The 144,179-nt window shown below is 36.8% G+C and overlaps 1 protein-coding gene across 2 annotated transcripts; it reads right to left on the minus strand.

Annotated features, from left to right (window-relative positions):
* Nucleotides 1–23,161: 23,161 nt before the first annotated feature.
* On the minus strand, nt 23,162–106,556 carry LOC131030460 (ABC transporter G family member 3). Of its 2 annotated transcripts, XM_057961300.2 has the most exons (12): nt 105,652–106,556; nt 105,467–105,546; nt 61,847–62,136; nt 61,463–61,634; nt 57,920–58,033; nt 57,692–57,820; nt 32,486–32,677; nt 31,570–31,656; nt 24,168–24,237; nt 23,965–24,035; nt 23,754–23,861; nt 23,162–23,646 (listed from the first exon to the last, which is right to left on the minus strand). In XM_057961300.2, the coding sequence occupies exons 1-12, from the start codon at nt 106,133–106,135 to the stop codon at nt 23,407–23,409; spliced, it is 2,037 nt and encodes a 678-aa protein (XP_057817283.1). In that variant the 5' UTR covers nt 106,136–106,556; the 3' UTR covers nt 23,162–23,406. The 2 variants fall into 2 exon arrangements, with proteins under 2 accessions (XP_057817283.1, XP_057817278.1); XM_057961295.2 differs by having other exon boundaries at nt 23,965–24,237; nt 105,652–106,555.
* Between the last annotated feature and the right edge of the window lie 37,623 nt (nt 106,557–144,179).

Here is a 144,179-nt window from a genome sequence, read left to right on the forward strand (position 1 = left end):
ATCCATTTATCATTTATTTATCTCATTTCATTCACAAGACTCCAATCCTTCTCTCTTTTATCACCTAGTCTTCTCATCCATTTTGAGAGCACACACATGTTCTTCGAACCCGCATGTCCTCTCGAGGGGGCATACAACTACTTCCTCGTCATCCTTCCTCCTCATCTTATGACTGGGGCATCATGCTACAAGTCCTTATCCTTTTCTTCCACTATGTTTTATTCTTCTTTGATATAACATCACTTCATGACGCTATATGAAAGAGGGGCAAAATGTAGACACCTAAAATTAATTAAATCAATATTTAATCAATTTAAGCCTGCCAACATAATTAATTTATTTAATTTTGTTATCCTTTTTCCTCTTGGAGTTAATTAAATCTAATTTAATTAATCTTGTCACTTTTGTCCAATAATTAACTATTTCCCTATTCTTCTAAAGTCCCTCAATAACTATTTCCTCTAAACCCACTCAGTTAATTAATTTTAATTAATTAACCTAGTCATGTGATTCCTACAAATCACTTTTCCTAATCCCCCTCAACCTAATTAATTCTTCTAGAATCTCTCATAATCCCACTTATCATTATTCTCCAATTTTAAATCTCCCACTCATGTCACATCAACATTGAGCCTCTCAAAGAAATTCAAATTTCTTTGAATCCCTCCATGTATCCTTTATTTTGGAATTTTTAATTCCTCTCCGCTTCCCCCGAGGAATTTTATATTCTTGTTTATTTTCCAAAGGAATCCTTAAACCATTCCCACCATTTCAAATCAATCTCAACCCTCCATAACCACATCAATCTTGGCCCTCCATTTTGGCCTTCTCCAATCTATAAATTGGAGCCTTTTCTCCTCACAAAGGCATCCACTTCCTCTATAGTATTCTTATGCTGCTGATTTTCTCATCTATTATATTCTATCATATCCTTATCATGTCCTCATAATCCTTCAATCTTCCAATCCAAATCCATCATAATTCCAAACTCAAATCCATATCCTATCAAATCCTAATCTTGTTGAGAAAAGGAGAGCATTCCACATCCACGTCAAGCAAGGAGCACATCAAGTGGAGCGTCAAAGGGGCGCATCTTTGGCTTCATCAAGCTCAATCCAAGAGAGAGGTGAAATACAAGGTATAAATTTTCTTATTTGTATTTGTGTTTTGTCTTTGATTTTTTTGCATTCTAACCTCCTTTGTCCCTTCTCCATCTTTTTTCCCTCTTCACCTCCATCTATCTAGGTGGACCCTAAAGTTAAAATTTATATGTACGTGAGCACACACACACAAATGAAGAGCATTCAAATTAAAACATTAAATTAAAATTGTTCAATTTCTATTGTTTCTTAATTATGTAATATTTAAGAGAGAGATATCTAGAGAGAGAGAGAGAGATCATTAATCGAGCATTAAATTTAAACATGAAACTTGCATAATTCAAATTAAAATGTTATTAAAGAGAGAGAGATCATTATTTATCTATATATCATGTTAAATTAAAACATTAATGAGAGGGAGAGGGAGATCATTAATTTTATAGATATATATATATATATATATATATATATATATCATTAAAGATCACTAAATTAAAACATATGAAGAGCATTCAAATTAAGGGAAGAGGGCTAGATCATATACTAATTCAAACAATGTATTTATGGTGCAAACATGTATTAAAGGATCATATGGGGCACACATGGTGTTAGAACACCATATGACCCCTTAGGACACCATATGAATCATTAGGACATCGTATGGTCATAATGGTTCATATAATGTCCTAAGGGGTCATATGGTGTTGTTAGGGGTCATATGGGGTCCTAAGGGGTCACACATGGTGTTAGAACATCACGTATGACCCCTTAGGACATCATATGAACCATTACAACATCATATGGTCCTAATGGTCCATATAGTGTCCTAAGGGGTCATATGGTGTTGTTAGGGGTCATATGGGGTCCTAAGGGGTCACACATGGTGTTCGAACACCGTATGACCCCTTAGGACACCATATGAACCATTAAGACATCATATGGTCCTAATGGTTCATATAGTGTCCTAAGGGGTCATATGGTGTCATTAGGGGTCATATGGGATCCTAAGGGGCACACATGGTGTTAGAACACTATATGACCCCTTAGGACACCATATGAACCATTAGGACATCATATGGTCCTAATGGTTCATATAGTGTCCTAAAGGTTCATATGGTGTCGTTAGGGGTCATATGGGGTCCTAAGGGGCCACACATGGTGTTAGAACACCATATGACATCTTAGGACACAATATGAATCATTACGACATCATATGGTTGTAATGGTTCATATAGTTTCCTAAGGTGTCATATGGTGTCGTCAGGGGTCCCAAGGGGTCACACATGGTGTTAGAACACTGTATGACCCCTTATGACATCATATTGTCCTAAGGGTTTATATGGTGTCCTAAGTAGTCATGTTGTTTACTAGGATATTAAAAGGGGTCATAGGGGTACTAATTTTTCTAATGTTTTAATTTATTATCTAAGTTTTCAAAAAAAATTCTAAGTTTTAATTTATTAGTTAATTATTCTAATGTTTTAATTTATTATCTAAGTTTTCTAACATTTTTCTAAGTTTTAATTTTGTTAACGTTTTTCTAAAAAAAATCTAATGCTTCTCTAAGTTTTAATTTAGTATCTAAGTTTTCTAAGTTTTTCCTAACGTTTTTTCTAAAATGTTGAGAAAAATAATAAATATACAATTATTTAATTAAAAAAAATAAATTAACAAACGAAAAACTTATTTTTTAAATAATTTTTTTTAAAAATTAAAAATACAAAAAAATAACATTATTAAACAAGAAAAAGGGTAATTTTGTGCACCTAGAACAATGCAGGTCGAATAACGACTATTGAGGAGTGTTGACTAGTGCTGACGGGACTCACTAACGAAATCTCCATGTAGGGTTCACTCAAACCACCTCAATGGAGCCCAAATGACAAGTTGAAAATGACATTTCAACTGTCATTTTCGGTTTATATAGATAGTTAAAAAAAAGTCGGTCGTTAGGGGTTTGCTCAAAGGGGGGTTCGAGCGAACCCGTTAAATAATAATATTTTATTGAGTTCAAGCAAACCCATTTTTTAATTAGGGTTCGCTCGAACTGTACCCCTCTGAGCAAGTTCACTCGAACCTATAGGGGTAGTTTGAGCGAACATGGGTAGTTCATACGAACCTATCTAAAAAAAAAATTCCCACACCCACGAATTTCCTTCGCGGGTAAAAGTGGGAACCATTAATGTGGTTTAACCCCCATATGTGAATTGTCATGAATTATAGTGCACATTTTAATGGTATTTTAATATTACTATGTGGAATTAATACTTAACTGTGAAATTTGTCTTACAAGTATTTGTTTTTATTGACATTTGCCCAATTGGGTGTATGAGTGACTTTTGGGGTTAAATTTGGATTTCTGGAGAATTTAAATTTAGCTTTTACTTTATTTTATGTTGTTGTGGCTTTTAATTGATTAATGGTTATTTAATGTTTTGTGAATATCTTTATTGCGCTTATCTATGCTCATTTTATTATGCATTACATGGGGATGAGTATATAAATGTGGGAGTTAAAGTTTTGTTTATTTATTTATTTATTTTATCTTTTTAATTTCAAAAAGCCAATGGGGTTTTATAGGGAGAAAAGTGCTAATTTTTACACACTGTCATTTTTCCTCTTGTTTTGTCAAAAACCCCACATGTTGAAAGTGGATTGTTGATTGTGGGAGATTAGATGGGTGGATTTATCTTGGTGAATTCTTCTGGTTGTCCAAGATTCACATTTTCCCATAGTGTGTGCATTTGGCATTTTCATTTTGAAGTTTTCATCAAGTTTGGAGGTAGGATGGTGTAGGGGCACCTCATGACTAAGACAATCAGGACCAAGACAATGAAGGTCTAAAGGTCACACATGCATAAGAAAGTGATATTTCTATCTTTTTAATAGGATAGCTTAGTTTGTTTGATCTTTGTCATAAAAACCCCACTTTGTCACCCAATGGCATGGTTGTGGCAAGTTGATAAGCCACCATGGGCATATGGGCCTAGGGGTATTTAGTTGAGTATTTTTCTAGGTGTTTTATGTGTTGTAGGTGTCTTAGGAGGTTTAAAACATGTTCAACAACTCTAAGTCTGCGGGCTTAACATGAGTCTAAGCTGCTAATGCAAACCAAAAAAACTTTTCATGACAACTTTTGGTTACAAAGAGAAACTTCTTCCCAACGGTCACCTCAGTTCAAAAGGTGGTTGATAACTATTGAGAAAGGCATAAAAAATGTCGATTCAAATCATCATTGGGCCGTTGAAGAGTTTTGTAAGCATTTGGCATCATTTAAGCAATAAAATTCTAAGAATTTCCTGCAATTTTGTTGTTTTGAACAGTGTACCATACTGTACGGACATCTTGGGATTAGAAAACTGGTGGTATGTGGTAGAGTGACCAATCACCTTTCATATGCATCAATTCTGAGGTCTTAACTCGTCATTACAAGGGAGAAACTTGCAATTTTCTGGAAGGTATCTGGATTTGACAGTCCTACCTAGGGTTTCACAAAGAAATGGCCTAATCTTGTTGATTCTTCATTGGTTGTCCACAGCCTTGGAAGAGATGCAAGTATGGCCAATGTGTTTTAATATTTTGGAAGACTTTTTCAGGTTTGGATCGATTGGAGGCAAGGGTTTGATGCATTAAGGTGGGCAACTCCATGTGACCATCATGCAAATTCAAGCAAATAGGTTCCACATCAGATGTTAGGGGTTTGATAAATTTTTGAAACTTAGGGATTGATAGTTTTACTATGTCCTAAGTATATCCCTTATGTTGATTTGGCAAGATAGGGATTTTACCCACCCTTTCCTTTGTAAATTAGGCCTAATTGGGGCTATTAGGTCTCCTAACCAAGATAGGGTTTGGATCCTTGTATTTCCCAACAACTAGAACCCCTTGGATATTTTTTGTAACTCATTAAAGGGTATCCAAATCTAGGATTATTTGTTTGAGTCCTTCGGAGGAATAAGGGGTTAACTGAGAGAAATCAGTCTGGCAGGGCTACTAGGATTGGTAGGCCTTCCTGCAACAACTATCACAAACCACTATAGTGGACCTAAATTGGTGAATGGATGGAGTATTTCTGACCTAGGGAACTTCAAACCAAACCCTAGATAGGCACTAGTGACTTGGGAAGAGGACCAACCCTAGTGGGGCTATAGGGTCCTTAAGAATCACTAGAAATACTTGAGAAGCATTCAAGGGAAATGGCCTTGTGAGGAAGCATATAGGGTGGAAATGATGTGGGACCTGTCAAACTAAATCTTTCTTAACCACATAAAGTCTTTTTTGGTTGCTAGAGTTCTTGGTTTGTTCTTTGACTAAAGGAACCTACCCTATACCAATATCAGGGCTCTGCATCAAATTGGTATCAGAGCATAGGAGGAATCCTTTTGGGAAGGAGAATAGTACATGACAGTAGAAGAATCAGATAGTGAGGCTAGGAACATGCCTCCAAAGATGACAAATGTGGAACTTGCCAGGATGGTGCAAGAAAATAGAGAAGAGAATGATCGGCTTAGAAAGTTGATAGAAAACTTGGAAGGCAGATGAGGAAGAGGAGGACCTAATAGCTCAGAGGAAGTGGAAGAAGAAGAGGAGAACCCACAAGGGAAGAAAGAAGAGGAGGTTCCTACAGAGAATAGGTACCTAGTCAATGCCTTGAAGTCTATGGAGAGGAGAACCATGGACTAGAAGTCAAATCTTCTTATTTTCAGTGGCAAGATGGATGTTGATGGAGTGATGGACTGGATAGAGTCCTTGAACAACTTCTTTGAATGTGAAGACATTGCTGACAATCAGAAAGTGAAGATTGCCAATTCAAAAATGCAGGGAGCAGCCTTGACATGGTGGAATTTTGTGCAAGGGGAAAGAGTAAAAGAGGCAAGAGGAACAATCACCTCTTGGAAGAAGATGATTGCAGAAATCAAGGGAGTATATGTACCTGAATACTATGATGTACAATTGCATAAGAGAAGGCAGAATCTCAGACAAAAAGAGATGGATGTGTGTGCCTACACTGAAGAATTTCATAAATTGAGTATAAAGTCCAAGAATATTGAAGATGAAAGTGAAAGAGTTGCAAGGTATCTAAACAGTCTAAGGTGGAACATACAAGAGGAATTGAACCTCTTGTGCCCTGACACTGTTCATAGATTCTATCAACTAGCATTAAAGGTGGAGGAGAAGCTTAAAAGAAGAGAAGAGAAGAGCAGTAGAGGAAGGGGCAACTTCAAAGGAAGAGGGTCAAACTTTGAGTTCCAAGGAGAGAGCAGTCAAGACTCCTCAAGGAATGACAGTAACAATAAAGGCAACTTCAGAGGGAGAAGGCCTAATTTCAGAGGTAGATCATTAGGAAGAGGAGCAAGATAAATAAAGTGTTTCAACTACAACCAAGAGGGACACATTGCCAGTAAATGCCCAGAGAAGATGGGGTCTAGTTCCCAAGGAGAAAGGAGAACCAACCTAACCCAAGAATCGGATTTCCAAGGGATGAGTAAACCTTATTCATATGGTTATCTAGAGATAGGAGAGGCATTAATGTTGAGAAGAACCCTCTTGAAGGTACCAACCCCTATGGAACCACCTCAAAGGAAGTCTATCTTCCGCACCACTTTCCAATTAGGAGGAAAGCTATGTAAAGTTTTGATTGACTTGGGGTCTACTGAGAATTTTGTGTCAATAGAAATGGTAGAGAAGTTGAAATTGAGAAGGGTACCCCATCCATACCCCTATAAGGTGTCTTGGCTCACAAAGGGGAAACAAACACTTGTAGAGGAGCATTCATGGGTGGAATTCCAAATAGGTGCATATAAGGATAAGATTTTGTTTGATGTTGTTAACATGGATGCTTGTCACCTCTTGTTTGGAAGGCCATGGAAATATGACCTCAAAGCACACCATGATGGTTTTAGGAATACCTACTCAATAACAAAGAATGACAAGGTCATAGAGCTACTGCCCCTGACTGAAAACAATGAAGAACAAAAAGAAAATGAGTCCAAGTGATGGTGATGGAAGGGAAACAAATCCTCAAGGAGATAAAGATGGAAGAAGGCATATGTTTTGCTTTGCTTCCAATACCAATCTCAAAGGAGAAGCCTGTTGCAGATGATAGGGCAGAAGGGAAGAAAAAGGACCTCAGTCTGGAAGTAAAGGAGATCATTGATAGATACAAAGGAATAGTTGTAGATGGAGTGCCAAGCATTTTGTCGCCAATGAGAAAGATCAGTCATTGTATTGACTTAATCGCAAGGGATACATTGCCTAACAAGCTTGCATACAAACTCACACCACAGCAAAATGAGGAGACGGTAAGGAAAATTCAAGAGTTGCTAGATTCTGATCTGATTGGAAAATTCCTTAGCCCATGTGTAGTCCCTGTTGTTTTGGCACCCAAGAAAGATGGAAAATGGAGGCTTTGTACTGATTCAAGAGCTCTCAACAAAATCACCATAAGGTATAGATTTCCAATTCCTAAGATAGAAGATTTGCTTGATTGTTTGGGGGGTGCAAAATATTTCTCTAAAATTGATTTAAAGAGTGGATACCACCAAATCAGAATTAGGCCTAGTGATGAGTGGAAAACAGCCTTCAAAATAAATGAAGGGTTGTATGAGTGGAAGGTTATGCCATTTGGGTTGTCTAATGCCCCAAGTACATTCATGAAACTTGTGAATGAAGTTTTGAAAGAGTTCACAGGGAAGTTTGTAATAGTGTATTTGGATAACATACTAATATTTAGCAGGACAAAGGAAGAGAACTTGAGGCATCTAGACATGGTTTTGAGAAAACTGAGTGAAGAGGAATTGATGAACAATATGGAGAAGTGTTTGTTCATGCAGGAAGAACTCACCTACCTTGGATTTTTGATCTCTAAAGGTCACTTGAAGATGGACCAGGATAAGGTAAATGCAATTCTCTCTTGGCCTACTCCTAGGACCATTGGTGAAGTTAGAAGTTTCCATGGACTAGCCACATTTTATAGAAAGTTCATAAGAGGTTTTAGTCAGATATGTGCTCCAATGTTGGAAACCATAAAAGGTGGTCAAAAGTGCAGGTTCTCTTGGACAAAGGAAGCGGATGAGGCATTTGAAACTCTCAAGCAAAAGGTAGCTCAGTAACTGGTACTTACCTTACCTAATTTTAATAAAGTGTTTCAGATTGAATGTGATGCTAGTCATGTGGCCATAGGAGCAGCCATAAGCCAAGAAGGCAGACCTATAACATTCTTTAGTGAAAATCTCAATGAGGCAAAGAGAAAATATTCTTCATATGACCTGGAAATGTATGCATTGGTCCAATCTTTGAAAAAATGGAGGCACTATCTGCTACCAAAGGAATTTATGGTCTATACTAATAACCAAGCCTTGAGTTTCATTAATAGTCAAGAAAATTTGAGTCATAGGCATATGAAATGGGTAGAATCCCTCCAAGTCTACACATTCTCCATCAAACACAAGAAAGGAGTAGCCAACAAAGTGGTTGATGCACTAAGTAGAACGATGCTAACCATATCTAAAATCCAATTAAAAAGCATTGGGATTAATGCATTGAAAAATATGTATGTTGTAGATGAGGACTTCAAGGAGATTTACAAAGTATGTACTGAATTTGATGAAAGGTATCATGTGGAATTTTCTGATTTTCTGATCCAAGATGGACTTCTCTTCAAAGGTGGGCAATTGTGCATACCAAGGTGCTCAATGAGGACTAATATCATCAAGGAAAAACATAGTGGGGCTATGGCAGGTCATTTTGGCTTGGACAAGACACTTGAATTGGTGAGGAGGCACTACTTTTGGCCCAAATTGCAGGTTGATGTACAAAAGTTTGTAGATGCATGCACTATTTGCAAGAAGGCAAAAGGAAGAAGCACTAATACTGACCTCTATCAGCCCTTATCCATTCCTTCAAGACCTTGGGAAAGTGTGTCAATGGATTTTGTGATGGGTTTACCTAGGACACAAAAGGGGTTTGATAGTGTATTTGTGGTAGTGGATAGGTTTAGTAAAATGGCACATTTCTTGCCATGTAAGTCCACTAGTGATGCATCTTACATAGCAGATTTGTTTTTCAAAGAAGTAGCAAGGATCCATGGACTCTCATTGAATATAGTGTCTGACAGGGATGTCAAATTTGTTAGCCATTTTTGGAGAACTCTGTGGAGGAAACTTGGCACCAACATGCCCTTTTCATTAGCCTATCATCCACAAACGGATGGGCAGACATAAGTGGTAAATAGATCATTGGGAAACTTGTTGAGATGCCTTACAAAATAGCATGGTGAAAAATGGGATTCAATCTTGTCCTGGGTTGAGTTTTCCTACAATGACACTGTAAACAAAAGCACAGGGAAGTCACCCTTTCAGGTTGTGTATGGGTTACATCCAAGAGGGGTATTGGAGTTGAGAAAAATGCCCCATACAGACCCCATAAGTGTAGATGGGGAGAGGTTTGTTGAAGCCATAAAGGAATTCCATGAGCAGGTCAAGATGCAACTTCAAAAATCATCAGACAAGTACAAAGAACATGCAGATCAGAAAAGGAGAGAATTGCAATTTCAGGTTGGAGATTTGGTTTGGGCAAATTTGAAAAAGGAAAGGTTTCCCAAGGGCAAGCACACTAAGCTCATGCAAAGGAAAGTGGGACCATGCCAAATCTTGAAGAAGTTTGGCAACAATGCCTATGAAATTCAATTACCACCCGACCTTGGCATATCTCCTATTTTTAATGTTTGTGATCTAACTCCTTTCAAAGGTGATTCTAATGTAGGTAACTCACAGCAGGTCATAGAAGATGTCGCAGATGTAGATATTCCCAAATATGAGCCACCTAAACTTGAGAAAGTGTTGGACACCAAGTTTGTAAAGAAGACAAGGAGCAAGGAGTACAAACAATACTTGGTCAAATGGAAAGGAAAACCAAACTTTGAAGCCATTTGGTTGGATGAATGTTAGATCAAGAAGCATGGAACTACATTACATGAGCTCATCTCAAGTGGACTTGAGATTCATTCACCCCAGGAGTATGGTGTAGGGGCACCTCATGAATAAGACAATTAGGACCAAGACAATGAAGGCCTAAAGGTCACACGTGCATAATAATGTGATCTTTCTATCTTTGTAATAGGATAGTTTTGTTTGTTTGATCTTTGTAATAAACCCCACTTTGTCACCCAATGACATGGTTTTGGCAAGTTAATAAGCCACCATGGGTATATAGGGATAGGGGTATTTAGTTGAGTATATTTCTAGGTGTTTTATGTGTTGGAAGTGTCTTAGGAAGTTTAAGACATGTTGAACAACTCTAAGTCTACGGGCTTAACATGAGTCTAAGTTGCTAATGCAAACCAAGACAACTTTTCATGACAACTTTTGGTTACAAAGAGAAACTTCTTCCCAACGGTCACCTCAATTCAAAAGGTGGTTGATAACTATTGAGAAAGGCATAAAAATTTTGATTCCAATCATCATTTGGGCATTGAAGAGTTTTGTAAGCATTTGGCATCATTGAAGCAATAAAACTCTGAGAATTTCCTACAATTTTGTTGTTCTGAACAGTGTATCATACTATATGGACATCTTGGGATTATAAAAATGGTGGGATGTGGTAGAGTGACCAATCACCTTTCATATACATCAATCCTAAGATCTTAACTCATCAGGACAAGGGAGAAACCTGCAATTTTCTGGAAGGTGTCTGGATTTGACAGTCCTACCTAGGGTTTCACAAAGAAATGGCCTAATCTTGTTGATCCTTCATTGGTTGTCCATGGCCCTGGAAGAGATGCAAGTATGGCCAATTTATTTTAATATTTTGGAATAATTTTTCAGGTTTGGATCGATTGGAGGCAAGGGTTTGATGCATTAAGGTGGGCAACTCCATGTGACCACAGTGCAAATTCAAGCAAATAGGTTCCACATCAGGTGTTAGGGGTTTGATAATTGTCTAAAACTTATGGATTGATAGTTTTACTATGTCCTAAGTATATCCCTTATGTTTATTTGGCAAGATAGGGATTTTACCTACCCTTTCCTTTGTAAATTAGGCCTAATTGGGGCTATCAGGTCTCCTAACCAAGATAGGGTTTGGATCCTTGTATTTCTGAACAGATGGAACCCCTTGGATATATTTTGTAACTCATTAAAGGGTATCCAAATCTAGGATTATTTGTTTGAGTCATTTGGAGGAATAAGGAGTTAACTGAGAGAAACCGGTCTGGTAGGGCTACTAGGATTAGTAGGCCTTCTTGCAACAAATGTCACAAACCACTATAGTGGACCTAAATTGGTGAATGGATGGAGTCTTTCTAAGCTAGGGAACTTCAAATAAAACCCTAGATAGGCACTGGTGACTTGGGAAGAGGACCAACCCTAGTGGGGCTATAGGGTCCTTAAGAATCACTAGAAATCCTTGTGAAGCATTCAAGGGAAATGGCCTTGTGAGGAAGCATATAGAGTGGAAATGATGTGGGACCTGTCAAACTAAATCTTTCTTAACCCCATTAATTCTTTTGTGGTTGCTACAGTCCTTGGTTTGTTCTTTGGCTAAAGGAACCTACCCTATACCTATACCAAGGCTCTACATCGAAGTTCCTATGCCTCTTTTGTTTTTTAATGGAATTGCTTTTAGATTGTTTTAAATGATTTGTTGATTGTCTAAAAGAACTCCTCCAATTTAAAATTTTCCATTTACATTGTTTATAGGGATTGTATGTTTTCAAATTTAGAAATATGGTTTCATATGGGAATATGCTGCCCAAATTTTATTGGATGGATGAAATGGCAATTTATTGCATTTTTGTGATGTTGTGTAGTTATGGATTAAGGGTTTTCTCAAATTTTCAATATATGTGATTTGAATTTTTAAGCTTTTTGGAGGTCCATCAATGGCGGATGGCCTCCAAGGTTGGTTTTTAGTCCGATTTGACATTTTGGGAAAAGTGGATTTTGTTAAATTTAATATGACTTTCTTATTTGGAATAATAGATTTTTATATGGAAATTTAAATATGGAATCATTTGAATTTCGTTTACTTGGTGTTTTGTCCATTTGAGTAATTGGTTGTATTGAGGATTTTTGGGCTCAATTGATGAATGAATTTGGCTTTGTAAATTGGTATCTTTATCATTTGGTTTCACATTTTGGATTTGATTGAGCTTAGGGTAGGTAATGGGGTCAATGATGGGAGTGATTTTCAATGGGGGTTGGGGCACAAAGGGGCCGCTAGGGTAACTCATTGGGCATTTTGGTAAGAAAGTGAAAACATTAATTAAAACTTCAGATGTGTTTAAACATTAAAAAAGATTAGTGGATGCCCCTCTCATGCCTTGAGTGCTTGTATAGACTAGGGATGAGTTGCGACGAATTGGTTGACCATGGGGTGTTGATTAGGCATGATCAAGGCTCCTCATCCATATGAGAGGACTACTTGGTTCAATGTGAGTCATCCCTTTAAGCTACACAATGACACTCCCCACTCTTTTCCTCTATGTAGCTAGCCTTGTAGATTTGAGTAGCACTCAGAAGATGATACGTATTCCATTTTGATGGTGCTCTTTTATGAATTCCTTATATGTTGTCTATTGGGCCCTATAATCTTTTTGGTGATTGGTTGATGAGTTGGTTTATACTTGATGTTTGGGTGTTGATTCTCCTTATTGAGCACATTCTTACTTGTTCGCATTTTGGATTGCTTGAGTGTATGGCTCTCCCTCTCTATCTGTATTTGATGTTGCATTATGGTTGTTGTTGGATGAGATATCATGTGTGCATGCTCCATGTTTTCTCTTGTGTGAGCCTATTGCTCACCATGCATGTTCTATATGACTATTTGGGTCATGCGACCATCATTATGAGCACGATGGGGTGGACCTAAGGGTTCCACATGGTCAACTGGCGTTACCAACCACCTTGGGGACCAAAGGACTTTGATCGTGAGTGGCTTGAAGAGTTTCTCCTCCTTCCTCAACACTTGTTCTTTCTACTTCTTTTCCTTCTTGCTAGTTGTAATCATTGTAAATTGTATCTAACATTGGACCTAGGGTTTGTGTATAATGGCATTGCTAAAATTTTGACATCAAAATATAAGAAGGCAACTACGACATTGATTAGTTTTCTTAAAATTTATTAAATCTTAGATATTGGTCATTTTAAGGAAATTTTATTGTAATGTTGTTATAAGGATCAAATCTAGCGAGTGAATATCTAAAGTTGTTAAATAAAAAAATTGCAAGTTTAGAAATGGTCATATATATATTTAACAAAAATATCCATCATTTTGGGAAGCTAACCACTTGTTTAACATAGTATTAAGGATTGATTATCAAGATTCTCATATAATAGATTGATTTTGAAAGGGAACAACTACATAGATCAATTAATTATCTTGCATTGTCATGACGTAGTAATATAAATCTTGAGGTGAATAGATTTATGTTAAAAGTTGATTTCCTTTCAAGAGAAGTGAATTGATCTTGTGAGTTTACCTATCCTATTAATGTGTCAAACACTCACTCAATAGAACTTGTTGAAGAAAACAAAATAGGCAATTTCCCATTACTTTTTAGAATAATAGTAAATCAACCATTTTATAAGTAAATGAGCTAATATTTAAAATCTCAATCAAAAGCCAAAAAAATATGTGTGGGTGTGTGACTTGAAGATACACATATAAGAGTTTGAGACATAATTCTTATATTGCAAGATATATACAATCAATTTGTAAAAGCAAGCATGCAATTGGTGTGAGAATTGAAGAATAAGAGTGAGAATGAATGAGGGAAAAATGATTATGTGTGTGTGAGACTTGAACATATATAGATGATAATATTGAGACATAATTTCATTTTGTGATGTGTGAGCATACATGATGGACAGAAGATTCAAATTTGAATTTGGCATATTCAACCTCAAATTTGGAATATTCATTTTTGGGCATGGGAAATAGAAGTTACAACTTACCTTGACTCAAATATTCTTTTCTTAATGATAAATATTCAAAAATAGGCACCCAAGAATGAGTGATTGAGCAGTTTTGTTTTGAGGTCCTATTGAGTGGAGTTGGTGGCATAGTGGATTGATATTCTTGATAAGTTTGGAGGTGGAGTTGACAAAGCATCCAAAATCTTCGAAGGAAATTTATAAGTTGGTAATATGTCTTTTATTTTTTCATGCATGACTTTTTAGGGGTTACCAAAAACAAGTTATGGTAACTATAATGGTTAAAATGCAAGTTTCAACATTCATTTTATGATCCCAATTTTTAGATCTTTTGGGAAGTTTGAGGGGAAGAAGAAATTTGTATTTGAAGAGATGGAAAATTTGAAGATGGAGAAATATGATTATGGTAATTTGCGTTGATTCTTGTTGCGGGTTGAAGGTTAAGAAGCCAATTTTGCAACAGGTTAAATGAGGGGAATAGGTGTTTTGACATGTAATTTCCTCTAGTTGTTGTGACAGATTTTATTAGTTTTGTATCTAATTTTGAAGTGTTATTTGAATCCTACAAGGCTACCATGCAATGTATTTGCATTTTCACTATGTAATTTATTCATTTATTGAACATTTGGATAAGATTAATGAAAAGTGGTTTGTTGATTTTTTACATTTACTTACATATTTGAGTTGCATTTTGTATGTGTTTTGGGTTAGGAGAATACCCATACTAGATTTTAAGTCAAATCTTTAGATGATTTGCATGCGTGGTTTGAGAGGGTTTTCAACCCTTCATCAATGGTATTAGAGCAAGAGTTCCTTATTGTGCAGGTAGAGCATCGAATGTGAGGCAGTTTGCACTAGGACATGAGGGTGCAGTGTGTGAGCTTTGTTCTATATGTACATGCAACTTACAAGAACTTTTTAGAGGGTTTGAGGAGCTAAGATTCTTGTGGTTGTGAATATATCACTAAAGGAGGCAGTATGCAATAACATTTGTAAATATTGTAAGAGGGTTTTGTATTTAGATCACCAAATTTGAGGTAGTTTACATGTGTTGAGGGTTTTGTAAACAAATTATCAAATGTGAAGCACTTTACACGCATAAAACCTAAGGGTTTTAAAAAAAAATTGTGTTCTTGAGGCTTTGTAAGGCCTTGAGTATGGAAAATGGAAATAGGGGATAAGCTCATAGTCTATAAATATTTATAATTTTAACTCATGTAACATTTGAAATTACCTTGTATGTTTGATGTAGGATAATTCATTGTGGAAAAGATTCAAATTTTAATTTGGCATATTTAACCTCAAATTTGGAAGATTCATTTTTGGGCATGGGAAATGTGAGTTACAACTTGCCTTGACTCAAAGATACTTTCTTTATTGCTAAATATTCAAAAATGGGTGCCCAAGAATGAGTGATTGAGCAGTCTCGATATTGGGGTCATGTTGAGTGGAGTTAATGGCATAGTGGACTAATATTCTTGGCAGGTTTGGAGGTGGAGTAGACAAAGCATCCAAAATATTTCAAGGCAATTTATGAGTTGGGAAGATGAACTTCCGTTGTTTGGGAGTGACTTTTTGGGGGTTACCAAAAATAGGTTTTGGTAACTATGGTGGTTAAAAGACAAGTTTCAACATTCATTTTATGATCCCCATTTTGAGATTTATTGAAAAAAAAAATGAGAGAAAGAAGAAATTTGTCTTTGAAGAGATAGCAGATTTGAAGATGGAGAAATATGATTATGGGTATAATTTAGGCTTAAGATATGAAGCCACGTTGAATCTTGTTGCAGGTTGAAGGTTCAAAAGTTAGCATTGCAGCAAGATGAATGAGGGGAAGAAGTGTTTTAGCTTGAAATTTCTTCTAGTTATTGTGATGAATTCTATATGATTTTTACCTAATTTTGGAGTGTTATTTGAAGCCTATAAGGTTTCTATGCAATGTATTTGCATATTTACAAATGAATTTTCATTTTTGAGAAGTGGTTTTCTACTTTCTATACTTATGTGCATATTTGAGTTGCATTTTGTATGTGTTTTGGGTTAGGAGAATACCCATATTAGATTTTAAGTCAAATCTTTAGATTATTTGCATGTGTCATTTGAGAGGGTTTTTAGCCCTTCATCATTTTACAATGTATATACAATCAATTTGTAAAAGCAATCATGCAATTGGCATGAAAAATGAAGAACAAAAATGAGAATAAATGAGGGAGAGATGATTAAGTATAGGGTGTAGAAAATTTGCAAACATAAACGTACATGTATGCAATTTAGTTCCATATATATACTTATCTATTTCTATTTAGTTGCACACATACATTTGTATTTATGCAATACTTCCAGACATATAATTGTAAGCATGCAAAATTAACCAAACTAGCAAACATACACTTGCATGTATACAATTTAGTTCCATATATACACTTACACATATTCTATTTAATGGTATACATACTTTCATTTGTATGCATTACTTGTAGGCATATAGTTGTATCTATACAAAATTTAAGAAAACTTGCAGACACACACTTGCATGCATGTAGAAATTCACAACATATAATTATATGCTTGAAAATTTGTATGCACTTATAAGGTGTGTTCAAATATACTATTTTATTAAACTACTGAAACCATTTTATTTAATGCTTTGCCAATAAGATTGTAGGTGTTTATGCCAATCAAATAATTGATGACACCTAAAGGTGTCATTACTAGTTTTCAAGCTTATTGATATGTTTTATATGAACATTTTGTGTCATTTCATGTTCAAGATTCTTAGAAAGTCGGCATTCCCATTTATGTACTTAAAAGGTGTACATATTTCATAATATCTTTTAAAAAAAATTCACATGATCTCACCTTTTGCCACATTCTAGGTTCCATGTTTTCAACTAGCTTTTCTTGTACTTATTTGTGGTAGTTTTGATGTTTTCTATTTTGCTAGACAAAGAGATTGTTAGTGTATCCTAACAATAGTTGATTAAATTATTTAATTATTATTTTTAAAGTAATTTGTTTGAAAGATATATTTGCACTAATCTTAACCTTGAAAACTTAACTTGAAATAATTCTTTTCTATAACTTTAACTCTTTTTTTTGTAAGAAACAAAATAAAAAGAGAATTAATCCCAAACAAAATTTAAAAATCTACTATAAAATGTGTAGATTGAGGGTTTGTGTACAATGATGTTGCTAAAAATTTGGCATCAAAATATAAGAAGGCAACTACAACATTGTTTTCTTAAAATTTGTTAAATCTTAGATAGTAATCATTTTAAGGCAAATTAATTGAAATATTGTTATAAGGATCAAATATAGAAATTGAATATCTAAAGTTGTTAAATCTGAAAATTAAAAGTTTAAATATGGTCATATATATTTGTCAAATCAAAATATTCACCATTTTGTGTAATATCCCCTAATAAATTCCAAGTCTAAGTCTAGACTAGACTAGCATATTAATTCTTTTATATTAGTTTTCAATTTACTGATATAAATTAATTAATTAATAAATGATTTTTGTAATATTAATTATTTTATATTAATTATCCATTTGATTAATATAAATTAATTAATAAGTTCCTAAACTATTCGATAGTTTATCGATAGTTCTAAATAATTGAAATGGACTTATTGGTTAGTTCGATTCAATTTGGAAACAGGTTTTCTCGAACTACCTTTGGGTTTGATTTAAGGAGGGAGAGATTTGGGAATGAGATCAGCAAATGGAAGATTGTGAAACCTGCGTGTAAGGATATACACGTTTAGACTATTTTGCCTTTCATCAGTTGGAAGACTGCCCTAGTGGTTCGTATGATTCTAAAGTGGAATTAATATTCACTGAAACAGCATGAACTTCTTCTTACGGAATGACTCCTGTGTGTTGTGATGCGGGTGTGTGCATTTTTCTACACTGCAAGATTGGGTATACTATCGTCGAAGAACTTGGTGTATGAACCAAGCTCGGCACTCAACGCAAATTGTTTCCCCGTGCTTCTGTAACCCGATATCGGGATTATAGCGCGTAAATATTAAAGCTTGTTCTAACTAGTAATGTCGTGAAGTGGCGTGGTGGTTGCAGTCACCGTGTGGAGATGTTGGTAAGTGCTACCAAACATTACGCATGTCGTGAAGACCCTGTGATTCTGTCTTGTTCGTATATGAAGATTTTTCAGTGGTACAAATTTTGGTAATCTGTCTGCAACCGTGGGTGCTTTCCTCTGTCCTGTCCGTTGAGGAATATATGACGTCCCTGTTGTAGAGTTCTGCAACAAGTTTGGCGCCAACGTCTAATTTATAATTGGCGATCACAGTTTATCCACCAGGTGCACCATGAACCCTTCCAATTAACTGTTCAAATGCTTAATTTAAATGTACAGATTCCTAATGTGCAATGAGTGTAAAGACAATGTATGCCTACTGCAAAATTTATACAGAATTAAACCTTATGAACTGAACAGTTTGTAGTTATAGAATTGTGAAATATTGATGTCTGAATTTCAATAAAACAACATTTAATTTTATTTTTTCCAAACACATCCTTACTCTAAGAACTTCATTTATCAGCAAATACATTAGTTGAGGACTTTTACATTTTGGGAAGCAAATCATTTGTTTCACAAAGTATTATGGATTGATCATCAAGACTCTTATAGAATAGACTAATCTGGAAAGGGAACAACTACATAGATCAATTAATTATCTTGCACCGTCGTGACCTAGTAATAGAGGCCATGAGGTGAATAAATTTATGTTAAAGGTTGATTTCCTTTCCGGAGAAATTAATTGATCTTGTCACTTTTCCTAACCTATTAAGGTGTCAAATATCCACTCAATAGAACTTGCTAAAGATAACAAAATAAGCAATTTCCCATATCGATTAATGGTAAACCAATCATTTTTTAAGTAAACAAGCTAATTTTTAAAAATCTCAATCAAAAGCCAAAAGGAAATGTGTGTGTGTTTGTGACTTGAAGATATACATATGAGAGTTTGAGACATAATTCTTATTTTGCAACATATATACAATCAATTTGTATAGGCAAGCATGCAATTGGTGTGAGGAATGAAGAATAAGAGTGAGAATGAATAAGGGGGAGATGATTATGTGTTTGTGTATGACTTAACATACATAGATGATAGTCTTGAGACATAATCCTTATTTTGCAATGTATATAAAATCAATTTGTAAAATTGGCATGAAAAATGAAGAATAAAAGTGAGAATGAATTATTAGAATAATATCTTTCTCTTTGTGTTATTAATGGTCATTTAAGTTGTTTCTAATTTCACCTCTAGTTAATGATTGTTTCTTTTAGAAACATCGTCTTTGTAACTCTATTTAAAGGAGCTTTGTCTCCTTGATTAATTGAACAACATCGATTCTTTGAAATCCATATGCTTTTGCATCTGTATTATGGTATCAGAGCCAGGTTATTTTCGAAATAATTTTTCAATTAAAAATTCGTCATGAATTTTTAATAGTTTTTTTTGAAAAATTTCTTTGTTTATTCGAAATTGCTACTTTGGCAATTCGTTTTGGAGGGTTTTCTCGCTATTTTCTGCCCTCTACCGCGACCCGTCTTTTGCATTTCGTGCAACCACGCGACGCGTTTTTTTCCCGCCTACAGATTTTTTTTTTCTGCCATTTTTGGATGGAAATCTACATTTTCGGCTAGGGTTTTGACCCTCCAGATTCAGTCAAAAAAATTTCTGAATACAGATTCGTGGTGGGTTTTTCGAGATCTCAACTAGGTCGTCGTCAAAATTTTATGGGTGCCTCGATTTTTGAGCCATTAGATCCAGATTCTGACAACAGATTCATTCTGGGTTTTTCACAAAGATTTCTGGGTTGTCTTCGGATTTTTTTGGGTTAGCCAAAAAAAATTTCTTGAAATTCGTGCCCGCCGCACTTCATTTTTTGAAGTCTGTACCTGCATCTGTCTCTGTTTCTACATTGAGATTCGAATTTTTTGAATTTCGTGCCAACGCCTCTTCTTAGTTTTTCATTTTCTGTGCATTGGGAAACGTGCAAGATGGCATTATTGACCAACTTGATGTTGGAAGGCAGTCAGGTTTTGTGCACTTAGCATCTTCTTAGTACCTCGTTTTTCGTGCCTCGAAAAGCGTGAAGATGGCTTATGGGCATCGATGTTTGTTTCGGTTTTTAATATTTTTTTACCTAAAAAAAATTCTTATGGGTTTTAATATTTTTTCCCTTGAAAAAATCTGTGGGTTTTAATAATTTTGTCCTAAAAAAAACAAATTCTCTGTGGGTTTTTAAATATTGTCCCTGTAAAAAAAATTAAAAAAATCATGAGGGTTTATGATTTTTTCCTCAAAAATTGTACTTTGTTGCAGTCTCCTTTTTCGTCGCACCTGGAGTTGTTGTGCGAACATCTGCACTAGTCTCTTATTTGCAGTCTATTTTCGGGCATCTTGCTCATCTGCAATAGTTTGGAGGGTTTGCTAATTTTTTCCTCAAAATCGTGACAGTTGTTCTTGGTGTGTCTCAGGTTACAGGGAGGGACAGTTCTCCAACATCAGGTTGAACGGTTGATGTTGTTTTGGGTATCTCCAGAAGTTTTGCAGTTTCTGGGAGGGTTGGTAGCAGACTCATCTCAAGTGGCAGAGTTAGTGGCAGGCTCTTGTCTTCTGTTGCAGCGTGTTTTGAGAAAAAGGGGGCAACCTTCTCTATTATTTCTCTTGGTAGTTAGAACGATGACCATTAAGGGAGAGTATTAGAATAATATCTTTCTCTTTGTGTTATTAATGGTCATTTAAGTTGTTTCTAATTTCACCTCTAGTTAACGATTGTTTCTTTTAGAAACATCGTCTTTGTAACTCTATTTAAAGGAGCTTTGTCTCCTTGATTAATTGAACAACGTCGATTCTTTGAAATCCATATGCTTTTGCATATGTATTATGAATGAGGGGGGGATGATTAAGTATAGGATGTGTAAACTAGTTGCAAACATACACTCACATGTATGCAATTTAGTTCAATACATAAACTTATATATTTTTATTTAATTGAATACATGCATTTATATGCATGCAGTACTTCTAGACATGATTGTATGCATACAAAATCAACCAAACTTTCAGGGATGCACTTGCATGTATACAATTTAGTTCCATATATACACTTACACATATTCTATTTAGTGGTAGAAATACATTCATTTGTATGCACACATGCAAAATTTAACAAAACTTGCATACATACACTTGCAAGCATGTAAAAGTTCACAACATAAATTATATGCTGGTAAAATTCACAGGCATCAATTGTGTGTATGCAAAACTTGCATATGTGCACTTACTAACTGTGTTAAAACATACTCCCTTATTAAAATAATAAAACCATTTTATTTAGTGCTTGGCCAATAAGATTGTAAGTGCTTATGCCAATCAGACCTTTGATTAAAGGTGTCATTGCCAGTTTTCGAACTTCTTGACATGTTTTATACGAACATTTTGTCATTTCATATCCAAGATTCTTAGAAAATCGCATTCCCATTTCTGACTTAAAAGATGTACATATTTCATAATATCTTACAAATCCTTTTAACGCATGCTCACCTTTTTGCTACATTTTTGGTTTCTCTGTTTTCACCTTTGTGGACCACTGTGTAGTCTTGCATTTGCGATAGTAAATCCTATCGTGTCTTTAACTAACATTTCAGTTTTGATGTTCTCTACTTTGCTGGAGCCCCTCAAGGAGATTGTTAGTGTATCCTAACTATCTACTAATCAATATTTGGATAAACTACTTAATTTTTATTTTAAAAGTAACTTGTTTTAAGATATATTTGCACTACCCTTAATCTTGAAGACTTGCCTTGAAATCATTCTTAATAGTCTTGGTCTTTTAAGATTTTTCTTTCAAAAGGGCAAGGGGATTACAAGTTTTAGTCTTGAAGGCTTTGATTTGGAGATTTCAATGCAATTCAACACTACAATTTTTGACAAAATTATATTCTGAGTTTAGCAGAAGAATTAAGTGCTTGCTTGGCAGGAAGAGATCGGTACAAATGACTAGCATGTAGAAGAATTATTGAATGATCATGCAACTGTTCAATTTATAAAGTGGCTTCTCACTCCATCTCTTTTTTTTTTTGAGTTTATCATGCAGGAGATTTGATCACATGACTATGGTAAACTTCTACAGAGACTCGCATGTTTCATGTCCTCTCTTATTCTTGGGCATCTTCATTGGAAACTCCTCTTGCCTTCTTGTTGCCATATACTCACTTAAACACCTCACACCATCTCATTGTCATCTAGTATCTTTTCTATTTCATTGCTAGGCCAACACACATCTGTGCAGTATGCTAATTTTTCTTCATCCTGCTAGAAGCCACTACACATCCACATCATCTTACTGATGCCTGGTAAAGCTTCTTATCAGAGTTTTCAATGTTGGAAAGAATACGCAAAGATGTTTCATCACTCGGAAACCTTTGGCAAAAGTTTAGGAGTTCAGGTTTGTGGTTCAACTACCGTCTGGAATGTTTGGGGACATGAATATTGCAACATGGATAAACGATTTATTCAATTATTTATGGTATCAGCCGGCAAATTGTGGCAATAAGTTTTCATTCTCGCCATGTTCTAATCATTCAAGGTGCAGAGGCTTTACAGGTCTTTAAACCCTGATATGCTATATTTAGATATGCAGTTGTGGATTCTTGTGCCTAAGGCACCCTTCGATTCACCAGGGCTAGCTTTTCTCTAGCAAGTACATAGCATATGCTCCCTTGAGCACAAGTAGTTGGTTGGATCACGTGCAAAAGGTCATGCACCTATTTGTTACTTTGACTAGTCATTAGACAGGCAATCTGAATGTCCAGCTATAAATTAAAAAAATTTATTTTCCTTTTTTTCATAGTGAAAGAGATTTATCAAGGCAATATTGAAATTCTTAGTAAGTTATTTATAGTTTTATATATTAATTACAAATAAAAATAAATAAATCTGCCTATATTCTTGTAAATGTTAATTTCTCCAATATTAGCATTTTTCCTATGAAAACTTTTACCTGAACAGTTGCGACTTTCTCCTCCCTCAGTCTTACATATACATGCATGCATATGCATTTGTTGACAAACTAGAAATCATAATAGCTACAGGAAAATCACAATCTTAAATGAAAGAATAATACTGACTTATCAGATTGTTCATAAGAACGAAGTATGTCATTCCAGCAAAAGCCCAGTTGGTATTGCCAATCAAAATTGTAGTACTCTGTATGCCTAGAACTAATTTGCTTGAACCAATAGCACAAACTGTACACTAATATTTGCCAGCTCCTTATTTTATAAGGACAAATTTCTGGTAAGGAAAATAATTTCTTGCCTTCATTAGGAAGGTTATTTATCTTGTTTACAGTATTTAATAGACAAAGCTTTGCGTCTTACTTCAAAATGAAGTGAAAAAAACAAAATGATCCGATATCCAATGGCTATGACAGCCAGAATAAGTAGGTTTAGCCACTTTGCATTTCTTGAACTAGAAATGTTATAAGAATCATGAACAGCCTGATCTCCAGGTATGGATCTAATCTGACCAACTGCAAAGGATGTTCCTGTGTATTCATTTTCTAGGAGACCCTGGCACATATGAAGAAATAACTTTAAGTTAGCACTAACAAAGGTAAATTTTATAAAGAGGACACCATATGTAGAAATAGAAACAAATATAGAGTTATTGCCCTTACCTCTATGGCATAAGTGTGAAAAGCAAGGTAAGATAAAGGATACTTCCAGACTGGCCGAGGTAGTTCCTCTCTAAGCCTGAAATAACCCGCAGCAAGCATCATAATACCCTGCAAAGTACATAGAACTCTCAAAATAGTTTGCACTGAAAGAAAGGCATTTGAAAAAAAGGGTAAATAAAGTCAAGGTGGTATGTAACAGGCTGCTACTTACCTGCAAAAACACAATTGTGATAATTCCTTTAAATAACTGTGGCAACACTGATGCAACAACCATCTGCAGGCCTTCATTTATTAGAAGGCAAAGAAAGAAGTTTAACATGAAATACATGAACAAGCCAAAAGCCGAACGCATCCCAAGAAGGAAGTAGATGATCAGGGAACAGGAAAGCGAGATGAGAAATAAGAAAGGAATACAGGCAAACAAGTTCCCCAAGGAAAATACAAAGGCTCCTGTGTGCCTGTTTGATTTTTCATGCATGAAAACCTGCAGTCCACAATACTATTCATATTAGTAACATATAAAACATATTTATTTTTAAACATTTTCTAAGCAAATGTAAAGAGTTATTATTACAATTCCGAATTAGCTATGCTCAAGACCATTTTCTGCAGTTCACAATACTTTTCATTTTCAAAACATTTCTAAGAAAATGTGAAGAACTATGATTATAATTCATTTTTAACCATGCTTAAGATCATTTTCTTTTACAGGCTAAGTTTGAAACCCAGTCAAGCAAAAAATAATTCCCTTCCAAGAAAAACAGATAGAAATTGGTTGCATAATCAGAAAATTAGCAAAGTAGTGAAGGATACGGGCACAACTAGAAGACCAAAGCTTCTCCATTATCTTTGCAGTTTGTTTTAAGCACAACCCTGGAAAACAATAAGCATCAAAGGTTTTACCAAATTCTACGCAACTTGATTACTAGCAGAGCTAAGCAATCACAACTGGCCTGTACAAGACAGAGATTTCATGTAAAGATGAAATGAATACTGATTAGGAACAACGTATCCAGCCTTTGGATAGGAAAACTCAGTTCAACATGAGTTCCCAAGTCAATGGAGAAATTGCTGATCATTCAATATGCACAACGAGTGCCCACAACAGGTTAGTTATTTTCTTACCTTTGATTAAAATGTACAGAAAACTGCTGGATGCTGTAATACAAGCAACACAGTTCTAACTTTCACCAAAAATGTCATAAGAAAAGTCTATTTTTTAGTTCATTTACAATAAACGCTTGAAAAGAGTGAACTTATGCTTCATAAGTGACAAGTCCCGGGAACAAGCTGCATCCTTAATGAAAATCAGTAGAAATTAAAATCACACTTCATTCTTCTGAAAAATATATGAATAAGCATTATTCTCGGAAGCTTTATGAATTATGATATTTGGTTGTTCCATTTCCCCACACAAAATATTTCATCAGACATCTCCCAAAGTTCCTTAAATAATGTTTAACTGGCCAATGTGGTGTTTGAAAGGACAGTCGCTAAAAATTCAATGCATGTCCTTTACAAATATACATTCACAAATACATGGCATTGTAAATAATGCATGACAAACAGAAGAATATACTCTTTCTTTGTATACACCATAATTGAATATGGACTATCATTTCTTCAAATCAACTGATTCCGGAGGCTCCTGAGAAAGGCTTCTCAAAACCTTTAAATTTGTTTCTGAAATTAAACTGAATAGAAAGCTTGACAATATAAGCTATGCAACTTCCTCAGAAACATAAATTCACTTCAAAAAGTGTATCAAATATACTTTAGATGTTCAGCCAATGTGTTAAGCCTCAGCAAGATCTTGCAGATCTGAGTCCAAGTCACAAACTAGGCAAGTCTGCAACCAAGAGAGAAAATCAACTTGAAATTTTCAAACAAACAAAAACATTAGAACTTTTTTCATATATATATTTTAATTGCCAAGTTGCTGAGCGTTCCCCCCCGCCCCCCCCCCCCCAAGTCCAAAATCAAATAAAAAAACAGCTTGCCATGCCCAAGTCTCAACACTATGAGTTCAGTAACTATGCTACCAGTTCTGGTATGGAAACCAAAATATACGTTATACCAACCCTTCCATCACCTGTGTAACAGGTCATGCAGGTATGATGTCGGTCTTGAGGCCTGCCTGCTGTTCCCGCCCAATAGGCATTATAAGCACAGAAGAACTACTCACTCATTTATCCATCTGTACCGCCATCATTAGCAGGCCCGACTGGGTGTTGTTATTCTTTAATACATACATGAAAGGCCACCACACACTATTTGGAAAATGGAAAGTGGAAAGTACTCTTTCCACTCGGTCATAGGGATCATGGTCACAACATAGATGCATGGCGGGCAGGCTATGCCTGGCCGGTAAGTAAAATCGTGGTTCTTATATATATATATATATGGTCACAACATAGATGCATGGCGGGCAGGCTGTGCCTGGCCGGTAAGTAAAATCACAGTTCTTACATATATATATATATATTAAATTTTCATTGTTCAAACTTCAGGTTCAATATTAGAATAATAATAATATCAGGTTCTAAGATCAATTTTCAGCATCACAAGGAATTTTTAAATCATCAACACCAGCATCATCATTGACATTAGATGATGCAGGAACATTTGGGGAACCAAAAGCAGTGCCACTGCCACTCGCACTAAAATTGTGCTCACTTTTTGAATTCAAGTGTAACATGTTGGAAAGTGGAACCATCCAAGTCAAATCGCTTTGGCTCCATATCCTACAGCTTCATGGGATTTTGGGAAAAGTACCCCAAACAGGATCAAGGGGCAATGCAGGTGTCTAGGGGCAGCACCCCTTGCAGGAAGTCTGGGGGAAGCGCCCCCAACGAGGAATATAGAACAGGGTCGAGGGGCAAAGTCCCCGCCACCAAGCCCAAATGAAGACCTTCAAAACTACATAGACCTTCACAGTGCATACCATTTTCATAATTTATTAAAACACAATGTCAAAGGTCGGAAACTTTTTAAAAACACAAAAAGTGGATGGATTCGCTCTAGGTTTGCCTGGGTTCACCAAATCCTACACAAGTTCATCCCAAATGAACCCAACCCCATCCCCCCACCTCCCGACTGTACTTGCAGGCAGATCAAGCCAAATCACAAGTCTGGTTCAAATTGAACTCAAAACCGGCTGATCTGTAGGCAGATTTGATAATATAGTTCAGAAAAACAATTACAAAGGTAGAGTGTTTTGTTGATTTCTTCACATAAAATTGCAAATTACTGTGAACATAATCAAAATCTCCTGACTAATCAATCAAAATAATAAATCAAAATCTCCTGACTTTCCAACCATCGATTTGTTCCTTTTTTTGGAATGAAATGCTTTCAAAGCAACTCTAAATCTTTAGACAAGCTGATGAACTTGCTCCTTGATTCAATTTTCAAATGGCAAAGCATTATAATTCAAAGGTTTGTACTCCATAGGCCATCCACCCCGATGATATCAGCTTGTGACGTCACATTTGGCTACTGACATGCCAAATATTCCTTCTTCTGTCCTATAATTTCAACATTGGTCTCTAATTAGGCTTGCAGCTATTGGATCTAATTCAAATCTCTTAATAGCTTCATAAAGCTCTTCCATAGCTTCACAATCACTTTGTTATCAATTTGAAATAGCTTAGGATCCAAATAACAAGCAGTTGCATGTAAAGGTGTGTGCATCACTATTTATTTAGAATCAATTGTATCTCATATCTTCATATAAAGGTGTGTGCATCACTATTTATTTAGAATCAATTGTATCTCATATCTTCATGTAGTATATGCTTCCACATTATTGAATGCTTTTTAAAGAGATCCCTTGCAATAATCCATGCTCCCATAAAGCATGCTAAGACAAGGGATGTCACCATCAAACATATGAAGCATGTCAACAATTGGTTCCCAAACATTTCAAACTTTTGTTGCACTTTCCCAAAAACTCTTTAAAATAACTTCCCCTTAGTACATTTGAAAAGAGCAGAATTCTCCCACTCATTGGAACAAATAACAAATCATAGAGCTGCTTTCTCTTCAAGCAACATTTTTAAAGTGATGTAAAATGAAATAAATCTTGTTTCACAAGTCCTCAACAACTCCTTAGATGCATGTTGCCTGTAAAAATTCAATGTGAGATGGTGATTTCTTATAAAATCTGCAACTGCTCTCCCTTTGTGAATTGCTTTATGTACCCATACAAACTTAGCCAAGTCATATGACAACAAATCTAGACAATGGGTTGCACATGAGTTCCAACATATTTGTGGTTACTTCTCTACAATCATATTCTCGGCTCCCACACAATTTGTTGCACTATCAATTATTACTTAACCACATTCTCTACACCCACTTCCAAAATGACTTCATTTACTATAGTGAAAATATACTCTGAATTTTTCTTTTGTTCATGGTGTCAGTCACCTTCAAACACACAACACCTTGAAAGCAAGCCACCAAAACATTAATTAATGGCCTTAGGCATATATTGACCATCCATTAGCCTTCCAAGAGGCTTTGACCTCAACTAATTTCTCAATCACTCTATCTTTTGACCTTTATAAAAGAGCTATTCTAAAAGGCTCTAAAGAGGAAGGTGTGTACATTGTCTTTGCCAAACTTTGCAACTTTCTTACTTGCCTTTCAAAAATGTGGATTCCTAGCTACATTGAATGGAATGGCACCTGAATAAAACAAATTAACTAATACATCATCCATATGTTGTTTTTCCACATGTTTAACATTCCACCCCCTTTTGAAGCCTTGGGCATAGTAGAAGAGTAAGACACAAAAGATGATGGAAACCTAGACACATCCTCTTTTAATTTTTTGTTTCTTTTGTGCTGATTTCATCTTTCCTACAATCGAAGACGAATGTTCTTTTCTCTAGAGAAGCTCCAATCTCTAAAGTAACTTGATTACATGCAATAACACCCCCTTCCGCACCCCTTGTAATGCCAAGCAAGTGGTCCATCACCCTTGTTAATGATCCAATAAAAGGATGCTAACACAAGTTACATTTGAGATTAGCACCATCACGGGACACATGTTTTCATCCCTCAGCTTTTGATTTTAGGGGAGCCATTGAATTACAATCTGCATGTTTTAGAGGACAAATAATATTTAGTGATTTTATCAATTAATTATTAATATAAAAACTGACATTTAAAAAAGTAACAAATTATTATCACAAATAAAGAATTAAAAATTCACATGCATATTTTAAGTAATTTTTTAACATTATATTGAAATTAAAAATACATTTTGAAACTTAAATCTATTAAAATTTATTATCTTAATAGTTTATGGTATAATCTTATAATTTATAAGTTCAATAAAATTTACAAACTACAAATAACATTTATAAGTTATAATTATAAAATCTAATCGAAATATTTAATTAAATTACTGAAAAAAAGATTACATTAGATTTAGATAGGCAAAAACTCACCCCGAGTTTTAAATGGAATAATTCTACTAGCAAGTTTGAAAGGCATACCAAGGCTTTAGGCTCCAAGGTGGAAAAGAAGATGGGATATGATGGAAGACATCTAGGAAAGATGGCCAAGGAACCCTCTAACCCATCATAATAAAGAAAAGCCCATATGTGGGACTTCGATATTAGAGCATTGAAATTGATGAATTCTCTAAGAAGAGGCCTACATAATGCACCAATCAAAGACAGCCCTTGGGAGGTAAAAATTCACTAGTATTTTTCTTGGTAAATAAAGTCTTTTAAATGACTATATGCTGACAAATAATCTTAAGCAACAATCTGCACAAGAAGAAAGGTGTAAGACTCTATTTCTAGAGGACAAAGAAAAAGATAGACTACACACGAGGAAATTCCTACAAATGACACGGTTGGGGACAAACTTGCACTTATGGGGATGAACTTGCAACTACAGGGACAAACCTACACATATGGTAGTCACCCTTGAGTAAAGACATGTCTCCACAGAAGGGAGGAGTGCAAAAAGACACTCTGCAATCAGAGTCGAGCAAAAAAAGACAACCTATAATCAGAAAAGAAGAAACAAGGAGATCTCAATCTACCTGCATCTCCACAAGCCAAACTGAAAGACATAAAAGGGCACATGGGGAAACAAGGTAAAGGGTCCGCCTTTTATTTCAATTGCAAAAGAAAAGCACATATTGCACAAGCATGTAGGTTTCTTGTTCCTTGCACTAAATGTGGGGAGAAGTAACCATTAGTGAATGATGTGCAAAGCAAACACCACTAAGAAGCATAAGCTCCATAGTACAGATGGGAAAAGATGAAAGCAACTCTCGTAAACAGAGGGTATATAAAAAGCCAAAATTATATGTAAAACTAATAACTATTGTTCTCAATATAAGGTTGGAGGACATAGGGTTGACAATTGTTAGAAAGGTTTCATCCAAAGCTTGACCCAAAGAATGCCAAAAGAAAGAATAAGCAGCCAGAAGGGGAAGAGAAGCACATAAAAGCACCCAGTTCAATGAGAGAACAGCTCTTACAAAATACTACACCACCATTAGAGGGTAAGAGTATGTCTCTTGATACTTGGATAGAGCATTGATTTGATCTACAAATGAAATAAGGGCGTGATGCTTTCATTTGTAAAGACGTTTGGTCAGCACTACAAGTTTTTCCTATGGATCAAGAAGTGTTCAAGTTACTAACTCTGCTTGCAGAGCAAGTTTAGGATTATGTTGCACTCAGGATGGATAAGTATGCTAAACAAGCAAAAAAAAAGTAGAAGGTAATGTGTTGATTTCAGCCTTTCAAATTTCTTGCATCAGTAATAGAATTTCACATCAACTTGTTTCAAAGCAAGAAAGGGTAGTGCAAATTTGTGCATTCTTACAATATAAGGAAAATGAGCAACATGGACAGCCTGCAGAAGACGTTTTCATTAGATATAAACATGTATGACTTTAACAATATGTTGCTGCAATATGATATGGCAAGAAGAGGAAACTAATACCACTTGTATGAATAAGGGGCAGCCATGAGCACAATGGTTGTAAGATTAGAAGTCACTCTCAAAATTCCTTCTAACATTGTAAAAATATCTGGCTTTCTTTGAACCCAGATGCAATAAGGCCTGCTTCATGATAGCTTTCATAATACATTGTAAAATGACCTCAAATACAAAAAGAATCATTCACAGAAACAGCAAAAGGAAATCATTGTGGCATGTTGTATGCATCTCAGGGGATTGAATAAAATCAGCAAAAAAAAATCACTGCACTGCGTTGTATGCATTACAACAGGTGAAGAAAGTCAGAGAAAGGTGCGATATCTTTAATATGAAACATTTGAAGTTAATTTGATATGAAATGTGCTATACTCATTTCTCCCTTGGAATTTGCTATTTTCCCATGATTTTTTGAATTTGCCAAGTTTTGACCAAATTCTGGCACCAAGTACAAGTCCAAGTCAAGGATTGCTTACCAATTTTTTGCCAAGTCTAAGTATCAACACTATGCCTTAGAAAGCGTCAAGTGCAAGCAAAATAAGCACGTGGATTTTGTCAATCACTATACCAGTATAAAACCACGGGTGTCTAATTAAAATGGATCATAGTGCAGTCATGATTCATGTAAACCATGTTTCCTCAACAATGATAAAATGCATTGCATTTAAATATTCCATAAATCAGTCAAATGATCTGTAATCAAGTCAGACTTGATATTTTTACTTCACATTTAAATGTTAAAAGAATTTAACTCGCTAATATTTTCCTTACAGAAGATGAGACATGTAATGTATGTATCCATTCCTTTAATATGCATATGACATCCCCAAACTATGCATGTTTACCTTAATTTCTCTGATATGTGCAGGAAAGCCACCAATACTCATCAAAGATGTGAAAGCTACAAAGAAGAAAACTGCTGCAACTCTTACCTGAAATTACAACATGCAAATAAGATGTCATTAAAAATTGCTACTCATAATTTTAACAAAATGCTAGAAAAACATAATGCTCTAAAACTAAAGTCTAAAAGCGCAAGGATTCTGTAAGAATTGTCTATAAAACATATTAAAGCATGTTCAAAAAATTAAAGGAAAGTGTAACCATTGCCGTTATGGTTATTGAATCAAAATTCAAGAATACATATTGTATATTCTCATAAACATTATCTTCTTATATTCTGACTTAATGGATGTTAGAAAATCTCAAAATACTAGATCAAACATGATAGGCATTTTCTTCCTCCACGAGCTCAAGCACCATACATTGTTGCTTACAGGTATTATTTAGAGTCTAAAAAGTAAAAACTGATGGGCTAATGCATTGCTCACTTTTGGTGTGTCCATTAAGGTAAATAGTATCATTATAAAATGATTAATCCATACCAACTCAATATTTTTCTTCTCAGAATATCCTTCACTACATTCTAACAAATATGATATTTCCTTTCCAATGCCCTGCTGATTTGCATGGCACCACAGAATATTCACTGGTGTCAAATATAATAATTTAAAAACATAATGTAACTGTATGCTATTAAAACCTATGCAGTATCTGCATAATCCTAAACCATATATTCTAATTGCATTGCACTTTCAGGTTTAAGCCACACCATAAAACTCCATCCATTTAAGGCTTCTAGCAGTTACAAGAGAAAGCATATTTGATAGCAATTATACTATTCTTCAGAAAAAAAAATCCTTTTTTGTGTTGACAATAGAAAGCATGACATTTTCAACCTGAAATACCAAATTTACTTACCCCTATGGAATACAAAGAATGGCCAATATTTGAAAATGCTGTTCCCATGCAGATCATAAGGAGTATAAATAACAGTAGCCGAAGCCAAAAATATCTTATATCTCTGAACATGATCAGGGATGACCTCCACGTCAAAACTGCAATACGTGTCAAAGTTCTTGCATTGCCTTGGCCTTCAAGAATTGGACCTTCCTGCAGGCAATGACAGTGTGCATCCCAAGTTAGGAATTCAATATTCTGTCTATTTGCATGATACGTTCACATCTTGTAAGGATTATGTACCAAAAAATTAATCACATAAATCCTTCACATAAGCAGATTTCACTAACATATTTATTCACTTTCAGGTATTCACATAAATTCATTAAGATAACAATACGCATGTCTGTATTGCACACACTTTATGATTTTTACTTTGCCTATAGCTTACTGACACATAAGATAATGAGTTGATCAAATTGTTTTTTAATATTAACTACAAAAATGTCTTAACTTCATGTCAATCACTCATGAGTAAACCTTTTCTACTTACTATTCATTTTCTTCTTCCCCTTCAAACTAATCATCTTCTGTTTCACTACTAATTTTAAAAGCATTCTCTAGATCTTCATCATCCATATTTTCTTGAGATTTTGAATGGCCCACAAAAGGTAGTGAGATAAATTTGAAACTATCTTGTAATGTCCCACCAGATAGCACTTAGCTGCTGCATTTCAATTTGATTTTATCTGTGTACATGGGACTTATTATTTTGATAGGCTGTTGGAACCAAATAATTTTATTATTCAAAGAATCAAAACATCTAATTCTGGATGCAACAGTGTTCAATCTACTTTTATATATCAAGGTTTATAAAAGTGCATCAAACATAGTTGCAACCAGATAAATATATTAAAATTGGAGACCTGTGGAAATAATCTAAATAATTTATTTTGAATATTGTTGTGTTTAGCATTTCATTTGGTATGGAGATTATTTTTGGAGTAATGATAAATAGTGATGCTTGGTTGTGAGAGACATTTTAGACTAATGGGCATGGATGGATAGTACACCTGTGGACCATCCCGTCCCATATGGCACTCAGGCTTAAGAGAACTTTTAGTCATATTATTTTCATAATTAAGATAATGCTGGCCAAGGATAGCATCTGCAAATTTCTAGATGGTTCACAGAATTTCATTGTCTTTGGAGATTTAAGGAAGAGGGTCCACACAATTTTATAGGTCTTGTAATATAAAAATCATTTGGCAAACTGCAGAATTTTCAGGAACTGTAAAGAGAAAATAATGAGCATAGAGGCAATGATATGTATCTCTTGTAGAACATTGCCAACAGCAGATAGAAATCCCAGAATTCAACAGAAACAACAATTTTGTGTTGTTTTGCTTTTTCGTTTAGACTAGGAATGACTCTGATATTTTCATTTGGGTAGGCTCTGATATTTTCACATGAGTAGGCTGAAACTCTGACTGTGAACCTGCAAGATGGTTGCAGATTTGAAGAGATTTTAGCATTGGTAACATTGTTGGCTGGGCATTATTTGAGCTTTGGATTAGACAGAGCATTTTAGGGGTTGTGAATATTTGGCGGACCTCTGACTTTGTACAGAGCACAAAACCCTTGCCAGTAGGTAGGCACCCTACAAGAGAAAATTTGTGATTGGTTGATGTTGACAGATTCATCTGGAGGAACCGAAGGACTTGCGAGCATATTTTTTTCCGTCTTCAGAGAAGCTGGGAGTGCATCCATTAACATTTTAAGTTATATTTTAGATTTACTGTTTGAGATCTAATTGATAGAATAATATTTTTATTAGTGGAGCCCCTAGCAGGGGCCAGGCATGCTAGGGTATACAAGGTATTTTAAGTGTGCCTGAGAACAGACCTAAAGCAATCCTTGATCATGCAGTTGATTATTTCCACAGATCCTATACCAGCAAAGGACACACCTTGACCAAGTAGAGTATGGTAATGGCAAGTGTAAGTGCCGCTTCATGAAGAAAGATTGAAGCATAGCCTGTAGCTTTTGGGAGGTTGTCGATATCACTGTGTTTGGAAGCATGCATAGTGAGTAGTAGAACCTAGCTTTAGAGATGGGCAATATCAACTTGACATGGGACAGAATACAATGCTGATCTGCAGTTATTTTAATTGAATTGACATGAAGGATGGATAAGTGAGGTTTTTGCTACTTTGAGATCTTTAATTTGGCCTTGCAGATTGATGTTGATTGAGGTAAATCCTCTAGCTGATTAGAAATCCCTTGGATTATTGTAGTAGCATTGCTAATTTCAGAACATATTTTCCCATTTGGCTTTTATAACAGATTATGGTCGACTTGACTCAAGAGTGTAAGTAGGAGGCTAATACCTGTGGTTGACAGGCAATTACCCCCTTTCAATTTGGTCACGATATTAGCTTGCCGCATCACAATTTAATTCAGACTCTCGCTCCCTTTTGTGCATATTACTTGGAATGTGTTTTAATTTTAAATATGAAGATAAGTGACTATATCTACTTTGGAGTTCCAGTTAGAAGTTCCAATTTCCTAAGTGATGTGCTTCTCAATCACAACATCCCAAGTGATAATTCTTCCTCTCTTTGCTTTCCAATGCTTTACATACATTTCAAGGATGTCCCTTTCAAGATGTCTCTTTGGTAGAACCAATTGTTCTACATAAATCAGAAATTTGGGACTCTAGTTCAAGGCCTACTAACTAAGCATGTGCCAAAAGCATGGAAACTGTCATGCTCCATTTTATGATTTGTCATGAACAGAATGTTTCTTGAAGCATCGTTAAAATGAATTTGGTGCTCAGAATATTTGGAGTACCTTTAGAGTTCTCTTCTATCTTCAAAGCCTCAAGTGCCTTGATGGTTCCTTTAGGTCAAGATACACACTCATATTAAGCTATATGTCCCTCTCAAGTGGGTGGTCTCCTTAGATGATAGGCGATGCTTGTAGTCCAAGACTAGTTAGCTTTTTCATTCTATTGGTCTCTCCATGGATCCATCCCCTCCCATCAGATATTTCTCAGAACCTCTCTCACATTGCTCCCATGAAGTGTAAGATTTATAGTTAATTAAAGCTTTCAAAGAGGGCATACATCTGCAACATGTTGAAATCCCTGCCAACCCCACCTAACCTCTTATCTCTAAGAAGGAAATTTAATGTCAAGCATTTTTTCGCGAATTGTTAATGGCACCAGTGTACTTCCTAACTTAAGCATCATTGGTCACCTATGTTACCAGGTCTTCCTATTTGGGTGTCATTGCAGCATAGAGCAGGTTCCAGTGTGGAAGCAGGCAAGACTTACCCACAGCCACAGGGTACTAAAAGTGGCAGGGCCATGCCTTGGCTGAACCTGAACCATGCCCATGCTTGAGGGGATTGTTGTCATTTTATGAAAAACTTGGTCCATCAGTAAGAACCGATCAAAGATATGTTCCATAAACCAACGCTGCCCCAGTTGATCAATCACCAAAACCACTGGACTAATGAAATGCTCCAGTGTTCTTTCATCATGAGACGGGCTTCGGGCCTTCCCCTTTCCCCTTGCATCTTGCCTTCACACCTTGGAGTCCATGGTCCAATCTCCTTCCCTTTTCCTCCTTAGGAATTCCTAATTTCGAGATCCAGGGAACTAGTCTACCCCTTCCCTTTTGGGAAGAGGTATCCCATCTCCCCGAACCCTGAAACTCGGCCTTCCTTTCTGTTGTGACGTTTTCACACATCGCCCCATTGCAAATGGGGACCCATGTTTTTTTTGCTTTTTAGGGTTTCTTTTTTTGGTCTTCTAGGGTTTTGTTAGTTAAGCCTTTGCATTTTGAGTGTTGTCGGGGAGATCAATAGGGTAGCAAGTCCGGCTTGAGTGAGGTCCTGATCCTGAAATTTGGCTAAGTCTGGAATGTCCTGATCCTGAAATTTGACTAAGTCTGGAAACTGAAAAACCTCAAAAAACTAGATTTTGCAATATAACTCCTGGAGGTCTGAAACCACTCTCAAACATCCTGAAAGTATATATGGAATATAACTTAAAGTATAATTATACTTAAATGTTATATTCCATAAAAATTATCCTGATAGAGAGTTCGAAAAGTCAAATTTCGCTCTTGTCCTTCACTGAGGATCCAGAGCGAATTTCGCTCCTGTCCCTCTCAGGAGGACCAAGGCGAAGCGCTCCTGTCCCTCACCAAGGGACCAGGGCGATAATACTTATTTGAGCCATTCCTGACCGTGTTTGGACGAATTGAGACATCAAAGGCATGGTGAAGGACGAAATGAGCATGATAGAGCATCCAGACTTGATCAAAAACAATGAAATGATGAAGTTTTTGCCTAGAAGGTCAAATTCGCTCCTGTCCCTCACTGAAGGACCAGAGCGATTTTCTTTATATGCACAATTTTAGACCTTTTTTTGGACATTAACTTTTATTCATAGCATGAGGCAGGATGATATCTTCCCTAGCAAGGACATTTCATGGTGAAAAGTGAAGCATTTGGGCCTGGAGGGCAAAAATCGCTCTTGTCCCTCACTGAAGGACCGGAGCTTGAAATCCAAGATTTCCTTGTCCTTGAAAGATTTGAACGATTTGACGACTTGAGGAGAACCAAGGAAGTGCTTTTTACCAGTTGAATATAATTTGAAGGCACAAACATGAGGAAAAATAGACCAAAATGCAAAATCGCTCCTGTCCCTTAGTCAGGGACCAGGGCGAAATCCATTGTAGCTCCCGTCCCTCTCCCAGGGACCAAAGCGAAATTCTTCATAAGGTAAAATTCAGGCAAAAGCAAGCAAGTTTTAAGTTTGAAGGCAAGAAAGGAGGGTGAAACTAGACCGTTGAAGATAAATTTGGAAGTTGGCAAAGTGTAGTTGAGCTTGAAAGTACAAATTCGCTCCTGTCCCTCAGGCAGGGACCAGAGCGAAATCTTCATGAAAGCTTAGATTTTGAATGTTGATCACGTTTCAAGTGTCCAAAGGGGACCAAGGGACTTCATTTTACACGATGAAAGCAATGGCAAGTTGATGAAAGCAAGCATGAGCCCAGGACATTGAAGTTCGCTCCTGTCCCTCAGTCAGGGACCAGGGCGATATCCACCATATTTGCCAATTCATTCAAAATTCATGCCAAGTCAAGATTGTACATGGTTGCACAGGGTCTAAGGCGTCTTAAGATGATGATATGCAAAGGTTTCAAACGTCAAAAGACTATCAATTTGAACAAGGAAGCTATATCGCTCCTGTCCCTCATCAAGGGACCAGGGCGATTTTCATTAAATCATTCGTTTTCCTTCAAGATCACGTCAAAGTCAAGGTTCGCAAGATCAAGGATATCATTTGCAAGGTGATGAACAAGGAGTAAAGCTTGAGAGATAGCAAATGTTGGCCAGAGCATGAAGTTCGCTCCTGTCCCTCACCAAGGGACCAGGGCGATATCCACCTTAGAGGGCATTCATCCACCAAATCAAGACGATCAAGCTCGAGTTTTTTGGCAAACATGCCAGTCTCAACGTGAGGATGGAGGTTTTGAACATAAAAGGCAAGAGAATCAAGACTAAACATCAAATTCGCTCCTGTCCCTTAGTCAGGGACCAGAGCAATAGGTTTGTGTCCTTACCTCTTCCAAATTTGGCGCTAAAACATTCTTTAGATTTTATTAAATGCTAGGAAAAAATCGATAAATTTGAAATCCAATTAAAGTTAGCATTTAACATTAGCGCATGGGTCTTTATTAATTAATTTTTGCCTTTTAAAAATCGAGTTTATTTAAAATTATAGGCATTAAATTAATTAATTATAAATAAAATGGGGCGCTTGATTTAAAATTTGTTTCATTTTACAAAGGTCGGCCTTTAAGTTTATTTTAAATTTGCCTTATTCACCAAAGTCGGCCTAGGGTCAATGTGAAGGTGAGCGCCTATAAAGGGAGGTGTTTATTTCATTTTCAAATCATCATTTTATCCTCTTTCATATGCGATTTTGGAGAAGACAAGGTGCGAAATTATCATCAAAGAGGAGTGCGTGTTTGTTTCAAGTAAGGCGAATTTGTTATCTTCAAGACATTGAAGACTCCTCCCCCAAGGTGGCGAATTGCTAAAGTGGACGTTCATTTGGAGAGAGATCACGTTGAAGCCATCAAATTTTGATTTGTGCCTAGGCGAATTCCTTTGTTTTGCATTTTAGAGTTAAACTCTCAAGTAAGGTATGACAAGATCCCTTGTTTTAATTTTGAGTGTTGATCGTCATAGCTTAAATTTTGAATTTTGAAATTTTGAATTCCAGTAGCCCAATCGTTTTTTAGGAAATGATAATTCAAGGACTTATCATGAGGTTTCCTAAAATTAATTTAATCTATGCTATTCATTGCAAAATCATGTTACTAATTTTGAAATGTTGTGTAGGCATCAAATGGAGATCTCATCAAAGAAAATCAAGTCGGATCAAGGACGGTCTTCGCCAGGACGATCAAGCAAGGACAGGGGTGACCTCTTTCAATCCAGCGTTCCAAGGCGAGGTACATCATCATCCTGCACATCAAGGACACAAGGAGTTAGAACAAGGGCTCGTTGAAGAAGTAAATAGTTCCAGATGAATTAATTAAAGCAAGCTTCTCAACAACATCAAGTTGAATATCTACCAAGTTACAAGTGTCAAATGAGGTGGCGTCCTAGTCATCATTTCTCCAATCAGTGAGGTCCACCTCAGCATGTCCAGATTCAATGTACTTAACTCATGGAAGGTGGCACAAACTCTGATGTACCTACCCCAGCTATCCATTGGTCGTTTTTTCTAGAGAGGACATGTGTCCAAGCAATACAATTTTATCATTGGTCAAGCATTAAATGTTATGTAATGGTTGTAACAAACCCTAATTAGGGTTTTCATTGTTGAATCTTGGCCATTGATCTTGAATTGATCTAAGCCATCAAATTGTATTGTGGGCACTATATAAGCCCAGGCATTTCATTTGTAAAGGCTAATTAGCAATAAATTAGAGAGAGTTGTAAATAATAGAAAGCAGTTAGTAGATAGAGAGTAGTTAGAAATTGATAGAATAGTAATTAGAGTAGAATAGGAGGACAAGGCAAGAAATTGTTGCCATTGATTGTAAACAAACTCCATTTTCATTGAAGTAATGGTGAAGTGTGTCGTTTCTTGCAATTTGCATGGTTTCTTGTTGAGTCTTCAATCCTAGATGGTAGATGATTAGATGAATGGAGGAAATGCGATTGATTAATGGTGGAATTCGTATATCCATACTACTAGCAGTTTGTTGATTGCAGACTTGCCTTGTGTAGTCAACTGGAATCATTCAGCTTAAGCTCAATTTCAATTTGTCGCTTCTTCATTGATATGCATCAACTTGATGGTGTCTATGCCTGCGGTGATGATTTGAACATCATAAAGCTTCCCTTAGAAGATCGCACTAGCCTTGTGGAGATGGTCCATTGATGTCAAAACAAGACCTAGTTAGAGTTTCATCAAAAATCGAATCATTGCTCCTACATTCTTAGTATTAGGATTAGATCTTCTCTTCGCCCTCATCCTTTTTCCATTTTTTCAAATCTAAGCTAGTAAGAGCCTGTGTTCTAGCAAAGCAGATCGGAAGTTCAATCATCAGATGTAAGTCCCTTTGTGATTCCAGCAAATCACATCATACCACTGGAGTTTATCCACACGTAGAGACCCTACTAACCAAAACATTGGAGTCATCCTAACTGATCCTTCATGCGAATCTTCAGCAGTTAGAGACTTTATTCAAGAGAGGATAAGATGCCTTTAGGTATTTTATTCTGTGTATGATGGTGTACAAAATACACGTCAACACTTTCCTTTCTAGATTTCAGGATTCGAGGAATTGGTCTACCCCTTCCCTTTTGGGAACAGGTATCATGTCTCTCCATACCCCGAAACTCAGCCTTCCCTTCTGTTGTGACGTATTCACACATCGCCCCATTGCAAATGGGGACCTCTCCTTTTTGTTTTCTAGGGTCGGTTTAGTTTGTTTGTTTGCCTGGTCTTGACTATTAGCCTTTGGAATGGAGAGTTGTCAGAGGGATCATTGAGATAACAAGCTTTGCTTGAGTTGAGGTAGGTCAGTAGGTGGTCCAAGTCAAAGTCTCTTTGAAAGCCTTCTCTAGGTCAGGCCTTGTTCTTGTTTCTAGGTTGGACTGAGTTTGAGGAAGTCCTTGTATCTTGCTAGCAGTCTTGCCTTTCAAGACCTAGGGCATTTAGTCAAGGAGGTGATGATGATTTTGAATGAATTTCCTATGAAGCCTCTTTTGCTCCCAGTCTAGACCTCAAAGCTTGCCCCTATATCTTGACTGAGTGAGCAATGACCTATTTTTTGCCTTATGAACAAGTTGGAATGAGTAAAATAAGGAAATTGAGCCTAAAATGAAAATTTCGCTCCTGACCCTTCCAAAGGGTCCAGAGCGAAATTCTTGGATAGGTCCTGTCCTTTCAAAGGTACCTAGGCGAAATGGCTAAGATGTCCTTGTAATCCAATTCTTTTGAGCCAAGAACTCCTCGAGGTGGTTTGTTAGAGGTAAGAGCAATGTGATTGAGGGAGAACTTTGAATGTTTGAGTAATGTCTAAGGCAAATTCACCAATTTCGCTCCTGACCCTTCCAAAGGGTCCAGAGCGAATTTCCTTGGATCTTCTTTCCTGGTCCTAATTTGCATAAGAAACATTGTCCTTATGGGGGTATGAAGAGAGCATTAATGTTTGCAACAAGGAGAAGTGATGAAAAGTGAGGAATTTGGACATGATTGCATATTTCGCTCCTGACCCTTCCAAAGGATTCAGAGCGAAATCCTCCTTATTGCATATTTCTTCATTAAGGACATCAAATAATGGACTTGAATAGCAAGGAGAGGATTCAAGAAGATAAGACTAAGGCATGATGAGTGCAAAAGGTCAAGAAACTTGAGCTAAAATGAAAATTTCGCTCCTGAACCTTCCAAAGGGTCCAAAGCGAAATTTCCCAAATGACCTAAGTCTTCACCTAAATCATTGAATGGTTGGGCAAATTTGCAAGAACATGTAGGGAAATGAATCCAAGATCATGTCTAAGGCAAATTCAAGTGGAAGAGAGTGTGAATTGAGCCTAGAAGAGCAATTTCGCTCTTGACCCTTCCAAAGGGTCCAGAGCGAATTCCTTCATAGGAATTCTACCTTGCCCAAACCTATGAACTAATCCTTGTCCCAGGCATTTTTGAAAGCAAAGTTCTTGTTTTGATAGGGAAAGGTTGGAGATGAAGTCAAGATTTGAGCCTAAGCTTGAATTTCGCTCCTGACCCTTCCAAAGGGTCCAAAGAGAAATCCTCGACTTGACTCTCTATTTTGCCTAATACATTAAAAGACCTTGTTTTGAGTTAAATAGATGGCAAATTGACTTGATAATGGTGAGAAGAGATTGGATAAGTCAAGTTTGAGGTGAGTTTTGAGGAAAAGAAGTGTGAAATCAACCTGAAGGAAGAATTTCGCTCCTGACCCTTCCAAAGGGTCCAAAGCGAAATTTCCCATAAGCACTATTTTCTTCCTTGATTAAACCAAAATCTTAGTTCCTTGGACATGGTTGAGAGTGGAGTGATATATTCTTGCCTTGAGAAGCGATTGAAAGTGAAGGAAATGAAGGATTTTGTCCAAAAATGTGAATTTCGCTCCTAACCCTTCCAAAGGGTCTAGAGCGAAATTCCCAAAACCTCCTTTTTCTCCCATTTTTGTGTCAGACCTAACATTGATCAGGGTTGATTGAGCTTAAAGGTACTCCTAGGCATCCATTTGACAAAGTTGTGATCTCAAAATATGAAGAGTTTGTCCAAAAGTGTGAATTTCTCTCTTGACCCTTCCAAAGGGTCCAGAGCGAAATTCCTCTTAGGTCATGTCCTTAGCCCAAGGTCTAGAGCGAAATCCTCCTTTCAAGTCTTCTTGAGGGTCAAATAAGTGTTGTCTTCATGATAAAGAGATCGAAAGGTGAGAATCAAGGTAAAACAAAGTAAGAAGGAGGAATTCAACCTAAAGGAAGAAATTCGCTCCTGACCCTTCCAAAGGGTCTAGAGCGAATTTATTCATGAAGCACTATACCTTGCTCCAACCTACAAGTTGACTCATTCCTAAGCAATTTTGAAGGCCAAAGACTTGTTTTTAAGGATTAAAGGATGAAGAATGGAGCTTAGTGAGGGAAAAACAAGCAAAGTATGAATTTCGCTCCTGACCCTTCCAAAGGGTCCAGAGCGAAATCCTTTGAATTCCCTATTTTTCTCCTTGTTTAAGCTAGGCAAGAGGCTAATTGTGTGATCATGATGGGAGGAGGTTTGAAAGGTTAAGTTCAAGGTTGTGAATGATGAAAATGGAGAGGATCTTGAGCGAATTTCATTCTAATGCCTTCTTGTTGATGATTTAAGGTAAGAAATGCTATGTTAGAATGAATATATTACGTATACTTAATCATCTTTTGTTTGTTTTGCAAATCAACAAAATCAAGTTCGAGGGAGACCAAGCCAGGACAAGGGTGACCTCTTCAAGTTTCATCATTATCGAGGACACTTCAAAGGCATGGAGGAAGACTCAAGGTGCTTCTAAAGCGTTGGAAGACTTCAAGTGTTCAAGGAGTTGCAAGCTATCCTCAAGACCTCATTCTACCACATGAAGAAACCACAGGATGACAGAGAAGAAGGATCTTACAAGCACTTTAAGGCGCTATGAGCTACCAGAAGTGGGCACTACTAAGGAGTGACTTGACCGCGAGGAGGCCTCATCAAACACATAGGAGTCAAGGAGGTACATCATTCATCACATCAAAGGCAAAGGAGGATCGATCAAGACACAAACATCAGCCAAGGTGGCATCCCAGTCACTATTCCTCCAGTCAGATAGCTCCACCTCGACATGTCCAGATTCAATGTACTTGACTCACCAGTGATTGCACAAACTTTGAGGCACCTACCCCTAAATTCTATTGGTCCACACTCGTGAAATGTAATTTTCTCATTAGCTAAAGGAGTTTGTTGTAACAAACCCTAATTAGGGTTTTCCATCTTGTAATCCTAGCCATTGATTGTAAATCAATCAAAGCCATTGAATTGTAAAGAGCTCCCTATATAAAGCTCTGGCTCTTCATTTGTAAAGGGTTAATAGTTAATAATGAGTTGATCGTGAATAGTTGGTTAATAGAGGTTAATAGCTAGGAGTTAGTAGCTAGAATAGTGAATAAAAAGCAATTAGAGTAGATTAGGAAGAGAAGGCAAGAGATTGTTGCCTTGATTGTAAATGAACTCCATTTTCATTGAAGTTATGGTGAAATATGTCGTTTCTTTGCAATATGCATGGTCTCTTGTTGAATCTTCATTTTAGATGATGGTTAATTAGATCGAATGAAGGAAGTTACTGAATGCACTCGCGTGGAATTCGCCTAGTCCAAACCACTAGCCTCTTGCTGATTGTAAGGGCGCCCTGCATGGTCAACTGGCGTAAAATAAGCTTAATCTCGAGTCGTTACGCGCCTATTGTTCATGCATTAATTTGACTGGTGATAAGTGTCTGATGGTGTAACAATTTGAACATCTTCAAAATTCCCTTAGAAGATCGCACTGAGTTGGTGTCAGATTGTTCAACCTGATGGTGAGACCCAGCCCAGTAGGACTCCAACTAGTCATTCATCCATCTTCTCACATTCCAGGTCTCAGAGTTGACTTTCTGAGCCTTATATCTTTTGATGTTTCTTTATCTTCCAGCCAATAGATAGGACTTGACTTCCAGCAAATCAGACGCTCAGGCATTCGGATGTAAGTCCCCTTGTGATTCCAGCATAATCACATCATACCAACAGCGCTTATCCACACGTAGAGACCCTACATACCAGAACCTTGGAATAGCCTCGATTGATCCTTAGGCGAAATATTCAGCATTCGGGGAAACTTTGTTCAAGAGAGGATAAGATACTTTGGTATTTTATTCTATGTTCACATGTGCATAAAAAACACATCAACACCTTCCTTTCCATATTTCCGGATTTGAGGAACCGGTCTACCCCTTTCCTTTTGGGGAGAGGTATCCCGTCTCCCCGAACCTCGAAACCCAACCTTCCCTTCCTTTCCGGATTTTAGGATTCAGGGAACCAATCTACCCCTTCCTTTTTTGGGAAGAGGTATCATGTCTCCTCGAACCCCGAAATCTAGAGTCCTCCTATCTCCTCCCTCTCATCCCTTCGAACTTCGAGCTTCTCAACTCCTCTCCCTTTGCAGCGTTTTCCTAAAGGCTCGATGTCCAACCTTCGGTGACTACAACATTTCCAGATGGCATGATCAACACTCAAGGCTCTTAATGGTCCACCAACTCCTATGACTTGTCTACTTTCATTTATGGAGCTACACGGGCACATTTAATGTTTTTTACAAGATTGTCATCAAGTGGAGTTCAAGGCCATGCTTATTTATGGTTACTTGATGGCCTTCATGTCAAATCTGTACGCTCTGACTTTGGAATGTCAGGCAATCTACCTTATAGAAATCTTTTCTTCTTGGAATTGCCTTGTCAAGGTATGGATGGGTTTCTTGCACGGACAACCATGTCAGATCCGTGCACTTCCCTACCTTCCCAGACTAACAATCCTTTGCGTAAACCAAGGTCAAGGTTTCCCCTCTTTGACCATTGGTCTCTTCTCTACAGCCAGTTTATTATATATAGGCTGTTAAGCCTCATTGTAAAGGGTTCTCTCCTTGCTAGCTTGAGCTACTTTATGCTCTTTCACTTCTCTTGAAGATTTGTATATTTTATTGCATTTATGCAACTGTAAGTTTGGCCACTGTCTGAGAATGAATTGAAATCATCATTCTTGCCTCTCTTCAACTTATGCATGTTGTGTATGTTTCCTTACCTTCATTATAAGTGTATGTTTGTTGGCTTTCTCTCACACAAATGGGATGTTAACTTGTTTCTGAGTATGACTTGTGGGAAACCTTCTCCCCTTTGACATTTATCAAATTCTAACCTCCATACATGCGTTTAGGGCCATTAATGCAATTGAAGTTTGTGCATCTCCAAGGTATTTCAATTGATTCTTTGTGTCATTTCGAGGTGGGGAGAGGAACATCTCTAATCTTGGTGCATCACCTCCTTTCATTTTAGCATTTCTTTCTTCCCTTTTCCTTTGCAAGTTGTTAGAATAGGTATAGAAGTAGAATTTGGAGTGTTGAGTTGGTTCAACACTTGCACCCTGATGAGAAGGAAGTCGGCCTTCTCTAGAGATTCAACCCCTTGCGCAAGGTCCCACACTTCAGGGTTGTTTCCATAATTCACAAGGTTGCTGAGTTGATAGCTCAGCAAGGGTGCAAACTTTTGTAACAAAGGGACCCTGTTGACATGCGTTTTTTGACACTGTGCAACACAGAATAAAGATTTCCAACGGTCACTTTACTCTCTCTTGATCAAAGTTCAATTGTATACTAAGATTGCAATAAGTTCAAACAACTGACTCCAAGGTTCCAATTATGCAATGGATATGACTCAGTTGGCTTGATGTGATATGCTGGTAATCCAAGGGGACTTACGTTTGGATCATTCTTTCACTCCTTTGTTGTGGCTGGAACTTCATCATCGGATATAGCAATTCTATGATGCTTCTACTTCGAATGAACTGAACTGAAATTAAAGGGGAAAGGGTTAGAAGAATCTAGATCTACTCCTAAGGTCAAGGATATCAATAGATAATGCTCTAATGGACGAATTCCAAATAAACCAAGTTCTGCTTCGCCAAGATTAACTACAACTCCACAAGATCTGGTGCAATCTTCCAAGGATGTTGAAGGATTTTCACATCGAGAAAGTGCATTTGAATACCCAAAACAACGCAATCCAAACAACTATCCACAATCGAACTTAGCACAAATTTAGTGGCTCACGCTAACTTCACACTGCAACTTATAATCAACAAGATGCAAAAAGTATGAACCATGGAAATTCATCAAACACCATTAAATTATCCATTGAAATCAAAGAACTACTCTACTTCTACACTAAGTGAGGAAGGTGAAACTATGCAAGTTTTGAAAAATAACTTAAGTGGACACCATCAGAGAACGATGTTTCATTGTTATTATCTCAAAAACTTGCCGCAACAATTTCATACAAATCTCCTTGCTTTACAAATGAAGTGGTCACCTCCTTAAATAGGCCTCCAATCTGATTACATGCAAACCCTAATTAGGATTTGACCCAAAAGATTCCACACACATGATGCAACAAGGTGGGAATAAACATTAAATCTCATCATGCCTACTTACAATTAATTATGTTCTTGCCAAAAATGGCATCCATAAAGCATTAATTAACCATTACGTTAAAAAAAGTGTCCACCATGCAATAAATGCACCCTCACACAAAAGATCGCTCATTGTGCAATAAATGCACCATCACCTTAAATTCGCACAATGTGCATTGAATGCACATCACTTCTAGGAATATGGTAGCTGCCATGCATTAAGTATGCCACTACTCGGACAATTCAAGGTGTACGAATGTTATCCTTAGCTGCACTTGTACAATACTGCAAATTTCAAGAGAGCCAATGACACCTTCACCATGCATATTGTTTGATCTCTTCAAGGTGGCATTCACATGAAGCTGTCTCAACAATCAATGAAATTGATAGAAAAGTACAGCTCATGGTTCATCCAATTCCCAAGGTTCACTTACATTCGACTTCAAGGATTCTCTTCTAATCCCTACAGACTTCCAAGGTGCCCGACTGACAAGATTGTGTTACTCGAGGTAACAAGGTGATTGACTGCCTATGATAAAATCTAGAAGGGTGGAATTAAACTCCCAATCATCATGGGAAATTCTGATGAAGTGTACCCATCACTGTCAGCAGCAAAAGAGTCAGCAGAAGAATTGCAATTTTACCATCTCTCATTTCACACAGCAAGGTCAAATTTTGACCCCTATGATAGAATAAAAATGGTGGCTGGCAGAAGGCATAGACATAGGATGCAACTTGAGGACTATTGGTCTAATGGTAAAGATGATTATGAAATCAGAAGGAGGATGTATTCCAGAATACCACTCAAGATGATTTGAGTATGTGAAATCCATCAATACCAGATCAAGTAGAAGAAGATTCGAACGTAGTTCATCTTGATTTCGAAAAGGAGAAAAAAAAGCCTATTCAGCCACCCAATTGGTCTAAACTTGAAATAGCGGATCTATGTCTATGGTAGAAGGCATAGACATAGGATGCAACTTGAGGACTATTGGGCTAATGGTAAAGATGATTATGAAATCAAAAGGAGGATGTATTCCAGAATACCACTCAAGATGATTTGATTATGTGAAATCCATCCAGTACCAGATCAAGTAGAAGAAGATTCGAACGTAGTTCATCTTGATTTCGAAAAGGAGAAAAAAAAGCCTATTCAGCCACCCAATGGGTCTAAACTTGAAATAGCGGATCTTGATACATTATCCAAGCTAGTCACAAAGTTCACAAAATCGTGGATTGAACGTCACATAAGCAAATTGAAAGCAAAAAATGCTTGCCTGGCTTATGACTTGATGGGAGATCTAGAGTCACATGATGATATGACCGAGGAATCGTTAGAAGTTGAAGCAAAAGATAGAAGGGATTTACAAGAAAAGGTAAAATGTGGGAAAGAGAAGAGTATTGCCCTAGGTACGTGTTGTGACGTATTCACACATCGCCCCATTGCAAATGGGGACCCCTGCTTTTTGCTTTCTAGGGTTTGTTTTCTAGGTCTTTTAGGGTTTTGTCTGTTAGCCTTTGCAGGATGAGTGTTGTTGAGGGATCGTTGGATTATAGGCTTTGCTTGAGCCAGGGTGAGTCCACAGGGCCCCAGAATTAGGGTTTCTTTGAGAGTCTTCCTTAGGGTCTGGTTTTGCTCTTGTTGCTAATTGTCTTGCTTTGTGAGTGGATATCATTCTTGAAGGTCCGAGCTAGGTCGAGTTGGTGAGTGATGAAGTCTGAAATGTCATCCTGATCTTAAAATGCCCTAAAATTTGGCTGTCTGGAATGTCCTGATCCTGAAATTTGGCTAAGTCTGGAACGTCCTGATCCTAAAATTTGACTGTCTGGAAAACTGAAGAATCCTCCAAAAACTAGATTTTGCAATATAACTCCTGGAGGTCCGAAACCACTCTCAAACATCTTGAAAGTATATATGGAATATAACTTAAAGTATAAATGTCACTTATACTTAAATGTTATATTCCATAAAATGATCCTGACGGAGAGTCCAAAATGTCAAATTTCGCTCCTGACCCTTCCAAAGGGTCCAAAGCGAAATTCGCTCCTGACCCTTCCAAAGGGTCCAAAGCGAAATTCTCCATAAGACATTCTACTTTGACCAAAACCTAGAACTAACGCATTCCCAGGCTTGAATGAAGATAAAAACGCTTGTTTGAATGAGGTAATGTGAAAATGAAGTCAAGATTTGATGCCCAAGGATGATTTTCGCTCCTGACCCTTCCAAAGGGTCCAGAACAAAATTCACTATAAACCTCTTTTGCTACCTTGTTTGGGATCCAAACCTTGTCCCTTGGGTGAAGAATGATGTTAGCTACCTGGTCTAATTTTATCTCCACGAGATACCTAGTCATTAAATTTTATTAAAATCAATCACGTTAAAGAAGTAGGAGAGGAAGATTACTTCAATCTCCAATAAGACCATGTAGTCTAAACATCCATTTTTATTTAGATGATTATAATAATCGTTTTCAGTGTCATTTAATTTGGATAATTAAATCTACAAGGGTAAAGTTATTTACAAGTAGCTATTACTCGCCTTTAGAATGCCAATTAAAATTTATCCATTCTAACCTCAAATGGAATGGGTTTAAATTTCTCCTTTTAAAAATCCAATTTAACATTTTAATGCTCTAATTAATTAACTAGGGCATAATCACATTAAATACATTTAAAATTATAAGGCTAGGCTTAAAATCTTAGATTTATATAATTCACTTTCCTTTTACTTTCTATTTGGTATTCATACGGAGGTATTTAAATATTTAAACCTCTATTAAATACTTACACCAAAAATATAATCAGTATATATATATATATATATATATATATATCCTTTTAAAAAAATGTCTTTCCAAAATAATAGTCAATATGCCTTCCAACCCTAATTAGGGATTTTTTTTTTTTCTATATAAAATGGCTCTAATTAAATTAATTTAAAACATATTGTTTTACTTACCCTAGCCCTACCCGGGCTGGGGTTTAATCTCTTTTGTTTTTGTTGACTACCATTTATCTACCACAGGGCCGAAACCCCCATGGCGGCAGCCATTTTTTTTTGTTGCAAGTTTTGATTTCACGAAGGGGCGACGGCCGAGGGCGCCACTGTGTGTACACACAGTGGCGGCGCGGCACCACTGTGTGTCCACACAGTGGGAGCCGCTGGCGGCTCGCACCACTGTGTGTCCACACAGTGGGAGCCGAAGCGGCCCACACTGTGTGTTCGCACAGTGAAAGCCGCACGGCCCACATTGTGTGCACACACAGTGGGGTCCGCGTGCCTCCAAAAACCCTCTTTTTTTTTTAAAAAATTTTTTTTTTTTTTTTTTGGTTTTTAGAAACTTGTGAGAACTCAGAGAATGAGCTTCTTAAGCAAGATTTTTGGGAATTGGAGGATAATCACCCACTCTCCATTTTTGGAGACAAGAGAAATTTTGAAAAGAAAAAGAATAGTTTTGGAATAGAAAATTTAACTAAGGGTAGAAGAAAGAAGATTCGTGGATCGTTTTCGTTATGGAAAGATCCTTTTGTAATCTCTATTTAAGGAACCTTCGTCTCCTTTGTAAAATACCAAATATCAATTTACCATTTCATGGTATCAGAGCATAGGTCTTTTTTTGGCGAATTTTTTGAGTAAAAAAATATGTGGTTTTTACCTAGAAATTTCAAGGAAATCTCTAAAAGTTTTTTGATCAGTTTTTTTAAACAAAAACCGCACTTTTTGGCGGATTTTTTATAGAATAAAATTCATGGTTTTTTCTGCTGAAGATTGAGGGTTTTTACCAGCAAAGTTTTTGAATGATTTTTTGATAAAAACCCTCGCTTTCTGTTTTATGTGGCTAGGGTTTCAACACGCGAAGACTTCATGCTTTTGGAGGGTTTTGCATGATTTTTTCCACAAAAAATCATGAAGGGTGTTGCTGTTTTTTTAAGGTTTTCTATTTTTATTTTTTTTAAATCATGGTAATTTTACTGTTCATTTTTTGCACGACTTTTTCATATAAAAATCGTGGATGTTCCTATTGCCATGTAATGTTTGTTGTTTTGCCGTGCAAAGTTTATCATGGGTTTTCTTATTTTTTCCACAAAAAATCATGGAAGGGTTTTGTATATTTTTTCCAAAAAAATCAAGGAGGATTTTGCATGATTTTTTCCTAAAAATCATGATCATGGGGTTTTACTGTTTTTTCACAAAATGAAGGTTTTTGCTGATTTTTTCACAAAATCATGTGTGATTTCAGCATTGCATCGAGGGTTTGACGATTTTTCCACAAAATCGTGGTTTTAGTTTTTTGCTGATTTTTTTGTCAACAAAAATCGAAGTTTTTGAGAAGTTAATGGCTTTGTTACCTAACATCAGGTTTGAAGGATTGTGGTAATCTTGGTCCTATCCAAAAGTTCTACAAAATCAAGGAGGATCTCAACGAGCTCATATCATAGAGCGTTTTGAAGAGAAGGGGGCAGCCTTTTTTGCATTCATGGCCAAATGACTTGTAGATTATGTCAATTTTTTTGTAAAATGGATACTAGAATGACCAATAAGGGAGGATATTAAAGTAATTTTGTAATGTTTCTATAATGGTCATTTAATTAGTTAGTTTAGGATCTTTCCTTTTTGTAGTTAGTTCTTATTTAGAATGTTTTCTTTCATGTTTCCATTCTCGATCGTTTCCGTTATGGAAAGATCCTCTTGTAATCTCTATTTAAGGAGCCTCTGTCTCCTTTGTAAAATATCGAATATCAATTTACCATTTCAAAACTCCCAAGGGGCACTACCCCTCCATTGCTCTAGTTTAAAAAAGAGAAAAAGAAAAAATAATTTAGGCCATGCTAAATGAAAAAGCAATGTTTTTTATTCTCTCGAGTTTTTCTAAATTAAACCCAAGCAATTGAATTACATTTGTACTTTTAAATTGCCAAGTCGACCCAATCCCACATAATGCTAATATGTTTGCAACAACATCGCAAACTTGTCTACGATATGAATGCAATACCCCATATAGAGCTCTTGATGTTGGGTCAAGTGATATAGACTCCTCTCTTACCATAATTCATGAATCCAAGATATGAGTGCAAGACCCCATATAGAGCTCTTGATGTTGGGTCAAGTGACATAGGCTCCTCTCTTACCTAATTCATGACTCCATGTTCCAATTTCTATTTTTGAGGTAATTGATATCACAATCCTTGAGTTTTGTACACCTAGAACACCTGAGAATATCTATAAGTTTAAAAATGTTATTTCCTTCAACTCAAATTCATTTTTGTACTCATTTGATAAATGTTTACTTGTGTATGTGATCAAAGTAGCTTCTGATTGACATGATTATTATGTCTTTAAGGTTGATTTATCAAAGAGTGCATGGTACAAGCTTTAAATCCTTAAAAAATCTCAATATTTCATGGTTTTTCAATTTGCCAGTTTGAGTCTTGAGTCAAAATAAGTTTGTTCAATCCAAGCCTTGTAAGTATGTAGTGCATACATATAATACAACATTCAAGCCAAAAAGAATCATAAGACAAAAGTAACTAGAATGGGAAAATTCTCATTATACTCATCACTAATCTACAAAATCTCCAATGGCCATAGGCCTGACAAATGCGAGGAGAGAGCTCTTTCAGTCATCATCGCAAATCTTCATACCAACTTGGCCAACAGCAAGTATGCTAATTGGCAGCAACTACCCACATAGAACTCAAAAGATGAATAAGGGTCAACGTGCATCTCTTAACTAAATTTTTTTTTATCGGTAATAGGTTTATTCTATTAATTTTTTAAACTGCCTTTTAAGCCAGGCCCAAACTAGGTAGGGCCCGTACCACGTAGGGCTACAAACAGGGAGTCACTTCCCCAAAAAAACAAAGCATCTAAATTTAGAGACCCATTAACAGGTCACACGATTTCATGATCATTTTAGCTTCATCATGGTATGAGATCGAAGTTGCATAGTACTGGACTCCTCCTGTTTGAACTTTTTGTCTCTCTTTGCCATCACCACTTTCCATTCATCTTCCATCTCTATTGCACCCAACACCTCATTTGTTTGATCACCAAAATGCTTGTTGAAACACCTTCCTTCATTTCTCTCTTCTCCCTCTCCCCCTTCATCACTACACAACTACCCTCTTGCTTTGTATCTCCTCGGAAGATTCCAAGGAGGAAGACCTCTCCTCATCATCCATTTTTTTCACATTAACGTGTTCCGATTCAATTACCCCAGCAGAGCAGCAACTAGCTTTAAAATTGTCTTTGTTGTTAGCCTTTGACCCCCCCATGGTCTTGGAGGGATTCACTCTCTACTTAACCTCATAAGCATTAGCAACATCTTTTCTGAACGTATTCTTATGAGCAATATCCTCAACTTTCTCCACCAAAAAATCATGGGTGGAGTCATCCTTCCACCATGAAGCCAACTTGTTCAGCTTTTGTTTGCTATAGTTAGCTGTCATATGACCCATTTGAAAGCATCTTTTGCATTTGAAAGGGATCCCTTCATAATCTACCAATTGCACCCAGCTTCCCTTAGCAAATTTCAAAACTACATCCGCCTATAGGGCACTCCTCAAATCCATCTCTACTAGGATGTGAGCATAGGTGGTATGCGAAAATCTAAAGAACCTTCATCCACCCCCAAAAGTTTACCCAAATATTTCGTGTTGCAACAAAGCAAGCCTCAAACCAATACTGTAACGGGAGATTAGGGAGTACCCAGATCGGAATCTTGTCAAAAGATTTAGTGACAGGGTTGAAGGCAAGGTACCATTGTTTCAGTAAAAGCATGCATTTCTCCTCCCAACTCCACAAATACTTGCAAAGGATTCTCTTCCTCTCTTGCACATGGTCTAACACTACCACAAAAAATCCGTAGGCTACACAGTAAATTTGCACTTTCCCCTCCAAAATAGGGCACCAAGTTTCTATTATTTGTTTGTGCAGTTGGCTAAGGCTCGGCCAAAAACCTTGGAATCGTCCTATCAAGCTTATCTCAACAAAAAAATCTCATTTTTAGACACTTCACTATCTACCTCAGCACCCAAGCACACTGTAGGTCTTTTTGTGGCTTGCTCAAATTGAAAAAAACCCCTAGACTCAATGCTAGAAACCCTATTCCATTTGCCTCCAACATTTTGCACCCCATTTTTCCCAACGATCTCCTACTCCATCTGCAAGTATTCCCACTCCCTTCCCCTCCAAGAAAGGTTTGCCCTTTGTACATTGTTGAGAAGGGAACGGCACCATTCTTCTAGGCAACCCACTTTAGTATCTTGCAGGCAAGAGGCTTTACCACCATCGATGAGTACGAGCACTAGCCAAAAGCACCAGCAGCCAAATTGGCATGCATCCCAGAACCAACTGGGCTACGCCATTTACCAGAGCAACCATCTTGAAACTGTAGATTTCTAGAAACCCTAGGGTTCGGAAAACTCCATAGTAGCGGCATTGCACTCATTATTACATAGAATATTGATATTAATGAAATTATTGTTATATAATTGTTGTCATTTTATTACTTCTTTGGTCCATCAGTGAGAATCGATCAGATTCCATGGTCCAGCGCTGTCCTAGTTGATCGAGGACAAAACAAATGGAATCATGAAATGTTAAGTGTTGTCTTGTTAGGAGGCCAATTCCAATCCTTTTTCTTCTTGACCTCGAAATCTCAAATTCCCAAAATTACCAGTTCCCAAGCCTTTTCCTTCTTGAACCCGAAATCCCAGAATTCCCAATTCCAAGCCTTTTCCTTCTTGCACCCAAAATCCCAGAATTCCCAGTTCCCAAGCCTTTTCCCTCTTGAACTCGAAATCCCAAAATTCCCAGTTCCAAGCCTTTTCCTTCTTGAAACCGAAATCCTGAAATTCCCAGTTCCCAAGCCTTTCCCTTCTTGAACCCAGAATCCCGAAATTCCCAGTTCCAAGCCTTTTCCTTCTTGAACCCGGAATTCCCAGTTCCCAAGCCTTTTCTTTCTTGAACCTAGAATCCCAGAATTTTGAGGTTCCCAACATCCGATTTCCGACGACTTGCGACACTTCCAAATGACATGATCAACACTCAAAGCTCTTAATGCTCCACCAACCCCTACAACTTGTCTACTTCCATTCATGGAGCTACAAGGGCACATTTAATGCTTTTTGCAGGATTGCCATCAAGTGGAGTCCGGAGCCATGCTTATTTATGGTTACTTGATGGCCTTCACGTCAAGTCTGCATGCTCTAAATTTGGAATGTTAGGTAGTCTACCTTCTAGAAGTACTTTCTTCTTGGGATTGCCTCGTCAAAGTATGGCCAAGTTGCTTGCATGCACACCATGTCAGGTTTGTGCACATCCATGCCTTCCCTGACTGGCTTTCCTTTGTGCACAGCAGTGTCAAGGTTTCCTCTCCTTGACCAGTTTGCTACATATAGGCTATTAAGCCTCATTGTAAAGGGTTCTCTCCCTACTGGCTTGAGCTACTCTTTTCTCTTTCACTTCTCTTGAAGATTTGTATATTTTCTTGCATTTCTATAGCTGTCAGTTTGGCCATTGGCCTGAGAATGAATTGAAATTATCAATTTTGCCTTCCTTCAACTTTTGTTGTGTATGTTTTCTTACCTTCATTGTAAGTGTATGTTTTGTGGCTTTCTCTCACGTATATGTTGTGTTAACTTGTTTCTGAGTGTGACTTGTGGGAAACCTTCTCCCCTTTTAACATTCAACAAATTCTAACTTCCATACATGCGTTTGGGGTCATTCATGCAACTGAAGTTTGTGCATCTCCAAGGTATTTCAATTGATTATTTGTCATTTCGGAGTGGAGAGAGGAACGTCTCTTACTTTCGTGCATCACCTCCTTTCATTTTAGCATTTTCTTTTTCCCTTTTTTCTGCAAGTTGTTAGAATAGGTTTAGAAGTAGAATTTGGAGTGTTGAGTTGGTTCAACACCTGCACCTAGATTGAGAAGGAAGCCAGCCTTCTCTAGAGATTCAACCCCTTTGCACAAGGTCCCACACTTTGGGGTTGTTTCCATGTTTCACAAGGTTGTTGAGTTGATAGCTCAGCAAGGGTGCAAACTTTTGTGACAACAATAATCATAACTTCCTCTAATAATATATCCACAGAACAGTTAGAACAAAATATCACATTACCTACCTACATAATTGGAGTTGCCCATTGGCTAACAATTGCTTAAAGGATAAAGTAGGGTTTCTCATTTGCCACTGCATGAGGTTCAAATGGAGTTCCTCATTGACAAGTAATATTGAATAAACTTCAGTTTACAATACTCATGTGACAAGTAAAATCCCCAGTCAAGAATATTTGTGGAACTAGTAAAATCTAAATAGAGATAACAAATGATGTGATTCATATGAATCTTGACAGTCAGTATTCTGATTAGCATCGGTATTTGGGCTAAACAGAAAATTTGTTAGATCAATTCAGTATATTGATTAGAATCAGCATTTGGCCTAAACAGAGAAGTAGTTGGTTTACATCCCAAATTCTTGACCCAAGTACCTCAATGAGATTGACAAGAAAAGCCAAGAAGCAATTGTGCTTCTAAACATGATATATTGAAGGTCTTCCTCCATTCATGACCTATAAAGTTGACTATTAACTTCATGAGCTATATGTGCAAGTACTGACATAGCCAAGGTAATTGCCTTGCAGTTGGTTACAGGAATCTCAGTGAAAGAAACCGTATTATTGTAGGTGGCATCTATCAAGAGTAAGAGGACGGTACAAAATATAAGCAACAATTTGGGATCCACCAACAGCTTTATAACATCCATCAATGTCCAAAGACAGACATCAACCATGAATAAATTCTTCAAAATGTATCTATACTATAAGCATTCTGTGAAAACCATTCAATCAGTATCCATGTTCATAAAAGAATGTAATACAAGAGCTTCAAGAATCAAAATGCATGGGATGCACTAAAGCAAAAACAATTTGCAAAAAGAATATACAACATATAGAATTATTTCAAAGCAACCATCCCTAACTATGTAGAACTTCATAAACAATTTTTCAAATAGGATCAGAAGGGTTAGAAAGAGAGTAATTCAATGTTGATCCAGTATCTCCCAAAATTAAGGTTTTAATACATGCAGCTCAAAATGTGAGAAAGCACTCTTTTTTAACTCGAAGGCTTTTTGCTTTTATGATTGTAAGTTTGTAACAAAATTGGAAGTAAAATAAATCTACATTAAAAGTACAACAAATTGCTTATTAATTTGACCAAGTCAACATGCATATGGGATAGCATTAATTAACGTCTTATTGAAAGGGAATATTGTATTTTCCAGTTGTCCTAAGGAAGCAAAGCATAATAATGAATCCCTCATTTCCGCATTGACTACATCTATCAGCTATATATCACCTTAATGGAAATCTATTATTGCTTGTCTTGCTAACATTATTTTTTAATGGTCATTTAGATTTCGTCATGTTTTACTCTACTCCAAATTTATGTACTAGGTGTACATAGGAGTTTAGAAACACAGAATGCACATTTATATGTTCAATAGATTTAATTAAACATGCATCTAATAACTTCTAATATCTACAGTATCAAATTAATATTCTAACGACTTAGACCAATAATTGAGACTGAAGGGGCATATGACAAAAGGAAATCCTTAATCATGCAATGTACAATTTCAATTTCCACCAACACATATATATAGATATGAGCTTGAAAATGTGCCTTTGACACCTCAATAAATGCCAATGCCTGATTCAGTTTGGGTTTCAATACTCTATAACCTAAATCACTTTGTTGTAAAATATAACCACATAAGATAAATCATTTGACCCATGAAAAATTAATTAATTGCCAATTTTGGAGACCATTTATTCTCCATATGTTGCCATAAAGCTTGTAACATCAATACTGAATAAGTGCAAAGCAAAGATAGCAAAGATGCCAATATGAACAAGGAAAGCCAGAGGCAATTTACCTTTTTTGTAAGATCCACTACCATTGCTTCAACAGAAGCAGCATCTGTCGATGCCTCATATGTGGTCTCAAGAGTCTGAATAGCAACAGCTGTGTCCATATTAACGGAGGAAAAATCTCCCTGGTCATCCTGTTCATATTCCCTTTTCCTATCAAACACATGATGCTGATCCCAACAACACACATAATAAGAATATAAGCCTTGCATGAATCTTGCTTATGCACTTACCTGCCAATTCTTGCACATGGCAATTATCCTATCAAAATCAGTATTGATTGCCCGAAGAAAGTGATCAGAAGGACTTTGCATGACAGGACAGGGAAATCCTGCATTTGCAAAATGCTGGATAAAGAAAAACAGATTAATTTGTATGCTACTGAAGCCACACAAATGCTGAAATTGTGCTTATAAAGCAACCAATGCATAACGTATTTAACTGCACCATATATTTCAAAAGTCAAGCTTCAATAAGTCTTTCTTCTGTGATTTTGAATGTTTCTTACCATTTTTATCTTTCTACATTGATGTTCAGTAATTATTTGCACTGCTTTTCAACTCAAATTTTTGTGTGCATGCATAGTATACTACTAGATACTCATAGTCAATATTTAGATATTGAAATATAAAATAGAATACATAATATGATAGGCAAAAATGAAAGAATAGGATGATAGATTATTTATGAGAAGATCAAAGCGTATGTTCGATAGGACCTGTTCCATCAAGATGATAGACAGAATCTTTTCGTAGCAGCTATTAATAAAAAATCAGGCTTAATTGGGTCTATAACAAACTCTCCCATGTTGGAAAGGCCTCCTCCTTAAAGCACAGCTAGAACATGATAACCAACATGAATTGTATAAATGTCTAGAGTAGCAACACATAAAATCAGGCTCAACCCATCCAAGATCAATCTTAATAGCCATCAAGAATCTTTGAAAACCAAAATTTGAAATGTATCTACTTGAGCCTTGTTGGCATGAACGCCAAGAGTGTCTTTTCACATTTCAGATTAGAAATCCACACATATTGTCAATAATCATGAACAGAGTCATTAGAACTTTGTTGTTGGAAGTAAAACTCACCATAGGAAGGGTACCAATAGGGTTTAACATGTTTCTTTGAATCGTGTGGATTGATATTCTTAAACTTTGCAAAGGTTGGAGAGTTTGGTCTAGCATTTGTATTTACAACTTCACAGTTAGAATTACTTTGACAAAAAAGTATTCATTTGATACAATTTTGTTGATTTAAACTGCTTTGTTAGAATGCAGGTCCATTACAAGAATGGAAGTTTGTTTATCGGCATATTAATTATCTTTCTATAGCATTATCCTTTTTGCTTCCTTGAAAGTCTTAACTTCTATGAGAAGAGCGTGATTTTGGTTATGAAGGCACCAAATCTCTGCATCTTTATTGAATATAGTTTTGCTGATGATTTTCAATATGTCAACCTATGATGATAGTTTTTTATATTGGTTCTTTAGTTTTTGAATCTCATCATTTTTCTATTTCAATTCCATCTTTAACTCAATTAGTTTTTTAATGTCATCATTCTGCTTTTTCAATTTCATCTTTAATTTGTTAAAATTGAATGGCTCACAAAGAGCCAGCAAGAATCCAGTCTTTCTGATTGCAAGACCGTAAGAGTGTTGACAGCATTGTCTTTGTCATTGATGTCAAAATATATTGAAGATATCATACTCTAAAAATGCAGAATGAGTCGATAGGAGAACAGAAAAGACACATACCTTTGATACATATCTCTTTCATACTTCACTGTTATGTCTGCAGAAACAGATTTGTTTTACTTTTGATTGATACTACATAAAGAAAGGCATTGAAGGTGTCATTTTTTATTCTTTGTTGGTCTATGCAAGCAACGTGGCAAACAACCTATGACCACAAGGATCGTTTTTAGGTGCGGAGACAGAATTATCGGGTCTGCACATATAGAATGTTATTACTGATATCGGCAATATTTCTGTTCGGATGATTTTGCAAAAGTCGTTCTCTGTCTTTATCAGAGATTAATCTCTGTTTACGCCACCTGTGCACAAGAATATTGTGTAAATTGTGCCCTTTCTGAGCAGCAACTGAAACAGAATGATTTGCTTATATCAAACAAGAAGACAAAAATAATTTGTTGGGTTTGCCTATATCGATTTCCAGGAGGCAGAAATATTCTTCTTAAAAGGTTCACGAATGGCATCAGGAATGAAAACATCATATCTAATACTATTGGTGTTGGTACGAGACTTGTTTGGTGTTGGAGTTATTTGGTTGTAACTATCTGACAGTTGGAAGAAGTTCCAACTATCTTCTAACCATTCACTCGATAGAAGAAGAGGGAGTCTATTTAAATAGTAAATGAAGAGAGGGTGTGTGTTGTGGTATCACTAAATAAGAAATATTATTCAAACCCGATAAAGGTGTTGTGCGAGTGAATTTGTATCACAGAGATATATTATTTGTTGAAAATGTGTTGAGAGTTATCCGTAAATAGAAAAATATGTTGCAGTGATGTAATCCATTGAATTTGTGTAAACATGTGTGAGGGAGTCTAAGAAGAACTTGAGAAAGTTGAGTGGAATCTAAATTGAGAAAGAGAATCGTTGGAGTATCAAACAGCAATAAAGTTTCTCTGCAAATCTGAATTGAACAGCAGTACAGTATCTCTGCAAATTTGGATCGAACAACAGTAGATTTGTGTGAAGAAGTTTTGAATAATGATAATCCTTTGTAAGCGTTGGTGATTGGGATTCAACTATCATGTTTGCTGAAGTGTGATACAGTCTTAAGGAGGAAAGAAGGAAAGGTAATTTTTTGAAGATCAGAAAATCAGGTATAACAGTGAAAGTAAATTGATTTTGTTCTCTGTAAGCAGTGCTCTGATTTTGTTCAATTGTTGTAGTTCGTTTTCATACATCTGAAATCTATTCAAAGTGTACTTGCTTGTCTACTCTTTTTGTAAGAGGAAATCTCAAAACTTGTAATCAGTTGTAGTTATTGATTGTAATATTCTTAGAGTTGGTGCTTTGAGAATTTTTGAGTTGGTGTTCAGATCATTGACTTGTGGTTTTGGAAGAGTTGGTGCTCTTATTGGTGATTCCTTGGGGTTGGTGCCCTAAAAATCTTTGTAATCATTTTAACCATGAGGCTGGAATAGGACAGTAGATCCTAGCAGCATTTCTCACCGTAGTTTTCCCATCCTGGATTTCCACATAAATCTTGTGCATTGTATCTTCTTGTGGTTACACCTCTTTCCGGTTTCAGTTTTAATTCCTTTCAATTTTCAGATTGAAGTTTCATAAAGTTCATCAAAGGTTAAGGAACTGAAAGTTTGATCTACTACTGATTCACCTCCACCCACCCCCCCCACCTCTCAGTAGTAGAGTTGTGTTCTACAAAGAGATGAGGCTGAGATTGTGCCCTTTGCAAATTTGATGGAATGTACATTCCTCAGACCCTAGCTCTTGGCTGAAGGAAGACAGTTATTCCTGTGCCCAACACCTATGGGCTGCTAAAATTTTACTGGAATGTTTATCCTCTTAATAAATAACTATAAAATCAACACTTTCATTCCTTAAATTATTGAATTATTCACTGATTCTTTGTGGCAAAATATCTGATTAAAAGGGCGGTTTTTTATGATGCAAATGTTCAGTGAAATAACTAATAAAACCATCTCGGGTTGTCAAAAGCCACTCTTTTTTCACTCCTTGTACTAATCTTCACAATATAACAAGCTGACAGAAAGATATGACATACTTGTAAGCATGCTAATGTTTCACCAAAGAATAACTCTCTTCCATTTGAAAGTAAGCATATTCTGTCAAAAAGGCCAAATACTTCAGTGCTGCTCTGGTACATGGTAAAGACAATCGTGCACCCTGTACTTGTAAGTTTTTTCAGTGTCACCATCATCAGGAGTGCTGATACACTGCAGACAAAAATAATGAAAATTGGCAACTACTAATTATGACAGTTAGAACATATGTTCAAAGTGAGAATCCATAAAATGGTGAAGATAAGAATGCTAAACTGAAATATTTTCTGCCAAACTAGCAGTCACTCTGAAAGAAAATTATACAATCCTACTGAGAGGCAAGATTCAAAAATACGCAGAAGCTGTGATGAGCTTTTTTCCCTTACCTGTCAAGATGATATAGGGGTTCATCTATAAACAGTATATATGGACTTGTTAACAGCTCCCTCGCTATGCTGAGACGCCTTCTTTCACCTCTTGCTAAGCCCTTGCAATAGCAGTTACCACCTATGTGTCTATCTGCATAATCCTCCAGTGACATTGCCAATATGGTCTCCTCTACAATATCAGCCTTCTTGTAAGGAATGATTTCAGGAAGTTGTAAAAGGGCTGAGTAGTACAGCATCTCCCTTACTGTGAGTAATTCAATCAGCTGATCTGCTCGCTCAACATATCCCTGTGAATGAATTATATGTCAGTGCAGTTGTAAATCAAACAAGGCATATGAATCAAGAATCATCAATGATTAGGTGACTCGAGATTCTAAAAGACTGTATGAATCCAGGGATAGCATCTTCAAGAGATCAATGTACAGAAGAGATTGCAATTGACTATATAACTCAAGAGATCATAATATGACTATATTACACTCATTCTGAAACAAGTTCAACAAAACAAATTGTTACTGAGAACCACCCTGAAAACCTCCTGATTTTTGTGACATGAAGAACCAAAACATTTAATCTGCAAGCAACACAGCTGTAGCAATACTTTCAAATTTGTAAGTAAGCATGAAGGTGTAGATATGCAGATACAGAGAGAGATGAACATAGTATACAAAATAAAAACTCATAGAAAGCATAAAGAGCACATGAAACCAATTGTCAGCAACAGGCCCTACACACAGCATCATCGGGCAGTCAAGAATAGTTGAAATGTCAAAAATTTCAATCTGAACAGTTGCCTAACTATCTGCAAGATGAGATACTGCAGGTCTGATTTAATGGGATCAAAGGATCAAATTGTTTAATTTTCTATCTTGTATCTTAATTTTTTTGAGATAGTGAATATAACAAACTAAGTCCTCTTCACAATGTAAAATAGACTAGTTGTTTCATTGCCATTCACATAAGAAAGGAGGGAGATTCTCTAGTGTCTGCATTAGCAGTGGAAAAACTTTTATCAGAAGCAACTGGATTTAGTTACTGCACTAAAAGTTAGTGGCAAGCAATTTCCAGGTTTTCATAAGGTCCAAAAATTATAAATTATACCCTACTGTTGCTTGAAGTAGCAACAATCCAAATTAAGTTGAATGAAAATAAAACATTTATAAATATTCATCCAAAGAGAAAGTCGCATTCATCAAGTCTAGATGTATCATACAAGAAATATCTTGGACTTGAAATTAAAAGAAATGCCTGACAAACCAATAAAACCTATATATTATACTTCAGAAAATCCATGCTACTAAAAAAAGGGAGACTTCCTTGAAAAAAGTATGCAAAGCAATGTTTGAGTTTTTGAATTGATCCTTACAAGTGAGCTACTTTAGAAATCTACCTACAAGCACCAAAGGGCTTTGTACTTGCTATTCAAAAGCTATATGTAACTGTTTAGAAGCTCACTGTTGTCATAACTACAAAATATATTACATACTAGGCCTAAACTGTATACACATAACACAATCACCTCTGTATATCAGCACACCAAATAGCAAGTGGTACATACTCAAAGCACTGACTGGACTGTGTCAGGACAAATGAGTAAATGCCAATTTTCTCTAACATGATTGATCTGAAAGGCTGAAACAAGCCATTTGATGGATGGGTTTATTGCAGATCAATGCTGTCAGAAACAATTATAATCACTGGAGAAAAATAAGAGAAATAATGTACAAATAACTTTGTATTTTCAAACAAAAATAAGTGAATGAAAAAGCACCTTTTATTGCTGACTCTCTAAATTGTTCTCCCTCATAAATTTGAGTTGCAATCAATAGACTGTCATTGACATCATGATTAAGAATAAGCATATGTATCTAATGTGGCCCTCACCATCAAACCCTAACTGCCAGCCTCTTGACAAAAATCTTACCACCAATTCCTTGATGTGGACCCTTTTGATATGAAATTTGTTCTATTTTACTATTTAATAGAAAAAGTTACGTGTTAGAATAAGTTTGCAAATATTAGTTTACTATAATAAAAAGGGATTTACAATATTATGAATAAGTATATACAGTTCATGGGTTAATGTAAGCATGAAGACTGGAACTAAGAGAAACTATGGGATTTACTATATTATCAATAAGTAAATAAAGTTCAATGATTGTTATAAGCATGAAGACAGTAACTAATAGAAACACTGGCTCTATACTCATCCTAGATAGCTTTTCAAGTTAATCGCAAGAAAGAAAACCTTTTAAACTAACAGATGAATGACTATTGATTCAAACTGAAACCATTCATAAAGTTCAACTTTGCACAACCTACATTTCATGCTTTTTATGAACTAAGGGATAGATTGGATATTTATAATGAAATAATGATGCATCTTCCATAATACTGGAAGGGCAATTCTTTTTCAATTTATACACTTACAGATAAGTGCACAAACTGACTCGCAGAAAATCAAAGCTGCTGTAACTAAGCGAAACTATGGCTCTAGACTCATCCTATATAGCTTTTCAAGCTAAACATTAAAAAGAGAACCTTTTGGACTAGCAGATGAATGACTATTGATTCAATCTGAAACCATTCACTGAGTTCAACTTTGCACAAGCTACATTTCATGCTTGTTGATAGATTGGATATTCATAATGAAATAACTGATGATGCATCTTTCAAAATATTGGAAGGGCGATTCTTTTCAATTTATACAGCTAGATATAAGTGCACAAAATGACTCGCAGCAAACAAAAGCTCCCTTGCTTTGTTTTCAAACATTTTCAAATGATCCATAAATTGTTGGAGGCTGTCCTATCAATTCGATATTTTTTATAATAGCAAAAAGTTAAAACGGATTTCCCATTGATACTATTGCTAAGAAGGTTCTTTCCTATGTATCTTGGAACAGCTAATGGTCTGCACCTAAGTTGCCAATTCGGAAACCTACACTACCACCATAACTTGTAGTACAAAAGAATGAGTGGGATAACAAATTATACAAAGAAACAATACACAAAGAATTTAGAAAATGGTACCTTTACGTTGATAGGTAGTGCTTCAAATAATGCTTGCTAATAGGAAGACAAATAATAAAATCAGTGCCCTTACCCCAACAGTGGAAATGCTATTTGTAAGACCAACAGTATTGATTAAGACAAAACTGTTGGTCTAACTATTTAAAACTACTATTTGAAGCACACTACCTAAGCACACAATTAATCAACAAAATGCAAAGCCTGTTACAAAACATTTAGTTTATTCTACGTTGATAACCATACTTAAATGGCAGACTGCATCATCCCTGCCTCATTAAAACAAGTTGGAGTCCCTTCTAACACAACCAGTATTTAAAAATATACTAAATAATTAAATAGAGGTGGAAACAAAGAAAGTGTACTTACAGAGGCTCCTGCAGAAAACTTCTAGTATCTCTGTTATACAAAGGAAATGCCAGTGTTCCACAGGGATGCATCCCCATGGATCCAGGCAATGTCTCAGATGTCATGAGGACTTGGGGACTTGGAGGGCATGTCCCCTTCCTTCAAGACGGGACAACCTGCCCAATTTGGTGCACAGAGATTAAAAAGGGTAACTTTTTAAGGAAAAAATGCTAAATCCCAAGGGAGATTTTCATTGCAAATACAGCACGTTGTAATTGCTTTTTATTATTTCAGCTGCTTTTAGTTTGTTTATTTTAATAGCCATGCCTTCACCATTCCCAAAATTTGGGAAAAGTTTTGCCATCCCTGAAAGCACATCAGCGCCCCTCACCCCATCTTGGAAACTTGGAGAAACACTGAGAAAAGTTGGAAACAATGAAAAATATCTTGCCTAGACTTGTGCTTTTGAAATCTTTCCCCAACAAGATTTCATCAAAGAAAGGCAGCAAGCACTGAAATTTAGAAAGAAAGAAAAGAAATTATATTAATGTCCATAAATGACGAAGAACAGATCAAGGAGACTGGAAAATATAACAGGTACAATAGCAAAGAACTAGGCAGCAAGTGCCTTAGACAGAAAAGCAGGAAAAACAAATAAATAGAAGGGTATTAACCTAAAAAAAACTCCAAAATGGAACAAATATAAAAAGATATGTGATGAGAGGACCCTGCTAAGCAATGGAAACAGATTGAGATCATTCCAACATACAACCAAAATCCTCAGGTGTCAGTACTCTAGGATATGTCAGGAAAGACATCGATATCATCCTCAATCACTGCAGGAGTACCTATACAGGGCTTGAGAATGCTCATCAGGCATGTCCAAGGCTAAGGGGGGCAGGCTGGACGACATCTTTGCAGAAGCCAACAATATTATTATTAATCACTGTAGGAGCACCAAGTCAGACTACGTGACATGTCTTGCTCAAAGCAGGATTCGCACAAATTCTGTGAGCTGATTTCGATAATGAATTAGTTGTATTTGTACCCAAAACCGCTATCATCCATTGCTGCAATTGGCTCTTCTTCTCTTGACCCTGACTAATACTCATATGACAAATGTATTATAGGAACAATTCAAGCACTTAAATTGCCATATTGTAGGGCTAATAGCATACATGCATTTATGTTTATGAAAGAGAATCATTGTTAGTCATGTTGTCAATTGCGCAGGACCAAATTGTAGCATAAAATACTGTCAACAGTACATGCCAGCATACTAATGCAGACCACATACTAGGAATATTAGCTGATCATAGATCAGAAAGTTTTTCAGCGAATTGTGCAAAGGAGTTCATGGCAATTCATGTAGAGGAGTGTACAATAGTCTTTGGAAAGGGCCATAGGGAGAGTTGTGCATAGAGTTGTATGATAGTTGCTTAGGTGCTCGTTTGTCAGAGCGGATAACAAAAGGGAACGTACTGCATAATTTACAAACAAACTGTGGAAGTGCATACAATTGATTTTTCAATCAGACTGTGTCAATGTGTGCAATGGCCATACAGTCAATTAGGAGAGGTGCACAGTGGGTAAGGAAACAAACATAAGCATGAAAATACACCAAAAAATCAAAATACAATTGACAATATGTGAATGGTCAACAATGGAAGCAAGATCACCAATGGCAATAAAACTAAAAATGGAAGTGTGACCAAAAATGGAACCAATGGCAATCCGGGCAACAATAGAAGTACAACCAACAAAGGAAATGTAATGTCCCTACAAGTTAGAGATCATTAACCTGCAAAATAGATTGTTAGAATACAACAAACATATATATATATAGAAGTAATCTAAATTACAATCTAGCTTTAAAATACTTACGACATCTGTAATGTCCCTACAAGTTAGAGATCATTAACCTGCAAAATAGATTGTTAGAATACAACAAACATATATATATATAGAAGTAATCTAAATTACAATCTAACTTTAAAATACTTACTTAACATAATCACAACTTTTATCTAATAAAAAGGATACGATTGCCATACGAAAGTATGTCTTTAGGCGGCCGTGAAGCTCACCTTCTTGGAACCCATCTTGGTTCCAAGCCCTCCAGGAAGTCGAAGGTGAATTCGACTCCTATCTTGAATGTAATTTCTTACATCCAAGCCCTCCAGGAAATCGAAGGTTAATTCGACTCTTGTCTTGAATGTAATTTCTTACATCCAAGCCCTCCAAGAAATCGAAGGTTAATTCGATTCTTGTCTTGGGTGTAACCTCTTACACCCAAGCCATCCAAGGAAGACCCTATGTCAATTCCTTGCCTTGGATGATGCATCCCATCATCCAAGTCCTCAAAGGGGACCGGCCAAATCCGTCTCTTCTTGGATGAACTTAGTCAACCAAGCCATATATATGCATATAGATATTCAGTATATACTGCCCTCCAGGGATTATCATAATCCCTCCATTAGGCTAAGGGAATTTCTTCCCTATAACCTTCATCATATAATCACATTAATATTACATTTTATAATTCATTAATGTTTTCCATTCCATAATTTACTTCTTCATTTACATATTATTTAAACTTTCTAATGATCCTAAATATACATACATATTCTACATAGATTCCTATCTTTATTGCTACATTCATATAAGTAATCATTAGAGATATATGTATTCATAAAAATGCATGTGTGTGTGTGGCACACACGTCCACACACATATATACCTTAAGACTTCTTAACCCCTCTTACCTGTACGCAGATTGTAGCCTGTGGTTGGAGTTCACACTATAGATGTCGCCTGCAGATTGGGAGGCATACCGTAAAGAACACAAATGTTACTTCCTGTAACTTGATAACAATTCTGATCTGATCTTATCAATGGTGATGCCACTAAATGCTTTTGATTCCTTCCCTTTATATCTCTCACTTTGAGGGAGAGGTCACACCTCTTCATCATGTATGCCCTTTGGCAAGAGACATACCCTTTCACCATTAGCACCCTTTGAAAGAGTGTAACTCTTCATTATTTCTACCATTTGAAAGGGACACAACCTTTCATAATCAGATCTGCACTTATTATTTAAATCAAATCTGCACTTCTCATCACCAAATTATCCCCCCTCTCAAATGAGGTTTTCTTCTCCCTTTTATATATCTTTGTTGAGGGAGTCACAACTTTTCCTTTCATGTCTTTTGACTTTTCATTAACTTAATTAATTTTTTATTAATCATATTTAATTATATCATTTTATATTTTAATTTTATTATTATCATTTATTATTAAATTCTATTTCAAAGTGGGGATATTATTATCATTTATTATTAAATTTTATTTCAAAGTGGGGATATTATTATCATTTATTATTAAATTATATTTCAAAGTGGGGATATTACAGGAAACATTGGAAGTATAGTCAACAGTGGAGGTACACTTGTAAATGCAAGTGCAGCCAACAAAGGAAGTGGAGCTAGCAATTGAAATACAGTCGACAATGGAAGTACAGCCAGCACTTGCATAAGCAGTCAGGTGAAGGACCGTAAAGTGAAAAAAATCATTCCTACAATTTGTTTTTCGTATCAATGCTTCCTCCTCCTTTTTAGCACAAGTTCATTCTATTTTGAATTCATATGCCACTGTGCCATGACTCTCTTTTCATTGAGGTTGATTGTATTCATAGCCAACTGTACTTCAAGAGGTTGTAATTAACCTCCTATGATAATGTTATCCTTAGACCTCACAATCACAATTATTGTAATCGGCTTTTTGAACTTCACTTTCAAACTCATATGCCAACTTATATTTTAACTTTGCATAACAATATTTTCTACAAACTTGGGAAGGTAATCCAACTGTGTCATCAATAGCCCAGACAGACTTAACATCATTAGCTTATGCTTTTGGTCACTTTTTTGCAAGCACTCTCAATTTTTATCTCCATAATTTCCATGCTATTACAATACAATTGGAACAACTCGAAATCTTGAATTTGCCAATGGAACATACCGTTGAGGGTAGCTTATCTTGTCTTCAGATCACAATCATTACTCAAAAATATCTCCATTATGTGACTTCATAAGCCCTCAAATTTCCATCCTTTAAAGTTTATAGTTTATACACTCTTCTTTTGAGTTTGAATGCAACAGATTAAGTGTCTAGTTCCTCACTTCTTAAATCTTGAACTACTACATGCTTTCAGTCTTCATACTTCAATTAAGGATATATTCTTCTTCCAATTGTGGCCAGCCTTGAATGCTATCGACTGACCACACCCTAATAGCACATCATATGCCTTTTTACACAAAGAGATAAAAACAAATTTTAGTGCAAAGGACCAGGTTGCAATACATACCTTTTGGAGTGATTCCAACACTTTTATACCTTTTTTATCAACTCCTGCCATTTGGAAGGTTGCGAGAGCCGATAAGTCGGGCTTCTCCAAGCTTCATGTCCAATAGACACACATTCACCTCAAACCCATCTTGACAATAGTATTTGACAATTTTTACTAAGTATCTCCATGTGCACTATCTCCTTGAGCTGGATTTGGGATCAAGTGCAGAAGTTCAATCACTTAGTCCACTAAAAATGGGGGTTCAACTATTGGTTCAACACGTTGACTCTCAATGTCCCAAATATGTGATGCCAAGTGTGTTGCAACATGCTCAACATCCCAACCATTTTCTAATATAGGTATAGTAGTAGTTACTGCATCCCTCAATTCTATAATGCTTCTTAATAAATCAACCATCTTCACATGTACTCTAATTTTGAGTACTTGCATTCTTATGAAACAATGATAAACAATCAACCATGGCATGCTCAACTTCATCCCTAGCTTCCAAGAGTTTTTCTTTCTATACTTGGGTACAGATAAGCAGCCTTCTTAACTTGACCCCAATTGGAAGGCATTACTTCTCCATCCTCAACTACATCAATCATGTTGATGTTTACTCAAAATGTGTCTTTAAAACAATTGGTATCATCATGATCTCTTGGCCCAAACTATCTATAGAGGAGTTATGTCTCCACTCATTGCATTTTTAGCAATCCACAATAGACCGATCTTTGGAGTCATCTGTAATGTCCCCTAATTGGGGTATATCTGATTTTGCCCAAAGTAACAATTCCACAACATAATTTGTTTAACAAATAGTTTATTATAATCAAATCATATAATAGCTATTGAATCTTTAAAAAAAAAGAAATAAGTATTTGAGTTGAATAGTATCACTTATTGGGATCTAATCTATAGTTTCATTTCCAAGAATCAACCATTGTAGGGAATTGAGAGGAGAGCACGATTGAGCATCCAGAACCACTTGCCACAACTAAGCCCAAGGGTGCGGAGCGTCCAAGCAAGACAACTCAACCCCTTGGCCCACAAGTGGCAGAACCTCTAGTCCATCCACTATGGGGTGGTCTACTTAGAGGGGGAATCTGTATCTGCTTTCTCAACCGTGTCTCCTTGCTAACCCATACATGATTGCCTCTTTCACTTCCCACAACCAACCATCATGGGGATTCGAGAGGATAACACAAAGGGTGCCAGGGTGCCCAGAACCATTAGCCACAACTAAGCCCAAGGGTGCAGAGCATCCAACCAAGACAGCTCAACCCCTTGGCCCACAAGTAGTAGGAACATCCAACGAAGACAATTCCATCCAACTTGGGGTGGCCTATTTAGAGGGGGAACCCGTATCTGCTTTCCCAATTGTATTACCTTGCCAACCCCTACATGATTGTTCATAGGAGAATAAATTGATTAAACAAACAATTATAACAGTCTATATGGATTAGCACTTCCCATTCTTAATTATCTTAATACTACATATGAGATTACATGTTAAGCAAGACCCTCATATTGCATACCAATGACTTGCTAGATCACAAGTCTGCCATTTCCAGGTTATTAGATCCAAGTCTTCTGTTGCAGATTATGCATATCTGATCTGATCCAATTCCTTGATGAATGCAGGTTTTATATATAAGAACTTCTGCTCTGATTCGATGAATGCAGATTATATATGCAGGAGAACTTTTAATTCCCTTTGATCTGCTATCTCTGTTTTTAGACAATCTGATCTTATTCTGCTCCTGTATGGATCCCCCTATTCCTCCTCATTTTATTCCATTTATTCCCATCTCCAAACAAAGGGGTACATCTCTTTAAATAGAGATCTCCATTCATAGAGACATGTCCCTTGTTATGAAACAATAACTGCCTTCATTAATGCTGCCTTCATTAATCTAATAATCTTTATTAATTGCTACCTTTATGCTAATCATAATCATTGCTTTTATTGAGTTCTTTCAATCACACCTTTCATGAATGAATGTGACTTTTGAAAGGGACTACCTTATAGAGAAATGTGTCCCATTTTATATTCGATACTTTTTTAAAACATTACTCCACATAGATCTTAACTAATGAAGTTGGCCTGTTCACTTAATTCAGTGCTGCCTTTATTCTTCTGTCTTCTAATATATTTTGTCTTCTAATATATTTTGTCTTCTAGTATATTTGTTTGCTAGTGTCTTTTGTCCCCAAGTGTGGCTGAGCAGTTTGTCATATTTGGCAAAAAAATTTAATCTTTTTTTGCTTCCTTCAGGATTCTACGGGAGATGTATGAGAGGTGTTGACTAAGGGATGTTGATTAATTTCTTTCAAATTTCAGGGACATTACATCAGATTTAATTTGACTAGCACCTCCAACATTGGCATGCTGATGCTGATTACTAATTGGCTTTGTTGTCATGGTGAGAGTTGTCCATTACTCCCCTTGTGTGAACATCACTTGGTCCTTGTTCTTTAAATTATATAGGCAATCCTTGTTAGAATGACATATAAATTTACAAACCTCACAAAATATGTTATTTGGATTATTAGCCTTGGTGTGACCTTTAGTCTTACAATTTATGCATCACATAGTCTTGCCCTCCTTTTGGTATCTACTTTAGTTCCTTCATTGTCTGAAGCATGTTGCATCTCAAAGCCTGTATTGACACTGGTTCATTGTTATCACTGGAAACTGAAAAATAAATAAAATAGAAATTGAAAAACAACAAGACAACGACCTATAAAGTGAAAAAATTCACAAAGATTTGATGAGAAGAAAATTGACATAATGGCCTTTTTTATATGTTTCATTTGTGTTGTCACTCCTAACTTAAAACCTCATTTTCAACAAATGATAGCTCAAATATCACTTGGAAGGATACTTTTGGTATTATTCGCAAATCATTGAAGCCTACAAGATATAAAGATTCACCAACTATTATGTGCAAAATGAGGCAGTAGACACATAAAGAGAGCATAAACTCTATATCGTCATGGTGTTTGTGGGGAAAACTTCCATTTCGAATGCTATTAGAGATTATTGGGCCAACATAAGAGTAGACCCTTCAACCAAATCAAAATATCTAAATGTCAGAAAGAAAGACAGAGAGGATCTGCTATGATAGTTAGGACTAGGAGAATAACACCTTTGCACCTCACATGTAGTAGATGTGGCCACTTCATTAACCTAGATATTCAACAACTAACAAAAATGTTTCAATTTTTTCATACATGGTTGAGTTATTACAACCTACGGGTCATCAGACATGTAGAGCCATGAACAAGGTCTTGGTGATTATCATCCAAGAAGCAAGTAGTGAAGAGTGGAGTGATTGGGAGGACAGGTTGCCAAAAATATTAGGCCTACTTGATGACAAATAAAGCAACTACCATTCATACTCCCTTCCAATTGAGATATAGAAATGACGTGATGATCCTTATGGCATTTTACTTGGCAAGTATAAGCATAGCATGGACAATAGATTGGGTAATCACAAAATCTTGCAACCTCTCATAGAATTTATCAAAATTAATTTGAAAAGATTAACTACACAATGGGCCACAAAATTTTTATAACAAACGCACAATGGAGCGATCAGATCACAAAACTTAGCAACATTGTGCAAAAGACTATCAGAGAGTGTGTCATTGGTTATCCTGTTCCTTGCTCACCTTTGATTTTTTGCATCATCTTCAGTTTGACACTCTTCTTTTCCGTGTGTTTTGGTGCAGGTTGAGGCGATAGAAGAGGATTCTCCTCTCCTTTCTCTCCGATCAGAGAATTTGGCTAATGGTGTGTCCTAGACTATCATCCAAAGAAGGAAGCAATGTCTTTCTAAACATGGTTTATTTCTAATACACATGTTTTGGGGGTGCAGAATGTTAGGCAAAGGTTTAGTGTGGTTTAAGAGGGTGATCCTTTGGTTGTGTTTGGGTTGGCATTTTTGTTGGGCGGATGTTGTTGAGGGGCATCTTGGCTGCAGTTGTTCTATTGTCTGGCTTTTATGTCAGTTGTTGTCTGTTGCAAAGGGTTTTGGGGCCCCTTCTAAACCTGTTTTACCCATATAATCAAAAACATTGTGCAAAAGGACACATTTAATGGCACAACTTGATGCTCTATAAAACCAAGGACTCTAGGCTTTACCAAGTACCTGAATGATTTATATATATTACAAGTCACTATAAACACTCTCTTAAGACTCAAATTTTCTTAAGAAGGGTGTATTTTTTGTAATAATCATTTTAAACATTTTAACATTTTCAATTTACCACCCAAACAAAAAATTAAAAATAAAGTAGAAGTAACTCCCAAATGTGGAGAGAAAATTAGAGGTTATTTTAGATATGAATATAACAACATAAATTTGCGAATGTATTACAACTAGGGAAGTATAATATCTTCATAGATTCCTTTGACCAAGGCTAAGAAGAAGCATAATGAGATCAAGCAAACAAGTTACAAGACAACCATCGTTATTGGATCTAGAATATCTCACAAATATCTGCAATTTGAGATTCAATGCAGTGTGACTTAAGGCATTTCTTTGGGAATTTCTTAGTCCTCAATCAAGGTGAGGAGAAGCACGAAAGAGAAAAAACCAAAAACTCGTTAATAAGCTCTTGATTTCATAAACCCTTGGTGGCAGCAAAATAATCATCCACACCCGTTAGATGCCAATGTCTTCAATATAGTTGTTGTCCAAGATGCTGATCAAATTAAGAATGGAGCACCAAATCCCAAGATATCATTCTCAGGCTGTCAAAGAGGTAAAGGCTGTGTATCCAGTTGAAAAGGTTAATATTTAGGGACTCATTGATTTTTCACATGTTGGGCCTCAAAGGGAGAATTTGCAAATGTTAAGTCCATTGTACTCTTAAGTGTCAACCATCTGGGTCACTGCTGCCAACAAATAAGTCCTTGGGCTTCAGTGGTAGCAACTGAAGTGCAAAGTGGCAGATGTTGGAGGTTGTGAAGGTCATTCACCTGGCTGCACAGACCAATCTCACAGCCATCAATCGTTTTGCAGGTTGTCAACACGTCCTAGACATTATTTAGTGAATCAGTTCCCACCAATTTAGTTTTCTATGCTATCATGAGGAGGTGTAATTATATAAACTCTAGTCACTATCAAAGTAGTCAAGTACCCAAACTCACCATCTGGCTGTCATGGACCTTCTAACAGATGCCACCGCCTAGCAGCTAGATGCCAAAGCGACTCACCTAGCTTCCTAAGACTGACAAGATGAAGCATGATTTACATAAAAAAGATCTCAATTTTTAAGAAATGGATAGCAATTCATTTAAGTCTTGTTCATATTTTGGCAAAATCTATTGTCAGCTTGAAGGTAATTGGTCATTAGACTTCCCTCTAGAAACCCAATAACCTCAAGAGCAACCTGTAGTTCCTTAGTACAAAAAATAGGGCTCAAGTTCAACAAATCAAGCATAAGGTGAGAGAAAATTCTCAAGGCCTTAGGGATGAAGGAGAAGGCACTGCCTCCTAGTGAGCAAATAAAGAAGCCTAGGAAAATATAAACTTGTTGAATGCATGTTCTGTTTATGTTGTAGAGTGTGCGGTGAGACAATGGTGTTAGAGCAATATAAATCATGAGCTCAAATATTTTCCTATAAGAGCTCAAATACACCACATTCTTACCATCTTCAAGAATAAATAATAAGCCATTTTTTATGAATTTGTTCAAAAAAATTAATATGGAGACTTAGAGGTCCACACTATTTATTGGTGAATTATCAAAGGCTGCTTCATATGAGCCCTTGCACAATGTGATGGGATTACCCATAGCCAAACTGAAATTAGAAATGGTCAATTTGACTTAAATATCCACACTACTCATTGGTGATGGATCAAAGACTGCCTCATATGAGCCCTTGCACAATGTGATGGGATTGTCCATAGCTAAACTGAAATTAGAAATGCTCAATTTGGTGCCATGGACAAGCACAACTTCATCAAAGAAGTATCTACACCATCTCCACCTAAGTTGACACAGACCTTCCTTTAGCCTTAAATTTAGTACATGAGGACTTTTCTTTATATTGCTAATCTTTTACAATTATTCTGCTCATATGAGCATCAACATGAGATTAATACAAACTCTTACAACCACAACCATGAGACTAATTTTAGCTCCTTTCAAGCAACCATACTAGAAACCACCTCTATGCTAGAAGTCAATTATGGAAGACCAAGAGTCACAACTTAGAATTCCACATTAGATGTCCCTTTGGGATTTGAACTTTGGTCTTGTTGATGTGTATTTTGTACACGACCAAACACAGAATAAAATACCTAAAGGTACCTTATCCTCTCTTGAATAAAGCTCCCGAATGCTGAAGATATCGCAGAAGGATCAATCGGAGAAGCTTCAAGGTTCCTGTTATGTAGGATCTCTACTCGTGGATAAGCTCTTTGTGGTATGATGTGATTTTGCTGGAATCACAAGGGGACTTACACTCGATGACCTGAACGTCTGATTTGCTAGAATCACAAGATTTCACTGGCCTAGATTTTGAAAAAAAAAAAGAAAAAGGATGAGGGCGAGGAAAGGATCTAATTCTGACACTAAGAATGTAGGAGAAATGAATAACCTTTGGTGAAATTCTAACTAAGTCTTGTTTTGACATCCCAGGACCATCTCCACAAGGTTAGTGCGATCTTCGGAGGAAAGCTTTATGATGTTTAGATCATCGCTACAGGCATAGACACCATCAGGTTGATGCACATTAGTGAAGAAGCGACAATTGAAGTTAAGCTTAAGCTGAATGATTCCAGTTGAGTACACAAGGCAAGTCTGCAATCAACAAACTGCTAGTAGTATGGATATACAAATTTCACCATCAATCAAACACATTTCTTCCACTCATCTAATAACATGAAATCAAATCTGAGAAGTATAAAGACCATTGTTGAATCGACCCATAGATTTCACCATTTCTTCAATGAAGTTTTACAAGTCTTTTACAACAACATCTTGGCAACAATCTTTGCCTTCTCTTGCTATTCTACTCTAATTGCTATTCTATCAACTGACTATTCACTATTAGCTAACTATTCACCTACTATCAACTATTGACTAACTATTCGCCTTTACAAATGAGGAGGGCTTATATAGTGCCCTCAATACAATTCAATGGCTCAGATCAACTTAAGATCAATGGCTGAGATTTTACAATGAAAACCCTAATTAGGGTTTGTTACAACAACTCAATTCTGGCCAATTAAATAATTGCATTATTTGGACACATGTATTCTCTGGAATATTTGACCAATGGATAACCAGGGTAGGTACATCGAAGTTTGTGCCATTTTGATGAGCCAAGTACATTGAATCTGGACACGCTGAGGTGGACTAATCCGACTGGAGGAGTGATGACTAGGATGCCACCTTGTCTGACACTTGTAACTTGGTAGATATTCAATTTGATGTTGCTGAGAAGCTAGCTTTAATCAACTCTTCTGAAACTATCTGCTTCTTCAACGAACCCTTGCTTTAACTTCCTTTGTCTTCGATGTGCAGGATGGATGGTGTACCTTTCCTTCGAATGCTGGACTGGAAGAGGTCGTCCCTGATGATGCTGGGCTGGAGAAGGCCGTCCTTGATGATGCTGGGCTGGAGAAGGTTGTCCTTGTCTTGCCCTGGTCCCCTTTTAACTGCAAGACAAACAAAAAGATGATTAAGGACACATAATAAATTCATTTCAACATAGCATTTTATACCTTAAATCATCAACAAGAAGACATCAAAATTAAGTTGTTCAAGAGTCTTTCCTAGGATAGGCCCTATAGGAATTTCGCCCTGGACCCTTTGGAAGGGTCAGGAGCGAATTTTGCATTCTTGGCTCAAATTGTTCTCACTTTGCAACCGTACTTGCTAGATACATGTCCAAGGACGTCCTCGTTCAGAACCAACACCAAGCTTGATGTAAATTTGAGGCAAAAATGGAGGTTTTAAGAATTTCGCTCTAGACCCTTTGGAAGGGTCAGGAGCGAAATTCAAGTTTTAGGTCTTAATTCCTTATCTCCTTCACTTCAATTCATCCTACAGGGCAAAGAAACATCATTCCAACCTCAACTATGCCTTAGGACTCAAAGTCTTGACTTGACACAAGGAGAAAATAGGGATTTTGATGAATTTCGCTCTGGACCCTTTGGAAGGGTCAGGAGCGAAATTCACTTTTTGTAGCTCCCTTCTTCATCATTTCATCTTGAATTCTCCTCACAAGGCAAGGAAATACTTCTCTTCCTTCATCCAACCCAAGATTAACTTGATTTTGCAAGGCAAAATAGGTGATCGAAGGATTTTCGCCCTGGACCCTTTGGAAGGGTCAGAAGCGATTTTCCTCCTCTGGCCTAATATCATCATTTTTGGAGACAACCATCAACTCAAGGGCAATCACAAGGGCATCTTTTACCTTGGCCTAGGCATAGCTTAGCAAAAATTTGAAAGGAATAGGTAGATTTTGGGATTTTCGCTCTAGACCCTTTGGAAGGGTCAGGAGCGAAAATCTTGTTTTAGGGCTATTTCTCCATCCTTTCAACTTCAAATTACCTCCAAGACTTAGAACACCTTGCCTCACTCCTCTCTAGGTCATAAAATCAAAATCTTGACTTGATTTGCAAGGAAAAAGGGGTGATCTTAAGAATTTCGCTCTGGACCCTTTGGAAGGGTCAGGAGCGAAATTCTCATTTTGGCTTCAAAATTTGCATTCTTGGCGACCAAAATCTACTCTAAGGCAATCCAAATGACTTCTCTCACCCTTGTCCACGTTTGACTTTGCTCAAATTTTGGAAGAAAAGATGGTTTTTAGGATTTTCACTCTGGACCCTTTGGAAGGGTCAAAGCGAAAATCACTTTTTAGGCTCAATTCCTTCATCTTAAATGGTTTTTAGCAACTTAAAGTCACTTTCAAGGGCAACTCCTCCTTGATTTTACCTTAGCCCACACTTGATCTAGCACAAAATTGATAGCAAAGAGAGGTTTTGAGAAAATTCGCTCTGGACCCTTTGGAAGGGTCAAGAGCGAAAATCTCATTCTTGCCCAAAAATCATCATTCTTTCAACTTGAAACTTCATTGCAAGGTAGAATCTCATCTTTCATCGCCCTAGGAACAAGGTTTCAAGCCCAGGAAAGGTCAAAAGGGTAGGCTTGTAAGGAATTTCACTCTAGACCCTTTGGAAGGGTCAGGAGCGAAATTTCCTTTCCTGGCTAAAATCCTTCATTTTCAACTTTACCAAACACTCTCAAAGGCTAGATCATGTTCATTCTCCTTCTCATCATGTCTTGGACACCAAATCTTAGTCAAACAAGGAAAGAAATGCATCTTAGGAAGATTTTCGCTCTGGATCCTTTGGAAGGGTCAGGAGCGAAAATCTCAATTTAGGCTAAATTCTTCATTACTCCCTTTCAAAACAACCCCAAGAGGCAAAGACAAGCTATCTCACTTCATCCATGCCATAAAAGACCAAGGACTTGACCTCCTTCAATGCAAAAAAATAAGAGTTTTTAGGAATTTCGCTTTGGACCCTTTGGAAGGGTCAGGAGCGAAATTTTCTTTTTGGTCCAAAATCCCTCATTTTTCAATGCTTTCAGACATTCCAAAGGCTACAAGATGTCCATCTTTCCTTTCAAGATACCCTGCAAATCAAAATTTAGTCAAGCTTAGGAGGAAATGAGCTTTAAGAAGATTTTCGCTATGGACCCTTTGGAAGGGTCAGGAGCGAAAATCTCATTCTAGGCTAGATTACTCACTTTTCAAACTTCAAACCACTTCAAGAAGCAAAGTTAGACCATTTTCCACCTAAGGAACAAGGTTTCAAGACCATTCAAGGCAACAAATGAGGTTTATGATGAATTTCGCTTTGGACCCTTTGGAAGGATTAGGAGCAAAATTCTCCTTTAGGCCAAAATCTTGCTCTTCAAAATCAACCAACTCCATCTCAAGGCAAGAACATACCAATTGACCCCCAAACATGCCCTAGAAACCAACACTTAGCCAAAATTGGGAAGGAAAAATGGGCTACAAAGATTTTTGCTCTGGACCCTTTGGAAGGGTCAAGAGCGAAAATCATGTTTTGGGTTTGATCCTTGACTTTTCCAACTCTCACCCTCTTTGGGAGGCAAATAAAGATCCTTCCTCATGCATCTCCACCTTGGTCCTGACTTTGGCTAAAGGAAAAATGAGTGTTTTCAAGAATTTCGCTCTGGACCCTTTGGAAGGGTCAGGAGCAAAATTCTCATTCTTGGCTAAAATCTTCACCTCATCCACCTTTACTCACCTCCTAAGGTTAGAACATTCACAAACACCTCCACACATGCCTCAAAAACTAGGAATTTGGTCTTGACAAGTGATAAATTGAGGTGTATAAGGATTTTCGCTCTGGACCCTTTGGAAGGGTCAGGAGCGAAAATCACAATCTTGGCCAAAATCCCACCTTGGTTCACTCCATTCTCCATCAAACTTGATCAATTCAACTTCCTTCTTTCACTATCAAGATATTCCATCACCCAACTTGGTCTAGGCAAGGTCCAACTGGGTTTTCAAGGCCAAGGAAGGCAACACAGGGAGATTTCGCTCTGGACCCTTTGGAAGGGTCAGGAGCGAAATTCTCATTTTTGGCTAGCTTTCATCATCTTGAGGTCCAAAAATTCCTCTTCAAGGCAAATATGCACCAAAACCTACCAAATCATGCCTTAGAAGCTCCTAACTTGGTCAAGCTAAGAAGCACAATAGAGGAAATATGAATTTCGCTCTGGACCCTTTGGAAGGGTCAGGAGTGAAATTCACCTTTTGAGCCAATTTCTCACATATTTTCTCCTCCTCACACCTTGGACAAACTTCATTAGGCCTCCTTTCCTCATGATCATGCAAATTTCTCCTTTAGGTTGACATATAGCTCCAGTTTTTTGTGGAAAATAGGGTTTTACATGAATTTCGCTCTGGACCCTTTGGAAGGGTCAGGAGCGAAATTCCCATTCTAGGCTCAATTCACCTTCAAACTGGCTTGAATTTGTCCTAGGCTAGATCTTTGATTCATCCCTTCCATTCCTTAGCCAAATTTGCTCAACCACTCACTGACTTCCTCGAACTCAAACGAGACACCACCAGCAAAACCAAGCCTAAGGAAGACCTTGAAAAACGCCCTTAACCTGGAGCATCAACCGACTCACCCTAGCTCAAGCAGAGCCTGCTATCCAGTGATCCTCCTGACAGCACTCACCATGCAAAAGCTAACAGACTAAAACCTAAAAGACCCAGAAAACAAACCCTAGAGAGCAAAAAGCAGGGGTCCCCATTTGCAATGGGGCGATGTGTGAATACGTCACAACAGGTCTCCACAATGAGAACTCGATGTTTTAACCAACTAAGCTCTACCCCTTGAACTGAAGATGAGAACTTACCAACTCCAATACATTTAGTATCACTTATTAAGCAGATTGAATGGGTTAATTCAAATGTATAAATTTGTAATGTCCCCATTCTGGACATGGAGACAACTAAAATTGATAAACGATTGAATAAGTTTAAATTAAGATTTAAACTAATTAATAAGAAAACAAGAATGATATCAAGGAACCATTAATACCACTTCCGGTCATCATCAAGAAAAAAATGATGTCAAAGATATAGGATCGACAGATACGATATTGGCAACGTCAATTATTCATATGCAGTCTTCATTTATAGCAATACACTCAGCTACGTGGTGAACACATGTATTAGAATCAACAAGGAAAAGAGGAATATAAGCACCGTGGAAACAACGATTGAGGAGGCTATCATTAAGGATGCTGTAACATATACAAACTATAGTTGCCGACTGTATTATTACCGACAATGATTAATAACAATGGCTCAAGCAAGGGGGCAAACCAGCATCTAATCGACATCATTATGAAAATCGATTATGGCTCAAAGCTAAGGATTGGAAGAATTGGTGATAACAATACTTCAAAGATCAATTATGATCATACTAGGTTCAGGCATGAATCGATAGCAATGGAAGTTATTATATTAATCAATAATGATTGAAGTGATATCCAAGCTAGTGCAAACATCGATAATTAGTTAGTATTAACCATTGATTATCATATCAATCCACCCTCGGTATCTTATGAAACGGCACGATAATGACTAAACAATGATTATGTCTAATCGCTAACAAACAGAGATTTATATTAAGTAAAGGGATGCCTAATAAATAAGTGGAGAAGATATAATAATGTTATGATCAGCAATTATGAGAGGACTCGATAGTGACTAGTTATCAACAAAGGCGATGAATATAAAAGAATTGGGTGGCAGCGATTAGTAATGAAGACATGCGTTTAGCACCAAGGAAAAGGAGATGCTAAGGAGACATGTCTGTTGGCATCGTGTCTCACCATTCCAAACACAAGATATAAGAAGACAGTTATAATCGTTCAAAAAGCATCATGTGAGTTTATATTTTATTTTTCCATTTTGGATCGCTCTTCTAAGAGCAATTGCCTTTGGCACACCAAACGATTGCAAAAGGAATATACAGCAGTTTGATTGTACTTATAGGTTATTGCCAGTACTAACTGTGACAATTGAATGTATTAGGGAAAGAACAGAACATTAAGTTACTAGTAGATTATTATATCACGGGCAATATGCTGCAGCTACTCATGAACTAATGACTGTTAAATATTAAGTTACGTCTCCATTCTAATTAAGAATAGATCGGATCAGAACTGTTATTAAGTTACAGGCAGTAACATCCTTGTTCTCGGTGGTAGGCGTGGGGGATGTATGCTTGATATGTATACTTAATATATTAAGCTTGATAATGTTCTTATGCAGAGTTTAATAGTAATATTAATAATAATAATATAGACTGCAATATGTATGACAGTCATACTTATTATATATATGTTCCTTTAATAATTACAATAAGCATCTAAATTGATGAATTAGTGTTTCATGACTGTTAGATAATAATAATAAGATAAATATCAGATATGTCTGAAATCTTTTAAGTATTAGAACGTTGACATAATACAAGAAGATATTGGCCTGTTACAAACATATGCCTTAACCAGTTCTGATTTCTTTTTTCTGAGAAGTGGTGTGATGCTGTTAGGGAGAGGCAAAGTAAAACCAACTCATGATAGATGAGCCCCAAGGGTGAAAGAACTCAGGATCCTAAAATCTGGGCTGTAGGTCCCAAGGGTGAATGGACTGAGGTTCCGGTAATCTGGGCTGCATTAGAGATGGTATCATTGCGCCCTAGACAAGCAAGTCTCCCATCCAAGACTAGGAAATCGGAAGGAGATTAAGGTTGGGCCTGAATAAGGACAATACCTACTGTACTATGAGCAACCTAGTTATTTAATATGACAATTTATGTAGCATGATAAGTAGTAATGTATGTTTCCCTTTGGCAATTGACAGCCTACAAATAGGGGACATTACATAATTTGTCAATATGGCTTTTAAGTTTTAACATATAGGGGGCATTACAAAATTTGTCAATATGGCTTTTAAGTTTTAACATACTTGTGAAGGAGTTAGCAAAAGGCACCATGTACAATTGATTTAAGTACTCATCAGCCAAAATCAAATTTATGTTTTCCCAAAAATGCAATGTCTTCTATAAGTAGCCTCGTCTTATAATGAATTTGACAGTGCAAGCACCTGTTGAAAATATTAGCTAGCTCGGATACCTGATTATTGAATTTTAATGTTGTCAATGACAATTAAAATTCATATGTATTATCTCATGTAAATGTGTTATTGGGCTGGACCCAAATGTAAAAGCATGTAACGTGGAAGGCAATTAAATATAATTATTGGGCTGGACCCAAATGTGTAGCGTGAGGAATTCACAATGAAATTGTAACATAATTAAATAAACATGCAAGCCGACTTGGGGATATTTGGCGCCAAAAGGTTGATATAAAACCAACAACAAAATGAAGTCATTCTATCATCAATTCACCACGGATACAATCTGCTCTCCTACATTGGCGAACTCTCCTTCTCTTGTGTGAATTTATTCAAGGCTATTGTTAGGTGAAATTGTCAAGATCTTCAAGCGAACTTGAAGGCTCTCCTTGTGCGATTCTGCTCCAGCCTACCTTAAACATCTGCTACTAATCTCCTTCAGTCATCTGCTGTTGATTAGAGCTGCATCCTTCATTGTTCTGCCAACTTGCTGTTTGGACAGCGATCTGAGATAAGTTCGCTATATTGTAATTGCCTACATTTGAGATAATACATATCATATTTAAGGCTGGGTTTTTCACCTCCAAGAGGGAGGTTTTTCCCAGGGTATTGGTGTCTTTTGTCTTGTGTTTTATTGTTGTTACTGTTTATTCACAGTCTGATTATAACCTAATTGCTTAAATTAACATCTGATTGTCTAAAATTAACATGGTATCAGAGCTTTAGATTCATTCAAAATAATCAGATTATCAGTTGCCCTTCACTTTCAGTTTGTTGTTTTAGTTTTGCATGATGGTTACAGGTTTGAAAGTAGAGGATAGACTTGAAGGTGCCCTCAATTTTACATCATGGAAGGTTCGTGTCCTCCTTGCTCTTGAAGAATTAGAGCTGTTACAGTTTGTGGAAGACATGGATCTGACTAAACCTTCGGATCCGGAAGAGCTAAAGCAATTCAAGAAGAATGCTCTCAAAGCAAAGAAGTTCCTTATTGATTCCATTAAGGATAATCTTGTTCCAGTAATCTCCAAATTGACGACAGCCCGAGAGATGTTTAAACATCTAGAAGGGATATATGAGATCAACAACATTAGCCGGACACTTACATTGAGGCAGCAACTTCTTCAAGTCAAAATGAGCAAAGGAGATTCGGTCATGTCCTTCTTCATGAAGATTTCAGAATTGAAGGACCAGCTCAGCGCCATTGGAAGCGAGGTTGTGGGCAAGGATATTGTCATGATTGCTTTGAATGGTCTTCCTGACTCTTGGGATCCTTTTATTTAAAGCATAAGTGGAAGAGCTGAATTCCTTTCCTTCGATCGCCTCTGGTTAGACTGCATTCAAGAGGAGTCACGCCTTGCTGCCAGAGAAATGCATAAAGGCTCTCATGGAAGAGATCAACATGTGCTTGCATCTCAACATGTTAGAAGAAAGGGAGGCCATTGGAAGAAGAACAACTTCAAAAGAGATAGAGACTTCAGACCTCCTGCTTACGATTCAAGGAAGAAGCCAAGGGATCTTTCACGTATTCGTTGCTTCAGATGCAACAAGTTTGGACATTATGCTAAGGAATGTCAGAACCCGCCCATGCAAGGAGAGGCCAACCTGAATGAAGTTGCAAACTCAGAGGATAATGAAGACTACCTCTTCATTTCTGCCTTGTCTAGCAATGTGCCAACCGATAGCAACACTTGGTTGATAGACAGTGGTGCATCTAGACACATCACGGGATATCGAGAGCATCTCTCAGACTTGATGGAGAAAGAGTCCAACCTTCATGTGGTAATTGGTGATGATGCTCAGTATTCGGTAAGAGGTTTTGGTAGCACTTCTTTAAATTTAGAATCTGGCATGTCCTTGCATCTTAGTGATATTTTATTTGTCCTTGGAATTAAGAGGAATTTGATTTCTATTTCTGCTCTAGAAGATAAAGGTTATCAAATAGCATTTTCTGAGGGTAAAGTACTTGCATGGCCTAAGAAATCTAGTATTAAATCTGCTCATATTATTGGAAATAGATATGATAGTTTGTATAAGCTTTCAGCTAACCCCATTCGAGCACTCATTCATGAAGCTCCTGAATCTAGTGAGCTATGGCATAGAAGGCTCGATCATCTTCACTATCAAGCACTTCCTTCACTTGAAAAGATGGTTAAAGGTATGCCTAAACTTAATCAATTTCGGGATGATGCTTGCAAAGGTTGTGCATTAGGTAAGAACACTAAAAGTCCATTTCATAAAAGTGAAAGTAGAGCTAAGGAAAAATTAGCACTTGTTCATTCTGATCTATGTGGACCCATGTTTGTTCCTTCACCTAGCGGATTTCTATACTATGTTACATTTATAGATGATTTTTCTAGGAAGACTTGGATTTACTTTCTAAAATCTAAAGAATCTGATGAAGTGTTAAGTAGGTTTAAAGAATTTAAAGCTCTAGCTGAAAATATGTCTAGTAAAAGGATTAAAGTGTTAAGATCTGACAATGGAGGTGAATACACTTCAAGTAGCTTCAATGACTTTTGTGTAGAAACAGGAATTAAGAGGGAGTTTTGCGTTCCCTACAATCCTCAGCAAAATGGTGTAGCCGAACGAAAGAATAGAGCCATTGTTGAAACTACCAAAGCTATGATTCACAATCAGGACCTGCAAACCTTCTTATGGGCTAAAGCATCCAAGACTGCAGTGTACATTCAGAATAGATGCCCTCACTGTGTCCTAAAGAACATAACTCCCGAGGAAGCTTTCACTGGAATCAAACTGGATATCAGCCACCTAAGGATCTTTGGAAGTCCTGTCTATGTTCATGTGCCAAAGGAAAAGAGGACTAAGTTAGAGCCTTCCGGGAAGAAGGGTATACTTGTTGGATATAGTGAACCTTCCAAGGCATTTCACATCTACATTCCTGGTCAAAGGTACATTGAGGTAAGTAGGGATATCACCTTTGAAGAAAATATTGCTTTCAAGAAATCTAAAGGTTCTCTTATTGATATTGATAAAAAAGTCAATAATATGGATATTGATACTAACCCTGAGATTAAGAGGGAGTCTATTGAACCTCCTGAACCTATTGAACATGATGATCCTCCTGAGCCTCTAGTTCCAACTGATGGACCTAGAGACATTGCAGTTAGCAAGAAAAGACCTCTTTGGGTTAGAGGCACAAGTCAAGATGCAGAAAAGTTTGCAGCTCCTAGTGGCACCTTTAGAGAAAGTAAGAGACCTCAAAAGCTCTCCAACTATGTTGCAATGATGTGCAACATCATTGAGGCTGAACCATCCAACATGGAAGAAGCCATGAACCAGCAAGCATGGAAGTTAGCCATGGACGAAGAGTATCAATCCATCATCAAGAATGATGTCTAGGATATTGTGCCTAGACCTAAAGGTAAGTCTGTTGTTTCTTCCAAATGGTTGTTTAAAATTAAACATGTTGTTGATGGTAGTATAGAGAAATATAAAGCTAGATTTGTAGCTCGTGGTTTTTCTCAAAAGGTAGCCATAGATTATGAAGAAACATTTGCTCATGTTGCTAGATATACTTCCATTAGAACTATTATAGCTATTGTTGCAACCAAAAGTTGGAAATTACATCAGATGGATGTAAAGACTGCCTTCCTTAATGGTGTTATTGAGGAAGAAGTCTATATTGAACAACCTGAAGGTTATGAGATTCATAATAGAGAAACCCATGTGTGCAGATTGAAGAAAGCTCTCTACGGCCTCAAGCAAGCTCCTAGAGCTTGGTATGAAAGAATTGATAAGTACTTAGTCAATTTAGGATTTTATAAGAATGATGCTAACCCTAACATTTACTTTAAAGTATTTAATGGTGAAATGTTAATTCTGGTTCTATATGTTGATGATTTATTTCTAACTGGTGAAGAGAGTCTCATCATTAGGTGTAAGAAAGAATTAGCTACTGAATTTAAAATGAAGGATCTAGGTCTAATGCATTACTTTCTAGGGTTAGAAGTGTGGCAAAGACCTAATGAAATTATTCTAAGTCAAGGTAAATATACTATTGATATATTGAAAAGATTTGGTATGATGGATTGTAAACTTATGTCTACTCCTATGGAAACTAACTTGAAGAAGTTGAGTATTTTTGCAGCTAACTCTAATTTTGCAGATCCTTCAGAGTATAGGCAGTTGATTGGATCCTTGATGTATCTAGTCAACACTAGACCACACATTTGCTATGCAGTGAGTGCACTTAGTCAACTCATGAACCAGCCAAAGCATGTTCATTTGGTGGCAGCCAAGCACATCTTGAGATACTTGCGTGGAACAATTGGCTATGGGCTGAAGTATCCAATCAACACAGTAATCAATTTGGAAGGCTACTCTGATTCTGATTGGGTTGGAAGTGTTACTGACAGGAAAAGCACTTCAGGAATCTGTTTCAGCTTGGGTTCCGCTATGATCTCTTGGGCTAGTAGGAAACAGTCCTCAATTGCATTAAGTACTGCAGAAGCTGAATACATTGCTTCAAGTGTGGCAACTAGAGAAGCAGTTTGGTTTCGCAAGCTTCTTGTTGGGTTGTTTGGACAACCTTGGGAATCCACTGTTATTTATTGTGATAACCAGAGTTGTATTAAAATGTCTAATAATCTCGTGTTTCATGACAGGTCAAAACACGTGGAAACTCATTATCACTATATTTGTAATATGGCACAAAGAGGTGCCATCCAGCTAAAATATATCAGCACTGATGAACAGGTTTCTGATGTTCTCACCAAACCTCTAGCTCGGGTGAAGTTTGAGTACTTCAGAGAGAAGCTTGGAATTGTGGAGAACATAGCATTAATTGAGAGGGAGTCTCAATCTTAGTGATGCAATTTCAGTCTGCATCTTCCACCCTCTGCGAGCAATGCAAGGTGGAGTCACCCTCTGCGGGCAATGCAAGGTGACATTGTATCCTTCTCTGGGAGAAGGCTGAGGTGTAAGACCTCTTCCACCCTCTGCGGGCAATGCAAGATGGACATCATGAAATGAGTTCATGATATCTATGTGTTTTATTGCAGGTATACTCTATAGAGCTTATACATTCATCCGTGCGGGCAATGCAAGATGAAAGTCATGAATGGATCATGACAAATGGCAGATATCCTCCCTAGCTAAGAGGGAGTGTCGAAAATATTAGCTAGCTCGGATACCTGATTATCTAATTTTAATGTTGTCAATGACAATTAAAATTCATATGTATTATCTCATGTAAATGTGTTATTGGGTTGGACCCAAATGTAAAAGCATGTAACGTGGAAGGCAATTAAATATAATTATTGGGCTGGACCCAAATGTGTAGCGTGAGGAATTCACAATGACAATGTAACGTAATTAAATAAACATGCAAGCCGACTTGGGGATATTTGGCGCCAAAAGGTTGATATAAAACCAACAACAAAATGAAGTCATTCTATCATCAATTCACCACGGATACAATCTGCTCTCCTACATTGGCGAACTCTCCTTCTCTTGTGTGAATTTATTCAAGGCTATTGTTAGGCGAAATTGTCAAGATCTTCAAGCGAACTTGAAGGCTCTCCTTGTGTGATTCTGCTCCAGCCTACCTTAGACATCTGCTGGTGATCTCCTTTAGTCATCTGCTGTTGATTAGAGCTGCATCCTTCATTGCTTTGCCAACTTGCTATTTGGACAGCGATCTGAGATAAGTTCGCTATATTGTAATTGCCTACATTTGAGATAATACATATCATATTTAAGGCTGGGTTTTTCACCTCCAAGAGGGAGGTTTTTCCAAGGGTATTGGTGTCTTTTGTCTTGTGTTTTATTGCTGTTACTGTTTATTCACAGTCTGATTATAACCTAGTTGCTTAAATTAACATCTGATTGTCTAAAATTAACAGCACCAAACATGTAATGTCCCCAATTTTTAAGATGACAATTAATTAAATTGATATTTATTGTCATCAAAAAAAAATCAAACGAAGGCTTAATATTAATTAATTTAATTATGTAACAATAAAAGAATAAAATATTATTATAAGGTCACTTTATTAAATAAAGTTCTCCAGTCGACCTAATCTTCTAGATGTTTCCTGGAGGGCTTTATAAGGAGGTCTTGGGGTTGTAGCAAGGGTATGCTTTGGACTTGATAAACGATTTATGATTTCTGGAGACAAAAACCTTCAAGAGTTGACAGAAGGGTTGGACAAAAACCTGACTCTCTTCCAGGGAGTGGATTTGCAACAAAGTTCATAGCTGAGCCAAATTTGTGAAGTCTCTTGTGGAGACAAATTTGCAGTAATAAGGGTATTTGCAGGTCTGAGGTATCTTATGTCTTATTTGTGATAAGATTATTATCTTCTGATTAGCATATTTTCTATGAAGAATTTTGTATTTGTTGTATGGAGTTTAATGTCTGGTAGTGAATCTTTGCGAAAGGCTTGATATAAATATTTCTTGCTTCATATTTGGGCCGAGGCTATTATTGGATATTATATTTGTGCCAGGTGGTTGTAACGATATTGAGGGCCAGTGTTTTAGATTTTAATTAAATAAATCAACTGATTTCCAAATAAGTGAGATACCATAGTTATCGTGGATTCAACATCATGCATGAGCTTAAGAAAGGAGGCAATTATATTCCTAATAATCTATATTGTGACTTTGATGTGGCTCCTCCTAATTCTTCATCTAAGGCTTCATATTTCTAATGTTGGCGATTATGGTAAAATCGAGGCTTGTGTAATATTTACGGATATTTTGAAAATGAGACAACCCTATTGTCTTCGACAAGCATATGGTGAGCTTGACCTGTCGAGAGGAGTTTAGAGGCAGAGACATTTATAGCAGAGTCCTTGGAGGATCATGAGTTCAATATTTGGCGAGAGAGCATTTTCCTGTTGCAAGTCCGCTTACATTACATCAATTAAATTCTCAATGTGGACTGTATTACGAAAGTAATTTGGTAAAAATGATTGTTGTATTTACGAATGATCATGAAGATCATTATAAAGAATTACAAAGAATCTCAGAATAGAAAGATTCTAATAAGAAACTAAAATGACAATATCTTACAATATATTACATTATTGAGCATTAATAACTTAGGAAAATATAATATTAATACCCTCCCTTAATGCTCAATCTATCAACTACACCAATAGACCCCCTGAATTTTACAAACTTATCTGGACTGAGGGGCTTGATGAGAATATTTGCTAGCTGCTCCACTGTAGGAACATACAGCAACTGAATGGATCTGTCTTCAACCAACTGGCGAATGTAATGACAATGAAGCTCTACATGTTTGGTTCTTTCATGGAAAACTGGATTCTTGGCAAGTTTGAGAACTCCCTAATTGTCAGAGAACAAGGGAGTCGGACCTGCTTGAGATATTTGCATATCCGCAAGCATCCGACGAAGCCAAACTGCCTCACAAGCTACCTTAACTACTCCCCAATATTCTGCTTCTGTCGAGGAGATAGCCACTACCTACTGCTTCTTACTAGTCCAAGTGACCGCACCGGATCCCAAACTGAACACATATCCAGAGGTTGATTTCATGTCATCAACCGAGCCTAACCCAATCTGAATCTATGAACCCACTGAGTCTAGGATCATGACTCCTAGTGTAAAGAAGTCCATAATCAGAGGTGCCTTTCACATAACGCAGCACACGCTTAGCTGCTACCCAATGATCAGCCTTGGGGGTTGTCATGAAGCGTGAAATGTAGCTCACTGCAAAACTGAGATCAGGTCTAGTAGCAGTAAGATAGATGAGACTGCCCACTAGTTGCCTGAATTGTGTTTCATCTACACGAGGAGAATCAGACTTGGCTGATAACTTCAAGCCAGTCTCCATAGGTGTGGAAGCAAGTTTGCAATCCTGCATTCGAAACCTGTCAAGCAAGTTCCTGGCATACTTAGACTGAGAAATAAAAATGCTACCATCAATCTGCCAAACCTCAACACCTAAACAATAATGGAGAAGCCCCAAATCTATCATATCAAAATCCTTGCACAAATCCTGTTTGATTTCTGCAATCAAATGTGTTGAACTACCAGTAATGATTAAGTCATCCACATAGACAACAAGAAAGAGAATATCATCACCAAAGTGTTTGAAATACAGATTACTGTCTGAAGGGCAACACTGAAAACCATGAGCAACCAAGTACTAATCAATCTTAATGTACCACACTCGAGGTGCCTGTTTAAGTCCATAGAGTGCTTTAACGAGTCTACATACTTGATGTTCTTTGCCGGCAACCTTGAGACCAGGAGGTTGCATCATGTAGACTTCTTCCTGCAATTCACCATTGAGGAAGGCACTCTTAACATCCATCTAATGGACTTTCCATCGAAACTAAGTTGCAATAGCGATAAGAAGACGAATGGTACTCATCTTGGCAGTAGGAGCAAATGTCTCCTCATAATCAATGCCCTCCCATTGTGTGAATCCTCGAGCAACTAATCTGGCCTTGTATTTATCTAAGGTACCATCTGCATGATACTTGACCTTATAGACCCATTTGCAGCTAATGGGTTTCTTCCTTGGAGGAAGATCAGAGAGAACCCAGGTTTTGTTCTTCATAAGGCTTTGGTATTCTGCATCCATTGCCTGTTCCCACTCTGAAATCCCTTTTGCTTTGGTATAAGTCTAAGGCTCATAAATGTTGTGAATGTTGGCCATGAGAGCAAAGTTAACTGTATTTTACTGCTTGCCTTATTTCTAGAAGATCTACCCTCAATGAGCTCATCAGGACGAAGATCACTAATGGTCTTGGCCCACCACTTAAGCCGGAGAGTAGATGTGCCAACATCTAATGGAGGAGGAATAACTGGAACTGGAGGAGGAAGAGGATCTGCAACAGGTGGAAGATTAGCATCATCTGGAGGAAATTCGGGTAGTGCATCATCAAATACAGAATCTGCATCATCCCTCCCATCAAGTGAACCAAATGGAAGACAGACACCTCAATCAGAAGCCTTCAAAGGCTGATCCTCAGAATTTTGCTCAGACGAGGAAAGCTGAAATGGTCCTCGATCTTCATCAAAGACAACATCGCGACTGAAGATGAGACGATCAGTGTCTACATCAATCAGCCGATAGGCCTTATGGTTGTCGTTGTATCCTGTAAACATGAGCTTCTGACTCTTGGAATCCAACTTAGAGCGCTTGGCATCTGGAATCCAAACATATGCAAGAGAGCCAAAAACTTTCAAATGACTAATCCTGGGTTTGCGACCAGTTCAGGCTTCCTCAAGAGTCTTCCATTTAACAACATGAGTGGGAGACCTATTAAGGAGATAGACTACAGTAAACATTGCTTCTGCCCAATACTTCTTAGGAACATTTTTGTGTTCCAACATAGACCTAGCCATTTCTATAACGGTGCGGTTACGACGTTCTACAACATCGTTCTGCTAAGGGGTGTATGGTGTGGTTAACTGACATTTTGTGCCATGTGTATCACAGAAAGTGGAGAAAGCAGTAGAACAAAACTCCCCCCCATTATCAGACCTAAGAGTAATAATAGAACAACCACACTCTTTTTCTACCAAGGCCTTAAATTTCTGAAATACAAGAAACACATCTGATTTCTGTCTAAGAAAGTACACCCACATCTTATGACTGTAATCATCAACAAAAAGTAAGAAATACCTACACCCAGTAACAGAAGTAGTATTCATTGGACCACATACATCAGCGTGAACCAACTGCAGTACCTTAGATGCTCGCCATGAGTCACCATCCTTGAATGATGTCCTGTGCTGCTTCCGAGCCTGACAAACATCACAAACTCGTTGATTCTGAGTTTGAATTTCAGGTAGGCCATGTACTAAATCTTCCCAAACAAGCTGAGCAAGATAATGAATGTTCAGGTGACCATATCGTTGATGCCATAGGCGGGAGATAGAGGAGGATTTTGCTGCGAAGGCATGCTCAAGAGAATCACCTGTATCCACAAGTCTATAAAGACCATGATCCTCAATACCAACAGCAACTGTAGTGCGTGTCGCACGATCAACAATAGAACACTTATGTGCACTGAAGATGACATCAAGCTCAGGAGAATGTCGCATAATCGACTCACAGAGAGAAGGTTCAGTTCCATGCCAGGAACGTAGTACACATTGAGGAATATGAGATTCCTCCCACCAGACTGTATCTGAACGTTGCCCTTGCCGACAACTGTATACTCCTCACCTCCTCCAAAAATAACTGAATCAGTATAGGGAGAGAATTTTGTAAACCAATCATGTCGGTGAGTGAAATGCCGAGAAGCACCAGAATCAATATACCAAGCAGAAGATTTCACATGATCTGCAAGTCTTTTAGCCATGAAGGCGTAAAAGGCAAACTCTTTCTGCTTTGTGTGCTCAGCAACATTGGCTTTAGGCTGAGACCCTCCTTGCTTCCGCTGTTTGGAAGCTATCCGATTGCGACAATCCTTAATCAGATGGCCATATTTGTGACAATAATTGCATTTAACCTTCTTCTTTTTCGAGTCTTCCTGTGACTGACTAGAGCCCTTCGACTAAGAGAACTGAGATGACTCAAATTTGCCTTTATCCTTGTGAAAGGATTTGGCTGCAAAGGCTTGCTCAGAGGAGGATGAAGTGGCACTGCTACCAAACTATTGTTTCCAGCGATCCTGCTGCAAAATTTTGGTGCATAACTCTGGAAATTTCAGATCAACATTTGTAGACGTAATGTTGAGAGTCTCTATGAAGTGCTCGTAGGATTTTGGTAGACTTTTGAGGGTTATGACTACCATATCCTCTTCCTCCATTTTTTGACCAATAGCGTCGAGCTGATCTCGAATGTCCTTAATCTTCGTGAGATGCTCTTGTAAGGACATGCGTTCATTCATCATGATGGAGAACAACTAGTTCTTCAAGAAGAACGCTCGGCTTTTGTCGGATGTCTCATGCAACTCCTTCAGATGCTTCCAAATTTCTGAGGCTGATTGACCAAAAGGAATCTAAGGTAGCTGGTCATCTGTGACAGAGAGCTTGAGAAGCATGACAACTTCCCTATTGCGGTCATCAAATTTGTCTTGATCGAATCCGGCTGCAGAAGGACAAGATTCTTTTCCCAAGACAAGATCATCTAGGCGGCGATATTCGAAGATTGTCAGCATGCGCTGCTTCCAAGTGTTATAAATTTTGCCATTAAATCGCTGACTGCCTTCCAACATCAAGTTGATCAATGACGCCATCTTGCACGTTTCCCAATGCACGGAAAACAAAAAAAACACAAAAGAGGCAGTAGCACGGAATACATAGCACAAATCCCAATGCAAAAAACAGAGGCAGATACAAGTACAGACTTCAAAAAACAGATGAAGTATGGCTGACACAGATTTCAAAAAAAAATCCGACTGACCCAGAAAAATCTGAAGACAACCCAAAAATCCTTGCGAAAAACCCAGAAAGAATCTACAATCATAATTAAAATCCACTAGCACGAAATTTGAGGCACGGAAAACGATGCACCCAAAAAAAAATATGACGACGACCCAGTTGAGATCTCGAAAAACCCACAAGGAATCTGTGGTTGAAATAAACCCTAGATGAAAAACAGAAACCCTAGGCCAGTAAAAATTAGATACCCAGAAGAGTTTTTCGAGCCAGGAAGCCAAAATACCAAAACCCTTCGTCAGAAATAGTAGAAAAAATACCGGAACATGATTTTTCTTTTTTTTTTGTAAAATGCAACCAAAGATGAAAAAAACCACGCGTCACGATTTTAAAATCACGAAGAGGGGCGTGAATTCGCATGATTGCAAGCAGGGAAAAAACCGGAAGACAAAACAACGTCGTCACACATAGGGAAAGAAATTCGTCGGGCGGAAATAAAAGGACGCAACATGATTTTAATTTGCACAGTCTCTGCACGAGGTCGCGCGAGGAAGAAACCACAGGGCGTGAAATAAATCGCGAGATAAAGTTGCGCGTCGCAGAAAAAATACAAGAGATCTGCCAAAAACCTCACCAAACTCGAACTAGGAGCAAATTTCGAAGAAGCATAGAAATTTTTCAAAAAACTAAAAAAAATCGTGACAAATTTTTAATTGAAAAATTATTTCGAAAATACCCAGTGCTTCGATACCATATTACGAAAGTAATTTGGTAAAAATGATTGTTGTATTTACGAATGATCATGAAGATCATTATAAAGAATTACAAAGAATCTCAAAATAGAAAGATTCTAATAAGAAACTAAAATGACAATATCTTACAATATATTACATTATTGAGCATTAATAACTTAGGAAATTATAATATTAATAGACTACAAAGCTGAATCGATTCTTATCCTCATGAATGGGATTTCTTCTAAATAGGTGCGGCTATCAGACATATCCGTCATTTGTTACTAGCGATGATTTCAAATGCCTAGTGCTTCCCAATGCAGGCATTATAATCTTTAATCGCACCATTCCTACTGCTGTTATCCTGATGTTGTGCAAACACAATATTGGCGCTATTGGGAATGTAAGCTTCATTTATATCTATCAAAAAGAAGGCTCAACAAATTATTTATTTTTTCTATTGTTCTTTGGCATCAAAATTACAATTTGTTCCCTGTTTCTGTTTAATACTGCATTCCTATGTGAAAACATTCAACTAGAAATATGGCAAACAAGCATGTTTGAAATGTAGTAGAGTTATAGTTGGATGTAAATACAAGATTAGATAGAACAGGGAATTTTCTGTCGTATCAGAGCCAGAAGTCTGCTAGCCTGCGGGATACTTGGATTGATCACAGGTATGGAAGAAAAGGACAATGAAATTGCAGCTTCTAAAATCACTAGATGGTACAAAAATTATCAAAAGTATAAGGATCTTTAACCTTCCAAGAACATCTAAGTCTGACAAGAAATATTATACCCGTGAATGAGGAGATTATCAGAGTTTTTGATGAATACTCAGATGAACCTGAGGATGTCAAAGCCACCGAATCTTTTGACAGGAACTAAACAAGAAAAAGGAAAGAACAAATGAATTCTAAATCAGAATCTCGATCAAAGTCAAAAGATGGTCAAATCGTTTCTATTCAAGAGGGAGTTGATGCTTGTGGATATGGAAAGGTTAAAAGGCTTGAGGATTTTACCAAAGACACAGTGTCTAAGCATGATGAATCAAAGTATTGTCTTAAAGACAAGTTGGATGGAGAAATTGAAATGAATGAAAAGAGTAAAGAGCAAAAGCCAGTAGGAACATCTTGAAAGAAGAAAACTCAGAAGTCATCATTGAAGAAAGGATGGAGAAGAAAGAGGAATTACTTGCTTGTGATTTGCAGCCTACAAATGATCATGGAAAAGACAAAATTCAGTCAACATGTCTAGAGTTTTAGACCCCTAGCCAAACATGTGGCACCCCTAAGAAGGATGAAGCCATGTTCACAAGTTCCCTTCAGCCATATGAGGATGTGGACAAGCAAGAATCAACCCAATTTCAGATTCCAACTACATGCAAGATATGACTGCCCATAGTGAGATTGATTTCCCTTGTTTTGTACACATGATTACATTGGAGGAATACTTGTTAAGATCATATGAGGCAAATCGTCTTACAGAACTGATTGTAGAGACTAAGACATTGCCTAACAAGAAGGTCCTACAATTTGATAATGTTTGGTTTGTCATGGATACTTCACCATGGAGTTGGTTGGAGGCAAAAAACATAGCAGGTAGGGCAACTAGGAGAATATGTCACTTTCAGCTGGATACACCTCATAAACCACCACTTATGAAGAAGCAACCTACCTTGGAAGAAGATGAGATAGAGGACAACGAAGACACCTTGAAGAGTACTCAAATGGCCCTTCAAGAATCAGAAAATCAAGTCGATGAGTTTTGTTTGGAGTTGAGATTGACACATTCTTCATCATCCGAATCAGAAATTCAGTCATCTACAGCAGCCACATCCAAAGAGCAACAACTCAATATGAAGATTGCGAAGAGTAGAAACATGGATGAAGAATTTGCGGGACCCCAATGTGAAGTTTTTAGAAGAGAAGAAGAAGATATAACTTGCAACCATGGGACAGAAGTTATGACAGGTGGTACATTTGGTTTTCAGTTGGACACATCTCTTGAACCAGCACTTGCTGATAACCATCCACTCATGAACGGGTTAGGTAATTAAAATCTATGAAGACATGACACAAAGGCATGAGGAAAGGACTGATTACCTGATTTGGAACAGCAGTCCCTTACATATGAAGAATCATGGGTTGGCAGCCCTTAAACATGAAGATGATAATGTTATAAGGAGTCTTCCAATGTTGGCACTCGAGATTTCAGAGTCAAACATGAGGCATTTGTTATGGATCCAAGCCACAAGAGGTCTGAGTTTGTATATTATAGCAGGGAAGATGTAGAGAAGACACAAATGGCTACAAAGAGCTAGGGAGGCAAAGTTGCTGGCTGCCCAAGGAAGAGAGCACTTACAAGAGGTCAAGGAATGCTGTGAACATATAGATCAAGCAAGACAACGAACAGAAGCCTATCTTCAATAGCTATTTCTTCCAAAGGGAAGAAGCCATGGAGATAGAACATACAGGGGATGATCCTCTTCAGTGGAGCAAGCAAGAAGAACATTTAGATTTGTGTGGACATGGAAAGATATATGGTTCAGAAATTTCTATTTGTATACATCATGAGGACCAGGAGTTACTTCTTTTGGAGAACCCATTGAAGGCTCAAATCATAGAGGAAGATGGGATAGTTGAGCACACACTTCGTGGATCAGTCAGTAGTGTTATACCTACTCATGTAGAGGGAGGCATAAGTGATTTGGTTGGGCTTTTGGTCATTCATGGAGAGTTTGATGAGTTATCTCTTCTACAGGCTCACATGGTAGAGCTTACACTTTTTGGTCCAGCCTATGAAGGAGTGTACGTGGATGGGGGCACTGGTAATTCAGCTTTGTTTAAGCATGTGGACACTCTTGGAGAAGCTATTGTTACACTTCTACCTCGTGATACATTATTGGAGTATGGTGCTGTTCAATTTTCAGTGTATGAAGTGTGCATGATCAATGTTCTTCATGTTGAGTGGCATTTAATTGGAGTGGATAAGCTTCAGCTGAGCCTTGGTACATGGCATGATGAAACCACAAAGATTTCAGGTTGTCTTTTGGGGACAGAAGCTAATTGGAGGAGTTGGAGAGGATTGTATCATCTTTCTCTTATTGGAGGTTGGCTTATTGATGAACTCCCATCATCCTTTGTCATTGGAGGTACTTATTGCGTCACTTGGAGTGAGGTTCTCAGTCAGATAGATGCTGTCCTGATTCATAATTGCAGCATATGGTGTATTGTCATGACTGATTATGCACTTGAATGATCATTGTTCACATCCTTGGGAATTCATACAGATTTAGATGGACATTGGGCATTGGTGGCATGATAAAAGACATCTATCCCTCCACTTTTTGTTGGTGTGAGAGTGTGATGATTTGGGACCCATTAATCAGCTTGATAGTAGGAATGATTCAGGATAACGGAGTTGCAGACTTTAGCACTACTGGTTGCATCAAAGTGGGGCAGCGGAGTGATGTAGTCTTTTTCATATGGCTAGTTTGGGATCCTGGTGGTGCATCAGAGAATTGCTTGAGGACAAGTAATGTTTGGGCTGGGAGGACTGTGTCCCCAATTTTTAAGTTGACAATTAATTAAATTGATTTTTATTAAGTTATCAAATATATATATTCAAATGATGACTTAATATTAATTATTTCATTAAGTAACAATAAAAGAATAAAATATTATTATAAGGTCATTTTATTAAATAAAGTTCTCCAATCGGCCTAATCTTCTAGATGTTTCCTGGAGGGCTTTGTAAGGAGGTCGTAGGGTTGTAGCAAGGGTATGCTTTGGATTTGATAAACGATTTATGATTTTTGGAGACGAAAACCTTCAGGAGTTAAAAACTTGACTCTTCCTAGGAGCAGATTCGCGACAAAGTTCATAACTGAGCCAAATTTGTAAAGTCTCCTGTGGAGACAAATTTGCAATAATAAGACTTAAACGTGAATCTTGTATATATGTCTATTGTGTAGAATTAATCTTGTTTATATACAAGATTCATGTTTAAGTCTTCTAAGTCGGCCTTAACCAATTCTCTTTATTTTACATATTCTACTTTGCACTTTGGCGCCCAATTTGGGGCCTACATAACTTGCAATATGTGCCATGTTACCTTTTAGACCCAGCCCTATTGCTTGTCCACACGTTAAATTTGGGCCCAGCCCTATAGGTATCAATTGCTTAATCTACACGTTACATGGGAATAGGACCCAACCCTATAGACATCAATTGCTTAATCTACAAGTTACATGGGAATAGGACCCAGCTGAGTCTCCACATTACATCTAGAAGAAGGGCCCAACTGAGTCTCCACGTTACATTAAGAAGAAGGGCCCAGCCCTATAAGGATTCGAATCCTTATTTATTTTCCTCACTAAGTTACAATAAACTAAGACTCCCTCTTAACTAGGGAGGAAAATAAGTACATAACCATATTCACATGGACAATCCCATGGCATGAATAATTACAATGTTTAAGATTAGGGCCCAGCCCTAATAGTACAATCAATATACAATTTGTGATTTGATCACGCAATTATCTTACAATGAACCTTTACATGATCTTCTCTTGCAATGCCTACAGAGGATGAAACCAACGCTTCATAACTTTACATTGCATGTAACACCATGATCTTTCATCATGCACATCCGCAGAGGATGACAAAGACCTTTCCATATGCTCACCTGCAATAATTGATAACCATACAACATAAATCATGCACAACCGCAGAGCATACATAAGCTTCTTCACTAAGAAGAACAACCTATCACCTTGCACACCGTAGAGGGTGAACTCACCTTGCACTCTACAAAGGGCGAAGAGAACTACCACCTTGCACTTCGCAGAGGGTGGACTCACCTTGCACTCCGCAGAGGGTGAGAGAGAACTGCCACCTTGCACTCCACAGGGGGTGGATGATACACCCAGTGTATCATAGAATATAACCAGAACACTTGTTTGTTTCAACATAGAATATAATAAAGGAAAACATTTGCAATAATCAAGTAACACATTTATCAATTCCATCATTAGAGCAATAGATCACAATGATTAGAAACCAGCAATAACATTCTACTGAGATAAAGAGTATTTTGAAGATGTCACGAGACTCCCTCTAAAACCCTATCTAGAAGATAAATCCACAACAAATTTCTGACTTAAAGTTGGAACCAAACTTAAATCTAAAACAGAATTTAACTTAAGGATGGATCAACAAACCAATAGATCAAAAGAGGAAATCTTCACGATTGAGAGGATTTGATACTTCATTTATGTTTGCATCTTCTTGCTCATCCTGAATTTGACAGTCCCTTGCAAAGTGGCCACGCTTGTTACATCGGAAGCATCCGATGTGATATAAGTCTCTTGGTCTTTTCTTTGAAGGAGGGGTACGAAATCTGAAATCTCTATTTCTCTTGAAATCATTTTTCTTCCAATGGCTGCCTTCCTTCTTAGCCAAGAGGACATGTTGCTCATCATGAGGGTTCTTAATTTTTCCTTTCGCAGCCAACCGAGACTCTTCTTGAATGCAATCTCCCATTAATTGATCAAACTTAGGAAGCTCAACTCTGGCACAAATTCCTTGAACAAATGGTTCCCAAGAGGGAGGAAGACCATTTAGGGCAGTCATAGATAAGTCATTGTCTTCAATGCTCTTCCCAATGGTGGCAAGCTGATCTCTCAGCTCAGAGATTCTCATGAAGTAAGCAGCAACAGGTTCTTCTTTCTCTAATTTTTTGTAGGAGAGCTGATTCCTTAAGGCAAGGATGTAGCTGGTATTGTTGACTTCGTACATCTTTTCCAATGTAAAGAACATCTCCCCGGTGGACTTCTTCATGGAGATGGATGGCACCAAATGATTTTTGACGGAGTCTATTATTATCCTTTGAGCTTGGAAGTCCTTCTTCTTCCAATCTTCTTTCTCACTTGCACCCTCAGGTTCCTTAGTATTCTTGCTAACATATTCAGCAAGATCATTCAATGCCATCATTATCCGGACCTTCCAAGAAGAGAAATTTGTGTGACCTTCCAACCTATCTTCAGACCTGATATAAGGAGCCATGGGGACTAAACTTTTGAACAGCAGGTTAGAAGGAAGCACAAATCTGATTGCAATCTCTATACAGACCTAGGGCTCTGATACCATGTTGATTTTCGTGATCAGATTAACAATAACGAGCAGGAAATAATAATGCAGTCACAAGAATCAAAGCACACAAATAGAAAGGGCACACAACACAAGTTTACCCTGGGAAAACCTCCCTCTTGGAGGTGAAAAACCCAGCAACAAGATCCAAGATTATATTAGACAATATCAGCATACAACTTTGCTTACTGCACTTGAAGCAACATATAAATAGGAACAGCAAACTGAAGATTCCAAAATTGGGCACAAGGAATAGCTTGATAGACTTACCTGCACTATCGAGATTTGCTATTTGCTATCATGCAGATCATTCACAGAGCATAGGAGTGAATTTGCTGACTGTGGATATGATTCGCTGCCACTGAGACAATTCGTTGTTCCTATTTATATGTTGCTTCAAGTGCAGTAAGCAAAGTTGTATGCTGATATTGTCTAATATAAACTTGGATCTTGTTGCTGGGTTTTTCACCTCCAAGAGGGAGGTTTTCCCAAGGTAAACTTGTGTTGTGTGCCCTTTCTATTTGTGTGCTTTAATTCTTGTGACTGCATTATTATTTCCTACTCATTATTGTTAATCTGATCACGAAAATCAACAATAGGTGGATGTAAAGACAAGATTAGATAGAACAGGGATTTTTCAAAACATCCCAAAGATGTTGTACTTGGTCATCCATAAAGCAAAAACCGAAAGTGTACAAGGGAGTACACTTGAATGTCGAGATCCTCTTGACTCCAACATACATCAAAAATATATTGTATTTATGGATAACAATGTGGACAACCTTGTGGATGATTCGCCATAGAAAAAGTCTTGTGCCAATGTGTGGTTGAATAAGACAAAGCAAAGGACCCCTCTAATTCTTAGGATTCATGCAAATGGCATAGATGAGATTCAATCAAAAATTGATGATAACATGTTTGAAACCAATGTATATGGTATGGGAAATGGAGACTCCACAGGTAATATTGATGCTTTCTTAACACTTAATGAATAGAGAAGGTGAACAACACCCATGTATCTCTTGAGTAATTGGATTTTTCAAAGGAAGCTCTATTGTCTACTTTGCTCCTAGCACCTGTATCTCATTTCCAATTCGTACATTGCACTATCATGGACACTACTGAGTAACCTCTTTTGCCTCCAATCCCTACTCATGTTGGGACTTACTCCATATTCATCACCATTCAAAAGACTCCCACGGTGCTCCAAATTCTGTCACAAAGTTGAACAACACCCTAGATTTGTTTCAGCAAGTAGCTTTGATTGGATAGTGAATGGAATGCATGATGATGACTATTTCAAAACCATCTCTCCTTCATCACATGCACTACTGCACATATAGATGTCAGTGCCAATGTATACCAGTGTTCCATGGACATGTCCCCAGGATCTGAGTGGTGTTCCAAGGACTTGAGAACTTGGAGGGGACGTCCCCTCCCTATCCCCTTTTATTTAAAGTTTTGGGGATATCAACTCACTATCCCCTTTTTTGAAAGCATTTGGAATAACTCTGAGATATCCACCTTGTTTTGGTCTTTCTGGGAACTTCCTAGCATCCCATAGCCATCCCCAAGAACCTGAGTGCATCGCCCACATTTTATGTATAGAAACAGCAAAAAAAAGACAAAAAGCATTCTAAAACAAATAGAACCATAAATGAGTGACTCAACAAGGTCCATCAAACCACAAAGCAAACTTTTAAAACCCATGCACATTGCTGTTTTGCACCCACCAAAAGAGAGGAAGGGGAGCAGAATCTGAAATATCAATCACACGATGGCTCCAATTTCTAAGCTTGTTGGTCAAAGTAACTATGTACCATGCATTATGCAACATTTCTTTTCTTGGCACCTCTCAATATAAACCACGTACCATGTCTATGAACATTGGCCCCCCAAATGGATTAAAGAATCAGTCAATTGTTATTGTCCTTACTCTTTAGAATTTCAGCTTCTTTTAATTTGTTTATGTTATTTTTAGGTATTTTCATTACCATTTTAATAGCCATCCCCCACTGTCTATAAAAATATTTTACCCCAGAAATCCATTCCCCCTTCCCTACATCCCCGAAACTTGGAGAAACACTAACATATACACACCTTGATATAGAGCAATCACAACCACTAAAGTTCATTGACCAGCCCAAACTAGTTAATTCTATTAAAAAGCCTTCATCAATGCTTATTGATATTCTGTCTATTAATACTTGTCTGCAATGGAACCATAGCTAAATTAGCATGGCCAAACAAACCCAAGCCCAGGGGCGGTAAGCATAATTGGTATTTATTTCTTTCAATAGAGAGAGAAGGGGCAATTTCGTTCCCTTGATCAACCAGTAGCTATTCAAATGCAGTTATTCCAATCATATACATAGCGCAGAGGCAATGACATACTTTAGTTTTGATGATCGGCTCAGCCCAATAAGCAAATACCATACCACGATATCTTTTCAAGACAAATTGCCCGAGGACAACTTGATTCCGTTTCAACTTCACACAATTGATTTTTATTAATTTGTTCTCATATGTCAACTTGATATTCTAACTGCCATCCTGAATATTACGAATGACTATTGTTTGTTGTCCTTTCAAATTTTTTCAAAGATATTGACTGCGGTATCTGTTGAACAAAATCTTGAGGATAATCATCGGAATAAGAAATGAGCAAACTGTTTCCAAATTATTTAAGATTTGCAGTGTTGAATTAGAAAAGCCTGGTAGCAGCTGTATTTGCTGCTTAGTGGTGGCAAGAATCACCTAAACAAAAGAGGATGCTCAAGTGGTGTTATGTGACATTTTGAGCAGAAAAAATCTTTAGGATTGATTAAGCTCTAACAGTGTTAGCAAGTAAATTGCAGGAACATCAATTCACAATAACAAGAAGACATCAAAAATTGGAGGACTACTGTAATTGGAACGTACAAGCCTAACTACTATTATATTTATATGTAATCAGTCTTTCTGAGAAATAGTTTATTAAACCTTTGCATGTACCATACAGGTATTTAAATGACATTAAATTTAAAAAGGTAACTATTTTATTTCACTGTCCATGCCAACTCCTTGGCCACAATCTCGTAAAATTCAACTAGTAAGTATTGGTTATTATTACGCTCCTCTATGTTGTGGTCCAGGATAGTCAAAGTATACTCCTCCATGCTGATATTGATTTATAGAGTTTATCCCAACTCCTTGGCCACATTCTCGTAAAATTCAACTAGTAGGTATTGGTTATTATTACGCTCCTCTATGTTGTGGTCCAGGATGGTCAAAGCATACTACTCCATGCTGATATTGATTTATAGAGTTTATGCTCTTCTAAAATTTGAAGATTAAAAGGATTCATAAGCTTATCTGGTATACATGATGAAGACATGGTGCTTTGTCCATGCATAAAACAAAAATGGGATATGCTAGTGAAACAAGTTAAGCTTGAGAGCTGAGACAAAACAGGTTTCAGCGGGCTGTGAGGAGGAAAGATAACGTTGTTTCTAGGTTTGGATTAGTGTTGTGCTGTTTGATTCCACCTGCAGGAGCAGAGTGAAGAAGTATTTGGTAGAACGAGCGGATGATCGTGGATAGCTGTTAAAATTTAGATCGGTAGATATCTTAAAAACATGTTTGATTGGATACGGAGCAAATAAAAAGTGCAGAATACAAGTTAATGTTGTGGGATACATGTTTTTCTGTATATGGAAAAGTTCTACATATAAATGAAATATGATTGTTTCCACAAGCGGGCATGCGTAAGGAGAACTTTAACAATAAAACCACGAGGCGAAAAAGATTTTAGATCCATTTTCAACAAGACAATACAGAGTTCACTGCTTTCTTACATAGCAATAGTTAGACACCAAAGAAAAGCAATGCAAACGGTGCTTCTCCAATAGTCTTATACAAGAAGTTATAATAGACAGCATAGATTGAAGTATGTATAACCAGGTTCGTGGTGTACTTACATAAGAGCCATACTCCAACTTGGATTTCCTCCCATTGACAAGAACATTTCCATAAACTTTGGCAGAAGTGGGTGCTAATCCTACAATTGAGAAAAACATATATTAATTTACAACTATTCTAAACACATCCATTGTGATTTCTCAAACTAAATGGCTGTGGGTAGAGTTAAAAGGGAAGAAAAAACCTGCTAGTGTTCTGAGCAAAGTGGACTTCCCTGATTTGGCAGGGCCCATGATAACTGTGAGTGTCCCTGGCAATGCATACCCAGTTGAGCTCTTTATAACCTTGTCAGAATACTTCCTCTTGCCGGGCATTGTAATTGTCAAGTCCTTCCACACAAGTGTTGCTCCTCCAGCTTTATTTGGCTGTAAGGCATCGACCGACTGGGAAGAAGCATTGCCATGTTTTGGCAGGTGTGCAGAGGCAGAGGGCTCTGCCGCTTCCCCTGCCCCTCCCCCTCCCTCTCCCTCCTCTTCTATGTCAGCCTCCACATCATCTTCGTCTTCCCATTCAGGAGAATCCTCAAACTCAACTGAGCGGAGCTGGGGACCTGAGCCTGGCTTCCTCAGAAAGAAATATGATGTGGATGGCAATGGATTTGCACTAGCAGGACTACTTGAGGAAGAAGACGACCTGTTTGTGTCTGTACACGATTGTATTTCTTCCATTATATTCAACAAGAATCACTGAAACAACATTTCTCGAGATAACATGCCAGTCAGATCTCAGAGTCAAAGGCCTTCACTTGCTCTTGAATACTAGAGCTGGAAAAAGAGTACCAAGTATTATTGCACTGCAGGTCAAGCCTCATTTCACACCAAGTAAAGCCACACGCTTGTACAGTCATCTTTCATTTGCTCCGGGCGAAGAAAAAAAAAAAATGGGTCTCGCGGGAATAAACAAAGTCTGCTACTCATCACTCTATGACTGTCTGTCTAGTAGGTAGTTTTGGAGGATACAACGTCAGGGTCCTCACCTTCTCTACCCTCAGTATTTAGTTGGCATTCCTTTAAATGGGCATTCATGTGACATTTATTACTTTTCCCCACAACCACCATGAATGAAAGAAGACAGACCATCAAATCCAAGCGGAATCACTACGGGACCATATGCCCCCCGAAATGTATATTTGGAGTTATTAAAGAATGGCCATTTTAAATTAAGGTGCATAGGATTAAAATTAGTTGTGGTTGAAGTTGTGAAGGTGATATATGTCTTTGATTAATTATTTATTTAAAAGTTTAAATCTTTTATCAGTACAATTAAAAAAAGGGTCTGTTGACTTTGGATAGAATAGATACTCTTCAAAATCTTTAATTTTCAATGGAAAAAGAATGACTTCTGTATTCTTTATGAACTTGAAAAATGATCTAAGTTTGATAATTATTTAAAAGTTTAAATCTTTTATAAGTGCAATTAAAAAAAGTGTCTGTTGACTTTGGTTAGAATAGATACTCTTCAAAATCTTTAATTTTCAATGGAAAAAGAATGACTTATGTATTCTTTATGAACTTGAAAAATGATCTAAGTTTGACATATCACTTTTTAAAATAATGAAATTTTTTAAAATATTATGAATATTCATTATAATAGAGTTTTCAAATTTGAAAATAAAAAATAATTTAAAAGTATTTGTGAAAGACAATTGACAAAAGATGTTAGGAATTTACTTTTGAGTGTGAATAAAATCGCTTACATCAATCTAGGTTAAATATATGCAAACAATAAGGAAGCAATTATTTAGATTAATTATTAATAGTTGAAATTTGTTATTGCAAATATAAACAAGTGTTATATGATGGTAAGTATTTATTTAATTTTTATATTGTGAGGAAGAGGATAGTTACTAATGAACAAGTTTTTTATAAATTGATCATTTTTAATTATTTAGTATTATAGTTAAAGTATTTTAAAAATATTTTAACAATTTAGTGATGAATTTAATGATGATATCAAGTAAATAAACCAAATTTATGAGATTTTGTCATATTGTTTTCAAATATAGAAATTGTTATTGTTTTTCATACCCATAAAAAGTTTCTTACTTTCTCCAATTATCAAATAGTTGAGTCATTTTTATTAGTCATGATCTTAGTGTAAGTTTTTTATGTGTTAAGAAAAGTTGATTTGGAGTGTCATGGTGTCCAAAAAGTCCTTGGGAGAGTTATGTTTCAAAGAGAAGTGAAAGTTCTAAGTCAAAATTGCAAATTCTCTCTTTTACAATTTTTTGAATTTCCATCACTTTGCAATCCTTCTCCAAACTTGCATCCAAACCATAAAAGTGTAAAAATGCTTGACTTTATTAGAGTTTTAGACTTTCCTCGCATCATTGTAAATCTTATAAACCTATCATTAGACTCACAAAACCTAATGTTATTACTATGTAGGCTTTCATGGCTTCCATGCATAATTGTAGTTGTATTTTTAGTTGTATCCCTACCTAAAATGCATTATTAGCAAAGAAAATTTAATAATTTTCTTTCAACTTCATAATACTCGCAAGGTTGCATCAAAAACTTGAAACCTCGTAGGCAAAATAAAAAAGGAATATCAGTTATTGCTTGCACGTGTAGTAAAACTATAAAGTTATAGGACCTTATATGTCATTTGTAATTCCTTCTTTCATAGTTTCTGTATTCTAATGCATCATTTGCTTCTCAAAATTTCTATAATTTCACTCTAACCTGTTATGACCATTTACATTGCCAAAGCTCATCATGCTTGAGTGCATAAAAAATTATGTGGAATTAGTTTCCCATCATTTCAAGGTTTCTACCACAAGTTTTAGGTTATGGTTTTCTCCTACTTGGTCATGCATCTTCCCTAAAGCCTTCTTCATTTGCTACAAGTTTGAATTCTACTTCATAAAGTCAAAGGATTTTGAGCAAATGACATCACCTCAAAAAATGAAGTACAATTTTAAAGCATTCTCTCCTCCTTTGAAACTCATCTCAAAGGTCAAAAACATTTTGAATACAAATCTTGGGAATGTAAGTTTGGAAGAGTTCCATTAAAGGGTGAATGAAGTGAACAAAATAAATGAAAGAGAATGATATTATAGAAAGTTAGATTAGTATTGTTTATTTCCCCATCTTCGCTCAATCCCCCGAGCTAGTGTTTACTTGTGCATGATTCTACAATCAAACGCTCAACAAATCCAAAATATTATGGGCCAAAAAGTGTTATAGATCACAACAAAACATAAAATAGACTTTTAGGATTCCTATATACAACCAAGCAAATTTATAAGGAAAATTTTGGTCAATGTTAAAATTAACTATGTTATTAACACATCAAATTTAGTAATTCTGATTTTCATAAATTAAAAAAAAAAAGATATTAATACAAATTAAACACGCAATTTTAAGCAATCAAACCCATTAGATAAATTTTTAATTAGTAATATGAACTAACTTGAATGTTATAACATATATCATCCCATATTGAAATCAAACTATACAAATAGTAAGCTTTTATATATTTACAAGAGAATCAACCTTGAGGTGTTGTTTTCTCCTTTATACACAATTATATTTTCAAATATGAATACAATTTCATTCGAGTTTCAATATACAACTTATAGTTTAGTATTCATAATTGAACAATAGCATAAAATGTAATGGTATGAATGAGTACAAGCAATATGGCTATGTTGAGCTACATGGAAGGAGCATCAATCAAGAATTGTAACTCCAGCCACTATTCAATGGTTGTAGCTATTTTGGCTCCAAAAATGCCATGTTGTACACTGATAACTTTTGTGTTATACTATAGTGGGGGACAGCGGCCACAACACTTATGTCGAGCCTCACAACCATTTTATGCCTATACTGCAGTTGTACCCACATAACACGAAAGTTATCGATTGTACAATAGCACGATTTTGGAGTCGGATTAGGTGCATCCCTATTCAATAGTCCCTTATACACCTTCCAACTAAAAATAACTTGACCCTTCAATGAGAGTGATAGATCATGATAATTATAATGGTATTAGATTAGGCACGTCCCTATTCAATAGTCCCTTATAGACCTTCCAACTAAAAGTAATTTGACCCTTCAATGAGAATGATAGATCATGATAATTGTAATGGTATTAGGTTAGGCGTGTCCCTATTCAATAATATCTTATACACCTTCCAACTAAAAGTAACAACCCTTTAAATCATGATAATTGTAATAGTACCATGTCGAATGTGAAAACTAAGTGTATAAGTACTACATCATCACATATCCATCATGCATATGTAGGATACCCTCTATCTACATGACAATCGATTGATATGCAAATTATTAGAGACTCATGTAGTGACAATGTGTGTAACAAGCGTTATCTTGGCTATTTTTTAAAAAATACTCAAATAGGAAACCTAACAAAGGCAAGAGATGCAGCAACTGAATCTTGACCCTTTTACAGCGGCACAATAGGAGGTGCGTTGGCATTGAGGATCAGATCATTCGGCAGGAAGAAACGATGGGTGTGAGGAGGAAAGAGGATCGAGGGTTTCATCGGCGGTCAGGTGGAGGAGGTAGAGCCCTCTAAGGCTAGGGTCCCATGGAGGCAGCCTTCCTAAAAAATAGAGCGGGTGTTGCAGAGATTTTTTAGGAATTTTTTTAAGCGGGTTGTCCCATGAAATTTGTAGTGCACTTATGCTTAAAAATTTAAGCTCCTAAATTGAAGGAAGTTGGTAGTCCCATGAACAGAGCAATTCAGCTTAAAAAATTTAGCTCCTAAATTTAAGGATTAATTGTCTATTTTTGTAGTGTGCAATTTTAACAATAATTTTTTTATTGAATTATAGTTGACAAGTGGCATAAATTGTCCCTAAGTTGTAGGGGCTAATTCCAGCCCCACCCCATTTGCACCTGCTCAAAAATGAAAATCTAAAAAGTAGGAGCTTCTACTTTTTAGGAGAAGATTCCAAATAATCTTGTAGCCAAAAATAAAAATTTCCATGGGACTGCCTTTTCTATAAAAATAGAGCCCAAGCCCCTCCAATGGGACCCTAACCTAAGTCAATGGTAAGTGTCCTTCCACGCTCATTAATAGCTCCTCATTAATTGTCATTCCTAGTGTATATGTGGATTATAAAATTTTGTATGGTGGGATATTTTGTTGGCTATATGCATTTATTTTCTTTTATCCTTTTTTTTATAGAATTCCATTCTTTGTATGGATAGGGGTATGAAACCCCTCGACATCCCTAAAAAGTGACCAAATGAAATTAAGTCTAGAAATTTTTTTTTTGATAAATCATTTCCAGAGAGAGTCTTGGAAAACAAAATTCAAGCACTTGAGTTTACAAAGTTTATTGAAAACCTTAATGGAGTTGTCTAAAAAAAGATAAAAATAGAGGATGGTAAAGTAAGGGTTCTTATAATCATATCAAGCTTTCTATTTCTCCAAACTTTGAAATGGTTAAAGTCATAGGTAATGAGAAATCTAGGCTTAAAAATATTGTCATATTTTTTTGCGGCGGTTGATTTCTCTAAGCTCTTTGTAAAGAGATATTTAGATGATTGGTTTTCTAATTATATGGCTGAAAAAGTTGGGTATATAGATCTCCTTTTATCATATGATTCAATATGGTTTATTTGTAATCTTTATTAAAAAGATAACATAATGCAAGAAATTGTTGTTGAGAAATCTTATTAGAGAGTGGGTCATTGTTTTTTCCACGCTCTCCCATGGTCTCCAAAGGCCCTAAGTGAAGAAATTATAGCATTGTCAAGCCCTAGGTGGATGACAATTAAGAACTTACCCCCATTTCTATGGGCATTTTTACCTCACATATTAGCACCAATTGGAAACATAACTAGAGTTAATGAGACTAAGACATATCTTCCCCATATTGATGCCAACGTGTTAGTCTCTTTGAACCCAAGAAAAGAAATTTCAAAGGTCTTGGAAATTAGCCTAGATGATTATACTCACTCTTATGAGATTGAATTATTGAGGCATTAATGCTGGCTATTTGTGCAAGAAAGAGGGGCATGCAAGAAGAGACTACCCACTAATTTTAAGTAGAATAAATAAAACCAAAAACAATTGAAAGAAAGAGGACCTTTTTAATCCTAAAGTGGTTAAAAATGGAGCCCAAGTGTATTCTACTAGCAGTCAAGGGGTAAATCCCTTATCGAGTGTGGTTCAAGATTCTCCAAGCAGTAATTATAGACCTTTTTTTCTATAGAAAACCCTAGGTCTATGGAGGTCGGTTCTAATAGTGAGGTGACCTAGTTATTTGTTGGAAAAAGAACCTCTAAGGTGGTTGACATTGATGGTCAAAACATTGGAAGGAGTGGTTCAAGTCCCTCCTCAAGTGTGTTTGTCCCTAACCCTCAATTCACTATTTGTTCCCCTTCTATCAAGTTGAATAATGATTTTAGGTTTTTAGATGATGAAATTTTAGGCTTGAAGTTTAGCCTTGGTTGTTTTTTTATAGATGGTTGTCCCTCTCCTCTAGCTCAATCAAACTCTTATTGCCTTCAGTCTGCTTCTAATCTTACTATCTTCATTGTTAACTTAAAGAAAAATGCTCAACAATTGGTTATGAAAAATACTAGGCTTAATTTTGCTTTGAATAAGAAAAGGGATACCATACTAAGATGGATTCATGTGAGATAGATGAATCAATCGCAAATGTGAACAATGATGTGCTTGAAAACAAAGTTATTAAGGAAATTACAATGGAAAGCAACCCATTTGTCCATAATCAACAAAATAATGATAAATCCTCATCTTTTTTTCAAAACATTATTTTTGAATTTGAAGCTAAAAAACAAAGCTTTAGTATTATACATGATATTAAGAGATTGGATGGTCCCCCTCACCATAATGTTGACAATATTTTGAATGCAACCATTTCATATCTAAGTGAAAATAATTATAAGGCTGAAATAGAAATGAAGAGCAAAGAATTGTCATTTAGTAGTGAACAATGCACTAGAAATATTCAAGACTGTGGAATTGAAGGGGACTAACACTGTACTTGTTATGAATTAGAGGTGAAATTACATAATGGCAATGACCTTCATGATACTAGTGGAGATGATGACCCCCCCCCCCTCCTCACCCCCTCCCTAATGTGATGATAGCATCCAATGTACACTTTTCACCATTAACTGGTAGAGGAAATGAGCAAGGGGATGGTAATAAAAAAAATGTCAATTGATAGTGAGATTTGCATTAGGGACTATCATGATATTTTAGTGTGGGGAGTGTAAAAATTGGCTATGGAGATAGTCACCCATGATCTAGAGACCTATTGAATAGCACAGTAACAAGAGAGAACAATAGAGACAAGAACAAGCTATATTCTCATCAATGATGCAATAAGCAAGACCAAAAATGCATAAGAGACCGCCTTGGTTATATAGACAAGTGAGTGAATGAGACAATGACAAGTGTTGTTGTCTCGTTACATGAGAAGTATAGCAAAAAGCTATCAACCCACATAAAGTGGAAAAGTGATCACATGATAACACCACTAAAGGTGGATCACACACCAAATGTGGAAAAGTGCAACCACGAAAGATGGATATGATAAAGTGATATGTCCACCTAAAGTGGAGTTGATCCAACTACTCCCATGCAATCCCTAAGGAATCTTAAGTAAAGTGTAATTAGGACCTAGAAAGGAATAAACCAAGGTAAAATACTCTTAATTACACCAACACCCCCCTTAAGTGCAACTTAGGGGAATCTAGACTAACAATGGAAGATGGGTCCCGATAACTAGGCCATTTTAGGTACCCATGTACAAATGCAATGCAATCTCTCACAAATAGAGAAAGGGATAAAACCATTGGGGAAAAATTCTCCCCCAAAAGAAAGATGAAAGCACAAAAGAATTGTCAAAGAAGAATGAGATGGATGAAACCCTATGTGAGAAAAAAGTCCCCCCATAAGAGAGAAGAAGAGAGACTAAGCACCCCCCCCTCAATGTAGAATGTGCACCAATGGTAGACACTCCAAACTAGATGTAGAAGCTCCTCCGCGAGTGTGAAACAACATTCCTCCCCTTACGAAAAAACAAAACCAAAGGTGTTGGTATGAAGTCTCCCCAATCCTTAAAGGAATGTGTAGGAAGAAAACGCAAAATATATGGAGTCTCTGAAAGCTGATCAAGTGTCCCCATGTCGATGTTGAAAGTTGCCTACTCCAAATTAGGTGTACTAGGCCTCATTGCTGAAAAATACAATCCATGATCTAGTGAAGATGAATGTAGAACATGATCCAAAGACTAAAGTGATTCCTCTAAAGATAAAGAGACCTCCAAATATTGTACACAAGAATTCACGATCGCATCAAACTCGAAAGAATGATCATGTGGAGAATGAACAAGAGGCTCAGAGTGCTCCCTTGCAACAACTCAAGAAGGATCATCTCCATCAAAGAGAAGATGAATATCACCAATGATGCCTCCCAAATCAACAATATAGGACTCCGCAAATGAACTTGTAATGTTTGTCAAGTAATCATCCCAAGGAACTATAGATGGAAGATAATGTATATCCTGTTGCATTGAGTCATAAGAAGCCAAAATTGTAGCAACACAAGCATTATCATGAGCAATAGTGGATGTGGTATGAATAGAAGGAGATAAAATTAAAGTCTCAAGAATTGGATCATATGTGAGAACACCCTTGTTCAACTAACCAAAGTTCTCCTCAATATCGGAATCCACACTAGAAGTGTGATCATCATTGAAAGAATCAAAGTCATCAATAGGAACAAAGCTTGAAAATGAGTAAAACTGAAACATATATGTATGATTGCCCATCAAAATATGTGGCATGTGTAAAGGATCAAATGAAGAGAACATAGATTGCAAAGACGTCATTGGATGAGCACCTCCTAAATCTAGAAGCCATCTTCTTGAATCATGACTTGTAGTAGCACAAAGAGCTTGTCCTTTTCCTTTTGACTATGAGGAAGTGGAAGGAGATGAATCCTCCTTGTTGTAAGTAGATATTAAATTGATGCTATTATTCTTAATGATGTTTCTCAACTCATCAATTTTCTTAGTGTGGCAACGATTCTCATCATGACCAACTTTCTTGCAATATGAACAAGTTGGCTTCTCCTTCTTGCTTGAATTTACCTTCTTGAAAGAAGATGAAGAATTGCCTCATTGTGGAGAGGATGATTGTTCTCTATCCTATTGTGGCTTTGGCTTAGATTGCTTCTAGTTCTTATCTTTTTCTTGATTTATTTGATTCCCTTGATTAGCCACTAAAGCTTTTGACTTAGAAGTCTGGAGAATCCCCATGTTGATCAACTTTGATTGCTCGAGCATCAATATTTCCGTGAATGCATCAAATTATGTAGTGAATGAACTACTCACTATCAATTGATGGGCTCGAAAACTAGAAACAAAGGCTACACACTCTGATGGAAGCTTGTCCAATAAATTGTAGACCAACATGCATCCTTCTTGGCAATGCCACAATCCTTGAGTTTTTCTCTTAGCTCATTTTCTTTAGTTACATAGTCTTGGATTGTATCAAAATTCTTAGGATTAAAATTTGTGAGATCATTGTCAAGCTTGTAGTTCCTAATCTCATCAACTTGGCCATACAATTGACCAAGCTTTTCCCAAGCATCTTTAACATTCTTACAGTTATCAGTGTGAAAGATAAGATAAACTGATACATACTTCCTCAAAGTTCCAAGAGCCATAGTAGTTTTAGTGAGCCATTCCATTCGAGCATTTAGATTATCCTTAGGATTTGATGGTAATTCAATAGTTCTATCAATGTAATGAGCTAGTCATTTTTCCATTAATTTACTCCAAGCATGTATTTTTCATGATGTGTAGTTATGTGGAGTTAGAAATAGAAACTTAGGAGAACCCTAAAATGAAAATCAAAAGAGAACAAGAGCCCCAAAATTCACTCAATCAAATAAACCCCCACTAAAAATTATGATTTCACACTTTATACTTAGTGTGTGTACAAGAGGCTGCTTGCAAACCAAGGCAAAACTGGACTTTTAATTTCAATGTTTACAACTACCAAAAGTAGGATACAACTGTTGAATGGTTGAATGGACCGAAATACTAAGAGGGGGGGTCAAACAGTATTCCCACACCTCATAAAACATTTATTGATATATTAATCTCATCAACACAAAATAGCAAATGCAAAATAAGCAAACAACACAACCAAAAATGAACACTGAAATTTTATACATGGAAAACCCAAATGGGAAAAACCACGGAGAGGGTTAACTCTTAAGATAATATAACTTGTTATATGGTGTTTACAAAAAAATGGGTGTCTCACTACCAGATGGATCACTTCCAGATTACAAAGCGGCTCACTGTCAGAATGCTCACTATAATAGAAAAAAAATGTACTGAGGAAAATTGCATCTCGTAATGCATGAGGTCGGTTCAAGGTTAAGCTTGAATATCGATGCAGAGTAAAATATAATTGATTTACATAAAACAAAATACATTACAAGGTTACAAGACCTTTGGCATTCAAACTCTCCAAACTTGCTACACCCGGGTACCCCACAACCAAGTCAAAATGAACTTTTTTAGGACAGCAGAGGGTTAGGACCTATATTTCATGAGGAAACCATTCTTGGAATATTATAAGCACTCAGGATACCCCAAAAAAACCATTCCAACACTTGGAATTTGTTTGGAACTACTAATGGGAATACTTCTTTCACACAAGGCTACTAGGCCTACTAGCCCTACCTGACTAGTTTTATTGACCTTAACTCCTCAAACCCAGACCATAGGCACAAAAAAAAACCATTTTGAGATACCCTTTTGGGAGTTACATAACATATGTAAAAATAAATATAGTTTTTTTTGTAACGTTTGGGTCAAAAAAATTGGTGTCCTCATTTTTAAGGGGCAAATAGGTCACTTTTACAAAGGAGATACCCCAAAAACATGCACAAACACAAAGAACAGGGTTCCAGAACTTGTATTATGTCTCCAAACCACCAATTCCACCAACTTTTTGTTCCCAAGCATTCAAATTTGTCTCAGACCCACTCAAACCCTCATTCTCATGCTTACTTGGCCTAACACATGATGATATTAGGCAATCAATGCTTCATTTCTACTCCAAAACATATCTCCTGCAAAAATAATTGAAAACCCACTTCAAGTACCCAAACACCTACCATCCCACCAAATTTGGGCTTCAAATATTAGTGGGATGGCGAGATCTCTTCATTTCTTTGTAACAACCCTCAAAACAAAGGTTTCAGACCCACTTTCAAAAAAATGCTTGTATCGGGCTCAAAACTCAATTAAATTCAATAAAAATGGTGCCAAATGAAAGGTGATTCACAGGGATAACAAATTATTTTGGTCTCACATATTAATTTATCCATACATGAAATTTATGATCAAAATAGCAATGTCATTGTAGAAAATTGCAAGAAAAAATGCTTCTAGTTTTACTGATTTTTCTGCTCCAAAGGTTACATATGATCTCAACAACCCCACGACCAAAATGGGGGTATTTAAACTCCTCAAGATCCAAACCAATAGCCCCAAATAATTTTTTAAAAGGGATAACCATTGGAATACTGGTGCAGGGGCACTCAAAGGTGTGCTATCATCTTTTCAATATGTGTTTGAATGCAACATAATGTGTTACCTTGAAGGTTTCTTGATTAGGTCCTAAATGGATGTGGTAGGTCCAATGCTATGTAATAAGCCCTAAGGCTCCAAGGTGTGTGTACTTGTTCAAAAGCATTGTATGGGTATTTTATTTATTCTTTTGGTGTTTAGGGGTCCTAGAGGTGTTGTGTGTCCACTCTGTAACCTTTGGTGTGAAGGCAAGTTTGTAATGTAATAATTTGTCCAAAGTTGCCATGTTGTCATAGGCAAATTTGTCAAAATTTGAGTTGTGGTTACCCAACGGCTAATTGGTTGAAATTTTACGTTGGGAGGTGGTTAGAGGAGTTCCTTGGCATTATTTAAGCCTGAGGAACGATTCCCAAAGGTTACATAGAGACTTTCAATGAAATTTATACTTCAAACAACTCTGCAACTATCATTTTTACTGCATTTTCTTGTGTTCTTGACTTTGGTACGGATCTGTACGGACATATAGAAGGGATAGTGCCTTGAATAGGTTGTAATAGTTAATCATCTTTCATTTGATGTAGGTTCGAGGACTTGAAACTTAGTGGTTGCAAAGTTATTAAATTTTCTTCCTCGTTGCCTGGGAAAACCCAAAAAATCTGGGTTTGGATGCAAAAGGTGCCACCACTCAACATTCCTCTATGGGAATGGTCTCAAACCCTGGGAATGTTGGTTCACTATGTATGTTATATTATTTTATTGGTTTTGGAAGCAGGATAACTCACCTTGCATTTTTGGAGTGATGACCTAGACTTGACATTTCCCATGTGGCAAGTCTGTACAGTGAAGGATTGATTGAATCCTTGGAACAGTGGACCAAACAGTGATCAAACCTTGAATGAAAGGGACCCTTGGACATGTTCAGACCTTTTCCTAAATTTCAATCTGCATTCCCATATGACTGGTGAAGGCTTTGAAGCCCAAAACCTCTATACCGGCTAACAAGGCCAAAATAGGCACAATAGGGTTCGAGTACTTACATTCAAAACCCAGATGCAAAAGTTTGAAATCCTTTAGGGGATCCAAATGGGTGTCTAAATATAAAAAAAATTCAAGGGGTTGTTGAGAGATATTGGTAGAGAAAGAGGAAAAATCCCAAACAAAGGCATACTTGCTTGTAGCCTTGTTTCCTAAGTCACTAAGAACAAAAGACATAAGGGGCTTGTAAGAATAGACAAAAGAGGTCAAAATCAATGCAAAGACCATGTCAAACATTTTCAAACACCCATGCATGACATATTTCACCATTTGATCAAAAGGTCCTTTTGGCAAGGGTTTGGGGTTGTGAGGTGCCTTGGTTTAGCAGGTTGAGTACATAGGAATAGGAGTCTCCTTGTGAAACAAAGTTGTCCTAAGTGGATTGATCCTTGGGAGGGTCAAGGGAAAGCTTAAGAACCTTTGGAAGGTTGAAGGTATTGGACCATTGGATGGTACCAAGTGCTAACCCATAGAAGAAGCCAAGGAGATTGCTCATTAACACCAAACCCTCTGTAGCAGAGTGGTATCAGAGCCATACCAAGGGTGGAATAGTGTATGTTAGATACAAAATTTGGAGGAGAGGATGATATAATGCCTCCTAAGGAAATGAACCCAAAATCCATCAAGAAGATGGTAGAGGGGTTGCTTGAAGAGAAACTTAAAGAGACCGGATAGACCAAGGGAAAGGACAAAGCCCATGATGACGAATCAAAGGAGGAGAATGAAGAGAAGGAGGCCATTGCTAAAGAGGTTTAGAATATGGCACTTGATCAAAATGTGTTCTTGGATGCTTTGAAATCAGTAAACAGAGACAATATGGAAAGTTTACCTATCTATGGCGGTAGCTTGAATGGAGAAGAGGTGCTTGAATGGATAGAAGCACTCAACAACCACTTTGATTACAAAGAAGTTCCTGAGGAGAAAAGAGTGAGTTTGGCAAAGTCTAGACTCAAGGGGTCTGCCTTGTTATGGTGGACAGTGTTGCAAGAGGAAAGGATGAATATAGGGAGGAAGAAGATATCCTCTTGGGAGAGGATGAAGAGCAAAATCAAGGATCAATTCCTACCAATAGACTATGAGGTTTAGATGTACAAGAAGCTGCAAAATCTCAGACAAAAAGAGTTAGATGTGAATGCATCTACTGAAGAATTTCACAAACTAAGTCTTAGATCAAGGAAGCATGAAGAAGAGGCGAAGAAGGTGGCTAGATACCTGAATGGGTTAAGGCAAAATATTCAAGATGAGATCAGCATCATGGCTCCGGACACTATGCACACATGTTTCCAATTGGCATTGAGAGTGGAAGATAAGATAAGGAGAAGAGGAGAGAAAAACAATAGAGGAAGGGGAGGTAGGAATTTCAAAGGTAGAGGTGGCTATGGAGGAAGAAATACTCCTTCAAAAAATGGTGACTCTAACCAACAAGAGTCCAATGGAGAGTTCAACAATAAGAATGGAGGCTTTAAAGGAGGAAGAAGACCCTTTGGTAGGGATAGACAAGGAATTCAAGGTAGAGGTCCTGGAGTTTTCACTGGCAAGTGTTACAATTGCAACCAAGTGGGTCATATCATGAGTAGATGCCCAAAGAAAGCTTCTATTTCACATGGACCAAAAAGAAGGAATCAACTTGTGCAAGAGGATGATGGAAAGTGTCAATTTACCCATGGGAAATGCAAGTCCTACATTGGATGGAGAAAGCCTTATGCTAAGGAGGACATTATTGAAGGTACCCCAACACAAGGAGCCGCCACAAAGAAAGTCACTCTTCAAGACTACTTGTAAGTATCATGGTAAGGTTTGTAAGGTGATTGTAGATAATGGATCCACTGAGAATATTGTTGCTTTGGAAATGGTAGAGAAGTTAAAATTGAAAATGTTACCACATGTGAGTCCTTATAGGGTGTCTTGGCTTAACAAGGGGCATCATGTAGTAGTAGATGAACAAACTTGGGTGGATTTTGAATTAGGAGGCTATGAGGATAGGATCTTGTGTGATATCCTTCCTATGGATGCTTTTCACTTTTTGCTAGGCCACCCTTGGCAGTACGATGTCAAAGCCCAACATGATGGGGAAAGGAATGTGTATGTCATTTCCAAAAATGGTAAGCAGTTTAGGATGGAACCTTTGCCTGATCAAGGGGAAGAGAAGATTGTTAGTCCAAGTATCATGATGATAAGTGGGAAAGAGTTTTCAGATGTCCTTAAGCAAGAGGAGACCCAAGGCTATGCTTTAATCTTATACCCAAAGGATAAACCTCAACAAGAGAATGGTGCAAAGAGGGAGGTTCCTAGTGAAGTACAAGCCATGTTGGATAGGTATGAAGGAGTTTTGACCAAAGACATGCCTGATAATTTGCCTCCAATTAGAGAAATCAGTCATCAAATTGATTTGATCCTAGGTGTAACCTTGCCCAACAAAGGTACCTACAAGATGACTCCCAAACAAAATGAGGAGATATTAAGACAAGTGTAAGAACTATTAGACAAGGGGTTGATTAGGAAGAGCTTAATCCCATGTGTTGTAACTATTGTGTTGGCACCCAAAAAAGAAGGAACATGGAGAATGTGCACTGATTCTAGAGCCATTAACAAGATCGCAATTAGGTACCGGTTTCCTATGCCTAGGATTGAAGACCTAATGGACTATCTTGGGGGATCTTGCTACTTTTCAAAGATTGATTTGAAATCAGGTTACCATCAGATTAGAATCAGACTTGGTGATGAGTGGAAGACATCCTTTAAGACAAACGAGGGCTTATATGAGTGGTTGGTGATGCCCTTTGGGCTCACAAATGCACCTAGTACCTTTATGCGCCTCATGAATGAGGTATTGGTTGAATTTATTGGTAAATTTTTTATTGCTTATCTTGATGACATCTTGGTGTTTAGTAGGTCCAAGGAGGAGCATTTGAAGCATTTGGATCAGGTTTTGAGGAAGCTTCATGAGGAGAAATTGGTAATCAATCTTGAGAAGTGTGAATTCATGAAAATTGAATTGGTGTATCTAGGCTTTGTGGTTTCTAAGGGATGTTTAAAAATGGATCCTTCAAAGGTTGAGGCTATTGTCAATTGTCCTACACCTAGGATAGTAGGTGATGTTAGGATCTTTCATGGATTGGCTTCTTTTTATAGAAAAATCATCAAGGGTTTTAGTCATATTTGTGCTCCAATTCTTGACACTATAAAAGGAGGAATCAAATGTAGGTTTGAATGGATAGGGAGGTCATCCCAAAGCTTTGATATTTTGAAGAGGAAGGTTGCAAAACTTCCTACCTTGAGGCTCCCTAACTTTGATCAACTTTTTATAGTTGAATGTGATGCAAGCAAGCAAGCAATAGGTGTAGTCTTTAGTCAAGAAGGGCATCCAATGACATTCTTTTTAGAGAAGTTGAACGAGGCTAAGCAAAGGTATTCAACCTATTATTTTTGAGCTCTATTCTATGGTGCAAGCACTCAAAAAGTGGCACCATTACCTTCTTCCAAAAGAGTTCATTGTTTATACTGATAACCATGCATTGAGTTTTCTTAATGGGTAGGAGAAGTTGAATCAAAGGCATATCAAGTGGGTTGAACAAATCCAACCTAACACCTTTACTATCAAGCATAAGAAGGGTGTGTCTAATAAGGTTCCAGATGCCTTGAGTACAAGAGTCCTCACTATCCAAGAAATCCAATGGCAAAGTGTTGGTGTTGATTCTCTTAAAACCATGTATAAGGAGGATAAAGATTTTAAGGATGCTTATGATGTATGTACTAAGTTTCCTGATTCTTTATGTTGAGTTCCCTGATTTCATGTTGCAGGATGGATTGCTCTTTAAGGGGAATCAACTATGTATTCCTCAATGCTCTATGAGGGAGAATATCATTAGGGAAAAACACAATGGCGGCCTTGGCGGTCATTTTGGTTTGGATAAAACTTTGGAGCAGGTATCAAGGTTTTACTTTTGGCCTAAGATGCAAGCAGAGGTAAGAAGATTTGTGGAGCATTGTCCCATTTGTCAAAGGGTAAAAGGATTTTCTACTAATGTTGGGTTGTATCAACCTTTACCGGTTCCTACTAGGCCTTGGGAAAGCCTTAGTATGGATTTTGTACTTGGTTTGCCCAAAAATCCTAGGGGGGTTTGATAGTGTCTTTGTAATTGTTAATACGTTCAGCAAGATGGCTCATTTTGTGCCATGAAAATGCATAAATTATGCATATCATATTGCAGGTCTCTTCTTCAAAGAAGTTGTAAGGATACATGGTCTACCTCTCAGTATTGTCACTAACAGAGACTCCAAGTTTGTGGGTCATTTTTGGAGGACTCTCTGGAAGAAATTGGGTACCAATCTGTCATTTTCTTCAGCATACCATCCTCAGACTGATGGCCAAACTGAGGTGGTTAATAGATCTCTTTGTAATCTTCTTATATGTCTTACCAAGCAACATGGACAAAGTTGGGATTTGGTGATTGGACAAGCTGAATATGCATATAATGACTCAGTTAATAGAAGTACAGGGAAAATACAAACTCAGGGCAGATGTTAAGAGAAGGGATGTTCAGTTTAAGGTAGGAGATTTGGTGATGGCCTACCTAAGGAAAGAAAGGCTACCAAAGGGCCAACCATCCAAGCTACTCATGAAGAAGATAGGTCCTCTTCGGGTGGTTTATAAATTTGGTAACAATGCTTATGAGGTTGAACTTCCACCAGATTTGGGGATCTCTCCCATTTTCAATATATGTGATTTGACAACCTTCAAGGGTTCTTTACCTGATGCAGCACCTGGTTCATCTCTTGTAGAAGAGGATGTAGACTGGGTGAAGGATTTTCCACCTAGCAAACCATTGGAGTTGGAGAGTATCCTTGATTCCAAGGTGACCAAGCAAACCAGAAGAGGGGTCTACAAGGACTACCTGGTCAAGTGAAAGGTCCTCCCTGAGTTTGAAGCTACTTGGATGTCTTAAAGTGACATCATACAGAATGGAACCCCGGTCACCCAATTAGAAACTCAAGGGACTTGAGTTTTCTTGTCCCGAGGAGTATGGTGTAGGGGAAATCAAAGGTGTGCTAGCATATTTTCAACATGTGTTTGAATGCAACATAATGTGTTTCCTTGAAGGTTTCTTGATTAGGTCCTAAATGGATGTGGTAGGTCCAATGCTATGTAATAAGCCCTAAGGATCCAAGGTGTGTGTACTTGGTCAAAAGCATTGTATGGGAATTTTATTTATGTTTTTGGTGTTTAGGGGTCCTAGAGGCATTGTGTGTCCACTATGTATCCTTTGGTGCGAAGGCAAGTTTGTAATGTAATAATTTGTCCAAAGTTGCCATGTTGTCATAGGCGAATTTGTCAAAATTTGAGTTGTGGTTACCCAATGGCTAATTGGTTGAACTTGTACGTTGGGAGGTGGTTAGAGGAGTTCCTTGGAATTATTTAAGCCCGAGTAATTATTCCCAAAGGTTAGATAGAGACTTTGAATGAAATTTATACTTCAAACAACTCTGCAACTATCATTTTTACTGCATTTTCTTGTGTTCTTGACTTTGGTACGGATCTGTACAGACATATAGAAGGGATAATGTCTTGAATAGGTTGTAACAGTGAATCATCTTTAATTTGATGTAGGTTTGAGGACTTGAAACTCAGTGGTTGCAAAGTTATTGAATTTTCTTCCTCGCTGCCTAGGAAAACCCCAAAAATTAGGGTTTGGATGCAAAAGGTGCCACTACTCAACATTCCTCTATGGGAATGGTCTGAAACCCTGGGGAATGTTGGTTCACTATGTATATTATATTATTTTATTAGTTTTGAAATTAGGAGATCTCACCTTGCATTTTTGGAGTGATGCCCTAGACTTGACATTTCCCATGTGGCAAGTCTGTGCAGTGAAGGATTGATTAAATACTTGGAACAATGAACCGAACAGTGATCAAACCTTGCATGGAGGGGACCCTTAGAAACGTGTAGACATTTTCATAAATTCCAATCTTCATTCTCATATGTCTGGTGAAGGCTTTGAAGCCCAAAACCTCTATATTGGCTAACAAGGCCAAAATAGGCACAATAGGGTTCGAGTACTTACATTCAAAACCCAGATGCAAAAGTTTGAAATCCTTTAGGGGATCCAAATGGATGTCTAAATATAAAATTTGTTCAAGGGGTTGTTCAGAGAGATTGGTAGATAAAGAGGAAAAATCCCAAACAGAGGACTAATTGCTTGCCTTGTTTCCTAGGTCACTAAGAACAAAAGACATAAGGGGCTTGTAAGAACAGACCAAATAGGTCCAAATCAATGCAAAGACAATGTCAAACATGTTCAAACACCCATGCATGACATATTTCACCATTTTATCAAAAGGTCCTTTTGGAAAGGGTTTGGGGTTGTGAGGTGCCTTGGTTTAGGGGGTTGAGTACATAGGAGTAGGAGTCTCCTTGTGAAACCAAGTTGTCCTAAGTGGATTGATCCTTGGGAGGGGTCAAGGGAAAGCTTAAAAACCTTTGGAAGGTTGAAGGAATTGGACCATTGTATGGTGCCAAGTTCTAACCCATAGAAGAAGCCAAAGAGATTGTTCATTAACACCAAACCCTTTGCATCAAAAACAACTTTCATTAAAGGATGTAAAAGTTGCTTAAGCAACTTTTCCATCTTTTTGACAATTTTTTATCTACTCAACATATGGACTCAAAACTTCATAAATACCTTCAAAACATATAAAAATAGACCCTATAACACTTATTACATCATTTTCACTCCATTTGGGTACATTTGAGGGAGTTGACCAAGTTTGACCCAACTAGAGCCTTATAGGCTTACATGACTCCAATGGCACCAATGGCCTTACAAAATGACATGAGATGATTAAAAATGATATGAGATGACATAAAATTTTCCATAGGACCTTATTACAACTTGAAATATCACAAAACTTGAAAACAACTCATGATGTCCAAAAATAAGCATATGACCACCTAAGTACTCTTGCACCATACACCCCCCCAAAGGAAAAAGCATGTCCCATGAGTGTCATCCAACTCCATGCTGATGTTGAAAACCTTAGACCCCTACAACAAAATGATAGAACAAAATAAAAACTCATATCAGATATAAAAGGTTTACAAAGCATTGTCATTCTTGGTTCACACACATAGGTGTTGTGTGGTGCTTGCATTTACACTCTTGCCATTGCATTTTCAGTCCTTCCATTCTGAACTAGACTTGTTGCACCTGCAACCTCTATTTTTTGGTTGATCTTGTCCTCCACAAATGGACACATGATTGTCCCAATCATCACTCCATCAAACAACCCGGTTGTCTTAATTCTATCAAATCTTGAAATGGCTTCAACTTCATCACACCTTAGAGGGTCCTTCTTGCCAAACATCACCATCTTGGTTTTACCTTTCACCTTCTCATCTCCCTACAAAGAAGTTAGTCTAAATGCTTTTACATCCTTCTTGATTAGGTAGGTATTCTCTCTACCATCATAGATTGATTCTCTATCAAATTGGAAGGTCTTCCCAATAACAAATGGCAACAATCCATAGGTAGGACATCACATAAAACCCTATCCTTGTACTCGCCAATCTGAAACTCAACAAATTCTTGTTCATTTACCAACAATGACTGATTTTCATTTACCCAAGAGAATTTATAAGGTTCTTCATGTGGTATTCTATCTAGATTCAACTTGTCTACCATCTCCCTAGATACCATATTATCTTGTGAACCTGAATCAATGACAACTTTGCATACCTTACCTCTACACTTGCATGTAGTCCTGAATAATCTCCTCCTTTAGCTGATGTCTTTCTCCTTGGGCATCTTCAACAAATTTCTTCTCACCATCAATGATTCCCCTACTTCAGGATCAACATATCTAATTGGAGAGTTGACACTCTCACCCTCCTCTTCTTGCACATAATGGACTCTCTTTTCATTCCTTCTTTCACCACCACTTAATGTGGATCCTTGCCTTTTCAGACACTTGAATGCTGGGTGCCCAACCTCTTGGAAATTGTAACATCTACCTGTAAAGACATTTGAGTTTCTTCCTCCTCCAAATCTACCTCTTGAACCTCTAAAGCCACCTCTTGCATCAACACTTAGTTCCTTACCCTTACTTGCTTCTTCTTGGTCATCATAAGATTGCTTGCTTGTAGAAAAAAATCCTCTTCCTCTTTTATTGTTGCCTCTTCCTTTATTGGACTTATCTTGCCTTCATTTTATCTTCTCCTCCGCCCTAAGATCCAATTGATAAAACTCTTCCACGGTTTTGAGGTTAGCAACAACCAATTCATCTTGTATATTAAATCTGAGGCCACCAAGATAGCTAGCCACTTTTTCAACTTCATCTTCATCCCTACCTACCCTTATACTTAACTTATAAAACTCATATGTATATGTCTTCACATCTAAGTCTTTTTGTTTTAAACTTTGCAACTTCTTAAACAATTGAACTTCATAATCTCTAGGAAGGAATTTACATTTCAGTTTTGCAACCATCCTATCCTAAGATGTTATGTTGGATTTTCCCCTCTTTCTCCTCTCAACTTGTTCATTATTCCATAATAGAAGTGCATGCCCTTTCAATTTGGTCTTTGCCACCTTAACCATTTGATCATCAGGTACATCTTCACTTTCAAAGTAAGTGTCCATGGCTGCAATCCAATCTAGTAGTTCTTCCTCATTCAAGTTCCCACCATACATAGGTAAATCAAATCTTACCTTATATTTATCATCGTTCACTACCTTCAACAATATGAGTGTCCACTTCTCTTTAGGATCTATCTGCTCTTCCTCTTCTGCTTCTTGAAACTCTTCTTCTTCTTCCTCTTCATCACTCACATCTCCCATGTCAACATTTCTTCTCTGATTTGACTCCAAGGATTCAATCCTTTTTAATATAGCATTTTAGGAGTCTTGAAACTTGGTATTCCTCTCTCTCAACTCCTACAACTCTCTAACAACACCAACATTCTTAGGAGGCATCTTGTCTTCAACCGCTTACTCACTTTTCTCTTAAACCTTCAATTATCTCCTTCAATGAATCTACTCCCTTGCTCTGATACAAATTTTATGTAGAGTAAAATATAATGTATTTACATCAAACAAAATACATTACAAGGTTAGAAGACCTTTGGCATTCAAACTCTCCAAAGTTGCTACACCCGGGTACCCCACAACCAAGTCAAAATGAACTTTTTTAGGACAACAGAGGGTTAGTATATAAATTTCATGAGGAAAATGTTCTTGGAATATTATGAAAACTTATAACACCCCCCAAAAAAACCATTCCATCACTTGGAATTGATTGGGAACTACTAATGGGAATACTTCCTTCACACAAGGCTACTAGGCCTACTAGCCCTACCTGACTGGTTTTGTTGACCTTAACTCCTCAAACTTGGACCATAGGAAAACAAAAAAACCATTTTTAGATACCCTTTTGGGAGTTACATAAGATATGTAAAAATAACTATAGGTTGTTTTGTAACGTTTGGGTCAAAACAATTGTTGTCCTCATTTTGAAGGGGCAAATAGGTCACTTTTACAAAGGAGATACCCTAAAAACATGCACAAACACTAGGAAAAGGTTTTAAAAACTTTTATCATGTCTCCAAACCACCAATTCCACCAACTTTTGGTGCCCAAGCATTCAAATTTGTCTCACATCTACTCCAACCCTCATTCTCATGCTTACTTGGCCTAACACATGATGATGTTAGGCAATCAATGCTTCATTTATTCTCCAAAACACATCTCCTACAAAAATAATTGAAAACCCACTTCAAGTACCCAAATATAAAATTCCACAAAATTTGGGCTTCAAATCTTAGAGGGATGGTGAGAGCTCTTCATTTCTTTGTAACAACCCTCTAAACAAGGGTTTCGGAACCCACTTTTAGAAAAATGCTTGTATTGGGCTCAAAACTCAATTAAATTAAAAAAAAATGGTGCCAAATTAAATTTGATTCACAGGGTTAACAAATTATTTTTTGTCTCGCATATTCATTTGGCCATACACAAAATTTATGATCAAAATAGCAGTGTTGTTGCAAAAAGTTGCAGGAAAAAATGCTTCTAGTTTTATTGATTTTTCTGCTCTAAAGGTTACATATGATCTTAACAACCCCAATAATGACCAAAATGGGGGTATTTAAACTCCTCAAGACCAAAGCCAACATCCCCAACTGATTTTTGAAAAGGGGTAACTGTTGGAAAACAACTTTCATTAAAAGATGTAAAAGTTGCTTAAGCAACTTTTCCATATTTTTAACAATTTTTTATCTACTCAACATATGGACTCAAAACTTCACAAATACCTTAAAAACATATAAAAAATAGACCATATAACACTTATTACATCATTTTCACTCCATTTGGGTACATTTGAGGGAGTTGAACAACTTTGAACCAATTAGAGCCTTATAGGCTTACATGACTCCAATGGCACCAATGGCCTTACAAATTGACATGAGATGATTACAAATGATATGAGATGACATAAAATTGTCCCTAGGACCTTATTGCAACTTGAAATAGAACAAAACTTGAAAACAACTCATGATGGCCAAAAAGAAGCATATGGCCACCTAGGTGCTCTTGCACCATACACCCCCCCTAAAGGAAAAAGCATGTCCCATGAGTGTCATCTAAATCCATGCTGATGTTGAACACCTTGGACCCCTACAAAAAAAGGACACACAACATAATACAAACTCATATCAGATATAAAAGGGTTACAAAGTATTGCCATTCTTGGTTCACACATGTAGATGTCATGTGGTGCTTGCACTTGCACTCTTGCCATTGCATTTTCAGTCCTTCCCTTCTGAAATAGAGTTGCTGCACCTACAACGCCAGTTTTTTGGTTGATCTTGTCTTCCACAAATGGACACATGACTGTCCCAATCATCACTCTATCAAACAACCTGATTGTCTCGATGTTATCAAGTCTTGAAATGGCTTCAACTTCATCACACCTTAGAGGCTCCTTCTTGCCAAACATCACCATCTTGGTTTTACCTTTCACCTTCTCATCTCCCTGCAAAGAAGTTAGTCTAAATGCTTTTTCATCCTTCTTGATTAGGTAGGTATTCTCTCTACCATCATACATTGATTCTCTATCAAATTGCTAGGGTCTTCCTAATAACAAATGACAATAATCCATAGGTAGGGTATCACATAAAACCCTATCCTTGTACTGACCAATCTGAAACTCAACAAATTCTTGTTCATTTGCCAACAATGGTTGATTATCATTTACCCAAGAGAATTTATAAGGTGCTTCATGTGGTATTCTACCTAGATTCAACTTGTATAAAATCTCCCTAGATACCATATTGTCTTGTGAACCTGAATCAATGACAACTTTGCATACCTTACGTCTACACTTTCATGTAGTCCTAAATATCCTCCTTTGGTTGATATATTTCTCCTTGGGCGTCTTCAACAAAGTTCTTCTCACCATCAATGATTTCTCTACTTTGGGATCAACATATCTAATTGGAGAGTCGACACCCTCACCCTCCTCTTCTTGCACATAATGGACTCTCTTTTCATTCCTTCTTTCACCATCACTTGATGTAGACCCTTTCCTTTCCAGACACTTGAATGTTGGGTGCCCAACCTCTTGGCAATTGTAACATCTACCTATAAATACATTTGAGTTTCTTCCTCCTCCAAATTTGCCTCTTGAACCTCTAAAGCCACCTCTTGCATCAGCACTTGGTTCCTTACCCTTATTTGCTTCTTCTTGGTCCTCATAAGACTACTTTCTTGTAGAAAAAAATCATCTTCCTCTTGTATTGATCCCTCTTCCTTTATTAGACTTATCTTGCCTTCTATTTATCTTCTCCTCCACCCTAAGATCCAATTGAAAACACTCTTCCACAGTTCTGGGGTTAGCAACAACCAATTCATCTTGTATATTAAATCTAACTCCACCAATATATCTAGCCACTTTTTCAACTTCATCTTCATCTCTACCTACCCTTATACTTAACTTATAAAACTCATTAGTATATGTCTTCACATTTAAGTCTTTTTGTTTTAAACTTTGCAACTTCTTAAACAATTGAACTTCATAATTTCTAGGAAGGAATTTACATTTCAGTTTTGCAACCATCTTGTCCCAAGATGTTATCTTGTATTTTTCCCTCTTTAACCTCTCATCTTGTTCATAATTCCACAATAGAAGTGCATGCCCTTTCAATTTGGTCTTTGCCACCTTAACCATTTGATCATCAGGTACATCTTCACTTTCAAAGTAAGTGTCCATGGCTTCAATCCAATCTAGTAGTTCTTCCTCATTCAAGTTCCCACCATACATAGGTAAATCAAATCTTACCTTATATTGATCATCATTCACTACCTTCAACAATATGAGTGTCCACTGCTCTTCAGGATCTATCTGCTCTTCCTCTTCTGCTTCTTGAAACTCTTCTTCTTCTTCCTCTTCATCACTCACATCTCCCATACCAACATTTCTTCTCTGATTTGACTCCAAGGATTCAAGCCTTTTCAACATAGCATTGCAGGAGTCTTGCAACTTGGTATTCCTGTCTCTCAACTCCTGCAACTCTCTAGCAGTACCAACATTCTTAGAAGGCATCTTGTATTCAACCCCTTACTCAATTTTCTCTTAAACCTTCAATTATCTCCTTCAAGGAATCTACCCCCTTGCTTTGATACCACTTTTATGCAGAGGAAAATAGAAATGATTTACATCAAACGAAATACATTACAAGGTTACAAGACCTTTGGCATTCAAACTCTACAAAGTTGCTACACCCGGGTACCCCACAACCAAGTCAAAATGAACTTTTTTAGGATAGCAAAGGGTTAGGACGTACATTTCATGAGGAAAATATTCTTGGCATATTATGGCACTTAGTAGGCCCCCAAAAAACCATTCCAACACTTGTCATTGATTGGGAACTACTAATGGGAATACTTCCTTCACACAAGGCTACTAGGCCTACTAGCCCTACTTGATTGGTTTTATTGACCTTAACTCCTCAAACCCGGACCATAGGCACAAAAAAAAACCATTTTGAGGTGCCCTTTTGGGAGTTACATAAAATATTTAAAAATCACTATAGGTTGTTTTGTAACATTTGGGTCAAAAAAATTGTTGTCCTCATTTTTAAGGGGCAAATAGGTCACTTTTACAAAGGAGATGCCCCAAAAACATGCACAAACACCAAGAATTGGGTTCTAGAAATTTTATTATATCTCAAAACCACCAATTCCACCAAATTTTGGTTCCCAAGCATTCAAATTTGTCTCAGACCTACTCCAACCCTCATTCTCATGCTTACTTGGCGTAACACATGATGATGTTAGGCAATCAATGCTTCATTTGTGCTCCAAAACACATCTCCTACAAAAATAATTGAAAACCCACTTTAAGTACCCCAACACATACTATCCAACCAAATTTTTTTCTTCAAATATTAGTGGGATGGCGAGATCTCTTCATTTCTTTGTAACAACCCTCAAAACAAGGGTTTCAGACCCACTTTTAGAAAAATGCTTGTATCGAGCTCAAAAATCAATGAAATTAAACAAAAATGGTTTCGAATGAAAGGTGATTCATAGGGATAATAAATTTATTTGGTCTCACATAATAATTTTGTCATACATGAAATTTATGATTAAAATAGTAGCGTTGTTGCAGAAAATTATAGGAAAAAATGCTTCTAGTTTTATTGGTTTTTCTCCTCCAAAGGTTACATATGATCTCAAAAACCCCAATAATGATAAAAATAGGGGTATTTAAACTCCTAAAGATCCAAACCAACATCCCCAAATGATTTTTGAAAAGGGGTAACCTTTGGAAAACAACTTTCATTAAAAGATGTAAAAGCTGCTTAAGCAACTTTTCCATCTCTTTGACAATTTTTGATCTACTCAACATGTGGACTCAAAACTTCACAAATACCTTAAAAACATATAAAAATAGACCCTAGAACACTTATTACATCATTTTCACTCCATTTGGGTACATTTGAGGGAGTTGACCAACTTTGACCCAACTAGAGCCTTATAGGCTTACATGAATCCAGTGTCACCAATGGCCTTACAAATTGACATGAGATGATTACAAATGATATGAGATGACATGAAATGGTCCATAGGAACTTATTATTACTTGAAATATCATAAAACTTGAAAAAAACTCATGATGGCCAAAAAGAAGCATATGGCCACCTAGGTGCTCCTTTACCAAATATCAACTCACAAAAACTCACAACAGATCCGATAAGGGATCTCTTCAACCTATCCACAACTGCTTGCAACAGATCTAGTAAAGGATTGTTGCACCATTGTGACTGCACTCTACTAAACCAACTACTTGCTGCACATCTGGTAAAATATTATTGGAACATTGTCTGCACTCTGACTCTTCTTCATACAAACCTTCACTCATATATCATATTCCACTGCTCACACTATATACCGCTCTCTTCCTACAAGTTCTCTTTTGTCCACAACTCTATCACTCACATGCTCTTACTCCTCCATACAACACACACACATGCTCTACTATTCCACACACTTGCTTCACTGAATACCATCCATACCAAAACATACTCCTTGATTACCAAGATAAAACAAGGGTCTACTGGACCCATAGATACAGACCCATAAGCACAAAATCCAAGCACAACAACTTCCAACTTCAAGATACAAATGCCATATATTCCAGAATATAGAACCATAAATCATAATGCAATATAACCATTCAGATAACAATACAACTGATATAATTGATGCAACTGATACCGAAATAGGATACAAACCATGATAAGCAAAACACAAGATTCCAAAGAGGAGGATCTTTTAGAAATAACTCCAGTAGATCATATATGCCTTACTGCTTCATATCACATACATACCTATCTTCCATTGTTGCTCAACATGCCACATCTAGTCCTAACCGGATCACTGAGTTTGACATCAATGACAACATTCACACAAATCTAATAGCAACAAAATCAAATTACTGATGCAAAAGACCTGACTGAGATCTAAGCATTACATATGCCAAAATTGGCCTAAAAAGAACAAGTTCTAAAAGTCATATTTCTACTCACAATGATAAAAAATTAATAGCACCAAATCAAAGTAGAGAAAAAGTTATTCACTTTTTTAAAAAAATGACACCTGAAAAGGAGTTTGTATGAGCTTGAAGAAAGCCTCCAAAGTTGCAAAAATGGGGATTACTCTGCTAAAGCTGTTAAAAAAAATTAAAAAAATGTTGAAAAAAGCATGCATAAAAATGGAAAACCACCTACACCACTGTGAAGAGCATGAAATTCCACCGCAAATCAAAAAAAAAATTGCACTGAAAAACAAGGTCTTGAGCTTGAGATATTGCCATTTGAAAATCACCTTTAATACTGAAAATAAAAGTGGAGAGGGGGGCAAAAATTCTCTGACATATGTTGACATTTACATCTCATAAGAAGAGAATATTCTTTGATCTATAGCATATGCCTATGGTAATAAACAAATACCCTTTTTTTTCTATTAAAAAATGATTAAAAAGTTTTAATCAAAATAAACTTTAAAAAATATAAGTGGAGGGGCCCATTTGGGGCCTCCTCACTCCACACTCCACATCCCACACAAGTGAGTACCTACATAGGCTCTGAAAATAAAGAAATTACAACTGATTTTTAAAAAGTACATATCCTTATGTGCACATCTTTTTGTAGAAATGAAACAGTCAATCTCCAATACAATGGTGTTGTAACCTGATCCATAATATCAATGTGCTTTAGTTAATAAGGAATGAATTCTCTATGTGCACTAGGAAGATATATGTGTCTCGATCAAAGGACTTATGAGCCAAATTCAAGTGCCAAGTAAAATTTGAAGAGGCACCCACATGCATAGGTTGTGAAAGGATGCGAATCAAGTGTAACACGACCAAGCTCAAACCTTGTGGCCCTGCCCATAGCAATATGCCCTCCAAATCAATATGCAACCACTGAATCTAAGAATGAAATGGGCCTTTGCAATGCATGGGCCAAAAAACCCACTATTAATGTGAATCGTAGAGTAGTATATGGGCTTGTGCAGAGATATCTAAAACCAACAACAATGGTAGATAATCGATTAGTCTCAAGGATAAGAGTGGATCCAATATATAAAACTACCAATATATAAAACTGGAGTGTAATATGTCAATCAACCATCAAATGTTGTGATGAGTAATAGGACCAGGCAAGAGGCTCAATCTAGATAAGGAGTCAACAAAAACTTTTCTACAAACAGATGAAATTGCTTCGCACAAGCAAGCGCATATACCAATACAAATTTGTCTAATATAGAAAATATTTTACCCCAAATAGATAAATATTTTCTTGAACAAATAATGTTGTTTTATTAGAAAAAAATTCACCTAGAACATATAATTGATCAGATCTAACAATTCTTTAGAAATAATACTAACAATAGAATATTTTTTACAATCTGCTTCTCAGCATGGCCCTCCTACTAATTTCTTTTTCTACAAAAACAATTTTACCTAGAATATAGGCAAATTTGTAGTCAAAATTCATGGAAATGACCTCCCAAATATAATGGCGAGCTCAAATTTGGCCTTGGAAGCTCTAGAAATGTGTTGTGCCATAAATATCTAAAGATGCCAACCTTCAAATGTACCAAGATCTCTCCAAAATGACTATCAAAGGTGCTCTATAGGCTCTGATACCATGTAATAATTGGTTGTGGAGATAGGCACCCATGATTTAGAGGCCTATTGAATATCACAATGATAAGAGAGAACAATAAAGACAAGAACAAAATATATTCTCATCAATGATGCAATAAGCAAGACCAAAAATACATAGGAGATCCCCTTGGTTACATAGCCAAGGTGAGTGAATGAGACAATAAAAAGTGTTGTTATCTCATGACATGATGAGTAGAGTGAAAATATATCAACCCACCTAAGGTGGAAATGTGATGCCACCCCTATTGTGGCCCTAATAACTTAGTTGTGTGTTCTTGTAATTCATTCATGGTTTATTACGTTCCATTGGAGTGTTCATATTTTAAGGTGTACTTATAGTCCTACCATAGATATGATGTCATAAGATTGATCGGGTTTTATAAGTTGAGTTCTTGAATATCAAGATGTTGAAGCATAGAGTAGTTGTGTTAAAGTGATGTTGTATTTTGATGTTGAAGTTTCTAGTTAGATGTGTGGAGGCTAATGTGTATTATGACTATGAGCTACTCTTCTTCATTCATAGCCTATGTGATATGATCAATGTTTGTGATTATGTTAGAAATTAAGGTTGACATGTATATTTTATATTATGGATGATTGCCAATTTATTGATGAGAGGTTACAATCTATTTCCATATGCTTGACCTTGATGCTTTATTATGATGATGATGCTATAATGTTTACTCAAGATATTTTAGAGATGCGTGAAAGATATTATTAAGTTATTTATGATGATAATGATCAGTATCTAATGATGATTTTTTATGATGCAATTTCCTATGTCAAGATGATGTGATATAATTATTAGTCCTTGGATGTAGTGCAATTGATGTTCATTATTTTGCAAATTTGTATTGTTATTTCATATATGATCTATGGGTTCATTACTGATGCCAATTGCGAGTGTGTAGGTACATGCCAATGGGAAATTGGAGTTGAGCTCTCACTCCTTAATTTGATTTGTCAATGTGGTCGATCATCTCTCATATGGAGGAGATTGGATCATATGTTAGTGTTGTATCTATGTTTTATTTCGTAAGTGTGAGCTTGAGTGTGATTGTGGTATTGTGTTAAGATGTTTAATGTTGTTTTGGGGTTTTAACTTTAAAAGTGTTATGGTATTGTGCATGATATCTTGTGGGAATTTTTTATCTTTTTGATTTGTGTTTCTAGGCCTTTATTCCCATTAAGCCTTTTTGGCAAAGAAATCTAAGTCCCTAAGGGTGTAGTATAGGTTTGGGGGTATTTTTAAAGTGTTATGTTGCTAAAATAATGACTTTAATCCATTTTAAAATTGAGTTAAAAGTCATGCACGAATTTTAAAATTGAGTGTGATTGTGGTATTGTGTTAAGATGTTTAATGTTGTTTTGGGGTTTTAACTTTGAAAGTGTTATGGTAGTGTGCATGATATCTTGTGGAAATTTTTTATCTTTTTGATTTGTGTTTCTAGGCCTTTATTCCCATTAAGCCTTTTTGGCAAAGAAATCTAAGTCCCTAAGGGTGTAGTATAGGTTTGGGGGTATTTTTAAAGTGTTATGTTGCTAAAATAATGACTTTAATCCATTTTAAAATTGAGTTAAAAGTCATGCACGAATTTGGAAGGTGGTTAGAGTGGATAGGATTCCCTTCTCAACATCTTTTCTCCCAAGAGGTGAGAGAGAATTGGTTGAGAGTTCACAAGGTGTAATTCAGTGGGTATGTAGATGGTTTAGGGAATGAGAAGTGGAATTATTCTATGGAGTAGATGGATGGAATGATGAGAGGCCACTTGGACTTCTCTCATCCATTTTCACATTCAAACCCTTTGGTTATAAAATTGGGTAAGGTAGGTGTAAGGGGGAATTTTTGGCCATTTTTTTTCTCCTTCTTCCATGAATTTTAGGGAATGGTAAGGAAGAGAAGGGAGCATAGAGATGGTTGGTTCAAGTTGTAGAAGGGCTTGTTAAAGTGAGTTATGTCTCCAATCTATAGCTTGTGTTGATTTTCCATCTAGTACATGTATTTGATCTCCTATTTATTGTTTGAATTTGATATCGATCTATTGTTCATATTTGATTTAAAGTGTGAATGTATGTGTTTTGGTGGGGAAATATATTGGGAGTTTCCTATTTGAAATTTTACTAAGAGTTGCTTCTTGAATTTTGGTTCACTTTGTTTGAATTTTCTTTGTGTTGTGTTGTGTTGTCAAGGGGTAGGATGAGGCACTTTCGAGAAGGGTATGAGTACCTTTGGGCTTATTTTGTGGTATGAGTGCCCCCATGATTTTTAGTAAGGTTATGTTGTCAAAATGGTAAGAGTACCCATGGATTATTTTGTGGTATGAGTACCACCTTGATATAATGTGAAATTATGCTATTAAGATGGGTATGAATACCCAAGGGTTTTATTATGTGGTATGAGTACCATCGTGAAATTATGTGGAACTCCATTGTATGCATGCATATGTTTATGATTGGGAGCTATAAGGGAAAATAATTTATATTTTATTTTACCGGGAGGTGCCCCCTACACCCTTTGGAGGGTGAGAGTCATATTCTCTGTTAGAACCTTCAAAATTTTGACAAAATTTGAAGTGCTAATGATACAGATTAAGTTATGAAACTCAAAGGCACCCTTACAAAATCTTCCCTAAAGGCCTACTTTAGAGGACCATAATTTGAAATTTTGTCATTTTCATGGAAGACTACATGATAACCCTCCTCCTTTACTATCAGTGATTCCATATGTTCATTTTTACCCCCCCCACAGTCAAATTTCATATGTTTTTGAAGCAACAAGTTTTAGGAGTTTGAAAAAGTTTTATAGTGCATATGGTAAAGCCTTTCACGTAGCCACTTTTAAAGCTCAATATTTTGGTGCCTAATGTTCTCTTGCCAAATCAACTATTCCTCTAAATTTACCCTATGACAATGTAACCCTTTGCCCATCCTCAATATCTTTGGATCATGTTTGATATTTTTTCAATGCCTAAACCAAATGCAACTTTTTTAGGTTTTACCATTACCATTCATAATACCTATCAAAGTGGTCTTATGTGGAAATCAATATTTCACACTCAAATGAGTTTTATGCCAAACTATTTGGTCCCTATAATTATCTATATAATAACAAAATCTTATGTCCATTTGCAAAGCCTTGAGATCTCATTTGGTAATTTTCCTAAATCCAAACCAAATTTAATTTATTCAGTTGGTTGTTTGCATCATGCCTAATTCTTCAGAGTAGTCATTTTTGACCTTTAATAATTTGTTCACAGAGTGGAGTTTAGAGAATCCATTTGGTATAGTTTCTCAACATCCCTCAATGGACTCATATGTGCAATGGTGATTCTCAATAACAAAATTTGATATTTTTTCAAGGCAGGGACTTGATCAATTTTAGAGAGGTTTGATAAATGCAAGAATTGGAAAATGCTTAAATGACTGACTTTGACAATTAAAATTTTGAAGTACAAGAATGATCTTTTAAATCCATTTGGCAAAATGTTTTTTGGTACATATGGTTACATGCCTATGTGATTTCATGGAGATAGGAGGAGTTCTGACAAGTTTTTAAACTATTTCCAAACTGCTCCCGAATTAAATTTGGTGTATCGGAAAATGTGCAAAATTCAAAAATCAAAGATCATCACTGGTCTTGGGATGGTTACAAGAATCTCTAATTTTTATTTTGTCAAAATCTGAGCACATTTGATATGTTAATTTAAAATTATTTTTTTCCTCACTACTAGCTCCGACGGGCCACTTTACAAAGTAAGTACTTCAAATTTGCGAGCTGCTAAAAATGGAATAAAAACCCATGTTTTAATTTTAAATATCATGTTCACTCGCCATTTTTAATGTCTCCAGGATGCCTGGTTAGCCATCTTTCTTATAAGTCTGAGGAGATTGGGGGAGAGATGCCCATAAGATGCCTAGGAAGTGGGTTCGATCAACACATCTTCGAGTGAAGTGGGTTCGATCGAACCCTACCTAGTTCGTTCAAACTAGTTTTCGAGAAAACATGGATGACACAAACAATCATATAACAGTCGTGTTCATTTGAACCATTCCATTTCCAACTGCTGACGTGTTGGAATGCACTAATACCGACAACAAACTGAGAGGGGGGGGGGTGAATCAGTTTACTAATAATAACAACAATCAATTCAATTATAAAACTTATACCAAAGAATAACACAATGAAAGATATATCATGAAAGCACAACACACATAAAACCAATATTTTGATGTGGAAAACCTGGAAAGGGAAAAACCAGGGTGGGAAACCCTACCCACAATCAGATGAATACTCTGCAATAGTATTATTAATAATTATAATGGGGTTTGCACATGCAGAAAGGACAACAACCTAGAGCGCATGACTCATCATAGAGGGAAGTCTCACTGACTTACATAAACATCAGACTACAATCCGAAAAGAAATGAACTGTGAAAGTAGCATCTGCTAATGCTTGATAGAGTTTCCATGAAGCACTGATGTCTTCTCTACAATACAAAACCTTTCCAATCTTCTTCTGAATGATATGACTTTATTCACACTTAATCCTTTCTCTAATAATGCAGACCTAACCAACCATAACCATCGATATCCAAATTACATGAATAGGTCACCTATAAATACAAATCATCAACCTTATTGACAAGGTCGGCTAAACCCTAAACCCATAAAACCATAATTACAAAAATTACATCACACGATGCCACCAGACCAATATTATGATTTACATTACATAGCACAGACCTAAATCAAGTAACCAAATAATTATATCCATTGGGGATTCCACTAAGACCAAAATCCAACACGCTTCACTTGCTGGTAGAAACTCTCAGTGAAAGTTTAATCGGATCCAAATAGGACCACCATAATAGCACACCATCCAATGTAAAGTCTCCAAATGCTTGAGATATGATTAAGAAGCACCAACAACATAATAGAAACCAAATCCATAAGCTGGACCCAAAATCCACTGACCAAGTCACCAAAACAGCATACTGGTAAATCTAACCGGGAACGCCATAAGCTGGTAAAGCTAAAAGCTAGTTGGTAAAGGCACAAACCAACCAGTAGCCTGAAATACCAAAAGAGATAACCAAATCATGAAACCACAAGAATATAGCAAGCATATAACCATCAGAAAAAAAACATCCAAAACCAATTCCAGAGATCTGATCATACCAGATCAAAATCACAACCAAAACCAAAATGATCACCAAGACTAATCGGGATAGTCTCCAATCGGGATACAGTGTTGACATCAATGACAACACTTAACCAAATCCAACATATTGCCAACAGTCTCCCCCTTTGGCATTGATGGCAACACTGAATGTGAAAAACATCCAAGTGCCAAGGAATGCCAAAAATCTCCAAAACCATCAAAAGATCTAGCAGTTTTCACAAGAATACCTTCTCCCCCTTTGACATCAATGACAAAGGATGGATACCAAACCAAGAATACTAAACCAAACAACTGACTACTCCCCCTGAGTAGTAGCACCATCTTCATCAACCCGGATCAGAAAAGTATGTCTGATAAGCTCACCGGATTGATGCATCTCTGCATCTCTAAGTCTCTTCCGGAGGGCTGGTAACCCCCAACTGATCTCTAAGATATTCAAAAGTGTCTTTAGGAAATGGTTTTGTTAGAATATTTGCAATCTATTCCTTAGTAGGCACATAGACCAATTTGACTTCCTTTGCTTCAACCTTTTCCTTCAAGAAATTATACCTTATAGAAATGTGTTTTGATTTGGAATGAAATACCAGATTCTTTGACATATCAATAGAAACAATATTATCACAGTGAATAACAATAGGCTCATCATATCTTACCCTTATATCCTTTAACATATGTTTCATCCATAGAATCTGAGTGTAGTTGGTAACAACTGCAACATATTCTTCTTCAGCTGTAGACAATGAAGTGCATGATTGTTTCTTACTAAGCCATGAAACTAACTTCTTCCCAAGAAAGAATGCACCGCTAGTAGTGCTCTTTCGGTCATCCACATCTCTTACCCAATTAGAATCTGTATATGCACATAATGTGAAGTCATCATTCTTTGGATACCATAACCTAAATTTTGTTGTACCTGCCAAATATCTGAATATCCTCTTGACAACAATATCATGAGTTTCTCTAGGATCTGCCTAAAACCTAGAAGCAATAAAAACAACATTCATTAAATCAGGTCTTGTTTGAGTTAGGTACAACAAACCACAAATCATTGATTTGAATATGCTCAGGTTCACTTTAGGTGACTCGTCATCCTTTGATAATTTGCAACTGGTTATCATAGGAGTACCGACAGGTTTAGAATTCTCAAGTCTAAATTTCTTAAGTAACTCCTTCACATACTTAAATTGACAAATGAAAATACCTTTATTAGTCTATGTAATCTGCAAACCTAAGAAAAATTTCATCTCACCAATCATAGACATTTCAAATTCATTCTTCATATCATTAGCAAATTTCATGCATAAACCTTCTTCTCCTCCAAAAATGATATAATCCACAAAGACTTCAATAATCAATATGTCATCATGCTCAATTTTATAATATAAGTTACTATTAGCATTAACTTTACTGAAACCAAGCTTTGAAAGATACTTATCCAATCTTGCATACCATGCTCTAGGGGCCCATTTTAGTCCATATAAAGCTTTCTTCAATTTGCAAACCATGTCCTTGTCTTTTGATAAAGAATATCCATCAGGTTGTTCAATGTAAAATTTCTCTTCAATATATCCATTCAGAAAAGCACATTTGACATCCATCTGATATACTTTGTAGTTCTTGTGTGCAGCATAAGCATGAAAAAGTCTTACCGCTTCAATTTTAGCAACCGGGGCATAAGTTTCCCCATAATCAATTCCTTCTTCCCGTGAATAACCTTTGCAAACCAATCTAGCCTTTTTCCTTACAACTTGACCTTCCTCATTCAATTTGTTCCTGAAAACCCATTTAGTTCCAATAATGTTCTTGTCTTTAGGTCTAGGTACAAGTTCCCATGTCTTATTCTTTTCAATCTGATCTAATTCCTCTTCCATTTCTTTTATCCAATTTTCATCCTTTCTTTAATGAAAAATTCTAGTTCAATTTAAGAAATTAAACATACCTCTTCAACAACTAACCTTCTCCTACTCATCACACCTTTCCTTTTGTCTCCAATGATTTGATCTTCAGAATGATTTAGCTTTACATACATGGGAGTCCTTGAATTTTCTTGATTTTCTAACTCATTTTGTTGTTCCTTTGTCATTGTTGAATTTTGTGATGCTACCAGTATCACTGGTTCACTGTTCTGAACTGATTCTTGCATTACCGGTTCAGGTTTGATAAATTCATCTTCCGACCCATAATCATATGCTCTGATCTGATTACTACCATGCTCATCCACCTTGACATTTATGCTTTCCATTATCCTATTCAATTTTTTTTTATAACATCTATATGCTTTGCTCTTAATAGAATAACCCAAAAATATTCCTTCATCACTTCTAGGATCAAACTTTCCTAATGCATCATCTCTTCTAATGTAACATTTGCTTCCAAATTTTTTGAAATGTCTAACAATAAGAGTATGACCAAACCATAATTCATAAGGAGTCCTACCGGTATCGCCTTTAATGTGTACTTTGTTGAAAGTGTATACAATGGTATTGACAACCTCTCTCCAATAGATATCAAGTAATTTGGCTTCAGTCATCATAGTCCTTGCAACATCCAAAATTGTTTTGTTCTTTCTTTCTACCAATCCGTTCTACTCTGGGGTCCTAGGTGCAGAAAGTTGTCTCCTAATACCATTCATTTCACAAAAGTTGTTGAACTCACTGGATGTAAAGTCACGACCATGATCTAATCTTAAGCACTTTATCTTCAGTCCTATCTAAGTCTCAACCATAGCCTTAAAGATTTTGAATTTCTCAAAAGCTTCAAATTTCTCTTTCAAAAATGCTACCCACATTATTCTAGAATAGTCATCAATAAGTAACATAAAATATCTATCACCATGAAAGCTTTTAGTTGTTGTCGGTCCACACAAATCAGTATGAATAAGATCAAGGATTTCATTAGATTTATCATGTATACTTCTGAAAGAAGTTCTAACTTGCTTACCCATTTGACATTCTCTGCATATCGGATTATGAGGTTTAACAATCTTGGGAAAATCTCTGACAACTGGTATTGAACTAATCTTTAATGTGCATTCAAAATTCACATGACACATCCTCTTATGCCATAACCAATTTTTATCAATCTGAGAAATCAAGCAAGCCTTCTCACCAGAGTTCAAAAAAAAGATATAACCATTGGTCCGAGTTCCAGAAGCAATCTCCAATCCAAATTTATTAATGATCTTGCATTTTCCATCCTTGAATTGTAAATGAAATCCTCTATCCACCATCTGACCTACACTTAAAAGATTATTCTTTAAGACTTCAACATAATAAACATTATTAGTATTAGTCTTACCATCCAATGATATTGTTCCCTTGCCTTTGATCATACATGCCTTGTTATCTCCAAATCTGACCAATCCACCATCAAATTCTTGCATTGATAAGAACTTTCTTTTGTTACCAGTCGTGTGATGTGAGCATCCACTTTCTATAACCCATTCATCCTTCTCTTCAATTTTAACAATCATGTCCTTTTCTTCAGTATGTGTTGCTTCAATGATAGATTCTGGAGAATAATCTTTGATAGAAATAAAGACCCCATCTTTTCTGGATGAAGCACCATTACCGGATCCACTCATAGGTTCATCATCATCATCATCATCATCACCAGCATAATAACATGATTTATCCTTATTTCTTCTCAATATAGGTCTACTATGATATTCAGGATTAGGCTTATAATTCCTCACAAATCTTTCATGATTCCTAGTAGCTCTTTCAAGACATCTAGATGCAAAATGACCAATCTTATCACATGAAAAATATTTAAAAGGGACTTTTCCTTCATACTTACTTCCAGTTGGTCCTTTAGGAATTCTTCTAGCAATCAGGGCTTCCAACTCTTCAAGCTCTCTTTCTTTTTTCTCAATTTTCTCCATATCCTTATCATACATCTCTTTCCAATCTATCTTCTATTTACCAGAGCCAGATGCTTTAAATGTAGTCTTAGTTTTAGCAACACTATGATATCCAAGTTCTACAAGTTCAAAAGTAGTCAATTTCCCAAGTAATGTATCTCTAGTCATAGGGGTACTTGACATTGTCCGGAGTTCATTGATAGCAGTATCCTTCATCTTGTAAGCCAGAGGTAGAACTCTTAGAACTTTTGACACCATCTCATCCTCACTAACAGATTCACCACAACATTTGATACCCATGACAATCTCATTAACTCTATTCATGAAAGAATTTATCT

The sequence above is a fragment of the Cryptomeria japonica genome, chromosome 4 (assembly GCF_030272615.1).
Source record: "Cryptomeria japonica chromosome 4, Sugi_1.0, whole genome shotgun sequence".
NCBI lineage: Eukaryota > Viridiplantae > Streptophyta > Pinopsida > Cupressales > Cupressaceae > Cryptomeria > Cryptomeria japonica.

Excerpts from the sequence above, each read along its gene's own strand:
- LOC131030460 (XM_057961295.2), bottom strand. The coding sequence starts at position 106,135 with ATGGAAGAAATACAATCGTGTACAGACACAAACAGGTCGTCTTCTTCC. Across the intron at positions 57,821-57,919 it reads CCATGTGCAAGAATTGGCAG|GATGACCAGGGAGATTTTTC; the intron begins GTAAGTGCATAA and ends GAATATGAACAG. Across the intron at positions 32,678-57,691 it reads TAGTGGATCTTACAAAAAAG|GAAGGTCCAATTCTTGAAGG; the intron begins GTAAATTGCCTC and ends CATTGCCTGCAG.